Here is a 144,179-nt window from a genome sequence, read left to right as displayed (position 1 = left end):
ATGATGAGTATGTCTGGAGGCTGCGACAAAAGGCATTTGCTCAAAGGCATCTGAAGGAAACACGGTTTTCTTCACATTTGTATGAATGGTCGTATCCGTTCTTACACTGCCTACCACAGGCTGCTCTGCTTTAGGTGGCCAGTCCTGGTGTGGCCAGGCAGTGAGTTGGAAAAGCTTTTAGAACTGGTGCCTGGCTCAGCCTGAGGAGCCATGGTGGCATCTGGCTGTTGGAAAGCACACAGGGCAGGTGTAGAAGACAAAAACTCACTTTGGGAGTGCTTCTGCTCTGTTATTACCTGGCCTTAGACAAGTGTCAAACAATTGTGCTAGCAATTAGCTCTTTGTGTCTGTAGTCAAAACTGATATCTAGTGGTTTCCTGTATATTTGGGCTAACTACAATGTATCAGCATGGACTTAGTTGATGTGAAATCTTCAGATCCCTTTAACCAAGCTTCCTAAAACTCTAACTGCTGTCCTTACTTCTGTCGTCTCTGTCTTCTGTTTTCCACATAGTGTCACCTATTATCATCAGCAAAGACCATCCCCTGAAGTTCCTATTGAGAGACAGGACTAGCTGGATTTCCTGGGCTGACTAAGAATTCCTAAGCCTAGCTGGGGAAGGTGACCACACCCACCTTTAAACACGGGGCATGTAACTCAGCTCACACCCGACCCATCAGGTAGTAAAGAGGGATCACTAAAATACCAATTAGGCTAAAAGCAGGATGTAAAGAAATAGTCAAATCATCTATTGCCTGAGAGCACAGGGGGAGGGACAATGATCAGGATATAAACCCAGGCATTCGAACCGACAGTGGCAACCCCCTTTGGGTCCTCTCCCATTGTATGGGAGCTCTGTTTTCACTCTATTAAATCTTGCAACTGCACAGTCTTCTGGTCTGTGTTTCTTCCAGCTCAAGCTGAGCTTTCACTCGCCGTACACCACTGCTGATTGTGGTCGTCACAGACCTGCCGCTGACTTCCAGCCCTCTGGATGCAGCAGGGTGTCCGCTGCACTTCTGATCCAGCAAGGCGCCCATTGCTGTTCCGGTTCAGGCTAGAGTCTCACCATTCATTGTTCCTGCACGGCTAGGTTCCTGGGTTTGTCCTAATCGAGCTGAACACTAGTTGCTGGGCTCCATGGTTCTCTTCTGTGACCCACAGCTTCTAATAGAGCTATAACACTCAGCGCATGGCCCAAGGTTCCATTCCTTGGAATCCACGAGGCCAAGAACCCCAGGTCAGAGGGCAAGAAGCTTGCCGCCATCTTGCTTGGGAGTGGTCCACCACCATCTTGGGAGCTCTGGCAGCAAAGACCCACTGGTAACACTGTGGCCCAAGGTTTTGTTTCCTATATGGGATGGGAGCAAGAGACATTTGGGGTAAGGCATGAAGATCTGTTTAGCTTAAACATGATAAGGTGTGAGTTGTAACTAAATTCTCTAGAGCTTTCTTAATAAACCATAGGGGGAGGGGTTCCTATATTTATTCAATCTCATTTGAACCTGCTTGTATTTTCAGTCTTTGCAGGTACATCTGCCATTCATTCATAGGCAGTAAAGTATAGTAGTTGAGTGGTGTGGTGCCAGAATCAGGCAGATCTAAGATGAAATTCCAACCCCACTGCATATTAGATGTGCCATTATGGTTAGTTTCTTAGACTTGAGAGCCAGTTTTCTCATCTGTAAAATGGGTATAATAATAATTTTGAGGGAACTCAAATGAGACAATTTGTGTGATGTACTTAGCAATGCCTGGCACGCCTAAAGCCCTAAGTAAATGGTAACTATTTTTATTCATTCAATAAAAAAAAAAAAGAAAAGAAAAACACATGTATTGGGTATCTGCTGGGCTCGTGGCATGTTGTAGGTACAAAATATATCAAGACATTGGCCCTGTCCATAAAGAATTTACAGTCAGGGTTGGTGGAGGCAGGGAAGCTAAACACTTCTGTAATTTCAAGGTAGAAAGTAATAAAAGACAGAAAGATTATGGAAGGGAGAAGTCTTTGAGAACAGTCATCTTTGGGTTGGGTCTTGTAGGATGTGAAGAATGTGGACAGGTAGAGTTGAGTGGGGATTAAACAACTGACATTGTGGAGAAAAGAAATAAAGCCTAAGAGGGGAATTAGACAGGAATGGTGAGGATATCTCAGCACCCAGCAAAGTTTGGCTTGTACCTAGGGAGTAAAATGGACAGAGGTGGGAAGCTAGACCAAAAAAATGAGGGTGTATCAGAAAGGGAGTGCACACTGGTTGGAAATACCATGTGAAAGCATCTGGCCTTGGTTGGATGGGCTATTGAAGACTTTTGGAGAATGGGAGGAAGTAAAATCCCATAGTTTGCTGTCTACTGTATGAAGTATTACCTTTCCTTCATTTGTCCTAATTTTTTTGTTTATTTATGCTCTCTCAGGTTTTTGGAGCATTCTTAGTACTGGACAGTCTGAACATCAGCATGATTTAATCATGATGTGCTGGCTGGGAGAGGGACTAGCCTTAACTCCAGTGAGGAGAAGAGGGAATGAAGCCCTAATAGGCCACATTAAATCTTCATTCCCTCTTCAAAGGACAGCTGTTCACTTCCTTTCCACCTTGCAAATATTGATAATACTAAAATGCTTGCCCAACTTTCTTTGGAATTTGGCAAATGATCAACTCTTTCCTCTGGGGGGGGGGTGCCCCAATATTGAAACTTCAAATATCCATGTTTACATGACCTTCAGTTATTGACAAAGTTGTCCTCATATTATTACTTTTACTATTATATATGATAGTTGACCAATATAATGATATTGACCAGAATGATGGCTCTAGTTAGGAGGCCTAACAACATCCCAAATCCTTTTTCACTGACTTTATTGCAATCTCCTCTGCTTAAGAGATTTTGAAACAAAAGAGTGCCCCTGCTCTTGGGTGCATAAAACCCTGCAGGTGAAAATGATGAGAAAAATTACTGGGCAAGGTATTAGGCGGCACTGATTGTATCCTATTTAGAGCTCTGCAATAAAAATATATATATAATACTGAGACTGGGTGCAGTAGCTCATGCTTGTAATCCCAGAACTTTGGGAGTCTGAAGCAGGAGGATTGCTTGAGCCTAGGAGTTCAGTCAGCCTGGGCAACATGGCAAAACCTCACCTCTACAAAAACTAAGGCCAGGCGCAGTGGCTCATGCGTGTAATTCCAGCACTTTGGGAGGCCGAGGCGGGTGGATCACGAGGTCAAGAGATCAAGACCATCCTGGCCAACATGGTGAAACCCCGTCTCTACTAAAAATACAAAATTATCTGGGCATGGTGGCACGTGCCTGTAGTCCCAGCTACTCGGGAGGCTGAGGCAAGAGAATCGCTTGAACCCGGGAGGCAGAGGTTGCAGTGAGCTGAGATCACACCACTGCACTCCAGCCTGGCGACAGAGCAAGACTCCGCCTCAAAAGAAACAAATAAACAAACAAAAATTAGTCAGGCACGGTGGTATGCACCCGTAGTTCCAGCTACTTGAAAGGCTGAGAGGTGGGAGGATGGCTTTGGCCTGGGAGGTTGAGGCTGCAGTGAGCCATGATTGTGCCACTGCACTCCAGCCTGGGTGACAGAGTGAGATCTTGTCCTAACATATACATGTATGTACACACACACTGGTTTTAGCTAAATTGATTGTAACTCAGGGACCGTGAGCTTAGGATGGATAGAGGTGCATAACATTGATTACTTTTGTTCCAATATTGACTTTTTTTTCTATATGAGTGATTCATTTAAATTTGGAGGGCGGAATAAATTGCTATTAATTTCCAGTCTAACTGGAATATCTGCAGCCACAGATGACAAAGTACAAGGACTTATCAGAGAGGAGACAATGAAGCTCCATGCTCTGGAAACAGGAAACAAGAGGCTGGGGGAATGAGATAGCTTCTAAGGAGGGAGCTTACAAAGGCACCTCCTTCCCTGGCTCTTGCCCCGTGGGCCAGGCTAATTTGTATTTCAATGAGGACTTAATACTACTGTAGATTTTATGAAACGCCTAAGCTTCTCAAATGTTTGTTACTTTTGTTACCCTAGCTGAAATCTGCAATTACCAGTATTTTTTAAGAATCCTAAAATGAAGAGAAGAGGCCTGTGGGTGTTCAGTCAAGGAGGGAGAGGATCGAGTCCCAGTCCAGGAAATACTCTGTGCTGGGAGAAGCAGCCAGATACGGCACAGGTCGCGGTAGCCGAGAAAGAAAGCGAGAGAAAGGGTGAGCGGGGGAGTCGCTAGGCCAGACACTGAAGTGTGCCTGTGTAGAATAACTGGCAGGAGAGCTGCATTTTCTGACCCCGGGAGGTAAAAGACAACGCCGTTCTTGGCACTGAGTGCGGTGACCAGCAAGAGGAGCAAAAGTCATGAGTCTCCGACCCCCAAGCCCCCGGCTCAGCTGCCTCCACTCCACCCTACTCTTCTCAGCCCCAGCCCAGAAAGCAGGCAGCGAGGCAGGTCTTTGAACCGGACCAGGTTCCTTCCCCAAACACCTCGGATCCAAAGAGGGGCAGGAATTCCCTAGTCATTGTCCCCTGCCCCTCCCCACAGCATCCGCCCGAGGCGCGGCAGATCCAGCGGAAGCTGTCCATGGTGCTGACTCCTGCCCTTGGCTTGGCCGGACCCGCCGTCCGCTGAGCGCGCTGCAGCCAAGCAGAGGGCTCGTGTGGCGGGGCCGCGGGAGGGTGAGGGTCCTCAGGTCCGCGACCAGCTCCAGGCTCTGCTGTTAAATCCCAGCCCGAGCCCTCTAGCGTCTCTGCCCTCCGCAACCTGGCCGCTAGGCAGGACCCAGCGCTTAAGAACGGGTCAGTCGTGCCTCTCTCAAGCCCCCAGCTGCATTGCAATCTCCCACCGCTACTTCCTCCCCCGCTCCTTCCCTCCTAAGACTGCGCCGGGTCCTCCCAACAGCCTGACGCTTCGCGCCTCTCCTCCGCGCTCCTCCACTGTGCGCTTCTCCGGAGCGTGACCCTCCAGGGGCCTTGCAAGCTCCTGCAGTAGAGATTCGTCCTCTTCGCTACTCTGGCCAGGTTTCCCGGCCCCTCCTCCCGTTTCGGATTCCATCCTCCCCGCACTGTCCTCTTCACTAGTTCTCTAAGCACCGAGCATGGCAGAGCGCGCTCCACCCCCATTTTCCATACATGGGAGCTGGAGTCGGGGGCGGAGCTGAGGGGAGGCACTCCCAGTCCCTCTCAGAAGCTGCTAGCCCACTGGCAACATTTTGATCCGTTCAGCTCCCGCGGAGAAGCGAGACCGTGGGCAGAGGACTGCCGGGGGCCAGCAGAAATTCTGTCCCTTCTTCCCGCGAGCGCTTTCCCGCCCTCCAAACCCCACTCCCAGGTAGGATCGCTCTCTTGAGTCTGCCTGCGTGGACTGCGAGGACCATAAATAGAGGCGGAAGCGTTTAAATAAGGCGTGTGTCCTAACCGTGCTTAGGTTTATTTTACAGAGGTGAGAGGACAGCCCTTTTTGTTACTTTTGCTGTTGTTCTGTGGCCGGTTATTCCCAAGGGAGGACTCAGGCGATGGGGGAGGGGCGCGGCTGGTGTAGGAGGTCGGATGGAGAATGGGAAGGGAAGTGATGGACTTTGATTACCTTTGAACAGGTGGCCATGGCCTCATCGCCCACTCGGGGCCCCAGGGTTTCTGACTTATTTTCTGGGCTGCCCCCGGCGGTCACAACTCCCGCCAACCAGAGCGCAGAGGCCTCGGCGGGCAACGGGTCGGTGGCTGGCGCGGACGCTCCAGCCGTCACGCCCTTCCAGAGCCTGCAGCTGGTGCATCAGCTGAAGGGGCTGATCGTGCTGCTCTACAGCGTCGTGGTGGTCGTGGGGCTGGTGGGCAACTGCCTGTTGGTGCTGGTGATCGCACGGGTGCGCCGGCTGCACAACGTGACGAACTTCCTCATCGGCAACCTGGCCTTGTCCGACGTGCTCATGTGCACCGCCTGCGTGCCCCTCACGCTGGCCTATGCCTTCGAGCCACGCGGCTGGGTGTTCGGCGGCGGCCTGTGCCACCTGGTCTTCTTCCTGCAGCCGGTCACCGTCTATGTGTCGGTGTTCACGCTCACCACCATCGCAGTGGACCGCTACGTCGTGCTGGTGCACCCGCTGCGGCGGCGCATCTCGCTGCGCCTCAGCGCCTACGCGGTGCTGGCCATCTGGGCGCTGTCCGCGGTGCTGGCGCTGCCCGCCGCCGTGCACACCTATCACGTAGAGCTCAAGCCGCACGACGTGCGCCTCTGCGAGGAGTTCTGGGGCTCCCAGGAGCGCCAGCGCCAGCTCTACGCCTGGGGGCTGCTGCTGGTCACCTACCTGCTCCCTCTGCTGGTCATCCTCCTGTCTTATGTCCGGGTGTCAGTGAAGCTCCGCAACCGCGTGGTGCCCGGCTGCGTGACCCAGAGCCAGGCCGACTGGGACCGCGCGCGGCGCCGGCGCACCTTCTGCTTGCTGGTGGTGGTCGTGGTGGTGTTCGCCGTCTGCTGGCTGCCACTGCACGTCTTCAACCTGCTGCGGGACCTGGATCCGCACGGCATCGACCCTTACGCCTTTGGGCTGGTGCAGCTGCTCTGCCACTGGCTCGCCATGAGCTCGGCCTGCTACAACCCCTTCATCTACGCCTGGCTGCACGACAGCTTCCGCGAGGAGCTGCGCAAACTGTTGGTCGCTTGGCCCCGCAAGATCGCCCCCCATGGCCAGAATATGACCGTCAGTGTGGTCATCTGACGCCACTTAGCCAGGCCTTGGTCAAGGAGCTCCACTTCAATCGGCCTCCGAGGACACCACTCGAGGTCAACCTGCAGAGCTTATTCTCAGCACCAGAGCGAGCTAAGCCAACATAGGGCAACATTTCCAGCCCAGCCCTCTTGTCCGGCTGTCTGTCTTGTTCTTGTGTCTTTGTAAAATGTTAAGTGGGCTTTGGTGAGAGTCTTGCTCTTTGTTTGGGGGAGCCAGAGAGAGGGAAGAGGATTTATTATTTCTTCTTTATGCCCTTGAAGGACCAACAAAACTTTTTCTCCACGTTCAGAAAAGTATTTCAGAACCATCATTGCCTTCCTGGCGTCCCCTCCTCCTGCTCGTTGGTGAAATGAACAATATGAATGGGATTTAAAAGGAATGCGTTGGGCTTGGTAAAGATTTTCAGTTTGCCTTTAGAAAAACGACCCAGCTGAGAGGACCCTGATATTGCTTAGTCCATTTGAATCCTTGCATTCCTAGAATTTCAGGTAAATATGTATTAAAAATGTACATCTAGGATTTCAGCATTTCCTGAATAAGACCTTTATATGCCAAAAGGGTTTTTGTTTTAAAACCACTTGAGTTCATAGTACAAAAACACCTACAAGCTCCCTTTAGAAAGGTCTTGCTGCTGGTTCTCCCCTTTCCTCCCCAACTACTATTTAAAAATGATGAGACGAATTAGTCAATGAAGAGATAGATAAATAAAGAGGAAAATGTCCAATTCACTTAAGAGGTCATTTAATTGTACCTAAGGACAGACATCCTCTGTGTATGTGTGTTTGTGTATGTGTGTGTATGTGTGGGTACACATTCAGTGTTTGCCACAAAGTGGGCACTCAAATATTTGGTTTTCTGAATACTCAATGTAAACTGTGTAGCGTGGCATTCTCTTGCAGTCTCTAATTGCTCACTTGCAACAGATCAACAGCTGTCATCTGACTGCTCAGCACCTGCTCTGTAGTGATTCTTGGAACATGATCAACCCAGAAATCAAGGACCAGCAGAAGTTTACTTAAGGACAGAACAGAAGAATAAGCTACCACCCACATGATGTGTAGATCAAACACTGATTACCGCCAGGGTTAAGGGAACAGGTGAAGACTGTGGAGCATGATACCAGGCTGATAATCATCACCTTAACCTCCTGTGAGTTCTGTAAATGAGGACAAGTGCCTTGGGACAAAGGTCTCCACACTGTTGGAAGAGCAACTTGGGCAATGAGGGCAGGAGTCTTGGGAAATGATACATAATATCCAGCTGTCAGATCAGCCTCTGTGTTCCCAGTAACTCAGTCACCATCTGTAAGGTTCAACTACTTTCCCAGCTCACTGAACACAATAATCATTGTTTCACCTCCTCCTGCTTCTCTTATTCAGAAATAAGCTCATTCATTCATTAAAATGTGCCCTAAAAGGAAAGGAAAGAGGGATGATATGGGAATGACAAGGGTTTAATCCTATTACATTAATGTCAACAACCATGGTCAGAGTAGGAGTGATCACGGTTGGGCTGGTTAGCATAGGAAGCTTTAGTAGTTACAGGGCTAGGCTGTTTGCACACAGTAAAGGGTAGGAAAGGCTGGCTTGGGAGAAAGGAAAAGGCAGGCAAAGATGGGTATGGAGGTTACCTCTGGCAATGGTGCTAAATGAACTTGAGCTTCATCTGTGGATTGGAGAACAAAGAACCTGTGTGCTAATAGTGCAACCCACCCCTGCCCCAGATGAGCTCATCTCCCAGGCATCCTGAGGACTGGCTCCTGTGCTTCCAGCAGCTATATTACTTGGGAGGCTCAGGGCCAGACATTTCTCATTTCCTCAGAGAGTTCCTTTGATGGTCATGTGTGGAGAGTATAGATGGTAGAGGGGAAGGAGAGGGATTATTTGGGGAGGGATCTGATTCATCGTTGGCTCTTTGTTGGAAGGTTTGAATCACTGGTTCTCAACCCTGGCTGCTCCTAGAATCACCTGGGGAACTTTTTTTTTTTTTTAATTGATGTCTGGGCCCTCCTCCCAAGAGTCTAATTGATATGAGATGGTGCCTGGACACTAGCATTTTCCAAAGCACTTCAGGGGATTTTAATGTGCAACCAAGATTAAACACCTTAAGAATTATCCTTTCTAGGGCCGGGCATGATGGCTCACACCTGTAATCCCAGCACTTTTGGGGACCAAGGCAGGCAGATCACGAGGTCAGGAGTTTGAGACCAGCCTGGCCAACATGTTGAAACTCTGTCTCTACTAAAAATACAAAAATTAGCTGGGCATGGTGGTGCACGCCTGTAATCCCAGCTACTCGGGAGGCTGAGACAGGAGAATTGTTTGAACCCGGGGAGGCAGAGGTTGCAGTGAGCTGAGATTGTGCCACTGTACTCCAACATGGGTGACAGAGCAAGACTCCATCTCGGGTTGGGGGGGTAAGGGCAGGAATCCTCTTTCTAATGAATCTCAGAAACATCCAAATGAAGCTTTAGTCGCACCTGCCAAAGGTGTTAATAATTTGGAGTTGAACTTGACAGTGTTACATGTCATACTTAGAGAATACTCTTTTAGTCTTCAGGCAATACCTGCTCAATCACAAAAAGGCAAATTATTGAAATCATAATATATACGGATTCGTTCAACAGTTTACTTACATATTTCTTATGTATCAGTCCAATCAATTCAGAAGGAATATCATCATTCAACTTTAGGTCAATTGTATTATAAAGTTACATACCATGGCCAGGTACCATGGCTCATACCTATAATTCCAAAATTTTGGGAGGCCGAAGGGGGAGAATTGCTTGAGCCCAGGAGTTCAAGACCAGCCTGGGAAATATGGCAAAACTCCATCTCTACAAAAAATAGCCAGACGTGGTGGTGCACACCTGTGGTCCCAGCTACTTGGGACACCAAGGCAGGAGGATCACTTGAGCCTGGGAGGATCACTGGGCTGCCATGAGCTGTCATTACACCACTGCACTCCAGTCTCAGTGACAGAGCAAAATCTAGTCTCAAAAAAACAAAAACAACAAAAAACAACAACAAAAAAAACAAATTTACATACCATGAATTATTTTAAATCCTGGTTGTCAGGGTGTTAGAAAAAGTGCTCCCTGATTAGCTTAAGTTTATATCAACTATGAAAAACAAGCATCTCCATTAATTACTAGAAAAGTTGCCACTGGTTTCTGTCATGCCTACAACTTAAGTTTGAAACACTTACGTGGACTTTATAAAGAGCTTAAAGAGGTTGGAGAATTAGATTGTGCTTATAAACATCTTTACATATTATGAAAATCAGCAACTGAACAGCAATTAATTCTTACAACATCTGATATCTGTTGTGGACTAGTTTATAAATCAAACCGAATTTCAAAAAAATCAGAGGTGAGTCCCAGAGAGAACTGTATAGGATTGTAGGTAGAAAATTTTATTTAATAATTCATTTTGGTTAATATCAAGCATCTAAGATGTATACATAGTCCTCTTCCTGCAAGGAGTAATACAGGCAATCAAGCTGGGAACTGAGCCAACTTGGTACTTGGCAGCAGCCCTTCTCAAGGCTGATGGGAGGTTCTGTAATCCTCTTTGCAAGCTTTGTCACCAGGTCTCACTTTTGGCAGCCAGTCAATAGATTTATCTCACTAAACTGGCAGAAGAGTGTTTCAATGTATGCTCCAACAGCTACATGGAAATAGCAATTGTGAGAGATGCTAAGGTAAGGATATTCCAGTCCCTATAACCATCTGATTTTTTGTCCTTGTGAATTTTCAATCTGCTGTTTTACTGGGATAGCTAAATTCCAGGTTTATTTTCTCAGGTAGGCTCACCCACGACCTCTGTCCTGTGGTTTGCATTCCTGAACATCTATTAGTCTTTCAAATGCAAGGCACAAAACTAACCTCAAGAGTGTGGCTAGATCTGGGAGTGAACACAGGGCCTGTCCCTCACAGACGAGAGGTCAGGAGCACCTTTGTTTCCCAAGGCAGGTTCTTGATTGATTTACTTCCATGCGTTGATGTCTTTGCTATGTGTGTAAAATGCACGTGTTGCTGAATCACATGTGAAGCTCTACATGCTGGGGTTTATACTGTGTTTGGCATGTTGTGGGAGCTCAATAAATACTAAATCAGTTGCACAGTCTTCACAGGATCAATAAACCAAGCCAGTTATACACATGGGGCAACTACACAACCTCAGGATAGCCAGAGTCAAAGCAAGGATAAATCATGTCAAGGAAAACATGCTACTCAACCTAGATTTGTCAACTCCACCTTATTCCAGAAATGAACTGTTCATTTTGGGACTTCTGTGACCCCCTGCCCCCACCCTCAGTAACGCCAGCATTTAAATATATGGCACCAAGCTCTCTACTCCCCAAGACTGCATATGCCTAAATCCACGGGTCCATCAAAATGAGAGTAGAGAAGTTCATGCCTAATTTCTATACCATCATATATCGGAGAGTTATTTAAATGTTAGCATTTTATCACCCATTTCTCACACATAATTTGGGAAGGTCTAACAACATCCCACATGTGGGTCTATAAGCAAAATCACGAGGTTTCTAAAATGTTCATGATGGAGTCATAAAAAAGATTTTTCAGTACACCTAAAATACCACCGAAAAATGGACATATGTATACCTTTTCAGCGACCCATTTATCCTACAAAGTAAAATAGTATACAGATGTGGGAAATGTAAAATATTTGGATGGATGAGAGTTGCAATCTTGATTGTTAAGACTGTACATTTTCCAGTCTTTGGAAACAGAAAGCCTTATTTTGAAAACTGGGCATGTACACTTCTCACAGGTTTTTGAATTGTTTTTCTTTGCTCTTAACACAATTCCTCTCCTTTTCCACTCTTTATTTCTCATGCCTTTTTCTGCTACTTTTTCATATTATCTGTATCTCCTCTCTAAGCCCCTTCTGCCTCAGTGAAGGGGAACTGGTGGGATTCAAGCATCCATCTCCTGGTCAATCACTACAAAGTGAAAGATGATGGCGAGAACCCCTGGCTAATTCCACTGCAGAAGGCAGTCTGCACTAAGCTCCTAGAAGGCTGCAGTTTGTTGTATTTCCCACACACTGTGGGGTCTTGGAGTTCACACAATTGGTCATTTTGCAGTCAAACTCCAGGCTCAGGTGGATAACAGGAGTTTGCATAGACTCTCCACAGGGCTCTCAACCTGATAAGTCTCACAGAGAGCTCTCCAGAGGAGCCTAACAATGAAAGGTCAAATGTGTTTCGTTTTTATGTTTGGTGCTGGAGTAAAGAAACTGAGTCAAAAAAAGCAAAGGAGAAACAGTCTCTGCTTTTAAGCATTCTCTGCCTATCTCCCTCCCTCAGCTCTCACAATATCCTCTCCTTAACTTGCTGATGACTAAATCCCCTGGTCTCAGGACCCATCTCCTCCTTCTGAAATGACATCCAGTGAAAAATGGAAAGCTATACTGTAAAACCCCTCCTTGCCCCCACAGTTATTGCCAAGCAATGAAAACACCCTTTTGACCTGGAAAAAATTAAGACTCCAGGTTTGAGCTCTCGGTTAGCAGTCAGGCACTGGGCTTTCCTCCCTAGCCTAGACCACAATCACCCTGGTGGGTGGCTGGGCACGGGGCTGCTTGGCAGGTGCTGGGCTCCCCATCCAGCTCTGGCATTATTGCGTCACCTCGGTCATTGTTTTCTGCACATCACCTCCAAGTTCGAAGCAGCACAAACCACCTGTTTCGCGTGATGGGGACTCAAGGAGTCTACATCCTTCGAACTCCTTGCTAGTGGAAATGGTCGGGACTAGGGGCAAAGAGGGAAGGAAATTTGCAGGTCAAGATGTAGTCGCCCCACAGGGCTCTCCCAGTGGGGCTCCTGGAGCAGCAGTTGCCTTTGCTTTTCCAGGATGTGCAGCCCCCACAGCCCCCAGCTAGGTCCACACGCACTGAAAGCTGAGGTTCCTGCAACGTGGTGAATTCACACTTTACGTTTTCGGAAGAGGAGGGGTCAGCTGGTGAAACCAGCGCAGCCCAGAAGAAAAGCCAAACCCACCTGTTGGTCCATTGCCCCAGGCAATTTGTTGATCTAAAGCTGCCTGCTGAATAGCAAAGACAGCTGTAGATTTTTTTTTAAATTACAAAAATCAACTTTTTTTTCTTTAAGTAATAAGTGAATATTTCCCACCTGTCTTCCCTGAGTGAGTTAACAGTTTGTGCTTTTCCTTCCTAGGCCCTTCCAGGAGCATTCACAAACATATTCACAGTTTGTATTTTACCAAAATGCGATTAAACTACATCGTTGTTGTGTAACTGACTTCCACATCCCTCCTCTTAAAATTATATCAAAGAAGACTTCTATGTTGGGTCATACTCATTCTGGCTGAAGAGGAATCCATGCCTGGGTGGACCACTATTCAATCATTTTTCAGCCAGTGAGTGGTGTGGGTTAGAAGAGACAAATCTGAACTTAGAAGGTGCCTTAAGTCCTGCAGGAAATGCAGAGGAGTCAAAGTCTAATCACAGCCACTGAAAAGCTGTCCCTCTGTCCCTGGAGGGCGAGGTCCTCCTTGAAGCCCTCCCAGAGACCAAAACCATCTGGGTGAGGGGGTGGTACTCCTTCCCCTTAGCTGCTTCCAGATCCTGCACAGCACCCCACCAGGGCTGGGGCAGGCCCACCAGCTGTTCTCTGGCAGACAGCAACTGGTGTCTATGAGACTCTGCCAACCCAGGGTAGGATTTTCCCAGGAGTCAGGAGCGTGGTAGGGTCCCTCTTCTAGCCATGAATCCACATGGGTGCAGGTCCATGAAGAGTCAAATCCTTCACTTTATTTGCCCACAGGCAAGCATTTCAGCAGGACCCTTAATACTGTTGAAGTTTTGTCAACAAAGGTGAAGGTGAAGGGTAGGGAAATATGAAGTATGGTGCAGGAACCAGTAGCTACTACAAGCAGAGGAGCTGTCATCTCTCAATCCAGAGACCAGAGGGCAGGGAGGAGTTGCTGAAACTCCCAAGGGTGGAGTCATTTAAAGGAGACTCTCTCCAGAGGAGCAGTAGCCTTAGGTAGAGGGATGGGGCCAGCCTAGGATAGAAGGTTGAGCCAGCCTGGGGTGGACGGATGGGGCCAGCCTGGGGTGGAGGGATGGGTCAGCCTAGGATGGAGGGATGGGGCCAGCCTGGGATTGTGGGATGGGCCAACCTGGGGTGGAGGAATGGAGCCAGCCTAGAATGGAGGGATGGAGCCAGCCTGGGGTGGAGGGACGGGGCCAGCCTGGGGTGGAGGGATGGGGCCAGCCTGGGGTGGAGGGACGGGGCCAGCCTGGGGTGGAGGGAAGGGGCCAGCCTGGGGTGGAGGGACGGGGCCAGCCTGGGGTGGAGGGAAGGGGCCAGCCTGGGGTGGAGGGACGGGGCCAGCCTGGGGTGGAGGGAAGGGGCCAGCCTGGGGTGGAGGGATGGAGCCAGCCTGGGATGGAGGGATGGAGCCAGCCTGGAGTGGAGGGATGAGGCCAGCCTGGGGTGAAGGGATGGGCCAGAATAGGATGGAGATATGGGGCCAGCCTGGGGTGGAGGGATGAGGCCAGCCTGTGGTAGAGGGATGGGGCCAGCCTGGGGTGGAGAGATTGGGATAGCCTAGGATGGAAGGATGAGGTCAGCTTGGGGTGGAGAAATGGGGCCAGTTGACTTCTGTACTAAGTGTCAGAAAAGTGATACATAAACCATAAACAAATGCCATGTGAATTCAATGGTGGGGCTGTTCACATATGACCCTGGCAGTCAGAAAAGCCTTCATGCAGGAGGTGACATTTGAGCTGGACTTTGAAGGATGCCTGGGATTTTCTTTTTTTTCTTTTTTTTTTTTATGAGACAGAATCTCACTCTGTCTCCCAGGCTGGAGTGCAATGGCACGATCTTGGCTCACTGCAACCTCTGCCTCCTGGGTTCAAGTGATTGTCCTGCCTCAGCCTCCCAAGTAGCTGGGATTACAGTTGTCCACCACTATGCCTGGCTAATTTTTGTATTTTTAGTAGAGACAGAGTTTCACTATGTTGGCCAGGCTGGTCTCGAACTCCTGACCTCAAATGATCCATCCACCTTGGCCCCCCAAAGTGCTGGGATTACAGGCATGAGCCACCACCCCCGGCCAATGCCTGGGATTTTATGTAATGAAGAGAGTAGTGGCAGGAGAGCATGCTATGGGCAGGGAAAGGTGGTTAGCAAAGGAAGGAAAGGGTGATGCCTATTTGAAAGAGTGCAGGCTGTGCTTATGAGACAGAGTGGTGAAAAGTTGGCTGAAACTAGATTCAGGAAGATTAATAATACCAGCTAGGTTTGCTGAATTCTTACTGTGTGTAAGGCACAGTGCTGTACCTTACATTGCATCACTTATTTCTCAGCACATTAGGAAGTAGACATTCTCATTGTTATTTTTATTTTACAGATAGGAAAACAGACATTTAGAAAAGTCAAGCAATTTGCCAAGGAGTGATGTATGGGAGGTGGTGGAGCTGGGATTTGGTCCAAAGCCTGCCTTCCTAACCACTATAAAGTCCTACCTTGAGTTTCAACCTAAGGAGTCTGGCTCTTCTTGGGAGGCAGTGGGGAGCCAATGAAGGTTTAGGGTGAGTGGGAGATAAAAGAATGACTTGTTTAGGAATGTACTCTGGGACCTAATGCTGGCAAAATGGAAAGTGTGGAATGGGAAGGCAGGAAGTGGGGAAATACATTAAGGAATTATTGCATGATCCAGGAGAGAGAATCAGGACCGGAAGTGAGACAGTTTAAGTGAGGATGAAGAAGAGATAGGTGGAAAAGGGCCTTAGAGGATAATTAGCATCATATCTGAATGTCTTACCTGGTTCAACTTTTCACGTTTCTCCCAGGAAGAAAAGGTAGCATATGGGATCTAGGCCATAGATGCTCAATACCCACGTCAATCAGGAATGCTTTCTGTAGGAAGTAACAGAATACCAAACTAACCACAAGGCAGAAGTCCTAAGGTTCTTTATCATCTGATTTACAAAGAAGTCTGGAGGTGGGTGGGTTTCAGGTTGGCCCAGTAGCTCAATGGTGTCATTGAAGACTTAAAATCTTTTTCTGTCTTTTGCCTCCATTCATCCTTAACTGCTTCACGTTTATCCTCATGCTGTTACCTCAGGTCTTCAAAATGGCTGCTAAAACTCCGGATACTCATCCACATCCGAGGCAAGAAGGAAGGGGAAAGGGAAACACCAGCAACTCTCCTTCAATGCAGGAAGGCAGAGGCCTTCTCAGTTGCCCTCGTTATGTATCACTTGCCAGAAATGGGTGACATACTCCTAACTGAAAGGGAGGGAAAGAAACCCTTTTACACCTCTAAAATGGGAGGTTCATACTGGCCATTGGGTTATCTGGCCCACAGGACTACCACAATTCCAGGGCAGCATCTTCTTCAGGCCTTGTTCTGTATTCAAGAGCCCTTGTTCCATATTCTTCCCAAATGAGAGGGAACAAACACGTGTTGGGTTCTGAAAAGTGGCAAATTGTAACTCCGGGAACATGGGCCTGAGTAACCACTGCTCATTAATGGCTTCCAGCCAGGCCTGCCAGTGTTGTGATTCACATTTTATGAGTCATCAGCTGTATCTTAGCAGATAGCTGCTAGAAAGTTGAAGTTAATTTCTTTTTAAAAAATGTCGTAAGGTAATCATAAACCATGGAGACTCGATGGCCACGAAAATGGATGAAAAATAACATAAAGATACTTGATGCTAAAGCATAACTGTGCTCACTGCTGAGTTTTTTCCCCCTTTTTTATGTTATGATGCTATTCCTGCTTTTATGCTTCCAGATTGTGATAAGAGGGAGGGTTGGCTACCTGCTCTGTTGCCAAACTCCCAAATGCAGAACCCTGGTCATTTTAAGGCAATTTTGAAGTGTAGGTTTCCTGCTCTGCCCAACACATGGGTCCCTGCACAGATGTTGGCATTTGTTACAGCACCTTTGGTCAACCTTCCCTGAGGGCCAGGGGCTAGTGTGTGCCTGCTGTGTACTCTTTGTAGCTCAGAGTTCAGAACCTCGAGTTTTCTGAGAAGTTGCCAAAGTCAAGCTCCACTGTTTTGAGGCGTAGTCACATTGAATCTCACTAGGCCTGGGATTCTGTGGAAAGTCCCCCAGAGAAGAAGACCATAGGAGGGCATGGCTGTTCCCTAAGAGATAACCCGAGGTGACACATGGCCTCCACCTCTTAGGAACTGTGGATAGCTCAATCAGTCCTAAAGTTGGCCTGATGCTTCTGGAATGCTGTTTAGAATAACACCCCATTTCCTACTGCAGCGCCTTCTACCTTGCTCTCCTCCTGGAGGAAGAGATCTTTTCCTTCAGGTCTCAGCTTAAATGTCACCTCCTCAGAGATGCCCTCTCTGACTGCCTCATTTAAAGTGCTCTGGCCTCTTATTCTTTATCTCCTTGCTTTTTCTCTTCATGACGCTCATCACGATTTGTCATGACACATTGGTCTGTCCTCTATGAGATGTGAGCTTTGTATGGGTACAGGCCGTATCTGCTTTCTTCACCCATGTATCCCCAGGGTCCAGCGCACTTCCCTGCAGTGAGCCAGGCTGCACCCAAGAGGGCTATGACAACAAGGTTAGTGCCTCCATCCATGGACTGGGCATAGGCTTTTGCCAGGGGAATTTCCATTACGTTCTCAGTATTGTCTTTGAAAGTACCCATAAAGGAATGACTTGTTCAGGAATGTGCTAGATTTCCCTTCTTGTTTTTCTCATTTAGAGGCTCCCTTAATCATACAACTATGAGGTCAGAGATTATGAAACTTCAAATAGCAAAAACAAACAAGTTAAATGACTTGCTTCAGAATGCAGGTACCATTATCTAATTTTAATAAATTGAAAGGCTCCCAAACCTGGCTGTGCATTGGAATCATTTGCAGAGCTTTTTAAAAACACAGGTTCCTAGTACCTACCGGAGACCTACTAGATAGAAACTCTTGATGTGAAACTGTGTATTTTCAAAATGTCATGTTTGGGAATCAATTAAAAAAATGTTGATGTAGTGAACATGGTAAAAATAACAAGCTTGGCCAGGTGTGGTGGCTCATGTCTATAATGCCAGCACTTTGGGAGGCCAAGTCAGGTGGATCACTTGGGGTCAGGAGTTCAAGACCATCCTGGCCAACATGGTGAAATCCCATCTCTACTAAAAATACAAAAATTAGCCTGACATGCTGGTGCGTGCCTGTAATCCCAGCTACTTGGGAGGCTGAGGCAGGAGGATCACTTGAACCTGGGAGGCAGAGGTTGCAGTGAGCCATGATCATGCCACTGAACTCCAGCCTGGGGGACAGATTGAGACCCTGTCACAAAACAAAACAAAACGAAACAAAACAAAACAAAACAAAACAAAATCAATCTTGCTAGGAGACATATCCCTGTGTTATTGAACCAGAATTCTAGTAGCAAATTGGCCAAGTCACTGGGTGGGTGTTTCTCAGGTGCCTCAAATGTGTAAGGTACAATCTTCTTTGGAGCATTTTCTTGTCCAACTTCAAGCAAGAGATGAGAACTCCCTGAGGGTGAAGTGAGCCCTGCAGGTGCCTCAGGGCTCTATGCTCTCTCCAGAAACTGAGGGCAGCCTGGTGGGCTCAGGATGATGCACACAGTGGGTGCTTAGGGTCCTGCTGTCCTTGCTATGCAAAGGCAGCACAAGCGGTGGGCTCATGTTTCTTTCTGAGATTCCTACTCCAAGACATGCTCACACATCTTCAACACCAACGACAGCCCTGCAGGATTGATACTGGTATCCCAGTTTTACAGATAAACAGACTGAAACTCAGAGAAGTCATTTATCCACAGTGCAGTGGCACTGAGATTCAAATCCAGACCTGTCTGGTCCCTAAACCCCTTTCTGTTACATTGTCCTACCTCACACAATGGACATATTAATAATAATGATAAACAATAATAGTAATAATAACTACTGAAACACACCTGATAGCAGTAGCTTAAGCACACCCTTAGAATGACCACATGGCAGACGCACCTGAATGTGTGTTCTGAGTTAGGGAGCCCAGGTGTGGCCAACCCGGAGATTCATTCCTTAGCTATTAGGAGCATCTGAGCCCCTGATCAGACATCTTATTGAAAATTTACTGCATACTAGGCAGTGAAGTATTTTATAGATAGAAACTCTATAAGGTTGGAATTATGGATATCCCATGTATCTGTTAGCTTTGGCTGTGTAACAAACCACCCCAAAACATAGTGGCTCATGTTGTGTCAAACCCCTACCCACTCCAATAAGGAAGGTACCAGGTTCAAGAGACTGAAGAAGAGACCCAGAGCCAGCAAATGAGACATGGGGTTTTATTAGGGGCTTACATACAGGGGAGAGAGTCCAGTGGTGGTGGGCTGGGTGGGATAACTGCCTTACATACAGAAACGGCCTAGTGGTGGTGGGCTGGACAACATAACTGCAGAGCCCTGCGGTAGTGGGCTGGGTAAGATAACCACTGCCACTTACTAACAGCCTGCAGTTTCTCTAGCATTTTGACTTAACAGCCTCCCATTAACAACCTCCACCTGGTAATCTTCGTTTAACCCAAAACTCAGGGCCTCAAATCCTCTGTATAGCCTGTACTTAATGGGACTGACCAGGGGCTCAGATGCTTCTCATAGATAAGGAATGAATCTCTGGGTTGGCCATGCCTGGATTCCCTAACTCAAAACACACACTCAGGTGCGTCTGCCATAGGGTCATTCTAAGGGCATACTTACACTACTGCTATCAGGTGTGTTTACTGTTCAGCTTAAATCAATAAAAAAAGTTATTACTCACAGTTCTGTAGGTCAGCTGGGCAGTCCTTCTGATCCTCTGGCTTTCTGTCTCCCGGTGAGTTGGCTGGGACTGGTTGACCTCACAAGTCAACCTACAGTGCCTTCACAAGTCTAGTGGTTGGCAGGCTACTGTATTAGAGACCCTCAGCTGGAACCACTCATCTCTTCCTCGCATAGCCTCTCTTCCTTGTAGGCCAGCCTGGGCTGTTCACATGGTGGCAGAATTCCAACAGAAGGAGTGGAAGCTTCTAAATTTATTAGAGCCTAGACTTGGGACTCATACAACAATACCCCTGCTTTATTCTATTGGGCAAAATCAGCCACAAGGCAGCCCAGATTCAAGGGGTGGGGAAATAGGCTCCACCTCTCAAAGGAAAGAGCTACAAAATATTTGTGGCCGTTGCCAATCTAAGTATACTGTACTTTGTAGGTCAGGAAACTATGTAACAGAGAGATTGAGTAGCTTGGCCAAGACCATACAGCTTGTAAGTCAGCAGCAAAGTTGGGAATCAAGCTCAGGCGGGCTTCTCCAAAGCCCATATTCCTTCCCCACTACCCCGTGCTGCCTCGCGAGAAGCGTACTGTTTCCTAACATGTGTTGGGTTTTCCTGAACTGCGCTCTCTCTGTCCCCATTGCTTTGTGTTTGCCAGTATCCTTTGATGTCCAGACAGCTGGTCTCCTGGCACATGTTGTGCAAAGGCTGGCCTTGACACAAAGCTAAACCCACAGTGGGTCTCCCAAGCCAACCCATGCTCTCTGTGGATGCTGACCAAGTGAGGTCTGATATTCTATCATTAGATGGACTTCCCTTGCCTCCTTTCCTCTCCTCCTTTCCCTCCCTTCTCTCCTTACCCTCCCTCCCTCCTAAAATTTATTACCCATATCTTTCTTCTGCCTTTGCTACTGGTTATTTTCCATTCCAATGGAAGGATGAAGAATGCTCTGGCTGCTTGAATGAATGCCCTACTAAAAACACCAGTGCATGAGCAATTTATCAAGCCATTCTTGCTCAGGTGCCTATTATGATAATCAGCAGGTAATAATACTTGGGGGCTGCAGCTAAAGCCTGAATAGAAATCAGCCTGCCTGGACTAAGAAAAGAAAAATCATGGTAAGACTGTATTTATGCACCAATTTCTCATGCTTATTGTCAAGGTAGTTAGGATGTGTGTCTTAATGAATCTGTTCATTAAGGGTGATTTGGTTTTGGGTTTATTTAACACTCAGCATCCCTTCCCTGTGGTCAGCGTACCTGCTCAGAGAGCATAGTTCATCGTGTTGTTTTTTGACTGCAAACCAGACTCACGGTGAACAGGGCAACTCCTGGATGCTCATAGCTGATGGAACAGAACCTAAGAGGAGCAGACACAGCCTTGCACTTCACAGCAATAAGGCTGATTTCTGCATTTGATTGTTGACTGTTATTCTGGGACACGCCAGGCACTGCCCACTTTACAGAATTCTGCTTGCTGCTGTGCCTGCTGGGACTTGGAGAAGATTGAGAGTTTCCTGCTGGCTAGTCATGCTGTAAAATATCCTATTCCGGGTGGGGAGAGACTCTGACATACACGTAGAGGCCAAGATCCTCAGAAGGACCATGAGGGAACATCTGGTTCAATCCCCTCATTCAACAGATGAGATGACTGAGGCCCAGAGAGGGTATGGGGCTTATCCCAGGGCACACAGCCTGTGTTAGTGACACAGCAGGAACATACATCAGTGATTTTGTTTCAATTCTTAGTATCATTATTTTTCTGACTTTATAAATCATTCATCTTATTTTTAAACTAAACAATATATAAAAATATAAGGAAGACATGGAAAAATGCAAGTGGTTTGTTAAGCTCTACAAGAATATCACTATGAGTTTATGCATGATCAGGCTTATTTCAGACACTGTTAGGAATAAAGTAGCCAGGCTGGGTGCGGTGGCTAACGTCTGTAATCCCAGCACTTTGGGAGGTTGAGGTGGGAGGAATGCTTGAGTCCAGGAGTTCGAGACCAGCCTAGGCAACATAGCGAGGCCTCATCTCTATTAAAAAATATATATATAATAAAGTAGCCGAGGAGAATAGAACTGGCAGATAATTGAATAGCAGATAGCCATCTATTGATGGATTTTCTTTTAAAACAATTTATTGAACACACTCAGCCTTTACAATGACAGCAGGTTAGTGGATTCAGTTCCCAGTAAAGCTTATTTAAAGCAGAGATGTTGATTTATACCTCACTTTTCCATCACGAAGCATGGGGCTGCTCTGTTGGATTCTGGGACAAATAGAGAAAGGAGAGGGTATTGCGGGGACTCACTTAGGTCGAGTTCCCACGATGCAAGAATTCTTGTTGGGTGTTTACCATTTTTTAAACATATATATCTTTACAGTAACTTTTAAGAGATACGTATTAGTGTATGCATTTGATATCAAAGAAATTTAGGTGCCAAGAGATGAGCTTATCTTGCCCGAGAATGACAGCAAGAAGCTTCATAAGCTTATTCAATAAGAAGCCCGAATGCTCTAGTGGGGAGCACAGTGGGGATGAATGAATGCCACCTTCTTCCACTCTCTGTCTCCCTCAGATCAAGCTTAAAATTACAGGGAGGGAATACATGATGGACTTGACTTTGTTCCCCTGGCCCACTTTATTTAAATCTCCAAGGATATTGACTTCTGTTGGTAACTGGGTAATAGCTTCTCCTGTACTCCATCCTCTGTGGTTTAATCATGGTTTTCATGCCTGTTTTCTGACCCCAGGACAATGGTAAGTGCCCAGAGACAGAGACCATGTTTCATCTCTTGTACCTCCCAGATAAGATAGCTTAGTATGAAAAAATATGAATGAGTAGGTGAGTATGTGAATGGATGTGTGAGTGAAGCATCTGAAAGAGGCAAGGCACTCTTCTCCCTGTAGTCAGATGATTCTAGGGACATTTGTGCTTGGGGCTGCTCAGCCTCCATTGCCTCTTCTTGATGGAACTTCCACTTTCTTTGGTGGAATTAGCCCTTTCTCCATAGTTCCAGATAGATGGGATTGCAGTCAAGTTCCCTGCTCTGTGTGGCCACGGGAACAAAACCAGGCTAATCTCTTTGGACTATTATGCTAGAGAGTAGGAGAGTTAACATAGACCAGGAGCAAAGCTACAAATGTATCTTAAATGCAAACTGGTTTTGATACTTTTATTCTGATAGGGATGAAAAAGAATGCATTTGCCTGATAAAAGGCTATATATCACATATCAGAGGCCAGGTTAATATTTTATAGCAAAGATACCATATTCAGCACAGCAGCTGCAATTGCTTGGTTGAGTTTACAGCACTCCAATGCCATCTTCTAGCATCTATCTAGTTTTTACAAGGTCTAGCCTTGTGAATAAAATGGAGTTAATGAATAATCACAACCTCTGCATCTTTAGGTCTATAAGGGTAGCACTAATTTGTGCCATTCCCTCTGGGACACAGTATTGCTGTTGATTTACTGTTTTGACTGGGAGAGGCTGTTTTAGAGTTTTTCTGAAGGCCTTCCCCATTCTGATAGCTCTTATCCCAGAGACCATGAAACTAATGTAGACGTTGTACTATCAAGTGAGTTTTTGGGAACCACAAAAATGAAGACCAGGTGAATCCATAGACCCAGTAGGCCTACTGTGAGTCAAATCTGGCTGAGAGTTCATATATTACCTGGCCCCCATATACCCCCAACTATAATGGGGGGGCATGATGGAGCTTTGGGTCTCTAGGTGTCAATGCCAATGGATATCCCGTGCTGAAAGTCCTTGAACTGTTTGGGTATTCCTTTTCCCTCAGTGTACAGTTGCCTAAGTAGATGGCTGTAGGACCTCTTAGGCAAAGACTGCGAGAATCACTACCATGTACACTTGCTCTGATGTTGCTGAATCATTCCTCCTAAGACCTATCTCTGCTTTAGTCAATGGATTCTGGGTCTAAAAATTGGTGTGGGTACAAAAACTGGACACAGGACCATGACTTTTTATTGACATGACTATTCTCAATCTCTGGATCAAAATGTTGGTGTGTTAGCCCAGATATCCCTGTCCTATGTGTCAGAATCCAATTCTTTCCCAGTGGGGCCTTGACTGTAACAAGGTTAGGTTAAGAGCTTGGTTACCTTTGCAATTAAGTCTAGCTTTGGTCCTCAGCTTTCTCTGCCCTTTGGCAGCAGATCAGTGCCTTCTTATATGCTCCCTGGAAAGCTCTGTGGCTTTTACATGTAGCTTTAAGTGGCCAGTTAATCACCCTCAGCTGTTTGTTATTATTATTTTTTTTGAGGCAGAGTGTCGCTCTTGTCGCTCAGGCTGGAGTGCAATGGTGCGATCTCGGCTCATTGCAACCTTTGCCTCCTGTGTTCAAGCAATTCTCCTGCCTCAGCCTCCCAAGTAGCTGGGAGTACAGGCGCCCGCCACCATGACAGGCTAATTTTTGTATTTCTAGTAGAGATGGTGTTTCAAAGTGACAATCAAGTTTAGCGACAGCCAACACCCTTTCGGCATCACCAGGAGCTATCTGAGCTTCACCATAAGTGATGGGGGCCACATGCCAGTTGCATGATTCCATACCAATGTGTGCTTTCTTGGACCATTCTTGGCACCAGTGGTTGCAGGTTGGGTTACTCAGGAAGCAGATTGGAGATTAGCACATGGGGCATTTATTAGGAAATGCTCTAGGAATCAGTATCTGTGGAAGGGAAGGGAAGGATCAGGAAGGTACAAGGAGAAGTTGATTTCTTTTAAGTGTCAATGGGGGCCTTGGCTGATCCTACTGGTTGCTCTGAAGCTGGGATGATTCTTCAGAGTTGTTCTGATTTGGAGCAAGGAGCTGGGCCTTTATTTCCAGCACCAATTTATTTACTGGATGCAGGCTGTCCCTGAAAGAGACATGACCTTGGGGGAGGCAATTTTCTTTCCAGTTGAAGCAATCCTTGAAGGGGGCTGACAGCTGAGAGTTGTCTTCTGCCAGCACTCCCAGCAGCTGGGGAGTACATCCCTTTTCCCTAAAGGCAGATCTGGGTGACACATCACAGTGCTCAGCACGCTTTGTGTACTCTACTAAGTAAAGGGACTCTACTCATCTTTAGGTCCCTCCTCTAGTGTCACAGGAAAACTGGGAGAAGCATTGAAATTTCAGGAGTTCCTTTCCCTCGGCACCATTCTCCATTTCACTGTAAACGAAAGGAGCAAGCAGAATGGAAAATTTGTCTTGCCTCTATCTCCCTACCTCCCTAGAAGACAAAGCAAATATATTCAATTTGTTCTAAGTAACGTATTTTACCCATTTTTCTACACAGTTAATACGCATAGAGGAAGCGGACGATTGACATCTTCATGATGCTGAGTCTTTCACACCATGGACATGGTATGTCTCTCTATTTTGATCTTTTTTGATTTCTTTCATCAGTAATTTTTAGCCCACAAGTCCTGTAAATGTTTTGCTAGATTTATACCTGAGTATTCCATTTTTTGAGCAATGGTACATAGTTTTTAATTTTAAATTTCATATTCAAGTTTTCATTGCATATATATATGTATATATATGTACAATTGACTTTGATCTTTTACCTGTTACCTTGCTGAAGTCACTTAATTCTAGGAGGGAGTGTGTGTGTGTGTGTGTGTGTGTGTGTGTGTGTATGTATTCCTGGGATATTCTACATAGACAATCATGTCATCTGCAAACAGGGACAGTTTTAATTCTTCCTTCCTTTGTGATCTATTTGCTTTGTATTACCTTTATTTCCTTATTGCACTGGCTAGTGCTTCCACTGCTATGTTAAATAAAAGTGGCAGGAGTAAATATCCTTGCCTTTTTCCTAATGTCAGCTGTAGCTTTTCTGTAGATGCTTTTTATCAAGTTGGGGAAGTATCCCTCTATTCCTATTTTTCTGAGGGTTATTGTCATAAAAATGGGTGTTGAATTTTGTCAAATGCCTTTTATGCATCAGATGACATGATTATAAAATTTTTATTCTCTAGCTTGTTAACAAGGTAGAGTGCATTGATTAATTTTCAAATACTGACCCAGCCTCGCATCTCTGGAATAAACCCCACTTGGTCATGGCGTATTATTTTTTATATATTGCTGAGTTACATCTGCTAATATTGCACTAAGAATTTTTGCATCTATGTTAGTGAAGGATGCTGGTCTGTTCTTAAAAAGATTTGTACTATCCTTGTCTGATTTTTGTCTCAGAGTAATACTAGCCTCATGAAATTTATTGGAAAGTGTTCTTCCTCTTGTTTTCTGAATAAGATTGTGTAGAATTTGTATTAATTCTTCTTTAAGTGTTTGGTAGAAGTCTCCAGTGAAAATATTATTTATTTATTTATTTATTATTATTATACTTTAGGTATATCTCCCAATGCTATCCCTCCCCCCTCCCCCCACCCCACAACAGTCCCCAGAGTGTGATGTTCCCCTTCCTGTGTCCATGTGTTCTCATTGCTCACTTCCCACCTATGAGTGAGAATATGAGGTGTTTGGTTTTTTGTTCTTGCGATAGTTTACTGAGAATGATGATTTCCAGTTTTATCCATGTCCCTACAAAGGACATGAACTCATCATTTTTTATGACTGCATAGTATTCCATGGTGTATATGTGCCACATTTTCTTAATCCAGTCTATCATTGTTGGACATTTGGGTTGGTTCCAAGTCTTTGCTATTGTGAATAATGCCGCAATAAACATACGTGTGCATGTGTCTTTATAGCAGCATGATTTACAGTTCTTTGGGTATATACCCAGTAATGGGATGGCTGGGTCAAATGGTATTTCTAGTTCTAGATCCCTGAGGAATGGCCACACTGACTTCCACAATGGTTGAACTAGTTTACAGTCCCACTAACAGTGTAAAAGTGTTCCTATTTCTCCCCATCCTCTCCAGCACCTGTTGTTTCCTGATTTTTTAATGATTGCCATTCTAACTGGTGTGAGATGGCATCTCACTGTGGTTTTGATTTGCATTTCTCTGATGGCCAGTGATGGTGAGCATTTTTTCATGTGTTTTTTGGCTGCATAAATGTCTTCTTTTGATAAGTGTCTGTTCATGTCCTTCGCCCACTTTTTGATGGGGTTGTTTGTTTTTTTCTTGTAAATTTGTTTGAGTTCATTGTAGATTCTGGATATTAGCCCTGTGTCAGATGAGTAGGTTGCGAAAATTTTCTCCCATTTTGTAGGTTGCCTGTTCACTCTGATGGTAGTTTCTTTTGCTGTGCAGAAGCTCTTTAGTTTAATTAAATCCCATTTGTCAATTTTGGCTTTGTTGCCATTGCTTTTGGTGTTTTAGACATGAAGTACTTGCCCATGCCTATGTCCTGAATGGTTATGCCTAGGTTTTCTTCTAGGGTTTTCATGGTTTTAGGTCTGACGTTTAAGTCTTTAATCCATCTTGAATTCATTTTTGTATAAGGTGTAAGGAAGGGATCCAGTTTCAGCTTTCTACATATGGCTAGCCAGTTTTCCCAGCACCATTTATTAAATAGGGAATCCTTTCCCCATTGCTTGTTTTTCTCAGGTTTGTCAAAGATCAGATAGTTGTAGATATGCGGCGTTATTTCTGAGGGCTCTGTTCTGTTCCATTGATCTATATCTCTGTTTTGGTACCAGTACCATGCTGTTTTTGTTACTGTAGCCTTGTAGTATAGTTTGAAGTCAGGTAGTGTGATGCCTCCAGCTTTGTTCTTTTGGCTTAGTATTGACTTGGCGATGCGTGCTCTTTTTTGGTTCCATATGAACTTTAAAGTAGTTTTTTCCAATTCTGTGAAGAAAGTCATTGGTAGCTTGATGGGGATGGCATTGAATCTGTAAATTACCTTGGGCAGTATGGCCATTTTCAAGATATTGATTCTTCCTACCCATGAGCATGGTATGTTCTTCCATTTGTTTGCATCCTCTTTTATTTCCTTGTGCAGTGGTTTGTAGTTCTCCTTGAAGAGGTCCTTCACGTCCCTTGTAAGTTGGATTCCTAGGTATTTTATTCTCTTTGAAGCAATTGTGAATGGGAGTTCACTCATGATTTGGCTCTCTGTTTGTCTGTTGTTGGTGTATAAGAATGCTTGTGATTTTTGTACATTGATTTTGTATCCTGAGACTTTGCTGAAGTTGCTTATCAGCTTAAGGAGATTTTGGGCTGAGACAATGGGGTTTTCTAGATATACAATCATGTCGTCTGCAAACAGGGACAATTTGTCTTCCTCTTTTTCTAATTGAATACCCATTATTTCCTTCTCCTGCCTAATTGCCCTGGCCAGAACTTCCAACACTATGTTGAATAGGAGTGGTGAGAGAGGGCATCCCTGTCTTGTGCCAGTTTTCAAAGGGAATGCTTCCAGTTTTTGCCCATTCAGTATGATATTGGCTGTGGGTTTGTCATAGATAGCTCTTATTATTTTGAGATACGTCCCATGAATACCTAATTTATTGAAAGTTTTTAGCATGAAGGTTGTTGAATTTTGTCAAAAGCCTTTTCTGCATCTATTGAGATAATCATGTGGTTTTTGTCTTTGGTTCTGTTTATATGCTGGATTACATTTATTGATTTGCGTATATTGAACCAGCCTTGCATCCCAGGGATGAAGCCCACTTGATCATGGTGGATAAGCTTTTTGATGTGCTGCTGGATTTGGTTTGCCAGTATTTTATTGAGGATTTTTGCATCAATGTTCATCAAGGATATTGGTCTAAAATTCTCTTTTTTGGTTGTGTCTCTACCCGGCTTTGGTATCAGGATGATGCTGGCCTCATAAAATGAGTTAGGGAGGATTCCCTCTTTTTCTATTGATTGGAATAGTTTCAGAAGGAATGGTACCAGTTCCTCCTTGTACCTCTGGTAGAATTCGGCTGTGAATCCATCTGGTCCTGCACTCATTTTGGTTGTGTAAGCTATTGATTATTGCCACAATTTCAGCTCCTGTTATTGGTCTATTCAGAGATTCAACTTCTTCCTGGTTTAGTCTTGGGAGAGTGTATGTGTCGAGGAATTTATCCATTTCTTCTAGATTTTCTAGTTTATTTGCATAGAGGTGTTTGTAATATTCTCTGATGGTAGTTTGTATTTCTGTGGGATCGGTGGTGATATCCCCTTTATCATTTTTTATTGCATCTGTTTGATTCTTCTCTCTTTTTTCTTTATTAGTCTTGCTAGCGGTCTATCAATTTTGTTGATCCTTTCAAAAAACCAGCTCCTGGATTCATTAATTTTTTGAAGGTTTTTTTGCGTCTCTATTTCCTTCAGTTCTGCTCTGATTTTAGTTATTTCTTGCCTTCTGCTAGCTTTTGAATGTGTTTGCTCTTGCTTTTGTAGTTCTTTTAATTGTGATGTTAGGGTGTCAGTTTTGGATCTTTCCTGCTTTCTCTTGTGGGCATTTAGTGCTATAAATTTCCCTCTACACACTGCTTTGAATGCATCGCAGAGATTCTGGTATGTTGTGTCTTGGTTCTCGTTGGTTTCAAAGAACATCTTTATTTCTGCCTTCATTTCGTTATGTACCCAGCAGTCATTCAGGAGCAGGTTGTTCAGTTTCCATGTAGTTGAGCGGTTTTGAGTGAGATTCTTAATTCTGAGTTCTAGCTTGATTGCACTGTGATCTGAGAGATAGTTTGTTATAATTTCTGTTCTTTTACATTTGCTGAGGAGAGCTTTACTTCCAAGTATGTGGTCAATTTTGGAGTAGGTGTGGTGTGGTGCTGAAAAAAATGTATATTCTGTTGATTTGGGGTGGAGAGTTCTGTAGATGTCTATTAGGTCTGCTTGGTGCAGAGGTGAGTTCAATTCCTGGGTATCCTTGTTGACTTTCTGTCTCGTTGATCTGTCTAATGTTGACAGTGGGGTGTTAAAGTCTCCCATTATTAATGTGTGGGAGTCTAAGTCTCTGTGTAGGTCACTCAGGACTTGCTTTATGAATCTGGGTGCTCCTGTATTGGGTGCATATATATTTAGGATAGTTAGCTCTTCTTGTTGAATTGATCCCTTTACCATTATGTAATGGCCTTCTTTGTCTCTTTTGATCTTTGTTGGTTTAAAGTCTATTTTATCAGAGACTAGGATTGCAACCCCTGCCTTTTTTTACTTTCCATTTGCTTGGTAGATCTTCCTCCATCCTTTTATTTTGAGCCTATGTGTGTCTCTGCATGTGAGATGGGTTTCCTGAATACAGCACACTGATGGGTCTTGACTCTTTACCCAATTTGCCAGTCTGTGTCTTTTAATTGGAGCATTTAGTCCATTTACATTTAAAGTTAATATTGTTATGTGTGAATTTGATCCTGTCATTATGATGTTAGCTGGTTATTTTGCTCATTAGTTGATGCAGTCTCTTCCTAGTCTCGATGGTCTTTACATTTTGGCATGATTTTGCAGCGGCTGGTACCAGTTGTGCCTTTCCATGTTTAGTGCTTCCTTCAGGAGCTCTTTTAGGGCAGGCCTGGTGGTGACAAAATCTCTCAGGATTTGCTTGTCTGTAAAGTATTTTATTTCTCCTTCACTTATGCAGCTTAATTTGGCTGGATATGAAATTCTGGGTTGAAAATTCTTTTCTTTAAGAATGTTGAATATTGGCCCCCACTCTCTTCTGGCTTGTAGAGTTTCTGCTGAGAGATCTGCTGTTAGTCTGATGGGCTTCCCTTTGAGGGTAACCCGACCTTTCTCTCTGGCTGCCCTTAACATTTTTTCCTTCATTTCAACTTTGGTGAATCTGACAATTATGTGTCTTGGAGTTGCTCTTCTCGAGGAGTATCTTTGTGGCGTTCTCTGTATTTCCTGAATCTGAATGTTGGCCTGCCTTGCTAGATTGGGGAAGTTCTCCTGGATAATATCCTGCAGAGTGTTTTCCAACTTGGTTCCATTCTCCCCGTCACTTTCAGGTACACCAATCAGACGTAGATTTGGTCTTTTCACATAGTCCCATATTTCTTGGAGGCTTTGCTCATTTCTTTTTATTCTTTTTTCTCTAAACTTCCCTTCTCGCTTCATTTCATTCATTTCATCTTCCATCGCTGATACCCTTTCTTCCATTTGATCGCATAGGCTTCTGCATTCTTCACGTAGTTCTCCAGCCTCGGTTTTCAGCTCCATCAGCTCCTTTAAGTACCTCTCTGTATTGGTTATTCTAGTTATACATTCTTCTAAATTTTTTTCCAAGTTTTCAACTTCTTTGCCTTTGGTTTGAATATCCTCCCGTAGCTCAGAGTAATTTGATCGTCTGAAGCCGCCTTCTCTCAGCTCGTCAAAGTCATTCTCCGTCCAGCTTTGTTCCGTTGCTGGTGAGGAACTGCATTCCTTTGGAGGAGGAGAGGCTCTCTGCTTTTTAGAGTTTCCAGTTTTTCTGCTCTGTTTTTTCCCCATCTTTGTGGTTTTATCTACTTTTGGTCTTTGATGATGGTGATGTACAGATGGGTTTTTGGTGTGGATGTCCTTTCTGTTTGTTAGTTTTCCTTCTAACAGACAGGACCCTCAGCTGCAGGTCTGTTGGAGTACCCGGCCGTGTGAGGTGTCAGTCTGCCCCTGCTGGGGGTTGCCTCCCAGTTAGGCTGCTCGGGGGTCAGGGGTCAGGGACCCACTTGAGGAGGCAGTCTGCCCGTTCTCAGATCTCCAGCTGCGTGCTGGGAGAACCACTGCTCTCTTCAAAGCTGTCAGACAGGGACATTTAAGTCTGCAGAGGTTACAGCTGTCTTTTTGTTTGTCTGTGCCCTGCCCCCAGAGGTGGAGCCTACAGAGGCAGGCAGGCCTCCTTGAGCTGTGGTGGACTCCACCCAGTTCGAGCTTCCAGGCTGCTTTGTTTACCTAAACAAGCCTGGGCAATGGTGGGCGCCCCTCCCCCAGCCTCGCTGCCGCCTTGCAGTTTGATCTCAGACGGCTGTGCTAGCAGTCAGCGAGACTCCGTGGGCATAGGACCCTCTGAGCCAGGTGCAGGATATAATCTCCTGGTGCGCCGTTTTTAAAGCCTGTCAGAAAAGCGCAGTATTCGGGTGGGAGTGACCCGATTTTCCAGGTGCCGTCTGTCACCCCTTTCTTCGACCAGGAAAGGGAACTCCCTGACCCCTTGCGCTTCCCGAGTGAGGCAATGCCTCGCCCTTCTTCAGCTGGCGCATGGTGCGCGCACCCACTGACCTGCGCCCACTGTCTGGCACTCCCTAGTGAGATGAACCCGGTACCTCAGATGGAAATGCAGAAATCACCCGTCTTCTGCGTTGCTCACGCTGGGAGCTGTAGACCGGAGCTGTTCCTATTCGGCCATCTGGCTCCTCCCCCAGTGAAAATATTTGGGCCAGGAGATTTTCTTTTTGGAGAAGTTTTTAAAAATTACAAATTCAATTTCCTTAATAGTTATAGGGCTATTCAAATTATTTATTTCATAAGGGGCTAGTTGTGGTAGTTTGTATTTTTCAAGGAAGTGGTTCATTTCATCCAATTTGTTAAATTTATATGTGTAGAGTTGTTCATAGTATTTCCTTAGTATTCTTTTGATGTCTACAGAGTTTGTTGTGATACACCCTGTTTCAATCCTGATATGTGTAATTTGTATCTTCTTTTTGTTTTCAGTCTTGCTAGATGTTCATACAGTTTATTGATCTTTTCAAAGAACCAGTTCTGTGTTTTAGGGATTTTAAAGTTGTTTTTCTGTTTTCACTTTTATTGATTTCTGCTCTTATCTTTATTGTTGTCTTTCTTCTGTTTGTATTGGGTTTATTTTGCTCTTCTTTTTCTTGATCTTTGAGGTGGGAGCGTAAATGGTTGATTGGATAATTTTTCTCTTTTCTAATGTATGTATTTACTGCTATAAATTTGCCTCCCAGCATTGCTCTAGCTGTGTCCCACAAATTTTGATGCATTTCATTTTCGTTAAGCTCCATGTACATTTTCTTTAACCATTCACCTTTATTTCAAATAGTGTTCCTTGAACATTGCTAGGGAGGGGTCTGTGAGGGCCTGTGCTCTAGGAGGAGGGATTGAGAAGGGTGGCTGCTCTGACTTTGCCCAGGCTGCTCAGTCAGAGCTGGCCTCATTCATCAGCCTTCCAGGGTTTAAAAGGGTGTGCTTGGCTTCAAACTAGGTGCTGACTAGGGGCTTTCATGGTTCTCTTGAACTTCTGATCCTCCTTTTCCCCAAAGTCAGCGCGAGGATTCATCGTAAGTTGTCTAATTCAAGATTAACGAAATTAAATCCTCAAACGGACTCAACTGTGCTGAGTTTGAGTGTGAAATAGAAATATTAAAATACAGAAACAGCCCTTCTATCTTGACTATCTGTTAAGGTCCTGCAATTAATACAACAAAAGCAAATACTATTTTTGTTGTTGAATAGTAGGTGGTTGGGGGTTTCTGAAAGCCCCTGGTAGCTGTACCCACAAAGGAAATAAATGCAAGTATGAAGGGAAAATAAGGCTATGCTCAACATACTTATTAGAATAGGGTTGTTACTTCTGAGTAGAGGTAGCACTACAAGTTGGAGAAGAAGACATGCGACAGGTGGCCTATCCTGTTCTTGCCCCACCCAAGCTGAGTAAAATGGGCTGGAGAGAGAGGGCCATGAGTACAAGGACTCAAGCTCCAGCTCTGTCTACTCAAAACACCTTAAGATATGCTCTCCAATACCAATGAAATAGATGCCCTGAGTAGTCCCAGAGAGGTGCTGTGATGGGGCCTGGCAGCCTGCTCCCTTCATGAAGACATGAAGTCTTCATGGCGGTCATGGCATATTATTTTTTATATATTGCTGAGTTATATCTGCTAATATTGCACTAAGAATTTTTGCATCTATGTTAGTGAAGGATGCTGGTCTCTTCTTAAAAAGATTTGTACTATCCTTGTCTGATTTTGGTCTCAGAGTAATAGTAGCTTCATGAAATTAATTGGAAAGTGTTCTTCCTCTTATTGTCTGAATGAGATTGTGTAGAATTTGTATTAATTCTTCTTTAAGTGTTTGGTAGAAGTCTCCAGTGAAAATATTTGGGCCAGGACTCCAGAGTTTCCTGGCACAGTCGGTGATCCTGCCATAAATGTCCTCATCCCAGGCCTTCTTTGAGGGTTTGGACTCAAGTTTTCAGAATGTCCAGAGGTGTCACTGTGACTGCAAACTATGGAACCTGCTGCACATCCTGACCTGAAAGAATGAGCAGAGGATGCCTTTCCAGTAAGCTCATTGAACCCTGGGTGGTTAAAGTTGGCAAATGGTGGGAAGTAGATGCTAGAGAAGGGAATATCTCTAAGGAGAGTAGCACCAGGCCTTTGTCGAGGCCAGCCAGGCCCTGAGCGCAAAGCACCTTCCCGGCAATGAGGGTGGTAGAGGTGCACTTGTGGGTGGAAGCTGTGACCTCACCCTGATGGGGAAGGGGGAGGCACTGCCTCATTACTGCTAGGGGAGGTAGACGTTCAGGTTTTCCATTTGGCCTCTGTTGACACTCTAGAGGGAACTTATTTCTCATTACTGCTGTACAATAGTGAAAGTCTTGACCCTACTAAAGGCCCCCTCCGATACCACCCCAATAGGGACGGGGAGGGATCCCTTGTTACTGCTGGGTGGGGTGGATGTCCCAGCTCCATGGATACTGGCAGGTTGGGGATGTGGAGAAGGAGATGGGGGTTATTAAGGTCTGGCTGGAATGGAAGTCCTGGCTCCCTGCTTGGCCTCTTCGGATCCCACCCCAGTGGGAGTGTTGGGGTGCCTTGTAAAGGTGGAAGTCTGGGCCTCCCACCTGGCTTTGCTCATGTGGGTGTCGGCCACAGTGTTTCTGTGGTCTGTGGCTGGAGTGGAGCAGTTATTGTCTGAAAGTTATCTATCTTGCTAAGCTTTTTTCCTAGGCTTGGCTAGGGACAGCAGGCCTTTTTGGGGGGGCTTTTGGGCTCATGCCTGATGGTATTTTTGTGCTGCCACGCTTTTCAGCTCCAAGTCTGAGATATACGAGGCAAAAAGACAATGCAAGGAACTCTCCACTGTGTTGTACCCCAGATTCTGCGGTCCTTGTCTGGTCTGCTCATTTCCACCCTTCAGAGTCTTCTTATGTTTTCTTTTGTGTAATATCCAGGATTTTTATGTGTACTTGGCAGAAGCAATAGGGAAAAGTAAATCTATTTTCTTCCTGGAAGCAGGAGTTCCATGATAATGTCTTTAAATGCATAAAATACTACGCACAGGTTTACAAAGGAAATCAGTTATACTAAAACAGTTAATATATCCCAAGTGTGGACTTTTTAATATTTTAATATATGTGTTTCTTTATTACTATAGTAAATACACTATCTAGTGGCAGGTTGAATGGTCACTGTAACATTGAAATAACGATTTGCATAAATGGTATTCTGAGAATTTGCCACAGTTGCAGGGTAATGTCAAATGATCTGTGATTCCCACTGGTGACAGAGTCACTGGTTTCTCTCATGCAACTCTGCTTTTTTTGCCCACATTTATAATGGAAGGAAACGACAGATTTTAGTTATAGATGAGTGAAAAATAAAAGTCAATTGTTTTCTGATCCCAGTTCACAGACCCAGTGAATTCTTAACCCTGGCTCACAGCCCCTGCTTTTAAGGATAAAATTGGATATATTCTTAACTTCAAGCCCAGAGCAACAACAGCAAACCTTATAGGCACAGATTTCTGGCAGACTTTAAAAAAAATCATTTGAGACCAAAAGCCCACAATGATCAATAAATAAGATGATCAGGCAAGGATAGCCAAGAGCACAGCTGGATCTGGTTAGGGGATGACAGGAAGCCAAGTTTCTGAGCCAAACACGGGATTCCTGCTAACCAGGACCATGGACACTGAGTCAGTCAAGTGGGCAAACCCTGTGAGACCCTGGCCTCTGCTGATCGCCCAGGAAAGATGCATCTGAGAAGAGGGTGGGTCTTTGGCAATTCAACTGGGCAGAGTTTAGAAACAAGAATCCTCCCCCACCCTTTCTAAAACCAGCCAATTACTCACTCTGCGCCTATTTCTGCTGCACAAAAGTGATTTTCCTCTGAGGACACTGTGTTCTGAATTCCAACGTTCAGGGCCTGACTCCCAAACAATGGCTATCTGGGCAGCCTCAGATTGGTTTGGCAAATGCACCATGTCTTCATAAAAGGCAGGATTGCGTGGTGAAGCCCTTGGAGGACCAGAAAAGCTACATCTGCAGGAAAATGAAATAAGCACCCCAATTTACAAGTTACCAATTTGATCCTATTTGTCTAGGGCAGGCCTGATGCAATTTGGGGGGTGGTTAGAAGTTTCTTTTGCCTCATTCCTTGCTTTTCTATCCTTTTCATTAAAGTAAGAAATAACTGCGCCTCACATTTTAATGAAAAGGAGTGGCGGGAACAACCAGAGGTTGCTAAAGGAAACTGAAATAATAGTGCAGTTGCTAAGGAACAGGCTGGACAAGTTAATTTTGTTGGCATAACATCTCCTCATTATTTAATCTTGTAGTGTATTCATTTCATCAATCTGCCACCATGCCACTGAAGCCAGGAAGAGCTGCTACTTGCAATGCCAAGGCTGAGGACAGACCTGTCCAAACCCCTTATAAATTTCAGCTGTCAGAGTGAGGTCCCGAACTTTGATTTCACTGCTGGAGAGACCACCCCCTTCTATTTCGGGAAGAAAGCTGCTGAGGGGCCCACCACTCTGTTCTGCCAGACAAACCTCTTGTTTACCCCAAAAGTGGCTCTGTATCCCTGCTGAACATTAGTCAGCTGGTGTGCTTTTCAAAAAGACCAATGTCTGGGCCCCAGCCCCAAGGATTCTGATTTAATTGCTCTGGAAATGGGGTCCAGGCATGATTTTTATAAAGCTTTCCTAAGTGATTCTAATGGGCTGCTCAGGCTGAGAACCACTGATTTATAGAATTGCTACCTTTCCACTCCTGAATCTCATTTTGAAATTAGCCAGAGCCTCTCAGAATTATTATTCTTTTGGTCATTTTCTTATCACTTTCTCCCTATTGCATAGAAAATTGTAAGTATGATAATTAGTTTGTAATGAGAGCCTAAAGCCAGGGTATGATCTTTTGGAATCCAATAGTCTTGTAAAGCAGGCATTTTAAAATTATCCCAATCTTACAGACAAGGAAACCAAAGCATGGAGAGGTTGAGTGCCCAGCTGGCTGGTAAGTGGTACATCCAGGATTTGGACACACGTTCCAACTCCAAAGTTCAGCTACTCATGCCAGTGACTTCTGTCCCCATGGAGAACCAGCTGGAGAACTTGTGGGTAGAAGCTGTGACCTCACCCTGATGGGGAAGGGGGAGGCCCTGCTTCATTACTGCTAGATGGGGTAGACGGTTAGGTTTTCCATTAGGCCTCTCTTGACAAAGGGCTGCAGATGCAAGCTCAGCTTCCACCCATGGTTAGGACCAGCTGGGGTAGAAGGCCTGGACTGGTGGATCAGATGACTCAGCCTGGGCAGTTATGTTTCATCAGCTTGGACCCTGGGTGCCGGCTCTGAGAAGCCTTATGTGGTCTCTTCCTCTCAGCCTCCTGGATTCAAATCCAGCCTCCTTCTTACCAGCAAGTGACCTTGGCCGAGTGTCTTAGCTTCTTTCAAATCCGGTTTCCTCACCTGTTGAGGAGGAGGACAAATGCATCTGCTGCGTGGGAATGTCATGAGGGTTACATGAGGTAACACATATAAAGCACTTAAAATAGGGGCTAGTACACATTACTCATGGAAGGCTAGTTACCCTGGTCAGCCTTATTACCACAGAGCTATAATTTGGAGGCTGCCTTACTCCTCTAGCCTCCTAAGGCCCAGAGACTCCCAGTGCCTGGCACGATGTCTGGATTCCAGATGCTGGACAGCTCTGAGGCGGTCTCTGGGCTTCCTCAAGCTGGTGCCTGGACTCCCTCCTTCAAAAGCAAGCAGCTATCTCCAAAGGCCAAGCCACCACCTCTACCTTTGGTTTATAAAAACCACTTCACAAGGACCTCTCTTCACATGTATTAGCAGGATATTTATTAGTGCAGGGAGAAACCCAACTCAAACTGGCTTTAAGCTGAAAGAGAATTGTTGGCTGATGCTGGCTGATGCAACTGAGAATCTGGGCTGGCTTCAGGGTCCAGGGGCTCAAATGAGGTCCCCAGGCTTTCGTCTCCCCGTCTTCAGTGCTGTTTTCCTTTCCTCTGTGCTATCCTCACCCATGGGCAGCTCAGGCATACAGCTTTATAATCAGCAAGCCCTGCTGTGAAAGAATTTCTTATTCTTTTTCTTTTCTTTTTTTTTCTTCTTTTGAGATGGAGTCTTGCTCTGTCACCCAGGCTGGAGTGCAGTCACTCAATCTCGGCTCACTGCAACCTCTGCTTCCTGGGTTCAAGTGATTCTCTTGCCTCAGCCTCTTACAATTTCTTGACCTCAATAATTCCAACAAAGTCAGGCAATGGCCTTGAATCAGACCCTTGTGTTCAAGGCCAGTGAGGCAGCAGTATCTAGTCTGGCCCATGTGTTGACTTGAGAACAGAGAAGCAGCAACTCAAATTACTCCACATTTCACAGCCATCTGAAAAGTTAATAGCCAGGTGCCAAGACAACTCCAGAAGTCCATCTTATGGCCTGTTTACACAGACCAGAGTCTGGTTGAAGAACAATTAGATTGCAGTGGGTAGCGGGGAGCTGCCTAGGAACACTTGCTCCCCCTCCAGATATTAAAAAGGAAAACCAAAATAAACCCCCAAATCCTCGTGGAGTGAGATGATCACTTTCAGCTGGCAAAGTGTAGGCCCCAAACTACGTGAGCCTTGATCACCACCTTGTGGCAAAGACTGGAATTTTTCTAGGATGGAGTTTTTACTTTTACTTTTTTTTTTTTTTTTTTTCTGAGACGGAGTTTTGCTCTTTCACCCAGGCTGGAGTGAAGTGGCACCATCTCGGCTCACTGCAACCTCCACCCACAAAGGTTCAAGCAATTCTTCTGCCTCAGCCTCCCTAGTAGCTGGGATTATAGGCATCCGCCACCATGCCAGGCTAATTTTTGTATTTTTAGTAGAGATGGGCTTTTGCCATGTTGGCCAGGCTGGTCTTGAACTCCTGACCTCAGGTGATCCACCTGCCTCGGCCTCCCAAAATGCTAGGATTACAGGTGTGAACCACTGTACCCAGCCTGGGCTTTTTCCCAGGAAAAAGCTTCAGCTGTGGGAAGGAAGGAAAGAAAGAGAGAGAGAGGACTCATTAGATACCGTTGCATGGCCTGTCCTGTGGAGAACCATTTAGTCTCCTCAACTGTGGCAAGAATGTAACCAGAATAACTCATGAATTAGATAGTAGAATAGCACTGGGCCTTGCGGGACTCCATGCCAGGGACACAGAAGTCACACGTTACCCACCATGCAGAGAACCCGCTAGGACGCAGATGCAAGCTCAGCTTCCACCTGTGGGGAGAACCAGCTCCAGTCCTCGTAGGGGTGGAGAGCCCAGATAATACAATGTGACCTGGCAAGCACTGTTTCAGAATATGAGAAGTGTCCCGTGGGGGCCCTGGAGAGGGAGGCGCTGTCTCTTCCCATAGACCCTGCAGGCCAGCTCAGAGTAGGCACGCCGTAAATGCTTCATGAAGGAATGTCAGTGGTTTCTCCCAGATTCCCCATTTTCCATTCTGTTTCTTCCAATGGACATATTCCCAGGGCTGAAATTAATCTCTTGACACATTTCCAACTTTCTTGACATAGGCATTTCTTCTGTCACTGCTGGCCTACAATTTGTCTTCCTATCCAGGATTTTAGGACCAATACTTCCCCTAGCCAATGACAAAGATTCTTTGCTTGGCCAAAGTTCAGTCAGCCTGCTGCACCTTCTCCTAGGCCCACCTCTGTGCACTTCTTGTAAAATCCAGCTTTAGCAAGAGTCCTGCTAAGTCAGGTTAGCTAGACCCCTCCACTCCCGGCTGTCATTCTCCATTTCTGATCACTCTCGATATCTGGTCGGGTTCCTCATCTTTTACCACTGCCCTGGGGAGGTCTGATCTTCCTGGACTGTCTTCAGCCAGAATCCCCTTGGCCCCTAATGTTTCCTCTTAGCCATTTCCACCCACTGACCCCTACGCTGCTCCTTCACTCCAACACTCTACCTGCCCTTGCAAGTGGGAGTTGAGCCCGGTTCTCTATTCTCCCTATTGCAATAGTCCTGAGTAAAATCGGTTTTTACCCCTTAACTGATGTCCAGCTCAGGTTTTTGACTCCAGTGCTTGTCCCATCAATGAAGAGCTCATTGTCTATACAGTGCATGATGGCACACTCTAGACTCAGAAGGCACAGCTTAAAATAGGACCCCTCCACCCTGAGCCTGTGTTCATGGAACTGAAGTCATTTTCACCACATCATCTTACACACATGAGCCGGGAGAGCAGACTGGCCAGCAGAGTCAGGTTCCCTGGAGCCCTGCAAAGCCCACAAACACCCGAGCTGTGGGGTGGCCTTGCAGCTTCTCTACCAGCCACCCCACCACAGGGCAGGACTCAGGCATGCTGAGGGCCCAGGCTTGGTTGTGACCTCATCATCTCTGCCAGCATCTTGGTCTCCTTCAGCTGGGGAAGACCTGACCAGATTAAGGGGACCCCAGGCCCTAGCCGTCTCCCCGGAGTGTGTGGAAACATGCCTGCTCTCACCCACGATCGCCTTGTGCCACTCCCATTTTGGCGTTAGAGTCTCTCAGTGTCTCACTTTGTCAGCTGTTTCATTTGTACAAAATACAACAGGGAACAGCCTGGGTCATAGTAGAGGAATCATTAATTATGTAAACAACTCCATATTTGGGAGCCAGTGCCAGACGCTAGGCCCTGGGGATAGAGCAGTGATCTGAACTTGGGAGGCGGAGGTTGCAGTGAGCTGAGATCACACTATTGCACTCCAGCCTGGGTGACAGAGTGAGACTCTGTTTCAAAAAAAAAAAAAAAAAAAAAGGATCTCCTGGGGCCAGGCATAGTGGCTTACACCAATAATCCCAGCACTTTGGGAGACCAAGGCAGGAGGATTGTTTGAGCCCAAGAGTGTGAGACCTGCCTGGACAACATGGTGAGATCCAATCTCTACCAAAAAAAAAAAAAAATTGCCAGGTATGGTGGTGTACCTGTGGTCCCAGCTACTTCGGTGGCTGAGGGGGGAGGATTGCTTTAGCCTGGGAGGTTGAGGCTGCAGTGGGCAGTGGTCACACCACTGCACTCCAGCCTGAGCAACAGAGCAAGACCCTGTCTCGAAAATAAAATAAAAAAAAATAAAAAGGATTACTTGGACAATTGACATGGGGGCAAGAGAGAAACTAGGAGGGGAGAGGAAGAGTTAGGGGGCTTCTGCCAGGTCCCACTGGACAAAGGTGAAGGCTGGGACTGGGGTAGGAGCCACATTGAGGGGCAAACTTGGGATGTGTTTTGTGGGAGCGCCACCAGGACTGGACAATGGATTAGATGTGGGGCACGCGGAGGGAAAGGGAACGCAAGCATGATGTCCTCTGTGGTTTTGGTCTGGGTAGTTGGTTGATGGTGGTGTAGTGACTTAGATGGAAAAGCTGGAGGAATAGCAGGTCCAGCGTGAAAATCAAGGGTTCTGGTTTGGCCATGTTAGATCAGAGAAGCCACCCACAGTAGGTTTAAGGCACCACATGGCACCTCCAGAGAATGACCAGGATGGGAGGATGCCTCCAGCCCTGTCTCAGGCCCTGGCTCTGGAGGGGGCACCCCTGCCCCCTTCTTGGAGTGTGCTCTTTGGTGTAAGGAGAGTGGCCCCTGGTGAGTAGGGATCGGTAACCTCACCCGCCTCCCACCCCATTCATGAGGCTAGGCCACCGCATCTGGGCAGGAAACAGCAGAGCCACACCTCCTACGTTCACCTGAAGGCAGTGACCACCTGGGGTGGGTTAAAATGCAGAGGCTGCAATTGGGGCCCTGAACCTGCATGTTGAACTTGGGCCCCTGGTATCTGTCATCAGGCAGGTTGGGTCCCACGCTCTGCAGATATCTGTGAGCTGAGGGTGTTGAATGGCCACGGCCCTGAGTGTCCCCATGAAGACTCCTTCCCCCACACACCTCAGCTGACTCACTGAGGGCCAAGGGGACAGAGTCCTTAAGACCACGATTTTAAAGTCAGATAACCCAGGGTTGCCTCAGCCGCCTCTACTCCCAGCTGCCTGACTGGGAAGAGTTGAAGAACCCTTCTTGCGGATCCCTTTCCCACTTTGAGGAAAGTCTTAGCTGCCAAATGGCCACATTCTGAGGCTTTGGTGGGCTCCTGTACGGGAAGGACATGGTGGCCCTTACTGGTTGAAGGTAAAGCCCCTGACTCCTGGAAGCTTCCAGGCGACTCTGGACACCTCACTTTCTGTAGGAGGAAGACTCTGCTTGCCCAGGGCTGCAGCCACTCTCCTTGTCATTTGACTAAATGCACCGCTTCCCGTCCCTCCACCAGATGTCAGGCCAGAGCTGTGGAATGGAAACGATGCCTGGGCTCTGCCAGGCAGCAGCAGCTGCAGCCTGGAATGCTAACCTCCCACAGATGCCCCGTTAGGAGAGTTGGGGAGGGGGCACTGAGGGTAGGGAGGGGATGTACAGGGGTCCTGGATCCACACTGGGGCTGGATTCTTAGAGCTCTAGGTCAAGGCTACTCTTCCGAAGTCAGAGAGGGAAGTGCATGGTGGGGTGCTAGGGCCCCTCTCCTGGCCGTAAGAGCTCAGAACACATGACCAGCAGAGATAAACAAATTCTCAGGCCCTACCAGTTCTTTTTAAAAAATGTTTTTGGTAGTGGGAAGCATTAGGATTTATTTGAAACCTGTCTTTTTCTATTGATTGAATTATAAGTGACCATAGCCACGTTTCATACACTCCCTTTTCCCTTTTTGGGGGACTCTTGGAGAAACAGCCTCATGAGTTCATCTGGCCCATACCCACTGGGGCAGAGCCCAGCCACGCCCGAGGGGTCTGTGGCATGTCTGGACCCTTAACTGGGAGAGTAAGAAGAGAGGCTGCCAGAACCCAGGAATTCTGCTCTAAAAGGGACTGCAGCGGCCTTAGGTCCAATGTCTGGTTGATGCTGGTGCTGTTTGTTTGGTTTCTGTCAGTCCCACCAGACTGTAAGTACCATGAAGACAGAAACCACATCTGCATTGCTCACCATGGTGTCTCCAGCCCTAATAAGGTTTATTTGAGCTGAAAATGAATGCTTTTGGGGAGACGAAATATAGCAGGATGCCCTGGTGTCAGTATTTGCTTCGATGAAAAAAAATCTTAGGTTTGTAACTTGCCTAGCTCTGTGGCCCTGGGCAAGTTGTTGCAACAGTTTGGCCCTCAGTTTCTTCATCTGTAAGATGGGGAGAATAATGGTATTTCCACAGGGCTGTGGAAAAGAGTGCCAGAGACTCTGCACAGTGCCCAGTGCCTAGTCAGATGGGGTACTTGTTCCAGTTACCTATTACTGTGTAACAAACCATCCTAAAGCAAGTGGCACACAGCAGCAACAATTTTATTATGCTCACAGATTTTGTGGACCAAGACTTCGGAAGGGAACAGAGGGGTCATTCTTTTCTGTTCTGCAGTGTCAGCCAGGACCTCAGCGGGAATGATTCAAACAGCTGGGGCGGGGGGTGGGGGGACGGGTGATGTGAGAAGCTAGAGGTGGGAACAGCTGGGACTGAGGATCCACTACCAAGGTGGTTTTTCTCAACTTTCCCTTGCTGGGGCTGGGGCTGCTGGGGCCATCAGGATCAGGTGGGACTGTTGACTGCAGGAAGCCTCCATGTGGTCTCTCCAGTATGGTGGTCTCAAGGTGGCTCAGGGATCCAACAGCAAGCTCTCTAGAGAACAAGGTGGCAGCCTTATGGTCTTTGACGACCTTGCCTTGAAGTTCTATGGAGTCTCTTTCACCACAATCGAAGGTGGAAGAAGACACAAGCCCATCTGCATTCAAGGGGTGGGGATGTAGACCACCTCTCCAATGGGAGGAGTACTATGGAATTCATAGCCATGCTTAGAAACTCCAACACTCTTAATTTTAATTTTTAAATTTCAACATAATTTCAGACTTTCAGAAAAGTTGCAGGAATAGTTCAAAGAATTGCTGTATTCTCTTCACCAAGCTCCAAATTTTGGTCTTTAAAATTTATCCCTTTCTCTCTATATATACTTCTACATTATTTGTTTTTGCTGAACTGTTCAGAATAAGTTGCAGCTGTGATACTTCCTTATTTCTACATACTTCTGTGTGTATTTCTAAAAACAAGGACATTCTCTTACATAGCCATAGTACAATGTCCAAAATTAGGAAATCAGCAAACATGACTGTTTCTGTTATAAGGTCATATTCAGATCTAATTGTCAATTATAAATTATAAATACATTATAAATGTCTTCATAGCCAAAGAAAACCCAGGATTGTGTGGTGTACTCAGCTGCCATGACTCCTTAGTATCCTTTAAACTGGAATAGACCCTAAGACTTGCTTTGTATTTCGTGTATTTACATTTGAAGAATATAGAGCAGTTCATTTTTTAGAATGACCCTCCTTTGGGTGTGTCTGATGTTTCCTCATTGTCAGTTTCAGGTTATGCCCTTTTGGCAGGAGTACATTATAAGTGATGTTGTATTCTTCTCCGTACATTGTATCAGGAGGCACAGGATCTTAATTTGACTCATAACTGATGATGTTAACATCGATCACTTGATTAAGGTGGTGTCTGCTAAGTTTCTCTACTGTCAAGTTACTAGTTTGCTATTTATCGTTAATAAATATCTTATGGAGAGATAATTTGTGACTATGTACATCTTCATGTGTAAAAATAAAAATTTCACCCACTAGTTTAAGGATCCATATGTTATTCTGACTTTAATCAATTGTTATCGTGATGGTAATTTTCTAATTTTATCGTTTCTTCTATTAATACAATATTTATTGGTTCTCCCCTGTAAGGAAGAACTTTCCTTCTTTTTCTTCTTTCTTTTTTTTTTTAGACGGGTCTTGCTCCAATGTTTTAGTGCTAGGGGTTTATTACTAGGTGGATGTCATTGCTTCTAGGCCCTCACAGTGGGCAGAGCTTAGAAATAAATGAATGTACACACACATGCATCTATCTTTATTTTTGTATTGAGCAATGTGTATATTTTAAAACTCATTAATTCCCACTGATACCCCAAATTTCAGTCATGTCCTACACAGCATATTCTCGCCTTCCTTCTCGGGTATTTGTAACTCCTTTCTCTACCAGTGGGAAAACTGGCTCCCATGTTCCTCGGTATATTATTTATTTATTCAGTCCTAGTTTCAGAATTGCTAACCCATGGCTTTGTGGGGGAAAAAATACTTTATTAACTAGAGTTCAGTATTTGTTCAGTATTTTGTTTTTTTTTAAGTTTTAGTGTGAGGACATGTTGTCTAAATACTGTCATCAAAAGTTACTTGGATCACACTATTTTTATTCTATAAAAGGGAACCCAGGTCAGAGAGGAAAGGTGACTTAGAACAAGTCATGAATTCTCTTCCAGTGTCAAATTCTCTAACTGGAGTTTGCATCCCCAGTGAAGCTCTCCATATCTCATCATGGAGCTATGCATGACTGTTGGCAGCACTCTTGGGACACTTTGCCACTTTGCTTCTCACTCTGTGCATTTTGTGCCAGGCTTGGTGTGAGAGGAAATGATTTAATAACTTAAATTATTTTAATCCTAACCTAGGATCAAGAAAATGAAGAAGGAAATCTGATTACAAATAAAATAAAATTGCACAGTTAGAGAGCCATTTCTTTCTCCCTGTGGTCAGGTTGTCTTGGGAACTTATCTGGTGGAGGCCAAAGCGGTGATAGTGGCCATTGGGATCCTACTCCTGGCTTTAGTGGGTATCCCTTTATTGTCTCAGAGGAGTAATGTTAGTTGTTAGTTCAGGATAGACAATTTTCATGGTGTTGAACTATTCCTAGTTTACCAAGAGTTTCTAACAGAGAAGGATGGTAAAGTTTATCACTGGCATTTATAGAGATGATGACTTAGGTTTTATTATATCTAGCAAGTATTTGTTTTATGGATTTACTATACACCAGGCATTGATGTAAACATCTTTTACATGTGTTAGTTTATTTAATTCTCACAATAACCCCACAACGTATGTAATGTTAGTATTCTCATATTTTGTAGTATTATTTTATGTGGCTTCACATGTGGCCACAAAAGGAGACAGAGGAAAGGCTCTGGAAAAAATGAAGTTTATTATACTCATGGGTCCCAGAGACAGGAAGTACAGGGCACACCATGCAGGACCACATGGGAATGACACCAGATGGTCAGGAGAGAGAAGACAGAGGTGAGGGAAGGCTTAAGTCACTGCCTTTTCTTGGGGTTTCCAAGGGAAAGGCAAGGCAAGGCAGGGCAGCGTAAACAGTTTAGGACTGGCCAGTCTGGATAATTTCAGTGAGCTTTGGGCTAAAGGGGTGGTCGTCCCTAGTTGCCTGGTACCCAGCCCTGGGATGACTAAGGCAGAGGAATACTGTCTCCTGGAATGTAGGGCCAGAGAGAGGAGGTGTGGCTCTGGACTGGTGAGTTTGCATGTCAAAGGCACGCTGCAATCTGGACCCTTATAACCTCTGAGAATTCACTAGCTCTAGGAAGAACAGTCTCTCCCCAGCCAGAAAAGTTTATTTAAAGGCACCAAAACATTATAATATATAGAAAATTAAGAAAAAACATTTACAGTATGTCCCATGTTATAGCAAGAGAATTGGGCACAGACCTTAGATTGCTTGATAAAAGTCACAGTGGAAGTGGAAAAGCCAGGTTTCCAACCCAGAGGCCCTGGCTTTAAAATCTGACTGTTGGCCTCTAACTATTCTCTTCTTACTGTTATGCCTTCTTTGATCTACTGATGTGATAAATCACATTAATAGCTTTCCTGGTATTGAGCCATGCTTGCATTCCAAATCATGGTTGGTTATGGTGGTATTATTATTTCAAAACACTACTTGACTTGATTTGTAACTTTACTTTGTATCTATATTCATGCAAATTTTTTTATTTTCTTGCTACTGTATCAAGAGTATTCTAGGCTTAATGAATTGAATTGGGAAACTTACTATTTTTTACAGGCTTATTGAACTATATAAAATAGAAGTGATAGTTTCTTAAAAATTCAAAGAAAAGATAGAGCCTGTAAAACCAAGTAGGCCAAGGATCTTTCTAAATTATGTTTTCAATTATTAGCCTACTTTTTGAATTTCTTGCAGGGCTAGTAGTCTGCTCAGATTTACCATTTATTTTTTGATAATTTTGAAAATTTATGTTTTCTTAGAAAACCATCTATTTTATCAAACTTTTCAAATTTATTAATACAGAATTATACATGTTATTTTCCCATGACTTAAAATGTCTTCCATATCTTTGTTTATATCTCTTTACTTATTTCTAATTCTCAATATCTGTTTTCCTTTTTTAAAAAACAATACTTCCTGGAAATTTGTTTATTTTACTGTGTTGTTTCTTGCCTTCTGATTAATTAACATCTCTTTTTAATATTTACTCTCTTGCTTTTCTTAAATTTGCTGCATTGCAAGGAACATTTTTCCCTTTTGTTGAAATCAGAAAACTCATCTTTTTTTCCTAGAAAAATTTCATGGTGTTTTATTAACAAGATTATCATCACACAGTGGCAAAGCCTTTCATGATTGTCTTTCAATTAATCCATTTACACAGTCAGTAAAGGAAATTTATTTTTTAAAAAGAGCATGCTATGAATGGTTACATAAAATGTATTTAGAGATATTTAGGCTATTATAGAAGATCAGTTTATAATTCATATCAAGCATTGTAGGTAACAGTTTCAATTTTATATCACTATCTGAACTGTCAATTTTCATGTGCGTGCACATATGGGAGCCCATCTTCATTTATCTTCCATTTGCAATTAAAAGCCTGTTTAGCCTAATTCTTGTCTATATGATCTTGTGTCCCACTGTGCTATTTCAGAATAATAACAGCTCAGGATTTAGGGCTGTGGAGGCCTAGTTTTACATGAAAATCTTTTTAATGGAGAAAAGGCAAGTAAAACAACAAGTATTTATTCAGCAACCAAGTGTTCAATGCTGGGATGGTAGGTAAGTGTGTTAAAAAAATGGAGAAAACATTCTTGCCTTTGGGAAGCACATAATTCTGTCCATTATACACCTAGGAATGTGCAAGCTGCTTTTCATGTACTTTGTGATAATTCTTATAATAATTTCTCACAAAAAAGCAAGGTAGGCATGACTGTCTCCATTTTACAGACGAGGAGCCTAGCTTGCAAGAAGTTAAATCATTGACCCATGGACACAGCTAGTAAACAGTAGGTGTGGTATTCATACTGAGGTCTCTTTGAATCTAAAACCCACACTTCTTCCTGTTCTTGGTGATTTTCAAACTTCAGGAGTCTCAAAGACTATAACCAGCACTATATCCCATCTTCTGGGTGATAACCTGGACACTTTCTACTGAACTGATCAACACTAGACTAGATTTTTCTTTCACCTGTATTATATATTAGGCTTTACCTAAGATTTCATTTGAAGACAGTCTTGTGGATGTGTTTCCTTTCACAATAAAAAATTTTTCTAACTAGTGTCCCAGTTCCCGTCAAAATAGCATGTACTGAGTTAGCTTTTCCCCTGACAGTAATGATAAAATCTGGAGGAAAAATTATCCACATTATGGATATAGATATATGTACAGTTATAGCTCAGGGAGTTGGTTTCAGGACCTCCTCCTGGATACCAAAATCTGTAGATGCTTAAGTCCCTGATGGAAAGTGGTGTAGTTTTTGCATATAACCTACGCACATCCTCCCATATACTTTAAATCATCTCAGATTACTTATAATACATAATACAATGCAAATCTATGTAGATAGTTATCCTGTGTTTTAAATTTACATTGTTTTTAATGTTGTATTGTTATTTTTTATTTTTCTGAATATTTTCAATTTGTGCTTGGTTGAATCTGTGAATGTGAAACTCATGGATGTGGAGGCTGAAATACAGACGTGAAGGCCCTGGAGAGCAGCCAAAACAGGCAGGAACTGAAGGAAGCACAATCCCTGAATGAAAGGAAATACTTGGAGTGAGTTCCATGCTTAGATACTCACCTCAGCTTTCCCCCTAAGGGCGGGCACATTCCAGTTCAATAAGCACGGGGCCTTCGCTAAGCAGAAAGCTGTAATCTGACTGGGCCAAGGAGACAATGGATGGAGTCTGAGTCTGCCAGAGCAGGAAAGGATTGAGGAACAAAATTCTGGAAAAGACTTAGCTGCAATGAGAGAAGCTCTAAAATGCCTCTTAGGTTATTGGCTGTCTCCTGAGATTTCCACGTACAGAGTGATTCCAAAGAGCCAAGCAGAAAGCAGCAGTTGGGAGGCTGAACTTCTGAGTAGAGATCCCAAAGCTTACCATTGCTGAGGAGCTAGAAATTGGAAATTAAGTTCTTTCAAATTGGGAGAGGTTTGGTTAATGCCTCAGATTCTCTGTTAAGATCTCAGAGGGACCATGCTCTGTAAGAGAAGGAAAAACTGAAACAGATGAACTCTAAGAAAGTCTTAAAACTAACTTTCAATAGAATAAGGTGATCTGTTAACTTACCAAAAAGAAAAAGAAGAAAAATCTTAACCATCTGGGAGACAGATAACACCATCCAGAGCTCCACATTTTTTTTGATTCGCAATGTCTATTACTCAAAAAAAAATTATAAGAAATGATTTTAAAATGTTATTATTTTTGAGACAGAGTCTCTGTCTTTTGCTGAGGCTGGAGTGCAGTGGCACTAGCTCAGATCACTGCAACCTCTGCTTCCTGGGTTTAAACAATTCTCATGCCTCAGCCAACTGAGTAGCTTGGACTACAGGTGCACATCACCACGCCTGGCTAAGTTTTTTGTATTTTTAGTAATAAATACCATGTTGGCCAGGCTGGTCTTGAACTCCTGGCCTCAAGTGATCTGCCTGCCTTTGGTCTCCCAAAGTGTTGGGTTTACAGGCATAAGCCACCATCCCCGGACTAAAAAAGGTTATTTAACTAGAAATTAAGAGAAATAATATCAATAAAACAGACCAGGCCGGGTGCAGTGCCTCAGGCCTGTAATCCTAGCACTTTGGGAGGCTGAGGAGGGCGGATCACCTGAGGTCAGGAGTTCGAGACCAGCCTGGCCAACATGGTGAAACCCTGTCTCTACTAAAAATACCAAAACTAGCCGGGTGTGGTGGCAGGCACCCGTTATCCCACCTACTTGGGGGGCTGAGGCAGGACAATCACTTGAACCTAGGAGGCGGGGGTGGCAGTGAGCAGAGATTGTACCACTGGGCTCCCGCCTGGGCGACAGAGTGAGACTCCGTCTCAAAAACAACAAACAAACAAACAAACAAACAACCAGACCAACAGGTGATTCAGATAATAAATTTCTCAGGAAGCAGATTTAAAATAATGATTAGTAAGTTCAAGAAAATGAAGGTAAAAATGGAGAATTTAAACAGAAACCTGGATTCCATAAAAAAGAGTCCAGTGAAAATTCTAGAATTAAAAAATACAATGCCTAAAATATGGAATTCAATAGTAGATTGGACATGGCAGGACACAATGAAATAGAACATAGGTCAGTAGAAAGTATCCAGATTGACACACATACACAGAAAATGGTGTATAAAATCGAGGAAAAAAGGATAAGATAGTAAGTGGTAGGTCTAACATTTGTTTACTAAGAGTTCCAGAAGGAGAGGAGGCAGAGAATAGGACAGAAGTAATATTTGAAGAAATAATGCTTGAGAATTTCCAAAAACTGATGAAAGACATTAAATAATAAATTCAAGAATATGAGTCTCAAATAGAAGACATAAATATAAAAATTACATTTAGGCAGAGTTAATGTCTGAAAACCAAGGACAAAGAGAGAATCTTAAAAGGAGTTAGAGAAAAAAGGCACATTACCTTCAGAGGAACAAAGATCAGAATGATGGCTTACTTTTGGAAGTCTGAAGAAAATGTAACGACATCTGAAGTCTGAAGAAAATGTAATGATATCTTTACAGAGCTGAAAGAAAATAAATGTCAACCTAGAATTATATAGCCAGCAAAAGTATCCTTAAAAATGTAGGAAAAATAAAGATGTTTTCAGATAAGCAAAAGCTGAGAGAATTTAAAGCTAGCTGACTTGTACTACAGGTAATATTAAAAACAATCTATAGAACAATGAATTCAGAGGGAAGTACAGACATGCAGGAAAGAATAAAGAATACCAGGATGGGGAAATATGTGAGTAAATATAAACAGATATTGACTATTTAAGACAAGACTGATAATAATACATGGCACTGCTTAAAATATATGCAGAAGTTAAATGTCTGACATCAAAGCAAGAAAGACAGGAGAGGGCTAAATGGAGATTAATTGTAAAGTTCTCATTTTTTTTGAAGTGGCAAGAGTACTAAGTTAAAGTATATTCTAATAAGTCAAATGTGTGTGTTGTTCATTGAATGTCTAAACTGAAAAGCTGAGAGTGGAGAAAAATATAAAATGCTTACCAAAAGAAGGTAAGAAAAAAGAAATGAAGGAAGAAAGAACAAATGGGGTACGTAAAAAACAAAGAGCAAGATAGTAGCTCTAAGCCCAACAATATAATCAACTTCATTAAATGTAAACGGATTCAATTAGATTAAACCATCAAGTGTGGTAGCAAGTAGGTACAGATGGCTAGTTAAATTTAAATAAATTAATATTAAATACAATTAAAAGTTTAGTTCCTCATTTGTACTAGCTGTGTTTCAAGTGCTCAAAAGTCGTATGTAGCTTGTGGCCACTGAATTAGACAGCATAGATATAGACCATTTCCATAATCACAGAAAATGCTATTTGATGATGCTGCAATGAAAACTCTAATTACAAGCAAAAGTTATCAGACCAGATTAAAAATCCAATTATATGCTATTTATAAGAGAAATGCCAATAGTATAAGGACACAGGTATATATACATATAAGTGAGTATCTTAATTAAAATTTTTTTCAGCTTCATTGAGGTGTAATAGACAAAAATGATGTATACTCAAGGTGTGCAATATGATGTTTTGATATACGTACACAGTATAAAATAATTATTGCAATCATGCTATTAAAATATCTAATACTTTATATAGTTACCTTTTTGTGGTGAGAATATTGAAGATCTACTCTCTTAGCAAATGTCAAGTATATAGTACATTATTATTAACTCTAGTCACTATGCTGTAAAATGGGTCTCCAGAACTTATTCATTATATAACTGCAAATTTGTACACTTTGACCAAGATTTCCCCGTTTTCCCCACCACTCAACCCCTGGTAACCACCTTTCTATTTTCTGTTTGAGTTAGACTATTTTAGGTTCCACATATAAGTGAGATCATGCAGTATTTGCCTGGACAAATACATTGGTATATTTAAAGTAATGGGATGGAAAAATATATGCCACACAAACAATATCCAAAAGGAAGTTGATCTGGCCATATTAATACCAGGTAAAGGAGACTCTAAGGCAAAAATTTTCACTAGAAATAGAGAAGAAACTTCATGATGATGAAAGGATCAATTTAACAAGAGCATTCAACAACCCTGCATATATATGTGCTAATAATATAGCTTCAAAATAAAAGTTGATAGAACTAAAAGAAGAAATACATGAATTTACAAGTATAGTTACAGATTTTAGCATCTCAGCAACTGATAGAATAAATAGACAAAAGAATTCCGTAAAGGTAGAGATTAGATTAACACAATTAACTAGCTTGATCTAATTGACATTTGTGGAACCCACACACAACTGAAGAATATACATAGCTTTCAGTATTCACCAAGATAGATCACACACCGAACGATAAAGCAAGCCTCAACATATTTAAAATGATTAAAACCAGAGTATATTTCTGAACGGAGTAGGATTAAATGAGAAATCAACAAAAGAAAGAAAATTTGAAAATCCCCAAGTACTTGGAAGTTAAGCAACATATTCTTAAGTAACTTATGGGTTAAAGAAGAAATAATAAGAGAAATTAGAAAATATTTGGATGGAAGGAAAATGAAAACATGTTGCATCAAAACCTTTTAGATACAGCTTAAACAGTGCTTAGAGGAACATTTATAGCTTTAAATGCATATATTAAAAAAGAAGATAGATGGAAAATCAATGACCTAAGCTTTCATTTCAAGAAGCTAGAAAAAAAAGAAAACTTCAGCAAATTAAACCCAAAGAAAGTAGAAGAAAGGAAACAATAGAAGAAAGAGCATAAATCAGTGACATAAAAAGCAAACATATGGTAAAGAAAATTTGAAAAGATTAATGTTGAGTATTTGAGTACATCAATAATCTTGAGAAAACCCTAGCAAGACTTATCAAGAGGAAAAAGAGAAAACACATATTATCAATAAGAATAAGAGGGGAAGGAGCATGACTATATATCCCATAGACATTAATAAAGTAAGATATTATGAACAGCTTTACAACAATGAATTTGACAATTTGCATGAAATGAATAAAATTATCTGAATAGCACAACTTCCCAAAACTCACACAAGAAAAACTTTGAAAATCTGAAAACTACAACATTTGAGAAGGAAATTGAACCCATAACTAAAAGTCTTTCCTTAAGGAAAGCTCATTACTCAGATGACTTTACTGAGAAATTTTCAAATATATAAGGAAGAAATAATACTAATTTTACAAATGTTTCCAGATCATAGAAAAAGAAGGGATACTTTCTAATTTGTTTTATGAGGCTAGTATAACTCTCACAACAAACCCGATGGAAACATTCCCAGCCAACATCTCTTATAAACATAGACACAAAAATCCTCAGAAAAATTTTAGCTATGTGAATCCAGTTATGTATAAAACTGATACTTTATGTGATCAAGTGGGATTTATCCAGGAACATATTAGGTTGATGCAAAGGTAATTGCTGGTTTTGTCATTAGTTTGGCAAAAACTGTAATAATTACTTTTGCACCAACCTAATAAAACTGACCTAATGTTTCACAATTAATCGATGTAATTCACACAATAACAGAATAAAAGAAAGAAATCATCTAACCATCTCGATAGATACAGGAACATTATTTAAAATACAAGAACTGTTCATGAAAAGATTTCTTAAGGAGAACATACAAAGCATTACACATAGGCAAAAAGTTTGATAAAATTAAGAATTTTCTGTTCAAAAAATGCATCATTAAGAGGGTGAAAAGGCAAATCACAGATTGGGAAAAGATATTTGCATTACATATATCTGACAAAGAACTGGTATCCAGAGTGTATAAGGAACTTCTACAAATTGTTAAGAAGAGATAATTTTTTAAAAATGGGCAAAAGGTTTGAATAGGCATTTGACAAAAGAGAATATTTAAATGTCCAATGAACATGTGAAAAAGTGCTTAACATCATTAATTACCAAAGAAATGCAATGAAAATTATAAAATTACAATGGGATGCCACAACACACCCACCAGAATATCTAAAATTAAAAAGTCTGACAATACCAAGTCTGAATATCTAAAAATAAAAAGGTTGCCAAAGACATGGAGTAACTAGACCTCCTCTACATTGCTGGTGAGAGTGTAAATTGGCACAACTGCTTTGGAAAATTGCTATTTGGCAGTATCTGCTAAAGCTAACCATATGCCTACACTGTGATCCAGTAATTCTACACTTATGTATATACTCAAGAGAAATGATTTCATATGTCCACAAAAGGACATATTCAAGAATGTTCATAGAAGAACATGCATATATTCTTTGTTCATAATAGTAAAAAACTGGAAATAACCCAAATATCCATCGATAGTAGAATGGATAAATTGCAACATATTCATACGCCACCATATCATATAGCCATAAAAAAGAGAACTGTTGCATGCAATAACATGGCTAAATCTTATAGACATTACATTGAGTGAAAGAAGCCAACATACAAAAGTATGTACTGGTTGATTCCATTCACTTAAAGTTCAAGAACAGGCAAAATTTATTGTGGTGTTAGAAACTAGAATATTAGTTTCCTATTCAATAGGGGTATTGACTGGGAAGGTGGCAGCAGGCCTTCTAGGGGCTGAGAGTGTCCTATGTCTTGGTCTGGGTGTGGCCACTCATGTATATACAAATGTAACAATTTGTCAGACTACACCTTTGAGATGCATTTAAGACTTGGGCACATTATCCCATGCATTTTGTATCTTCTAAAATTGCTCCAACTAGGAATCTGTCACAGCAATCCAGGCAAGGTAGATTCTCTTGGATGAGTTGTGAGCCGTGGACTAAAGCAGGTAAACAGTCATGCAGACATTTGAAATCGTTGCCGTCATAAACCTGGCCAGTGGCCCCCCACTCCTGCTCCCAATCCTGACCACAGCACTCTCCCTCCTTCTCAATTTAAACCACAATGCAGAGAAAAGAAGGGGAAGGAAAAAGAGGAAGAAACACAAAGAGGAAATAGTGGGCAGGTGACAACAGAGTGAATTACATTTGTCCATAAATTGGGGAGCAAAATTAGAGCTGCCAAGGGGAGGACTAGTGCTGACCCTGAATCACATGGCCACGCGGTTACCTTGGAGTAGTCAGCCACAATGGGGTTTGGCTCTGGGCACGTATCCATAGGGCTGGGAAGTCTTATGGGAACAGTCTGGAGAGTGAAGAATTCTTCCCTTTTCCTCCTACCAGGGGTCAGAGGCAGAGGGAAAGGGGCTGTATATGACAGCATGTGCTACCCATTCATAAGTCCAATCTTATGGACATCAGAGGCTTAAAGAGACTGTTTCTGGCAGTCCTGTAACAATGCCAAGTGTTTAAAATCTGGCTCCATCGGTCCTGAGATACCCTCTCAGGGACACTCAAAGCTATACAGAGTTTTTAAACTTTTATACACTTACTCACTGTCATAAAAAATGAAGATGTTCATTAGATAAACTACACACACACACACACACTACACACATACTCTTAAAGTCCTGAGAAGTCTGTTAGAAAAGATCCAGTTGTGAGTTTGTGGGAATTGAATCTTATACCCTTGGAGCTGCACTTGACGGGAAAACTTCACTTAACACAAAGATCTTTCCAAAGGATATTGGGCTTGAGTTTCCTGGATGATGCAGTATAGGACACAGTAGTCTTTTTTGTGGCCAACTCTCGGTGTTTCAAAAATTTCTAAAACCTATCAATGTGTTCCCTCCCCCATCATTTTCTAACTTATTAGGTAAAATAGCCCTATCATAATTAAATTTCTCCTTCAAGACCCAGGATATTGGGGTCTCAGTCACCATGCTTATCATTCCACAGTGATAATTTGTCTTTGCCCAGGACCAGAGAAGAAAGTGCATGGAAGAGTGTTCACGGTTCCCGGCCCATACCTTAGAGTGCAGTTCTTGAAATATATCCTTTAAAAGAACATCTACCCCGTTTCTGACCCCCCAGATTTGCGCCTTTTTTCTAAGAAGTTTTTAAAAATCCAGTTTAGTGAAGATCTGCGTTAATTTCAGCTTCAGTTTACTGTAACACTTTGAGTTTCTGAGAGGAGTAAGGATAGAGAAAGAGGGAGAGACAAGGAGTACTCTGAGAGTCACGATTCCTTCCTGTCTGCCTCTGCCCAGTTGCCTAGCCCACTGTCCAATGGTGATTTAACATATGTTCAAGTCCATCTTCCAACCTGCTCACCAGAAATGGGGTACAATGTCCACAGGGAGCTCTGCCTTCCACTAATATGGATGGAAACACCAGAAGCGCTGCAGAGGAGCCCAGCAGAGAAACAGAGGCAGCTGGTCTACCCGGGGGTTGAGCAAAGAAGGGGTGGGAGAAGCAAATTCTTGGTCTGAAGACTCCTTCTCCTTCCTGATTCCTGGCTCATTCCTCCCACTCCTCTTATTATAGCAGCAGCACCAAGCCCAGCTCCTATGTGTATGGCTTCCATGTAGAAACCAAACCGGTGGCTTTTCCAGTTTGTGGAGTGATAGTCACACCAAGGTCAAAGGTCTAGCAGTGACCTTGAAGGTCATTTTAGGGGAGCCGTCCATATCCGATGATGAATTGGTTGGCAATGCCTCCTTGAGGAACTTCCCTGCTTTTTTTCCTAGTCAAAAAATAATCTAAAAACTTGCATAACTGCATTTCCGTTTCCCATTTGAAAGCATAAAGTGAAGTGCCACATTTCTACTAAAGGCCGTCCGGTCAACAAGCTGCCGGAGGGCTTCTCTGGGCTGAATCTACAACAGGAGGGGACTGCTGCTGTATTACAGCTGTGTCATAGGCAGTCCAGGGCCACTGGCTGCCTGTGTAGGCCCCGTCAGTGGGTGGAGGAGAGAGACCTTCAATATATGGCTCAATGGAAATTCCAAATAGACAGGAAACAGTCTTAAATCTGACAGATGAAATTTCTATCATTTCTTGCTAAAATAATATAAGATTTTGGATAGATCTTTTAAAGGCAATTTGACAATAAATATCGAACATGTTCCAGATAATTTTTTTGAGACGGAGTTTCACTCTTGTTGCCCAGGCTGGAGTGCAATGGCGCGATCTTGGCTCGCCACAAGCTTTCCCTCCTAGGTTCAAGCAATTATCCTGTCTCAGCCTCCTGAGTAGCTGGGATTACAGGCATGCACCACCATGCCCGGCTAATGTTTTGTATTTTTAGTAGAGACAGGGTTTCTCCATGTTGGTCAGGCTGGTCTTGAACTCCTGGCCTCAGGTGATCCGCCCCCTTTGGCCTCCCAAAGTGCTGGGATTACAGGCGTGAGCCACCTCACCCAGCCCAGACAATTTTTTAAAACTTCTTTTTAACTAGAAGCGACATGAGTAGAAAAAGAAAGTAGAATAGCTAGTGTATCCCACTATCAGCTAGTAATAATAATAATAATTGCTATCATTTATTAATATTTCCCACATACCAGATGCTTGACACACATACATTATCAAACAAACCCAATAAAGAAATTGAGACCCAGGATGTAAAGGGGGCTTGCTCAAGGTCTTTCAGGTTGGAAATAGTAGGAGGGGGATTTACACCCAGGTTTCTCTGCTCCAGGGTTCAAGTACTTCACATAATGTCACAGTGCTCTCACCATAGGTATGTGGTTATCTCCAAGACTAAATGTCAGAGATCTCTTGTTTTTTATCCACTGAGTATCTCCTTTGAAGACATCAGCTGGTTCTGATAGCAGGTGTCTTAGTTTGGGCAACTATAATAAAATACCATAGACCAGGTGGCTTATATGAAACAGAAATTTATTTGTCACAGTTCTAGAGGCTGGGAAGTCCAAGATCAAGGCACTGGCAGATTTATTAATAGCATCTGGTGAGAGCCTGCTTCTGGGTTCATAGATGACTTTTTCATTGTGTTCTCACATGGTAAAAGGAGGAAATAAGCTCTCTGTGGTCTCTTTTATTAGGGCAATAATCCTGTTTATGAGTGCCCTATCCTCATGATCTAATCACCTCCCAAAGGCCCTACCTCCAAATACCATCACATTGGAGATTGTGCTTTAATTTATGAATTTTGAAGGTATATGAACATTCAGTCTGTAGTGGCTGGTACCTATGAAGATAGATGTCTTCAGGATCCAGCCTTATGCAAATGATTATTTTGAAATTGGGAAACTCTGCCTACTTCTCTTTACACTTTTATTGCTCTGAGCATCTGTCCATTTCAAAGAACTGCATGTCGTGGGCATTTTTGGCAGGAGTTCAAATGCAACTAATAAGGGCTGCATCCTTCTCCCACCTTTGGGATCTGCTGGTATCCATGGATTTGTCTAGGAGTGTTTTTTTTTTTTTTTTTAGTGGAGTAAGAAGGAGGACTTTTGGTAGGGGGAGCAGACCATGGGATAAATGGGGGAGGAAGAGGGTTGATAGGATTTGCCACTTAGCCAATCCCTTGGATAGAGTAGGAGTTACTGTGGCTGAAGGAATGAGAGTTGGAATGGACAGATTTGGTTCTGTAAGGGACCTTGTTAGACTCTGGGCAAAGTCATAGCTGATTTGGGGCTCAGATGACAAAGGAAGGAGACAATAATACCCAGAAGGGATCTGCCACCTTTAGACCAGAAGACTTGGAGAGCACTGAGGTCATGCAGGTGGCCCCTGGGGCTCTGATGATGGGAGTGGCCACAACAGGCACCTCATGAGGCTCTAAGGACCCAGATGTGAGTAAGTGGAGCTGCTGCAGGAGGGGAAGTGGGGACAAATGCCACATGGCGAATGCCACTGCATGACTGTGAGGATCCTCTTAGGGACTCCCAGAAAAATGTGTGGGACAGTCAGCGGGGAGTGAATGTCCAGTTGAAGCTGAATAGGGAGTATGCTACTATCATTTTGGTGTAAAAAGGAGTGCCATTTATTCTGTAGTAATACACAGATTTTAGAGTGGAAAGGAGCTCAATTACATATAATATTCCCACTGATCAGATAAGACTCAAAACCCAGCTAAGCTAAATGATCCATTTTCCCATCCACCCACATTGCCATCTTCAAGACTGTGAAAATCGCCACACTGTTTTTTTGTGCCTTGCTTGATTCTGGCTTGTCTGGGCCCCCCTGGACTCTGGATGCCACACCAGTGACTTCCTAACATCCTTCCAGACCCCTTTCCTGCTGAACCCAGGTGGAGTTGGGCCTCAGCCTCTTGCAGCCCAAGAAGCCTTAGATGATGCACAGAGATCCCAAAAAGCAGTGAAAGCAGGACTAGGAGGAACAGCCAAGCAGTGTATCCTGGCACCATGATGCCAGGACAACCTTTCAGCTTTGTTTCACTCAAGTTGATGGGAAACAGCAGGAAAATGTGCTCAGACTTCCAGAGGCCTCTACTGGATACACCCCCAATCTACTTCTCCATTTATAATTACATGTATTAACAAGTTCATGGCGGTGATGCATGAAGCAGCATATTATGTAATCGGACTGTCTTTGATGGTATAGTTAATGCTAATGTGATGATTATGTGAGAACATTTAAATATATGACACTCATTATCAAAAACTGATTTAAGGACGAGACATCAGTTTCTTCCCCCCAAGATTCTTTCATGTTCTTTGTCTCTAAATTCTTACGAATTCAGTAGGCACACGTCTAACTCATTCTTTAATGAAAGGACATGGCTGGCACTCTGTTTGCTGTGACTGCCAGTCTTCCTTAATTCTTCTCTGGAATCCCTGGGACAAAGAGTTTTTCTCCAGGATAGGCCCTGCTCCTGCCCATGGGAACTAGAATAAGAAATTGAAATGCAATCCCAGCACTTTGGGAGGCTGAGGCGGGCGGATCACAAGGACAGGAGATCAAGACCATCTTGGCTAACACGGTGAAACCCCGTCTCTACTAAAAATACAAAAAATTAGCCAGGCGTGGTGGCGGGTGCCTGTAGTCCCAGCTACTTGGGAAGCTGAGGCAGGAGAATGGCGTGAACCCAGGAGGCGGAGCTTGTAGTGAGCCAAGATCGCGCCACTGCACTACAGCCTGGGCGACAGAGCAACACTCCGTCTCAAAAAAAAAAAAAAAGAAATTGAAATGCAAGGGACAGCATGGAGAAGAGAAAGACTAGCTGGGTGGGAGGAGGTTTGCACAAAGCAGTTAACCTCTCTGGGATTTAATTTCCTCACTTATAGAGTTGGGTAAAGCTGGGCATGGTGGCTCATACCTGCAATCCCTGCACTTTGGGAGGCGGAGGTGGGAGGATCCCTTGAGCCTAGGAGTTTGAGACTGGCCTGGGCAACATAGTAAGACCTTATCTCTAGAAAAAATGAACAAAATTGGCGGGGTGTCATGATGCATGCCTGTAGTCCCAGCTACTCAGGAGGCTGAGGTGGGAGGATTGCTTGAGTCCAGGAGGTGGGATCTTCAGTTAGCCAAGATCACACTCTTGCACTCTGGTCTGGGCAGCGGAGCGAGACCCTGTCTCGGGAAAAAAAAAAAGGTAAGATAAATGAGACAATACATCAAATGTCAGCTGACAGAGGACAGAATGAATAAATTATGGGGGATACAATGAAATACTGTACAACTCTTAGATCAAGACAGGTAGATCTCTTTGTTTTGACAGGTGCAAAATATGTTGTTTGATAAAAAGATTTCACATATAGTATGATTCTATTTTTAAAAAATAATTAAAATATGCACATGAACAAAAACTGCCTGGAGGAGTATGCACTGAACCACTATTGATATTTAACTCTGAGAGATGAGGCTATAGAGGACTTTTGCTTATTAGAGCAAATATTTCTGTAATATTTTGAACATCTTACAATATGCAAATTTTCTTTTGGGCGCATATAACTAAAATATAAGTAAAAATCATAAGTATATTATAATTTAAGAATATAAGTAAATATAAGTAAATCTTATATTTACTTGTAAGTATATAAGAGAATATAAGTAAAATATAAATAAAAATTAATAAAAAAATAGAGCCGAACCTGGCTGCTCTCCATGTTCCCTTAATGCTTGAAATATTAGGTTGGTGAAAAAGTAACTGTGGCTTTTGCAATTTTATAGCAAATACTTCTGCACCAACCTGTAACACTTTTCTAAGGCCACTGTCCTTTCTGCAGCTCTGTGCCATCATGGGAATTTGGGACAAAACAGGTCTTTGAGGGTGCTGAGAAATATTATTTAGAGCACAAAATCAGGGTTGGAGCAATGGGAATGAACTGCCCATGTACCGTTTGTATGAAATGTATATGGAAAACACAACAGCTCTGCAGGTGCTTGTGGGGCAGGGGGATCTGTTGAGTAGCTCACTGATACATTGTCACTGATGATCTAAAGGAGGAGTAGCATCTTCCTTCCTCTGGCCTGAGCAGGTACCCAACCTTTCCCAGGTTCCCAGGCTTCATTTGCTGTGATGTTTCACAGTGAAAAAATGCCACCCGCCAGGCACATGGGAGGTAACTCCCTGACCCATCTTGGCTTTGTTTGTGGGTCTAGGCCTTTGGAGAAGCCATGTGAGGTTGCAGAGGTGGCTCATGCTAGAAGGTGAGCTTGAGCTCCCCCAGGACTGGGAAGGGATGGATTGGACATGGTGGCTGCAGTCCACAAGGGCTGTACACATTTGGGCTGCTGTGGAGAGACTACTAAACCCAAGGTCTGGGGTGCAGAGGTGTGAGGGAGTCTTTGAGCCATCAGTGTGGGGAGAGGGTGCTGGGGAGCACTCCTGGGTCCATTCAGGCATCTGGGGATGAAGACCAGCCCTATGGGCACATCACTTGGCAGAGGGGGCAATGATTTTCTGGAAAAACGTGTCCTGTTGGGCCTGGACTTGGAGGACTGGGGACACAAGGTGGGAGGTCAAGAGAAAGAAGTCAGGGAGGAGGCTGAGAGTGAGGTTGGGGTGAAGGGGTGCTGGGAGGTGTGGTGGAGAGTAGAGATGCAGGGAAGACCCAGAAGCCAAAGGCTGAATTGGAATCAGAAGCAAATCAGGAACCAGACAGGCCAAAGAGCTGAACTGAACAGGACCAGAGTACTGACAGATGACACTGACTGTCACTATGTTCCAGGCATTGTGGTAAGCATGAAGCTTTTTGCAGACGATCTCATTTCAGTCTCTGCAAGCCTGTGAGGTAGTTGTCACTAATGCCCCCAGCTATAGACAGTGTGCAGTGCCTGGGTACCCCAAAAAGGGCTGCTGCAAGTGGAAAATGTCTTTGAAGTCTACTGTTTGGTCTTTAAAAATTGTAGGGAGTTTTGCACCCTACTGGATAATACATATGTGTTTGTTTTAATTTAAATGTCTTTAAACTTGCTGCCATTTTCCTCCTAAATCTTTGAATAAGTGTGCCATGTTTCTCCTTCTGTTCATACCTCTGGGTCACCGCTGAGCAACCTCTGGGGTACACTGGGAGGCTGATGCCCCACATTGCTGACTCATCATTTAAGGCCCTTCTCAAGTGGTTTCAATCCACATTTCCAAGTCTTTCACCCCTACTTCCCTACCATGCCCTATGATGCTGCTGTGGAGGTCTGTTTGTTGCTCTAGGACCAAGGAAGGCACAGTCCAGCTTTCCACCTTGGCTGTTGCTGTTTCCTAGCCCTTGGAATGCCATATCCCTCTAACCCATGTCTCCCAGGCTGGTTTTCCAGGCTCCTCTGGAACACACTACCTGCTTCCATCCTCATGAACCAGAAAGCACATGCCTGTGGCAGTCACCAGTCATGTGTCTTCTTTTGGTATGTGCCTGATGTTCCAGATGGTCTGTGAGGCAGGGTCCTTGTCTTGTCCTCTGCTGATCCTGAGTCCACACAGCACCTTGCATGGAGCAGTTGACCCCCTGGAGCATGTGTGGATCCAGCCACCTCCTCTTCTAGGGCAGCTCAGCCTCCCAGAGCGCCATCCTTAACATGGCCAGAAGATGGCACCAAGGCTTCTGTCAGCGCCACCTGGCCGGTTTGTGTGTTTGGCTCTCGGTTGAAGGAGAGAAGCCTTATAGGTTTTGCCCGCCGTCTATGATAGTCTCTTTCCTTGAGTCAGGCAGAGGTGTCCCTCTGTGATTTTCACCTGTTTGGGCAGGGGGTGAATCCTGGCTAATTCAAGTTTCTAGAAGAATCCCAGGATTCCCTGTCCATCTCAGAGAGACGCCAGGGAAGAGGAGAAGGCAGTGGAATGCTGGGCACTGGGAGAAATCACACCTGTGTGAGCCCTGGCCTCCTCCCGCCCCCCGGTTGAGCCTCAGCTCTGTTCACCTCCCAAGAAGGAGATGCATAAGCTATGTTTTAGCAACCGAGGTGACCCCGTCCCCCACTTCAATCCAGACATGACCCAGTTCGGGCAGGAAAATGCCTGGTGGGCAGAGTTTGGCTTTTACCTCAAAGGAGGCTGCCTGGTGAGGTTGGAAGAGAGAGGGCTTCGGAGTCGAACTGGAGGCTGAATCCTGACTCGAAAAGCAAGTGGTGGACTGAGGGGTTAGCCACTTTCTGGTGTTGAGCTTTGGGCAATCTTAATGTTCCTGTCTATAAAATGGGGTTGAGGGCATGAAATAAGAGATCATGGGAACACATCTAGCATGTGTCTTGCATGATGCTGAATACCAGCCAGTCCCCTTCCCCATTCTGCACACAGAACAGGGCAGCTGCTGTTGGTGAAGATGTATGTTTTTGGTATAGCTGAGAGACATCTACATGCAGCCCTATATTTCCACTACAGATAATGCATCAACAATGGCATCTGTGGTTAACAAATACCCGTAGAATACATGAATAAATTACAAGCAGAGATATGCAACATTTGTAATTTAATTACACACTTAAATTTAAAAATGTTTTTAATGTTAGACCTGGAAGAGCTCATAGAGATTATGTATTATAAAGAATAAAACAAACATTTTCTCATAACTAAGACTTTGTATTTGTCCAAAACTTTATATAATATGAAGTGCATTCATTTATCTTTGCTCCAGTGGGCCTTTATGTTGGTCTTGTGAACAAAGCAGGGCATGTGTTATTATCCTCATCTTACAGATGAGGAAACCGAGGCACCGAGCAGTCAAATCAGATCCCTGCCAATACATAATTATTGAGTCCAACAAGCATTTGCTAGTCCCCTCTTCTGTGCAGGGCACTGTACAAAGGAGGGGAAGGGGCTTGGAGAAAGTGAGACATGGCCCAGCTCTTGGGAGATCAAGGCAGAGCAGGCCCAAGAGGTCTCAAGCTCCTCCTGCCACATCAGGCTCCTGATCACAGTGGCTGGTCAGGAAGCTTTCACTTCCACATGGTAGAAGTACAGTTCCAATGAGCTAAGCAAAATAGGAACTTCATGGGCTTTTATGTCCTTTGAAATTGAGAAATGGAATTGGCGTCAGGCATAGCTGGATATAGGAGCTCAAGGGTGATCACTGGGATTCTTTTTTCTCATTTCCATCTCTTAACTCTACCTTTCTGTTTATGTTGTTTTCCTTTTCTATGACAGCAAGAGGCTTCACCGGGGGCCAGAGAAGATGGCCATCAGGAAGCCCGACACAGGTACAGCAGTACTTGACCTTGAAGGCAATAGACAATCTTTTCCATCCGGGTAAAACTCTTTCTCTAGTGCTTATGCCTCAGTCATATGCTCACTCCTGGACTAAAGCCTATGGCCAGGGGAATGGGGCACTCTCATTAGCCAAGCCAGGACGTGCGTTAACCTCTGTGGCAGGGCACCATGACTGATTGGGACTGCATGGAATGGGGGAAGGAGGTTGCCTACAGGAGGGGATAATGGGATGACAACCAATAACTGCCTACCACACATATTACCCTGTTCTGCTTATCAGGGTGGCCAGTGGCTCTTAAGAGACACCAAGGGGTCCTATCTCAGAAGAAAGGCAGTAATTGACCAGAGATGAAACATTTTCCCTGGGATGATGGGGTGCTGGCCCTGTGCCTGTGTAGGACATCCCAAGTAGGCACCTTGGCAGCATTAGGGCCTGATCCAGGGAGGGATGCCCTAGGAAATGACAAGTGGGAGGGAAGATGCTCCATGCACTGATCTGACCTCACCGCTGCAAAGTGCAGCTGTATTACCTTAGAAAAATGGAAGTCAGCTGTTTAGGAACATCAACTGATAAGGCCATTAGAGATTGTCTAAGCCAATGGTGTGAAATATATTATTTAGCGGCTGTATTAGTTAGCCATTACTGCAAAACCAAAGGAAAAAACAAAAATGAAAAGACAAAAACTCCAAATCTTGGTGACTTAAACAGAAAGCATTTACTTAGTTCATGAATGTGCAGGTTGGTTCAGCTGTTCTTTTCGGGGGCTGGATTTACTAATGTGTCTGGGATCAGTTGCCTATCTGCTTCTGTAGGAGGATTGGCTAGCTGTCAGCTGAGTTTTTCACATGTATAGGAGCTCAGCTGGGATGACTGGAGTGGATCATGATTGTTGTGATCTTTCATCTTCTTCCAGCAGGTTAGCCCAGGCTTCTTCATGTAGCAACTGGCTTTCATGAGCACCTAGAGAACAAGTCCCAATGTGCAAGCACTTTTAAAGTCTCTGTGTCATGTTTCCTAATGTCCTATTGTCCAAGTGAGTCACATGGCCAATTCAGACGAGACTGGGTATGTGTAGGGTGGTATGGATGTAGACACATGGCCAATTCAGAGTCAGTGTGAAAGGGACAAAATCTGTAGCCATTTCAGAATGTACTGTGGTAGTGAAACCATTTTTCAAATGAAAGCTGTCTTGGAACTATATTTCCTAAAACAGATATTCCCTGGATAGTGCAGGGGTGGGGTGCCCTTGGCAGCTCCTAGGCATCTGTATTAGTCAGGGTTCTCTAGAAGGACAGAACTAATAGGATAGAGGTATATAGAAAGGGGAATTTATTAAGGAGTATTGACTCACATGATCACAAGGTGAGGTCCCACAATAGGGCATCTGCAAGCTGAGAAGCAAGGAAGCCAGCCCGAGTCCCAAAGCTGAAGAACTCAGATGTTCGAGAGCAGAAAGCATTCAGCAAGGGAGAAAGATGTAGCCAGAAGACTTAACCAGTATAGTCTTTTCACATTCTTCTGCCTGCTTTTATTCTGGCCTTGCTGGCAGCTGATTAGATGGTGCCTATCCAGATTAAGGGTGGGTCTGCCTTTCCCAGTCCACTGACTCAAATGTTAATCTCCTTTGGCAACACCCTCACAGACACACCCAGGAACAATACTTTGTATCCTTCAATCCAATCAAGTTAACACTTAGTTTATTAACCATGGCAGCATCTCTAGGGTTCTGAAGAATGGGGTTTGAAATCTACAAGTCATGTGTAACCTCCTCATTGTACAGATGAGGAGTCTGAGGCTTAACAGTTGTCCAAGGTTGCACAGCTAATTAGAGGTAGAGCTGTCTCTCTTGATCACATTTCTACTCCCACAATATATGATGTGAATAGTTAGTGTATTGCAGTTGGAGAAGACTATAATGCTGAGTAATTTTGGAGATAGTGTTTCCTATAAGTTCTGTAAGTCTTGATTTGAGGAAGTGAGATTTAAACAGAGAGCCCAAGGAAGATGAGAAGCCAGCCTTATATAAAGTGCAGTGAAGATCACCTCGTGTTATTCCGATAAACATCCCATCAGGTTTTTGTTTTAGTGGAGCTACAAAGTTGGTTATAAAATTTATTTGAAAGAATAAATAAGCAAGAATAGAAAAAAACCAAAAATGAAAGCAAAAACCAACACTTAAAACTTGTGAAAAAAGAACAGCAGGGGAGAGGAATAACTACCAGATACTGAAGTATAGTATGACTTCAATAATCAAAACAGTGTAGCCTAGTGCGTGAACAGAGATACAGATATATCTGTCCTATACAGATATAGGACAGAATAGAAAATCTAGTAATAAACCAAATCATATATAGAAATTAAGAATGAAAAAAATGGCTGCATCTCAGCTCAGTGGGGGAGATGATGGATTTTTTTAAATAAGTTGGGATAATAAGTTATCCGTATGAAAAAGAGAACATTGGGTCCATTCCTTATACTCAACGCAAGTATAAACTCCAAATAAATCAGAGATTTAAATATAAGAAAGTGAAACCATGCAAGGGTTGGAAGAAAACCTGGGTGAATTATTCTATAATCTAGGATTAGGAAAAACTTTCCTAACTATAATATAAAACCCTAATGTAATAAGCAAAAGATGGATAAATGTCAATGTGGAACATTTTCTTTTGCAGTTTATATCACAAAGAATTAGTATTCCTTACTATGCAGCCATAAAAAGGAACAAGACCATGCCCTTTACAGGGATATGGATGGAGCTGGAAGCTGTTCTCCTTAGCAAATTAACACAGGAACAGAAAACCAAACACTGCATGTTCTCACTTATAAGTGGGAGCTGAATGATGAAAACCCATGAACACATAGGTGGTGGGCTAGGGGAGGGGAGAAACATACACACTGGGGCCCATCAAAGGGTGGGGGAGGGTGCGAAGAGAGAGCATCAGGAAGAATAGCTAATGGATACTAGGCTTTATACCTAAGTGATGGGATGATCTGTACAGGAAACCACCATGGCACACGTTTACCTATGTAACAAACCTGCACAACCTGCACATGTACCCCTGAACTTAAAAGTTGAAGATTAAAAAGAAAATAAAAACAATCCTACTAGCAAAAAGAATAAAATAATAAAAAATATAATACATTTAAAGCAAAAAAAGAAAAGAAAAAATATCCAATGCTCAACCAAACCCTAAGAAGAAGCTTCTACACTAGCACACCCAGAGATGCTCAGAAAAAAGGAATTAGTATTCCTAATATAGAAACACCACCTAAAAGCGGAGAAGAAAAAGACCAACATAAATGGAATAGAAAAATGGGCAAGAGATGTAAACAGAGAATTAACAGGGAAAAAATTCAAACAAGCATATAAAAAGAAGCTTAACTCTGCTCATAAGAGAGCTACAAATTAAAACTCACTGAAATAGCCCTCTCCCAGTAATGGCTGATTTGTAAGCTACTACTAGATTGAAACCTCTGTAGATAACAACAACCCAAAGCAGCTATGAATGGTTCTGCAGTGTAAAGAGAAGCAGGCAGATTCTATTGTGGAGTTCATGCTTAGAGTAGGGGAGTTATATTGATGTAAGTTTTCTGTTTTTTTGCTTGTAGCCTGGAGGCATGTGCAGTGTTGTGTACACATGGAGTAGTGGGGGTGTTGGTGGAAAAACTGTAGTCTTTCTGGTCTGGAGAATAAGAGCACTGAGCAGGGTGTCTTGCCATTGGAGAGAGAGGAGGGGAATCTTGCAGGAAAGAGCTAAAAAGGGTGTCCTTAAGCTCTGTCTTTCTGCAGCTCTGACTGACCCCTGAAACATGCAAGCACAGAGGCCACTCAAAGCTTCCCAGCTGAAGACAAAAAAAATCTGAGCTGAGGCTGGGCGCAGTGGCTCACGCCTGTAATCCCAGCACTTTGGGAGGCTGAGGCAGGTGGATCATGAGGTCAGGAGATTGAGACCATCCTGGCTAACATGGTGAAACCCCATCTCTACTAAAAATACAAAAAATTAGCCGGGCGTCGTGGTGGGTGCCTGTAGTCCCAGCTACTCGGGAGGCTGAGGCAGGAGAATGGTGTGAACCCGGGAGGTGGAGCTTGCAGTGAGCCGAGATGGCGCCACTGTACTCCAGCCTGGGCGACAGAGCTAGACTCCATCTCAAAAAAAAAAAAAAAAAAAAAAAAAAAAAAAAAAAATCAGCTGAGATTGGAGCTGCGGCCCATGAAACAAAGTTAAAGTTTGTATCCAACCAAGTCAATTAACTGCTGAAACAAAAGAAATCTTACTCATTGGTCAAATGTAAAGGAATCCATACTCTCCACTGTCACAGTAATGGCTAAGATACAAAGACTTAAAAGGTCTACAGTATGATCCAAAATTACCTGATATACAATGAACCAGGAAAATGGGGGAAAATGGGGCTCATCCCCAAGAGAAAAGGTAATGAAGTGAGACCAACCTAAGATGATCCATGTGTTGCAATTAGTAGGCAAAAATGTTAATGCAGCTATTATAAATATATCAATGACATAAAAGTATATATGCTCTCAATGAATAAAATATAGGAAATCTCAGCAAGGAAATGGAAATGATTAAAAATTCTAGAACTGAAGATAATACAATATGTCCAATAAAAACTTACCTACAGATTTAACAGCAAAAACAGAAGAGTCAGTAAACTTGAAAACAGATCAATAAAAATTGTACAGGCCAAAAAAAGAAAGAAAAAGACTTTTTAAAAAAGAACAGTACTTCAGAGACTTGTTAGATAATATCTAACAGAATGACATATGTGTATTAGGAGTTCAAGAAGAAAAGAGAATAGGGCAAAATATATATTTGAAAAAATGATCCAAAATTTCCTAAACTTGATGAAAGACATAGATTTGCAGATTCAACTTGCTTAATGAATCTGAAGCTGGATAAGTACAAATGAGGCCATGTCTATGCACACATTATAGTCAAACTGTTGAAAACCAAAGAGCTAACCTAGAAAGCAGAAAGTGAGAAAAATGACACACTATGTATAGAGTAAAGGTGATTCAGTTACAGCAAGCTTCTCATCATACATGATGGAGGCAAGAATAAAATGGAGCATCTTCAAAGGAATGATTTTTTTAAAAAGCCAAACCAGAATTCTATATCCAATAAAAATGTATTTCTGGAGTAGAGGTGAAATAATGACATTTTCATATATAGGAAAACTAACTTACTTCATCACTAGCAAACTTCAACTACAATAAATGCTATCTCAGATCTTCAGAAAGGTGTAAAAAGCATTGGAAGTGATAAATAGTAAATATTAAAACCTACTATTTTCCTTCCCCCTAGGCTTTAATTTATTTATAATACATATGATTGTTGAAAGCAAAAATTATAACTGTCTATAACATGTAGATTATATATATGTGGGTATGTTTATATTTACACACACGTGTTTATATTATATATTAGCTATAGCATAAAAGACAGGGGAAGTTAACTGGACAACAAGTTTTCTATAATTTAATGTGAAGTGGAATAACGTTAACTGTAAGTAGGCTATAAAAAGTTAAGAATCTATGTTGTAATCTCTAATCATCAATAAAACAATATGAAATAATATGCCTAAAAAAGCCAATAAAAATGTAAATGGAATTCTATAAAATCTTCAAATAATCTTCCTTAACAAACACAGAAAGAAGAAACAGAGGAGCTAAAAAAGCATTTACAAAATAAATAATACAATGATAGCACAAACTTAATCATATTAATAATCACATTACATATTAATGGAACAAATGCTCCAATTAAAAGTCAAAATTTGTCAGAATGAATAAAAAAGCAAGATTCAACTATATAATGTCTACAAAGATGCACTTTAAATATGACACAGATAATTTGAGAGTAAATACATGGAAAAGATATAGCAGGCAGACAGTAAACATAAGGCCAAAGTGAATCTATTGATTGATATCAGATGAAATAGATTTCTACACAAAAGGAGAATTACCAGTGAAAAATGGCATTTCATAGTAAAAGTGAGTCAACTCATTGGAAGACATAACAATAGCAAACATGTAAATATCTAATAACAGACTTTTAAAATGCATGAAGCAAAAAGGATAGAATTAGAGAGACAAATAGACAACTCCACAATCATAGCTGAAGATTTTAACACCCCTTTAACAGCAATTGATAGAACAATAGTAAAAAATAAATCAGTAAAAGCAAAGAAAATATGAACAACACTACCATTCTTTCTGACATAATTGATATTTAGAGAACACTATATCCAACCAAATAACTTACCATATGATTCAGCAACTCCACTTCTAGGTATTTACTTAAGAGAGATGAAAACATAGGTTCTAACAAAGACTCGAATGTTTATAGTGGCATTATTTGGTGGTAAAAATATGAAAGTTGCATGTATAAAGTTATTAATTGCAGCTATATTTATAATATTAAAAAACCAGGAAGTATCCATCAGTAGGACTGGTCAAATGAACTGTGAAACATTCAAATAGTGGAGTACTATGCATCCATAAAAAGAAAATGAAAATATTTCTACATACACATATATTACACATATATTTAAAGAACAATGGAGAATAAATTGAAAGCTTAGAATAAATCAACAATACCACAGGGTTCTTTGGAGAAATAGTTGATTCCAAGTCTGTGCCAGGAAACAAAGAGAAAAACCTGAAGCTTTTTGTTATGCTAGATAGCAAGGACATGTCAAAGCTTACTGAAGTTGTGCCAAAAGAATTCAGGAGCCTTTTGTGTGATCAAAGATGAGGCAATTTAAGTTTTAATTTAAGAATAATAACTACATTGGTTCAAAATGTAACATATATGTTTAAACCTACAAGTAGCTCATAAGTTAAGAAACCACCATTCGTCACCTATGGAGGATGCTAAGGTAATTTAATTATGTTATTTTATTTAATGATGCAGCACTAAATCACCTAGCACCATCTTGGGAGGGTGCTAGGTGATTTAGTGCTGCATCATTAAATAAAAGAAGATAACCAAACTTTTTTTTTGCCTTTCTTATCCTATAGTATTCTATACTTAGGGTAACCAAGTAGTTGACAAAAATAAATCTTTTCTTTGTAGTTCCTCTTTATTCATTATTTTATTATAAATTGAAAAGAATAATAAAATTAGAATACTATCATTTTGTAACTTCTGATGACAAAATGGTTGTAGGCAAGCTCATTAGTTGCTATTAGCATAACAGAAAGAGAGAGCTAGACATTCTATATCTCCTGATAGAACACACTCCCACCTACATTTGATTAAACTATCTAATGATTAATTTACAGAATACACAGAAGACAGAAGGACATGTTAAATGACACAAAGGAGATGTAATCAGGTACAGACTGGAAAACTCTACAGGATCAATGACTTGGTTTCTTCAACAAATAATTTAAAAGAATATAAAAATGGAAAGAGTGGGAACCTGTAGATTAAAAAGAAACATAGAAGAAATATCAATCAATTGCAATCTTATTTTGATTTAGATTCAAGCAAATAAACTATTAAAAGATAGTATTTATGAGACAATTGAGGGAAATGGGAATACTGATTGGAAACTTAATAAAATTAAGAAATTATCAATACTTTAGGTATATGATACTATCATTTAGTATTTTTTATAATTTTAGAATTAGGGTATGATGATATAATTTTTAAAAAGATCTGTATCTTTTAGAATTACATACAGAAACATTTACAGGTTCATTGTTATGCTAAGATTTACTTCAAAATAAGTCTGGGTGGAGGGGGAAGAAGAGGATAGAGATGGCCCCGGTTTATTGCTCATAAATTGAATCCAGGTTATGGGTACATAGGGTGTATGCTACTCCTTTCTCCCTTTTTTGTATGTTTGAACTTTTCCATAATAAAAAGGAGTGTGTGTGTGTTTAAATAGAGTGAGTGGGCCAGGCATGGTCGCTCACGCCTGTAATCCTAGCACTTTGGGGGGCCGAGGTGGGTGGATCACCTGAGCTCAGGAGTTCGAGACTAGCCCGGGAAACATGGTGAAACTCCATCTCTACTAAAAATACAAAAGATTAGCTGGGAGTGGTGCATGCCTGTAATCCCAGCTATTTGGGAGGCTGAGGCACGAGAATCGCTTGAGCCCAAGAGGCGGAGGTTGCAGTGAGCACCATTGCACCATTACACTCCAGCCTGGGCAACAGACCGAGACTCTCTCAAAACAAATGAACAAATGAAAAAATTGAGTGAAGTCAAGTTCCAGTAAGGAAAGACTAGGTACCAAGACTACGAAGCACAGAAAAGTTTATGCACTTGAAGCTGTGAAGGAAGTCGAGAGGAACCACAACTTGGTGAGGAGATGTCACGAGATACCAAATGGGGCTGAAGTAGGAGACAGAGGCCAGGTCATGTGGGCCTTGTGCCTGGAGAATGGAGTCTGGATTTTATTTTAAGAGCCATATGAATCCACTGGAGGGTTTTAAGGATGGTATCTACATGATCTGGTTTATATATACATATATATATTTAATCTTAATTTTTTTTTTAAACTTAAGTTCTGGGATACATGTGCAGGAACGTGTAGGTTTGTTACATAGATATGCATGTGCCCTGGTGGTTTACTGCACCCATCAACCCATCATCTAGGTTTTAAGCCCCACTTGCATTAGGTATTTGTCCTAATGCTATCCCTCCCCTTGCCCCTCACCCCACAACAGGCCCTGGTGTGTGTTGTTCCCCTCCCTGTGTCCATGTGTTTTCATTGTTCAACTCCTGCTTATGAGTGAGAACATGCAGTGTTTGGTTTTCTGTTCCTGTGTTAGTTTGCTGGGAATGATGGCTTCCAGCTTCATCCATGTCCCTGCAAAGGACGTGAACTCATTCTTTTTTATGGCTGCTTATATTTTATGTAATAATAACATTGTCTATATTCCTTGAGCACCTACTAGGCACCAGCTGCCATGCCAGGTGCTGTGAATTCATTATGCCTAGTCTTCTTATCATCCTCAACCCCAAAGGGGGTATCAGTCCCCTCATTTTACAGAGGGGGGTGCTGAGACCTAGAGAAATTAGGCCACTTGCCTGATGTTACCCAGCCACTGAGTCGGGGGTAGATAGGAATTGTACTCAGGACTGTCAGGCCCAGAGCCCAGGATTTTCCCAACAAGAATGGGATCGTTGAACAAAAAGAGTGTCTTGACTTTTCCCTATATAGGCAGCTCACTTACCTAAAATTTTGAGTCAATTAAAAAAAATTAGTCCAGGAGGAGAGGCAATGATACTAAACACCAGGCCAATTCTGTTCTTTTAGAGCTATTGTGTTGCCTGACACTCCTCCTTGAGGGAAGTCATTGCCAATTTCTGAGCCAAGTGCCTGTGCCATTCAGCTTGCTTTCATTCATATTTACCTGAGAGAAGGATTAGCCAAAATTTCTATTAAGCAATAGGGTACTTTATCAGAGGGATATGAGACTGAAGTTAAGAAATAGTATATATAAAAATACTATCACTGCAGCCACCACTCTAACCACCATCCCACCACCATCATCACCATAATCACCACCACCACACAATCACCCCTACTATGTGATAAGAGCTCTGCAGATTGAAGAATGCCTTGCATTTATTAGCTTACATGTGTTGTGTACTTTCCATCACTTGATCTTTACCAGAGACCTTCATACAGTTTGACAACACCCAGGCAGCTTGGAGAGATGGCCCGGTAGGAGAGCTGGGTGACTATGGTTTCTGTCTGCGCTGCATGTTTGTCCCATTTCCCATCTTCTGGTTTCTTTGGGAGACACTCAGTAGATCAGAAGAGGAATGATTGTGTGGGTACCCCCAATGTGAGAAGAGGAGGCCCCCTGTGTACCAGCAGGGCAGGAAAGAACAGCTAACCAGGGCAGAGAGACCACAGCTGCCTTCACACCATATGCATCTCAGTAGGGCCAGGAGCTTAAAGAATGGACACTTTTGCTCCTCCTAGGCACTGTGTATCTGGCTGACCATTAGCAAGACCTTTGATGTTTCCTCTTTGGTCCGCCATTTGATGTAGGACATGGCAATGTGGCTCCATAGAGATGCCAACACACAAATCCACTGAAAGGCTCATGATGATGGCACAGGACATTGAAGGGGCCTCTATAGCTTCTCAACATAGTTCAGGACTGGACATAACAGGCCTGGTGCAGCCAGGCTTCCAGAAGGATCCCATGCAAGGAAGGTTTTATCTGAACATTAATAGAAAATGAATGCCAGGTGCCTCATTGCTGAAAGACCCAAGATGTACCAACCACCGGCCATCCCTGCCCTCATGCCTCTGAACATTACAATGGGGAATGTCTCAGACTCCACAGAGAGCCTCTGCACTCCTTGTTTGGAAGGCCATCTTTCTTTGGGGAAAACTTGTAGAAAGATTTTTTTTTTCTCACACCATCTGCTGGTGTACGTGGATAGAGAACTGTCTTTATTTGGTGCCATATATGTATGGATGTGTAAACACAGCTGACATATGAATCAAGTCTGTGTAAGACTCTGCTGTGAATGCCCAGGGGACAGGTACATTTCCAGAAGGAAAAAAGAAAAATACATGTCTATTACTACAGTTTTATGCATCTAATATCACGGGCAAATATAGACACCTGGAGACTATCAAACCAAAATTAAAAACTCATCGAAAGGAAAGGACAGTATTTGCACAGATTGCCCATAAATCTGCAACAACAGACTCTCTTTGGGCATAACATCAAATGTTTGCTTTCTTTGTGGTGTCTCATTAGGAAGGAAATTTATTGCCCAACTCCTGAACTATGTCAATTTGTAAAAAAACATTGTGTGAATATTTCCAGGAACCACACGCTTGGTTTTATATTAGCTTTATGCCACTGAACAGGAAAAAGCTTGGTCTTCCCAATGATGAAATGACACTAATCATGAAATTAAAGGAGATAGCATGTACTCAGTTGGAAGAGACAGCAGTTTCCCATAAATGGATCATAGCCCTGGCTCCCTTTGATAAGTTAGGGTGACGTCACCCGCTCCATCCCAGGCCAGTGCACAAGCCACTTCCCCTGCCTCCCTGCCCTGGCATCTTCTTTCCCTGTCTAAAAGGGGAGGCTTCAGAGGAACCAGATTCTCATAGTGGGGTATGCTCCCCAGCTGTACTTGATTGCCTGCTGCAGTGAGAATAGTTTGCGAAGGACTAGGAAGGAAGAGAAAAACGTTAAACAAAAAATCAATGAATTGCACATGTTGCCCGTTAAAAATAATAACTAGGCAGGAGATGAAGGGCTGAGCTTACACATGTGAATTTGTCTCTGCGAGGGCCCTGGCATCCAGACGGGGTGGGAATGGCTTCTTCCTGTTCCTGTTGCCCCGCTCAGACCACGGCCTGTGGCAAGCGCTTCACACAGCCACTGAAAGGGGAAGAGGAAGGGAGCGAGGAGACTTGAGGGTTGACCTAGCCCTGATCCCCACCTTCTCCGTGGGACTCTTCAAACAGGAGGCTGCCTAGGGCATGGAGTGGAAACTCCTGTCAAAGCAAGAAGGAATATTTAAGTTGCTGCAAACATGTTTGAAAACTAGGGGAACATGGAAGGTGGGCTTCTGTAACACTGAAACCGAGTCTCTACCCACAGTTGGAAATGAGATTGGTTGAGTTTATTTTATGGCTCAATGTATGACTCGCCTTCCCAGTTTTATTGTGTTAAAGACACTGCTATGCAAGCTTCACTGCTAGATCTTGGTAAGAACAGTTGTGAATTTTTTCTCTGGAGATTTTAAAGAACAGAATGGAGATAGAAAAAGGAAATAATTAGTTCTAAAATAAAAAAATAAAGTGAGATGTAAAGCTGCAAATTCATTTACTTTTTGGTAAAAAAAATTAGAGGTGGAGAGAGAGAGAGTGAGCGAGTGAGCAAGAGAGCCCAATACTCATTGAGACTAGAATGGAGACCACTCTCCTCAAATGACCTAGAGAATGGGAGAGGAATAACTGAACACAGAACCTCATTTTCCTTCCTGGCTCTCTGATTTAGGATTTGAGTCTTTAATTAAGGTATCCTTGGATGGATGCCCTTTTCCCCCACAAAAATCATTTGCCTCTGTTAATATACCATTAATACTATTTTCATTTGTTCAACTAATATTTGAATATCTACTTGGCTAAAGACCCAGAGAGGCATGAAAAAAGGAGTCACTCACAAATAACTAGTATTTGAATAAAGAGCTCTATGATACCATTTTGCAACTATAGTATGAAACTATACATATGTTGCTTTTTGTATGTTTATATATGTGTTTGTGAATGTTCTTTCTAATTTTTTAACAACATGTACTAGTTTTTTTTTAATGCAGCAGAGCACCAAAATGCTCAAAATATGACTGCCCAGATAACCCTGAAGACTTTTCCAAGAAATAAAAGTTACATATGAAATGATTGGAAAGTACTGAAAGATGTGCTTTTAAACACCTTAAATATACATCCTGAAACCCAAATTTAGAGTTGTGGCAAAAACTCAAAAGTTGTTTCAATTTTTTTTTTTGAGACAGTCTCATTCTGTCACCCAGGCTGGAGTACAGTGGCGCGATCTCGGCTCACTGCAATCTCTGCCTCCTGGGTTCAAGCGATTCTCCTACCTCAGCCTCCCGAGTAGGTGGGATTACAGGTGTGCACCACCACACAGCTAATTTTTGTATTTTTAGTAGAGATGGGGTTTCACCATGTTGGCCAGGCTGTCTCAAACTCCTGACCTCAGGTGATCCACTCGCCTTGGCCTCCCAAAGTGCTGGGATTACAGGCGTGAACCACCTCACCCAGCCAGTTGTTTCAATTTTTAAAACTCTAGTGTATACTCATTTCCCAGGGCTGCCATAACAAAGCACAAGCCAGGTGGCTCAAGACAGTAGAAATTTACTCTGTCACCATTCTGGAGGCCGGAAGTCAGAAATCAAGATGTTGGTAGGGCCATGCGTCCCTCGGCCTCTGTGGTTGCTGGAAATCCTTGGTGCTTCTTGGCTTGCACTTGCATCACTCCAGTCTCTGCCTCCATCATTACATGGTGGTGTTATCCCCGTGTCTCTTATTGTCAGGACACTATACAAGTCATATTGGAAGAACGGTCCCCTCTTCTCCAGTATGACCTCACCTTAACTTACATGTTAATTACATCTGCAAAGACTCCATTTCCAAATAAGGTCACATCCACAGCTACCAGGGGTTAGGACTCCAATATAGTTTTTGATAAGAGACACAATTCAACTCATGACACCTGGTTAAGACTCATTTTTCTCCCAAGGTTCATTAGAATTGCTTAACATTTTATTGTTTCAGAATAGCTGGCTGAAGCAAGACAAATAACCCTGTGGTTATTTCCCCTACTTGTCCAGGTATGTGCAATAATCAAATTTTGGGGGATCTTTAAAAGCACTCTCCCCAGCCATGGCCTTCCCATCTTCTGAATGAAACCCAAGAAGAAAGAGCTTGGGAATGAAGACTGCAAACAGTGTTCTTCGCTATGTGGGGGCAGATGGCAGTGCCTCAATTGTGATCTTTCTTGCAAAGTCCTATTTGGTTCAATGCACTTGCACTTGCTGCTACTTCCTGGAGGAGGAAGCTCCTGTAGTTTTCATCAGGGAAAAAGTGTGCCATGGTACTCGTAGAACATTTTCCCATATGAATCTGGCTTGGAGAGAGCAGAGAGACTATTGGTTTGAACTATGAAATATATCTTGAAACCATCCACTTCTTTCCATTTCACTAGCCCAAACCACCATCACCTAGCTTCTTCATGCAGCAGCCAGATAGATCTCTTCACAGCCTCGATCAAATCATGTCACTTTCTGGTTTAAATGCTCTATGATTGTCCCTTCCTCCCTTGGCCTTTAGAATGAAATCCATAAGGCATGGGCTACATGCCTCTTTTCTATGGGGGCACAAACATCTTGGAATTGAGTCAGTACTCTTGGCCTGGCTTGGATGCTTGAATTATATGTCCGTTTCTAAGTCCGTCTCCATAGCCAGGGCGAACAGCGCTCTCATCAGCCAGATTCCTAGAGTAGAGAAAGGGGTACCCCACCTAGACCATGTGCACTGACATGAGGGAGTGTTGGAACTTCGAGGATAATCAGTGAGTCATTACTAGAAGACAGGATGCCTAGCAGGCTATTAAGATAGGTGTCTGGCCGGGGTGGTGGCCAGCACTTTGGAAGGCCAAGGTGCGAGAATAGCTTGAGGCCAGGAGTTTGAGATCAGCCCAGGCAACATAGTGAGATCCTGGCTCTACAAAATAAAAATTACACGTGCGTATTACATATTAACAAATTTAAAAAACTTAGCTGGGCATGTTGGCATATGCCTGTAGTTCCAGCTTCCGAGGCAGGAGGGTTGCTTGAGCCCAGGAATTCGAGGGTCTAGTGAGTTATGATCATATCACTGTACCGCAGCCTGGAAAACAGAGCAAGACCCTGACTCTAAAAACCCACTAACCAAACAAAAATAGGTGTTCACTCCCACTACAAAGGGCCACGATGCATTACATCGGCGACTCGACTGTAACATTCTCTGGCAGCATTCTGGTAGGACTGGAATGAATGTAGGAGCCACATATTTATGGGGTGGTGGCCGGACATAAAAGTTGGAAATTTGAGGAAAATTTTTATTTAGGAGTAAACCACAAGGAAGACTGGGAATAAGGAGGAGAAGAAAATGCCATTCAAGACCCAGGGAAGTGATGTAATCCCAATTTCCTGGAGATTTTGCAGTCAGAGTTCCAGAAAGGTCAGTCATCTCTTGCTGTCCATCACTTGTAGGCCCACTCAGAGGGGATGCCAGGGCTGTAGTGCAGAATCCGGGTGGGTAGGAACTTCCTGGCTTTCTGTACATTTGGCTCATTATATTCAGTTTTTTCGTGGGGGTGAGAGAGGGTCAGACTATTTTTTGGGTGGGAGAAAGGACTTGGGCACTCAGGAGGGTGACTGCCAACCTGATAGGACCTGAGGTGCATCGGTCTGACTGTGCCTCAGAGGGTGCTGCAGTGGCCAGCAGGGCCTCACCGCATGAACGGACAGAGCTGCCATCCTGGTTGACTAGGATGCTTCATTGATGCAGCAGCTCATTCAAGGCCCTGTGTTTTCCTTCTGTGGCTGTGATTTTCAGCTCCAGAGTTTTTCATCATTATCAAAGTTTACACTCACAGGGTCAAAGGCTGAGTAAATATTTTGCTAGACAAATTTGTATCGTATTGAAACTGAATACGCCTTTGATAATGCTTTTGAGTAAGCAATAAGACCATGTACACAGAGAATCTTGTAAAAATTTAGCTGGGAAAGGGGGCTCCTTGCTCCACTCCAAAGGGGGCCACAGTCCCACACACTCAGAAGTCAGACTTCAGGCCCTGACACTGACGCCAGCCTGCTTCACAGGTCATCTGCCATGTCTCCTCCTGAAATGAGATAATACATGTAGCCCGTGGAAAGAACTGCCTGGTGGCCATGCTCAGCACAGGATCACGTCCAGAAAACACATTAGCTTGGCACCCACAAAGCATTAAAAAGTCATCCCAATCTTTACCAGGTAATTCCAAGCAAAATAGAGATATCTTGTCCAGTTTATAGCAAAATTCCCCAAATATCTCTCCATTCCTATGAGCCTCTCTAAGCCTCAGTTTTCTAATCTGAAAAATCTGAACAGTACTTTTGTCCACTTGGCAGGGTTTTAGGAAACATTGACTACAATAATACATGTAAAGTGTTCAGCACAGTGCCCAGCTCATATTAAGCCTCCATCTATCCAGTCCTGTGGAAAACCCCATATCCCACAAAGCTCCCTTGGGCCTGAGAATGAATCTTGCTAATATGGCAACATCCTACACTCTCATGGACACCAAACACCAGCCATTTCTCCATTGGCTTCCTTACTTAATGACATAGCCTCTTTCATCAACAAGTATGACTTACATCAGAGCCCAAAGGAAAACTGTTTTTAGAAAACAAGTTAGGCAGGGGCAGGCTCAGGGGAACCCTCTGACTGGAATACTTAGGACAATGCCTAAGATCCAAAGCCTTCAATGGAAGGAGCAGCATGGTTGAGAATGCTTCCGGGATGTCCATCCCCGGAAGTTTTCAGAACTATTACAAAAATCATATTAATAATTATGGCTCACTCAACACCCATTTCAGCCCCTTTCTCCTTGCTCTCTTCTACTAGAAATGCAGAGGAATGAAAAATTCACTTCCCTAGCTCTCAGCTAGGAATAGCCATTTGACATGGTGTCTTACTCTGTTTTCTGTTGCTATTACAATAGAATACCACAGACTGGGTAATTTATAAAGAACAGAAGTTTATTTGCTAATGGTTCTATAGTCTGAAAGTCCAAGAGCATGGCACCAGTATCAGGCAAGGGTCATCCCATGGTGGAATGGTGGAAGGTAGAAGCAAGCATGAGAGAGAGAGAGAGAGAGGAAGGAGGAGGAGGAGGAAGAGGAGGAGGAGAGAGTGAGCACATACAAGGTGGCAGAGTTTGCTTTTATAACAACTCCCTCTCACTTTAACTTGCCTACTCCCTTACTAAAGACATTAGTCCACTGATGAGGGCAGACCCCTCTTATTAAGCCCTACCTCCCAACATGGTTGCATTAGGGATTAAGTTCCCAATACATGAACTTCTGGGGGATATATTCAAACCATAGCACATGGTCTGGCCAATCAAATTGAAGTGGACTGCACTGAGGATTTCTGGGAAGTCTTTTATTTCCACCTTCCTTTCCCTCTCCTTCTTCTTCCCTTCAGAAATAGAGGCATTGTATTAGTCAGTTCTCACACTGACATAAAGAAATGCCTTAGATTGGGTAATTTATAAAGAAAAAAAGGTTTAATTGGTTCACGATTCTGCAGGCATGATAGGAAGCCTGATGCCGGCATCAGCTTGGCTTCTAGGGAGGCCTCAGGAAACTTACAATCATGGTGGAGGACAAAGTCAGAGGCAGCACTTCATATAGCCGGAGCAGGAGGAAGAGAGAGAGGAAGGAGGTGCTACACACTTTTAAAAAGCCAGATCTCATAAGAACCCACTCACTATCATGAGAACAGCACCAAGAGGAAAATCTACACACATGATCCTATCACCTCCCACCAGGGCCCACCTTCAACTTTGGGGATTACAATTTCACATCAAATTTGGGTGGCGACACAAATCCACATCATATCAGGCATGATAACCGAAGGTACAGTAGCCATTTTGGGGTCATGATGCAAAGTTCAGGAGAATCACAGAGACTTCAGTCCTCAAATTCTGGAACCTGTTGAACCAACACCAGGTTCAACAGTAGATGTCTACTAGACTTCTTGCTAAATAAGAAAAAAAAGAAAGAAATACAGTAGACCCTTGAACAACATGAGTTTGAATTGCATGGGTCCACTTATACATGGATTTCTTTTTCAACCAAATGTGGATAAAAAATACACAGTATTCTCAGGATGTAAAATCTGCTTATAAGAAAGACTGACTTTTTGTATATGTTGATTCTGCAGGGCCAACTCTAGGAGCTACCTAGAGTTAGAGCTACCTCTTAAGAGGTTAATGCATGTATTAGGATATAGGCTAAGCTTCTGTAACAAAGGCACCCTAAAATTCAGTAGCTCAAACCAGATAGTTCATTCTCTCTTTCATGTAACAGCTCAGAGGTGAGAAGTACAGAGCATACAGGCTGCTCTGCTCCATGATGTCACCCAGAGCCCCAGGGTTCTTTTGGTTGTGGGTCTACCATTTCCAGGAGTGTTGCTCTCCATGACATGTTTGAGGGTGGGTGGTTCAAAAAGAACCATGTTTGCACTCCAGCCCCTAGGAAGGGGGAAAGAAGACTGGAGGCTGAGTAGTCTCCTTTGTAAGGGGCATGACCCAGGGGTTTCTGAAGTCACTACTGCTCACAAGCCATTGGCCAGACCTTGCCTAGCTGCAAGGGAAGCTGGAAAATGTAGTCTCTAGCTGTGTGACTCTGTGTGTGTGTGTGCATTGACAGCAGTTTTATTATTAAAAGGACGAGGAGATTGTGGGGCCATTAGCTATCTTGATTGCATTTTCTGTTTCCACTAAATGCATTCTCTAATCAAAACATTATTTATAGCAATAACATTATTAAATTTACTGGATACATTCAATGTCCCTTTATTCATTATTTCTTTTTTTGAGACAGAATCTCACTCTGTCACCCAGGCTGGAATGCAATGGTGCAATCTTGGCTCACTGCAACCTCTGCCTCCTGGGTTCAAGCAATTCTCCTGTCTCAGCCTCCTGAGTAGCTGGGATTATAGGCACACACCACCACACCTGGCTAATTTTTTTGTATTTTAGTAGAGATGGGGTTTCATCGTGTTGCCCAGGCTGGTATCAAACTCCTGAGCTCAGGCAATCCACCTCCTCAGCCTCCTGAGGTGCTGGGATTACAAGTGTGAGCCACTGTGCCTGGCCTTATTCATTATTTCTAACAGTGGATAGTTGTAGAGAATCATCATCTCAGGATGTTTCTTGAGAGCCACATTTTTCTTGAAAAGTACAGAAAGGACTTATAGATGTTTCATGATGACCCAAGCTCACTAGGAATTTTCTGAGGTATCATGAACATGGAAATGGAGGGTAAAGTTATTTCAGAACTTGTTTACTTCCAAGGCCACATGAGTCACAGCAAGCCTGCTCTGGGTGATTCTTTCTCAAAGAAATCCTCTACTAGGATCTAATAGGATCAGCACCAGGACAGGAAGGTTGGGGTTTCTCTGAAGGTGCTCAAATTAAATTGGATAAGTTGGAGGAGCACGGATTGACCCCATGGTTATGCTGAGAAGGGTTCTAGGCATTCATGTGTCTCAGGTCCATGAGCAGTAGGCGCTTGCATTAAAAATACCTACTGTCTTCCCAGGACTCTGTTAACAACTGTGGCCACATCTCACATGCCAGTTGGAGAGTCAGGAGCTACACATGAAAACTACACATGGTATCTAATGCAGTGTTCAGCTGAGCACTGGAATGTGAGGAACAAAAGATAAGTAACAATATGGTTCATTCTCCATTTGCCTCTACTCAGATTCATTCTCCAGCCCTCACTGCTTGCTCTATGCCCTGAGGGGATGAGCTTTCCATTTGGCATCAACAAGTTACCCCTCTTGGCTGGCTTCCATTAGGGTTTGGCCAGTGGGATATTCTGGCTGGTAATCAGAGGGTGGGAAGACAGAGGGGTTGGAGTGCTTCTCCTCTACCCCTTCTGCTTTGGTGTCATGTCTCTCAAAGTGGCAGCTCTGCACACGACTACAGCTCCTCTGAGGGGCCCCTTCTCTGGGTACCAGCTCACACTGGGCTTTGCTAACACGACTTCCTCTTCTTGCCACTGGAGCTGAGGAGTGGTAACAGTGTCCCACTTTTGCTGGTCTCTGGGTTTTTCAACATCCTTGCTGGTTTCCTTAACCTGCCTATACCTCTGTATAATAGTTTCTTCATTAACGTTTCTTTAGTTGAACCACTTGAGTGTGATTCTGTTTCCTGCCTGATTTATGACTCATAAAATATGGAATTTGGATAAAGAAATGACTGTGTTGAGCTGGAGTCATCATGAAGGGCTTTCAAGCAGCAGTTGGTATAGAACAGGGTTTGGCAAACTATAGCCCATGGCCAGATCTGGTCCACCATCTATTTTGTAAATGAAGCTTCATTGGAATGCAGCCTAACCACTTTTTCATGTATTGTCTACTGCCGCTTTCATGCTATGGTGGCAAAGTTGAGTTGTTGCCAACAGAGACTGTAAAGCCCACAAAGCTTAAAAATATTTACTATCTGGCCCTTTACAAAATGTTTGCCAGTCTCTGGCATAGAAGTTGGATTGACAGAAGGGATGAAAGAGGAAGTGTAATATAATGGAAAAAGAGGGAGAAATCTGTCCAAGGCCAGATGTGGTGGCTCATGCCTGTATTCTCAGCACTTTGGGAAGCCAAGGCAGGGAGATCACTTGAGGTCAGGAGTTTGATACCACCCTGGCCAATATGGTGAAATCCCATCTTTACTAAAAAAATACAAAAATTAGCCAGGTGTGTTGGCTCGCACCTGTAGTCCCAGTTACTCGGGAGGCTGAGGTAGGAGAATCTCTTGAACCCGGGAGGGCGAGGTTACAGTGAGCAAAATCATGCCACTGCACTCCAGCCTTGGGGACAAAGCGAGACTCTGTCTCAACAAACAAACTAACAACCCCCAGAAATCTGGGTCCAAATGTCAGTTCAGCCCTCATCAGCTGTGGGCAAGTTAACTTCTCAGAGTCTCAGTATCCTTATCTGTAAAACAGGTTTTTTTGATGATCCAGTGCAAAGAGCATGACACCCACAGGTGAATAGTAGGTGATAGTCACTTACTCTCTACTTTTTTCCCAGTAGGGTATCAATAATGATGTAAGGGAAGACACAGATGTGGGTCTCAGAGAGGCAGCTAATGTGCCGGAGGTATGGTGCATCGGGAAAGTGTGGGAGGTGAGTCTAGATCACACCTGCAAGGGAAACCAGTTTTGCTGGTCCAGTGCAAAATGAAAATGCAGGGGCCCTTAATAAAAACAAATTATTAGGAATTTCAAGACAGTGACAGTAGCATTAGACAATTCCAGGGCCCTTCTAAGTGTGGAGTCCTATGTGACTGTTCAGGTCACAGGGCCATGAAGTGCCTGGTGTCACCAGATGGGGTCTCACCATCCTCAGGGCAGATATTGGTAAAACAAAGGGAGTGTGAGCCCTGGAGTGGTGCGGTTTCGGTTCTAGTCTTGACATAGCTGCTTGCCAGGTATCTGGGAGAATGAATTATGTGTTCTAGGGTTTGGTGTCCTCTCTAAATTAAGAAGGACCAAGTGAAATCATGTTAAGTCCAGTGTGTGGCACATTGTAGCCCTTACAGCTCTCTTTCCTTTGATGGATTTATTCTTTCTTGGTTAACGTGTGTACTTTACATCCTGTGTCTATCTGGAACCCCACAGAGAATATAAGAGCCTGTAGGATGTGGTCAGAATTACTGAGAATTTGAGTCTCAATGTGTGGTTACTTCCACGGGGCCACGTTGATGTTCATATCCTTTCTCCAGTGGAGAAAGATGCTAACAGAAGGGAGAAAACAGCACCTTTCCCTTTGCCAAACTCCCTGCTTCCCTATGCCTTTTGCGTTTCTGAAAACGTCAAGTTGAAAATAAAAATCCATCCTCCCTTCCCCTCAAATGGCCCTTGTCTAGTTTCCATTTGGTGTTAGCATCATGGAATGACTGCAATCTGATCCAGGTCAGAGTGGGGCCCCTTGGTCCTGCCACAGGTTGAAGCAAACACCTCCATGCTCCCCTGAAGATGGCAGGTGCTCCCAGAGCTTCTAAGAGCACCTGGTGTGGGATTTGTATAATGTGCACCTGGCAGGTTGTAATTTGGAATTTGCAGGTGAGCAAGTGACACCTGCTTGCCTAGGAAGCCACCCCTACTCTCTGGAAGGAAGTTGTGGGGGTGAGTCCTGGTCTGGGGGATCCACTGCATGGGAGGACATGGGTAATGGAGGCATTTGGCCTGTCCCTCAGTGAGCTCCGTCCTGGAGCCAGGAATGGGGAGAGATGGCACTTAGAGGGTTTTGCTTCGTGCTTTTTTAATGGCAATGGTGGCTTTCTGTCTTAGTTAAGGGACATGTTCTTCCCATTGTTTTTAAATGGGTTTTTAAATAGGAGGCTGCCAGCTTCCATGCTCCAGGTAGAGAGGCAGCACACAGCATATTCCATAGTCAGTGGTATTGGCCGCTGGATACCGGTGTGCAAACAATTTAATCATGTGCTGAATTTTGAACCTGGCAACATGAGCACAACCTCTGTCTATTGGAACAGAGAATGCTTAAAACAAAATAAAACAAAAAACACAAGAAAAGCGTTGATTAGTTAGCATGGTTAAAAACAATTAGAGGGTGCTGGGTTTTTTGTATTGTTGTTTTTTAATGGCATAGTGTGAAGAAGCCTTACAAATGAATTAGAAACTCCTTCTGAATCAATCTGGGCAGACAATACCTTCTGTGTCTCTGATTCCCATGTCCGGCACTTTGGTTTATGCTGGTGTATTTGGCCTTGGTGCTTGCTGGTGACGTTTGGAGATGGGGGCTCTGAGTACACAAAGGGAGTGAGTTAGATGACCTCGAAGTGCTCCTTTTTCTACAAAAGGAGGTATGCAAGAAGGTCATTTCTTTTGGCTCAAATGCACAAACAAATCCAAAAGGATGGATAATCATTTCTCCCTCCTCTTTCCCCAGGCACCTTCACAGGGAATATACAGTAGTCAGCATTACACTTTGAACTTCTTAGTCAACAGAAAGTCAATTGTTCTTTCCAGCCAGTCCTGGAGCCCTTCAGTGGTCTGATTAAAGTCTCCCTCTGCTATTTAAATGCCAAGGCAGAGACCCGGCATTTACCAAAAATAAATGATAGGTAAAGACTTGACATTTATTTTCAAAGAGGGAGGCCATCTTTCCATCACAGCAGCTAGTTTGTTAGAAGTTATTTGTATTAGACCAAATGATTCATGTTAGCAAATAAATATAAATCAGCTTATTAGGTCAGCAGGCTAACATGACCTCTGTTTACCATGCTGTTATTGAAAAGGTGGATTCTGATTTTTCAGAGCAGATGTGAGCTGTCTCAGGGATGGCTGATGAGAACACAGTAAGGCCATTGCTTCATAGATCTGATAGGCGAAGTTTGCCACCTCTCTCCTTCAGCTTTAGTTTGTAGAGCTTGGGGTAGGATGATAACCAAGGAAGGTAATAGAAAATGGAATAGAGCACTTTAAAGGGATAGGACTCAAATCTAGGTCAAGACTGTAACAAGCCTCCCCCAGACAGCTTGTTGACAGTTCAGCGGTAGAGTTTTGGAGACTGTTTGGTTAGGTGAGTGTAAGAACAGACCAGTGTTTTGTCTGGAGAGTTCAGATACCAAGTGGCATTCTGGTTCTGCTGTTAGTGGCTGTGCTTCTGCCAGGCCGTCTCTTTGTGGTTTTTATACAGCCAAAGCATCCAGCTTCTCGCCCTTCTTGACAGCATTTGTTTTACTGATCCTTTTTCTTCTCTACTGTCCATTTAATGGAGTTGGTAGGGCATGACCAGGATTAGAGGGCCTGAGGCTAGGTGTGGCACTGTTTGGTCACTGTTTTGCCTCAAACCTCAGGGAATAACATCTGACTAGGACCAGTTACGTAATTTGTGGGATCCAGTGAAAAATGAAAATGCAGGGCCCTAATTCATAAATCAAGATGGCAGCAGCAGGACCAAGTCAGGGCCCTTCTCAGTAATGGCATAGGGGATACACCCATGTAACTGGCCTTGCCTCAGAGGTACTAAACATGGGATTAGGATGAGGGAAGTCACCTTCCTCTAAATGGGAAGAGATCTGCTCCTGACTTAGTGGCCAGATGTTCCAGGAAGTGCATTTCTCCAGAAACACTGCATTTCTGCAGTGGGCAGATGTTCCAGGAAGTGCATTTCTCTAGAGAAAATTGATACAGAAGGCTGGCTCCCATGAACAGTTACAAGGGACCGCTCAGAGACAAAGAGAACAGCTGCTCAAGCACAAAGTTCCCCCCAACTGGGATGGCTCCAGTCCTTAGCCCCGTGCCTGCCTCTTTAGCCCCTCACCATCCCCACAGGCTCATGAATGCTGACATGGTACTAGCAACCGACATCATCCAGCTTTCTACCTTAAATACGAAGACAATTCTAACAGTGCTCAGGGAACCAGGGAAGGTATCCAAGGAATATATTTTGTTCCCATCCCTACTTATTTGAGATGAACTCCAGGGGAGATCTGCTCTCAAAACAGGAAATGAACACAAGGGAATCATGAAAAGCTTCCATGCCATAAATGATGATCTATTTGGAAGCCAAATAATGGAGAACATATGTTTGGGAAATAATGTATTCCAAATCCTAATAAAAATATGAAAAGAAAAGTATTTACATGAAATAAGAGATGATAATGATATTATTAGACCTAAATAAAAGAGATGTTGGCGTAGGTAAGAAAAAAATTTATGGAAACAGATAATGCCAATATAGAAATTAAAATAATATTATAATCATTTAGTAGCAGAGTAGACACTGTTGAAAGTTTTTATAAGATGTGGGAAACAGGTTTGAGAAAAATCTTCCAGATGCAGAGGAAAAGGTCAAAGTGGGGAAATTGGTTAGAGAGATAGTAATTGATGCAGTGGTGAAATTCCATAGATATAGGTATCTAAGTGGATTTACTGAAGAAGAGAAAAATATTCAAAGATATGATAGAAGAAAACTTTCCTGAACCAAAGAAAGATCTGAATTCATGGACTGAAAGGTGCACCATGTATAGGTAAAATTAGTGAAAAATTGCCAAGACCTGGAGAAATATCTATATCTTGAATCTTAAAAGCATCCTGGTTACCAAGAATAGAAAGGGATACAAGGCTGGCTCTAGACTTTTCTGCAATCTTAGATTCCATAAGATGTGGAACAACATTCATGAAGGTGGTTTGAGAGTAAAAAGGGGTACAGTGCAAGAATGTTATGGTCAGCTGTAGCAGATGCTTTTTGTGTCCTACACCACATCTGTTAGACCACTTGTCATTTTAAATGCCCACGGTAGCAGTTTCCAGATATGCTGTCAGCTTCTCACTTCAAGCCTCCAAAGCTGTAGAAGCAAGAAGTCAAAGGGAGCTAATAATGTTCCTAGGTCAATTCTTGACCAATTGGAGGGGAGAGTTGGTAGATGAATGCCCTGGGCTCCCACCTTTTGTGGAACAATTTTGAGGCACTTTCTACAGGGTCCTCAGAGGTCCCCAGTAGCAGAGAGCTCCAGTTGCCCACAGTGTTAATCAGCTCAATTATATACTCATTATTGATTTTTCCATCTTCCATCTCTCTCTCTTTTCCCTCACTGCTGTTTCCCAGGAGCAGCTCCAACATAAACTGCCTGCACTCAAGTCCTTGTCTCAGGCTCCATTTTGGGCAGAACCTAAACTGAGATGCCTACCAAAGTGTTATTTTTGTATGAAAGCAACAGAAAGAAATTTTCATGTATTTGAGGACCCAGAAAATAGGCATATATGTACTCTTTGTGATAAAATTACCTGAATATATACAGCAGACAAATGAGAGGTAAATAAAGCAAAGACTTCATAAATTAGGAAATGAGGGGTGAAAATTTAAAAAGGACCAATAGTAAGCACAGGAACCAGTTAAAACACAGAATTAGTCAAATGACCATGGTAAATGTGATTTTAGAGCAATGTAAATATTGTAACTCTTGGAAATGAAAGACAATGAAAAACAATATCATAAACATCAAGATATATTATTTCTACATATCATAAACATATCATAAAATATCTACATATCAAAAACAATATCATAAACCTCAAGAAATATTATTTCTATTGTTCTGCTCAAGGACAAAGTTCCCCCCAACTGGGATCTTCCAAAAGTCTCCCCATCACACTCAGAATACAATATTATTTCTTGATATTGATTAGTCAAGGTACACATCATAAAATATAAATTTTAAAGTCGTAAAGATTGCACCACTAAGATAAAAAGCACTCTTATGCCTTCTACCTCTGTTCCTGAGCCATTCAGTTGCCTTCCCTACAGGTAAACATCTTAGTTTGTATCTTTGGAAACATTCAATACTTATACCAGCAATTCTATATATACTTCTCTTTTTTTACACAAATAACATACTAAAGAACTTCTTTTTTTTCATGTAAGAGTGAATTTTGTAACAGTACTATTTTGAAAATTATTCCACCCTTTCCTTTTCTATAACTTCAGAGTATTCTTTTGTATGGGTGGGCCTTAAGTCAGAGGTTCCTAACCCCCAGGCCACAGATGGGTACTGGGGCTTGGCGACCCTTGACTTAAGGACCATCCATATGAAGGTACCTGTTTGTGGCCCATAAGGAGCCAGGCCACACAGCAGGAGGTGAGCAACAGGTGATTGAGTGAAGCTTCATGTGTATTTATAGCTGCTTCCCATTGCTTATATTATCACATGAGTTCTACCTCCTGTCAGATCAGTGGCAGCATTAGATTCTCATAGGAGCATGAACCCTATTGTGAATGGTACGTGCAAAAGATTGGGATCTAGGTTGCACATTCCTTATGACAATCTAACGCCTGATGATCTGTCACTGTCTCCCATCACCCCCAGATGGGACCATCTAGTTGCAGGAAAATAAGCCCAGGGCTCCCACTGATTCTACATCATGGTGAGTATGTAATAATAATATAAATAAAGCACACAATAAATGTAACGTGCTTGAGTCATCCCAAAACCATCCCCCCAACCCAGTCCATGGAAAAATTGTCTCCCATGAAACCAGACCCTGGTGGCAAAAAGGTTTGGACCACTGCCTTAGGTTATTTTTTTCAGTCTCTCATTATGGGCCTTTACGGTGTTCCGATCTGTTACTATTAAAACAATGTCTCAATGAATAACCTTAGCACAGGTATGGGATTACCTGTCCCCCTTTCCCTTGTAACCCTCTCCTCTTTTGGTTTCCATGATGCTATGCTTTCTTGGTTGTCTTGGGACCTTCTTTGGTTGCCCTTTCTTAGTCTCCTCTGCCAACTTCTCTTCTTTCACTTTGTCCCCTGAATGTTGAAGTGATTGGGATTTCTCTTCTCTCCCTGCACTTTTTCCCTAAGTATGCTCATCCATTCCAGGGCCTGAGAACCATCTATATGCTGATGATTGCCCAAATTCTATCTCAACGAAACCTCACCTCTGAATTCCAGTGCCTTCACAGACCTACACACACACATGTCCTTTGGATGTTGCAATCTTAACAAGCCCCAAATAGGACTCGTGAGGTTTCCCTGCAAACCACTTCTTCCTCAAGCCTTCCCCAAATCAGGCAACAATACACTCTTGATTTCCTCAAGCCAAATCCTGGCAACAATTTTATCTCCAAACATATTTACAGTCCTACACTTTTCCTCTCTCCAGCATTACCACCACCATGTAGACCAGCATCGTTGTTCACAGGGACCATGGCATACCCAAGCTGGTCTCCCCATACCCACTCTTGCCTCCTACAATCTACCCTGTGTTCATCAGTGGAAAGGACTTTGTAGGATGTAAGTCACCCTTTTTTTCTATACCATAGCAGTTATCATGCTGTAATATAATGAGTTGGTTTTGTGTTTGACCCCCTACAAGACTGGGTCTTCTTGAGTTGCAACTTGTTACTGATTCTCTAGCACCTAGAACAGTAAGGGTACCTATTACAGTAGGAAATTCACATGGAACTGAGTTTCCAAATTACAAAGAATACATTTAGGTAAAGTTAAGACAACATTTTCCAAATCAATCACCACTAAAATGTTAAGGTTTCATTAGAGCAAATGTAGGATATCCAAACCCATCTTTCCTCTCAATGTGCTTTATTCTTTTCATCTTATTATTTGATCTTTAGATGACTTGAAAGAATTTTTTAAGAGAAGCAAAGATCTTTATAACTATCATATTCCTGAGTCTTTGGGAAGGTTCCCTGTCAGTGTGCAAGGAACTCTAACAATGAAATCATAGTCCTGATAGAATTTCAAGATTTCATGTTATTATCCTACTTGTAAACAATAGTGATTATTATGATCTATTCTTCTGTATAGACACAGACATCTGTGTAGACTGGTTAAGCAACTGAGAATTAATTTATTGGTAATGAACATTTTCAACTTCATTAGATACTCAGAAGCCTACTACATTATCATTATCTGGATGCTAAATTTTAATTGCATGCAGCCTGGTCCCTCAATAATTAACACATTGTATATACCACCTAATTCACAAACTAATTGTCATTTCTTAGATCTTAATATTACTTGCTAATTTTGCCAAGGATAAAAAAAATCCGACTGTCAAAACTCCAGAGTAAATGACATTATACAGGCACAATACTGACAAAACAAGTTAATTTATTGCAAAGTCACAGAGAGAAGGAGTTTTTAATTGCATATTTGTTACCTTCATAAAAGACATAAATGGCTTTTTAGTTACATATTTGCTTATTTCTTACATATTAAAAAAGTGTTAACAAGCCTGATTAAAATTAATTGCAAAGGTCCAAGATCTGAGCAGAGATCCTAGCATTAGCAAACTTCTAATTGAAGCTGAAAGAAGAAGAACGAAAGGAGACGTTGGTGGAATGGAAATCAGAACAGATGTTCGACGGTGGAGATAGGAAATGATTAAATGACCCACAAAGAAAAACAGAATCCAAAGAGAAAAAGCAAACTTGATAATAATAGGAAAATTTTTATTCTAATAATATTAACAATTGGTAACAGTGATTTGTGTTTAAGGCTCAAGATGGAAGAATAACCAATATTATTAAACAACTTCCAAGGATGCACACTCTGTTGTTATGGTATGAAAAACTGTAATAATGAAAATCATAGAATCACTTGGTAATATTCCAAATCATTGTTGGTTCCATCTATATGTGGCAAGTTCCATGTAAGCTTCTACTGGCAAAACATGGCTTTTTTTTTTTTTGAGATGGAGTCTCACTCTGTCACCCAGGCCTGAGTGCAGTGACGCTATCTCGGCTCACGGCAAGCTCCGCCTCCTGGGTTTATGCCATTCTCCTGCCTCAGCCTCCCGAGTAGCTGGGACTACAGGCGTCCGCCACCACGTCTGGCTAATTTTTTTGTATTTTTAGTAGAGATGGGTTTCACCGTGTTAGCCAGGATGGTCTCGATCTCCTGACCTCGTGATCTGCCCGCCTCGGCCTCCCAAAGAAAACATGGCATCTTTAATGAGCTGGGGCTGCCATATCATTTAGAGAGAATGGCAGATGGGAAGTACTCTTACCTTTTATTTTCATGATGGTTTGATTCTAACATGAGAAAGTATACCATCCTCCCTTGTGGGACTGACATTTCCTTAGTACTGCTTACGTTAAATGTCTTTCAGTCCAGCTGTTATCTGCACAGAGGGATGATGTCCTGGGGTACTGACACAGAAGACATGTCTCCAAAAATGAGACATAGCTCTCCTAACTATAGATAATGCAACATGCCTGTAAAGCAGAGCTTTCTGAGGAAAAGGATTTTGAATAAGGAGGAACATGACCATTTATACCATATATAGAAAGGTCAGTAGAAAATGACTATATATCCCGTGAATGAGTTAAACTATTAACTTTCAATTTGTTTTCATGATGCGTTTGAGCCAACATGGCTTTCCATTGTTTCAGCAACAAATTAATGACATCATCCATTCTGTTCATAAAGATTTTTTTCCACAAGATTATGCATTGTTGGTAAATCCTCTTATCCAATACAGTGAAAAATAGTTATCAGTCAATTAATTGAAAAAATTGGTTAAAGCAGGGAATTCTAAAATATGACACATGAGAACTACACCCAAAAGATCTTATTTTAACTTAAAACATATATTTGTGCTTAATTTACCAATATTTTGATATGAGGCCAAGGCCTTTTCTGTGAGTGTGGGCTTGTTGATTAGATTCTATATTTTTCTTGCATTCAACAAACACTTAAGGCATTACCTATCATTTCCAGAGTTAATTTCTTTAAACTGGAGCATGAATTTGAAAGTGTTTGTGAAGTAATTTAAGTGAAAAATTATTCTAGTTTTAATTTTTGCACGCATTTTAGAGTTTTCTCTTCCGCAATTGATTGAACATTTTTTTGTCTCGCTCTTTTTTTTTTTCTTTTTTTTTTGAGACGGAGTCACACTCTGTCGCTCAGGCTGGAGTGCAGTGGCGCAACCTCGGCTCACTGCAAGCTCCGCCTCCCGGGGTTCACGCCATTCTCCTGCCTCAGCCTCCTGAGTAGCTGGGACTACAGGCGTCCGCCACCATGCCCGGCTAATTTTTTTTTTGTATTTTTAGTAGAGACGGGGTTTCACTGTGTTAGCCAGGATGGTCTTGATCTCCTGACCTTGTGATCCACCCGCATCGGCCTCCCAAAGTGCTGGGATTACATGAGTCTTACTCTTATCTCGTCTTTTCAAAGGACTCTGGGTTTAGCTCATGAGCCATTGCACATGCCTGGGGCATTTGCTATATGTTATACTGATGGCTATGAGAGTTTCTACCTTCACAAACAAATTTAAAAATAAATATTAGGAGTTGATTTTTTTTAAAAAAGCTACATCTGTATAGTGACAAAACAAGTTAATTTATTGCAAAACCACAGAGGAACTTTATAGTATGTGACAGAATATTATAAAGGAATCAAAGACATTTTTGTCACATATTTAATAACCTGGAAAATAGTTCATGATATATTAAGTGAAAAAGGAGGTTACAACACAGAAAGCATAATAGTATCTCATGTTTACAAAATAAGAATCTGCATATGCACAAAAGATGGGATATTGATTACCAACAACATACTGAAATATTAACAGATATTATCTCTGTGTGGTGGAATTAAAGGCGATATCTATTTTCTTTGTGCTTGTCTATAATTTCTAAATTCTGTATAAGTTCCTGTGTTGTCATAAAGGCATATGTTTTAGTTCTAAGCTAAAAGCAGGTTAGGATTATTTCTGGTAAGTGTCTGAAGGGGACTACATCCAATTCCAATGTCCTATGCTGGTTTGTTGCACCTCCCAAAATGGGAGGTTGGAGCTGGTGACACCAGTTCAGGGAGGTGAGACCTCATATTGAACAGGATGACCCTGGGGAAGCTGAATCACTGGAGGTTGCGTACAACCCTCAATCATAAACTCTCTTATAAAATCATAAACTCATCCCCCAAATCTGTGTCAAAGAGATTTGGGTGATGGATTGACAAGACTTCCTGCTTTGCAACACTTTGTGGTTTACAAAATATTGTCAGCTTTCAAGGCACAGAACCAATTCTTGGCATTTGAGAAGTCTTGGCCTTCTGTTAGGGAAGTTTAGAAACCATTCCACTTCACTGGAAGCCCCAAAGGGAGAAATGTATTTTGTAGAATTAACTATGGCAGCATCTCTACAACACCCAAAATTTGGAATAAAATATTTGCAGAAATCCCTGTTTTTATTTGAAAATTTCATTAGACCCAATTTGCACACATGCATTCCCCTAATGTCTCTCCCTGGTGTGGGAAGGGTACCCTGAAAAGGGCATTCCCATATATTGCTAGAAGAGTGGAAACTGATAATCTCTTCCTAGAGGGCATTTTGACAATACGTATCAAAAGCTCGAGAGTGTTTGTCTGTTGGACTTGGTAATTCAACTTCTATGAAATGTTTCTTATGAAAATGCAGTTGATCCTTGAACAACATGGGTTTGAACCGTGCAGGTCTATTTATATGTGGATTTTCTTTTGCCCCTGCCACTCCTGAGACAGTAAGACCAACCCCTCCCTTTCCTCCTCCTCAGCCAACTCAACATGAGGAAAACGAGGGTGATGACCTTGATAATGATCCGTTTCCACTTAATACATAGTAAAAATATATTTTCTCTTCCTTATAATTTTCTTAATAACATTTTCTTTTTCTCTAGCTTACTTCATTGTAAGAATACGGTATATGTATGCATGTATTTATATATGTAACATATAAAATATGTATTTATTGACTGTTTACGTTATTGGTAAATCTTCTGGTCAACAGTAGACTATTGATAGTTAAGTTTTGGGGGAGTCAAAAGTTATACATAGATTTTCAACTGTGCAGGGGTCAGCACCCCTAACTCCTGCATTGTTCAAGGGTCGACTATACCCAGGAGAGCATAGAAAGGGTGAAGAACAAGGGTGTTCACTGCAGAGCTATTTACATCATTGGAAAATGAAAGATAATCTAAATGCCCAACAACAGAGGATTTAATTAAATAATTGATTCATCCACAAATGAACACTATTAGCCTATTAATAGTCAAGCTTAAGAAGAATATTTAATAACACAGGAAAAGCTCAGCATGTAATAGGCTATAAAATATATAGTGAGCCTAATTTTATAAGAGAGAAATAGAACGTTAGTTCATAGAAAAGTGTTGGAAGTATACCTCAATGTTAACAGTCTAATCCTTGATTGGTGAGATTATGGGTAATTTCCTAAAGACTTCATTTAATTTAATTAAAAAAAAGTCTAACATAATAAAAAGTATTTAGTCAAAGCTAAGACTCCTTCCAATGCCTACCCTCCACACAACCAGATCCCTCCCCTCATGCAACCATTACAAGTTTCTTGTGTTTCCTTCTAGAGACATTCTGCACACATTAGGATGGTTTTATTTTCTTCATCATAATTTTCTATGTTTTCTAAAATAAAAAAACAACTTTTTAGAAATATATTTTACTTTACTTGTTCCAAATCTCCATAAATAATTTCCACCAGATCTTGAATCACCATTGTGTCATATAAATGAAAAGATGGAACAAAAGTTAGTCATCATTCCATTTAGTTTCCATTTATACTTCGAAATGAAAAACAGCTTCTTGCAATTTTACTTAAATAACTAATTTTGATACTGTTCTATTAGCCTTCTAATAGCATGAAGGCCCAGAAATTAAATTGTTCCACTTCCTTATCCATAATTATGTGCAATTAAAATGGTTACAGACCCTAAAGTTTTTCTCTAAGTTCCAGACCCTTCAACTGTCATTCTTTATTATCTTGAAGACCAATACATTTTAGCAACACATTGTATACAGCAAGTTAAGTGAAAGAGGAGGTATTATATTTAACTGATGTGAGTGTTCTTTAATTAATCTGAATTAGCTTTTTTGATATGGGTACTAATTGTTTTCTTTGAAAAAAATCACCATAAATGTGTGATTCTTCTATGCCTGTTGCTCTTCAATAAAATAGTTAATTGCAGAAAACAAGAATGTTACCTTTTTCAAATAAATAATCAGCTTTGCCTCAGAAGAGTCACTCAATCCAACTTTCTGACTTGTGTTAACAGGAAATTGGTAATGTTTGTGAGCAGTAGAGTCTCCTCTGACTTTTGATATTCTCTTTGCACTTATTCGTAAGGCAGGAGGAATAATTACAACATGAAGTGGGGACAACAAGGATTTCATTTGTTTATCTTTAACAATGTCTTAATAGCTATACATCAAAATATCTAAAACTCTATATAAGGGAGCAATGGTAAGAATCAAGTCCATATCTGGAATTATAGAGACAACTAAGCAAAATTGTTATTCTTTCAAGATCACTTAATTCCATTGATTATCAAAATGTAAATCGCTCATACTAAATAGATGGATTTGACTACAATTACCACACTCCATCCTCATTAAGGCACCCTTTTCAAGATCTGAGTGTTTTGAGCATTTATAAAGAAGTGTTACCCTAACAAGAGTGATAATGAGTTAAGTGCACTTGGAAGTCAAGTTACAGCTGAATAACTAAACTTGAAAGAGATCATTAAACCAATATTCTCTTTTTAAAAAATTTGATCACAGTATTTTCAGATCACTTTTTAATGAATATAAAATCTTATGTAGAATCCTGCCCACCCCCAAAAAAGAAACTTTAAAAAACAATGGTTAAAACTTGGTAATCTATTACACTGTCTATGTTTACTTGATTTTTTTTCCCCATTATGGAACAGGATAACATCTTTGAATCTAGTCAATTGTGGCATGTGTCAGGGTATTATCTGTATTTTTCATCTAAGTAAGAAGGGCTCTGAGTGGGAAAAAACAGCCATGTGGAACCCTGGTGAATTATGCGTTCTTTCTCCCCCAAAACTCGTTAGAGCTCAAAATATCTTCTTGTGCTTGACTTCATCATTTTGGACTTTAGCTTGGAGCTAGCTCTCCCATAAACCACAGAGTTACAGTTATTCCTTCACACATGGCGAACAGAGGTAAAATACTCTGTGAAAAAAAATAAACCCAACAAAATTTAAGTGATAAAAGCATGCCATAAGCTATTTCCACTAGAAATACGAAAAACGATTTTCTGAACGCTCAGCATCACATGAACTTGATTTTAGCCCCAAATCTTTGAGCATCACTGGGTTATTTAATCACCCACTGAATCTTATCTTTTAGTCTACACATATTTTTTTAAGGGCCTGCCACATTTGCAGCCCGGTGTTGGAAAAATAAGTGATAGGCATTGGGCCGGAACAACTCGTGCTCTACAAGGGGGATGCAGGTCACAGGTGTGAAGAGTTCCAGAATTGTGCTGGCCAGGTGCTTGCTGGGCATTTCAGAGAAGCCAGAGAGTGGGAGAAACACCAGTGACTGGACCTGAGATGTAGGGAATGGAAAAGGCCTTTAAAGGTGGAATGGAGAAGAAAGGGCCTCTGAGGCAGGGGCTGGGCCCAGAGGAGGGATCCACAGTGAGTGCCTGGGAGCAGGCCACTGGCTTGACCTAGAGAGAAGGAGTCACTGTTTCTTAGGTATGAGAATGACATTGCTGAAGACTCTTGAAGACATGTCTGTGGAGTGTGGTGGGTTTGGCCTATCTGCTGTGACTAATGATGTCTTTATGGAATGGCTAATGATGTCTGGGGGCTCCCTGAGGCCCCTGCCCAGAGCACAGCAATGTGGCCCAAGTGGTTCAGCCCAGGCTCTTTCCTTATCACCCACTGGACTCTCTGGCCTCAGGCAAGAAGGATGATTCAGAGGTGAAAAGGACAGGGTCACAGGAGCAGGCCCCACTCAGGCTTGTACCCTTTCTGTAGCCCCGTGGCTTATCACTCCTTGGTCACCCCAAGAACCATGCTGGGCAGCCCACCTAAGAAGCAGTGGTGGGCTCTTCTATTTCTTTTCCTCAGCACCGTCAAGGGCAGGTGTACATTTTTTTCAAGTTCGATTTTCACAATGCTTTAATTGAATTATTTAATTTTTCTTCCAGGATCCTAATTTTGATAATTTTTTTTCCCCCAAGCAAGGCAATTACGTGGACTTCGAGGTTGGCTTTGCTTGGTAAAGCTCTGAAGATGAGGATAATGACAAGGTGTAGTAAGAATCGTTACTCTTTATTGATGTCTTGTTACATGCCAGACACTTTTTAAAAGTTTATATATGTTAACTTGTTTAATGCTCTTTACAACCTAATGGGGCAGTTTCCATTGTCTCCACTTTGTATATGATGAAAAATGAGGCCCAGAGGGGTTAGGCTACTAGTCTAGAGACACACAGTTGGCACAGAGAGCCAGATAGGCACGAGGCAGTCTGCTTGCAAGTTTGTGATTTACCACCACACGTATGACCTCTATGTGACCTCTATGTGCATTTGTTCACTTCTTTATTAATTCATGGATGCCCTGTTAGCTTCTGCATGTACACTGGAGCTTCAATTCCAGTGGGAAAGCCAGGAAATCGTATCTGTGATTCTAACACAGGGTGACAGGAGCATTGACCAGCCTCTGCGCTGTAAGCCCAGAAACAGGCATCCAAACAGACTGTGGCTTGGGGAGAGAAAAGGGATGTCATGGAACCCCCCCACCCCCAGTAGCTATCTTTAAGCACTTAGGTCAGAGGGAGGAGACGGGCACGAGATGCAAAATAGGGAGGTTATTTCAACTCCCCGAGGCTCAGCTTCCCTTTGTAAAGTGGAGAGCATGATTTCAAGGTTGCCATGAGAATTAAATGACATAATATGTGTTAATTGCCTGAAATGGCATCTGGCACGCAGTAGGCCTTCCACAAGTGGAAGCCCTGATTACTGGGGCAGAGAAGGATTACGCAAATAGGTGTGAGGCCTGTTTGACCCTCTTGGGGCTCAAATATTGCAGAGAGTAGCAGAAAGATTGAGGAGTGGTACCCGGACTGTGGCCAGAGAGGCCAGGGCCGTGGGGATGAGTGTGATGCTGGGGAAAGTTGCAGTCAGTGCTACTTGGACTCTGAGGCACCTGGTCCAGCAAACCCTGAGTGGTCTCATGAACATTTCTGTCTCTTTCCTCCAAGAGTGGCCTAGCAGGCAGAGTTCAGCTAGAGGGAAATAAAGCATGCCCTAGAGGTGAGCTTGTAGGCTTGGGAAAAGAGAATTTACTGACAAACGCTGGTGATCTGGGTGAAATCTGTGTAATACAGAAAAGATCTTACTATAATCAGGGCCCTGCTTAACCACAATAACTTTACACTGTGTTTCAGCTGTGGAGACTTTGACTAGGAAATAATGTGTTCTTCTTTCCCCTTAGTAATTGAGAATACATAACAACATCAATAATTGTAATCACTATAAAGTTGAGGAGTGAGATTGCCTGGGTTGGATCCCAGTTCTGGCACTTGAAGCCTGGCGGGTTGCTTATTTCTGTTTGCTTCAGTTTCTTCATGTGTAAAACAGAGAGAAATGGTAATGAATACATTATACGATCCATTTAAGTATACATAATTATATCCATATTAATATATTAGTCAGATTAACATATATTAATATATTTATTTATATATTATATATTTATAAATTATGTATTAAATAATATATTTAATTTATTTATGTATTAGATTATTTTTTGATATATAATCTATCTATATCTACTATCTAATCTATAAATGTATAATCTGTATATTATCCAAATAATATATAGATATAGATATCTATAATAGTATATATTTATATATTATAATAATATAATATATTATATATTTATTTACATATTAAATGATCCATCTATAATATATTATATATTTATACGTTATATATTTATTTACATATTAAATAATCCATCTATATATAGATATCTATATCTACAGATATAGATATCTATAATATATATTTATATTATATATCTATTATATATTTAATATTATATATAATATATTTAAATATTATATATTTATTTACATATTAAGTAATCCATCTCAATAAGTGCCCACTAAATGTTAGCTCGTGGTCTATTTATTGAGCACTATGCAATGCCAAGCATTGTGCAGGTATGAGCCTGGGGCTGGCTGAAAGTTCTCCTTGCGACCTTGAGAGATAAGGAGATGGAACCTCAGAGGGGTGAAGTAACTTCGCCAAGGTCACACAGTGAGAAAGTGCCTGAACTGAAGTCTTTTTTTATCTCTATTTCACCACCTACAACATCAGGCTAGGTTTCCATATTGGGATTTGAAACAGACTCACGGGAAGAGTGTGTAAATGATTTGAACAGAGAACTCAATGGGAGCTTAAAACACAAATTTTCTTTGTATTATTCACTTCTCATTTTAAGTGGCACGAACATAGTTTATAGCCTAAAAGTTACTTGCACAGCGTCGGTAAAAACGTGTTCATTTGTCATGTATAGATTGTTTTATTTTTAGATTAATGAAGATCCAAATTAAACCATTGGAGTGCAATCATCCTGATGGTCCTTAACACATTTTGCTCATTATCACTTCATTTATATTTATGATGAAGAACAGATGGTACCAATGTCATATTTCAATGTGTATCATATTCAGCTACGAGGAAATATCTCATATTAGCTGCACTTATCAAAATATTTGTACTTAACAACAACAGAAATCTGAGCTTATGTACTATCTTGTCACCATGTCATAGCTACCATTTAGAAAAAACCATTTAAATTAGATATGCTAGGGAAAGAATGCATCCTTCATTATTATTGAACGAATTTCACTGAACTCTGAACAGTAATTATGGGTTTGTTGTAAGGAGAGAATCATTAAGCTTCAGTGGAAAACAGCAATTACAGTCTGTTGTTTTTGTAGCATGATCAGATTTTTTGATGTAAGCTGCTTTTGGAGAGCACTGAGAAGGAAACAGAACAATGGGTGATGGTGAAACAAGAGGCTGTAAGGCAGACAATGGGTGTGGCATGGACACCGAACTGATGAGTCGGCCTCCCTTGCTAAATGGTAGCTCTAAGGAGAAGCAGCCTAGGAAAAGCCTACTCTTAGAGGTGAGTTAAAGCCCTGAGGATCATTGTTCAAAGGCTTTTTTTGCACGTGTCAATGTTGCAGGCAGTCTCAAAGGGGTGAGGAAATACAGGAGCCCCGTGTTCCGCCAAATAACAGTCTACGTTTCTTTTCTTTCTTCCCCTCCCCTCCCCTCCCCTCCCCTCCCCTCTCCTCCCCTCCCTTCCCCTCCCTTCCCTTCCCTTTCCTTCCTTCCTTCCCCCTTTCCCTGCTTCCTCTTTCTTTCTCTTTCTCTTTCTTTCTTTCCTTTCTTTCTTCTTTCTTTCTCTTTCTTTCTTCTTTCTTTTCTTTTCTTTCTGTCTCTCTCTTTCACTTGATCTTAGCCAAAAGGCCAAGAAGCCATCTTTTTCTCTGTCTCTTTTTCTCTTTCTCTCTCTTCCCTTCCCTTCTCCTTCCTTCCTTCCCTCCCTCCTTCCTTCCTTCCTTCCTTCCTTTCTTTCCTTCCTTCCTTCCTTCCTTCCTTCTTTCTTTCTTTCTTTTTTTCTCTTTCTCTCTCTCTCACTTGATCTTAGCCAAAAGGCCATGAAGCTATCTTTTCTCTCTCTCTCTTCTTCCTTCTTTCCTCCCTTCCTCTCTTTCCCTTTCTTTCTTTCTTTCCTTCCTTCCTTCTTTTTTTTGATGGGGACTCACTGTGTCACCCAGGTTGGAGTTCAGTGGTGCAGTCACAGCTCGTTGCAGCCTCAACCTCCTGGGCTCAAGCAATCCTCCCATCTCAGCCTCCCAAGTAGCTGGGACTACAGGCACATGCCACCACACCCAACTAATTTTTTTTATTTTCTGTAGAGATGGGGTCTTGCCATGTTGCCCAGGCTGGTCTCAAATTCCTGGGCTCAAGTGATCCTCTGGCCTTGGTCCCTCAAAGTGCTGGGATTACAGGTGAAGCCACCATGCCTGGCCTAAGTTTGTTTTCAAATAGGTGGTCAATCAGCATGTACTGAACATCCTATTATGTGCCAGACATCTGAAGGATACAAAGAGGCATGGGACATGCTTCCTATCCTCGAGGAATTGATAGACCCATGTGACATGATAACAAATAATTCTGATGACAAAGCAAAACAAGACAGTGTGTACAAGGTGCCAAAGTGGCCCAGAGGGAGGGGTTAGCTCTGTTATGGGAGTCAAGAAGGGCTTCATAAAGGAGCAGATATTGGATCAGCATCCTGAAGGCTGAAAAGACATTCAATGTTTACATAAGGAGGTGGGCTTGAAAAACATTCTGTTGGGCAGCAGTTTGTCAGAATGGTTAAGAGCTCAGTTTTGGTGCCAGGCAGATGGACTTTGAGTTTTAATTCTAACTGCTTACCACTTATATGAACTTGGGCCAGTCATTTATTACTTTGTGCCTCAATTTCCCCAAACTACAAAATCAGACCAATAACCATGTCTATTTCATAAGGATGTTGGGACACATTTGTTATAATGCTTGGCACGTAGTGTGTACTCAGCAAATGCCAGCTCTTAATAGCATTCCAGGCAGAGGGCAAGACCTGAGCAAAGGCCAAAAGGCATGAAACAGCGTGGCATTTTTGTATTTTTTTCAAGGCATAAACCTCTAGCAATTGCATATCATTATGTAACTAGAAAGGCCCAGAAAAGATGAAAAGCCAATGACATTACAAAATCTTTAAAGTTTTAAGATGACATTAAAGCCAATTGCATTTGATGATGTAATTTACCAGCAATCTGTTTAGGAAACACAACCAATAGAAATCGTATTTAATCTGAGTGAGGATGCTGGATCCTTTCATAAAGGGAAAGGCCTCTTGGAAACGAGCAACTGTTGCAGCCACTTGAAGGACAGGGTTTGGAGGAGCACTGGGCTAGGCATTGGCCTCAAGGAGCCACAGGCCAAGTGACCCTTCAAACACCAGGCATCACCTAATTCCTTGTTGAATGACAAGTTCTCCTCACATGAGGCTGACTGCTCTCTAAAAGGGACCAATGATGGACAAGATCCACATGAAAAGCAGCAAGAATTTTACAAAAATCTGACTTGAGAAAACTATAACGTATTTAACACAAAGATGTATGAGAAACGGTGGTGGAGGTTTGATTTGCTTTTCAGTTAGGACACATTTGCAGATACAGGCATATTCTGCTGGCACATTCTGCTTGGGACTGGATCAGAGACTGATGGTTCTGTGCTCACCAAGCGGGCTGTCCTGTTCCATGACAGTGAAGTAGCAATGCCACCCAGGGTGAGGGGAGTGGAACAGCAGGGCGCCATCGTGGGCCCTCAACCGTTCAAGGACATTTTAGTGAACGGGCTCGTCTTGCTTTCATTTGCTCTCTGACTGAAGCACCCTCTCCTTTGAACTCGGCAGGAGTGCCTAGTGGCTGAGAGTGGGGAGAAAGCAAAAGACACTTGTCACGCAGGGCTCTACTGAGGTTTTCTTCTTCCCTGCAACCTGAGCTCATGTGCCTGGACTCTCTCTGCCTTAGGGTGAGGCTTTTCCCAACAGGCTCCTGGTCCCTTGTGCAAATCGATTCTTGGCACATTTTTTCCCTAATGCCTGGGCAAGTCTGAATTCTTCAGAGTCCAGCTTAGGCTGCAAAATGGAACTCCTGCTACACAGTGGCCCTAAACACTCCCAAAATGATAGCTTGTCAAGACAAGGGAATCCGCAGAGCACAAAGGTGGTGAAATCTCAGTGACTCATGTTCTTAACACATTGCTTCATGCTCCCAGCCAACAGACTCATTTCTGTGGGCTTTGAATTTAGGTTTGGGCCTTCCTCCCCTAAGGCAATGGTATCACAGCCATTCCCAGAAGGACCAGATATAGGGTCATCAGCACAGAGCAAATACCCTATGAAGTTGCATATGAATCTTAATTCCCAAACTCAGGTACACTAAGACCCCATGAAACGAGAGTCTTTTAAGGTGATCGACCCAAGCAAAGCTGCACCATGAAAGAGATTATGATCACAGGCTTTGGTGTCAGACCAAGTGGGGTTGACACTTGTTTGGCTACTTACTAACCAAGTGACCTTGGGCGGTTTACTTATCTAATCTCTGCCTTAGTTTTCTCATCTGTAAAGGAGCAAAATCATATGTGTTTGTGGGGTTTTATGAATAATCATAGGAGATGATGAGTCAAAAGTGCCTCGCCTGAGCCCAGCAGCCAGGAGCTGGGATGGTTGCTGGCACAGACGCTGTGGCTGTGACTACACTTCCAGGAGGGCTGTGACCCAAGGTCTGGATGTGCAGAGCAGATGAGGCAAAGCCAGGTGAGGGTGAGAGGAAAAGAGGAATATGGCATTTCTGAGAGGGGGAATAGCAAAGCAAAAGCTTGGATAAATATGAGGTGTTGAGTGCGAGGGACTGGAAGAACTCCTTGTAGAAGATCCTTTTCAAGGAATTTTCAAGATCTCAGGGTTTAGATTTAGAAGCCTCCCTGTATTTTCCATCCTCTGCAGAACTCCTGGTTAAATCCAGGCCCAGGTGGAATGTTGAGATAGCCTGGTCTAGACTAGTTGATGGGCCATTCAGGCCTTATGCATTTTGTGCAGGGCAGCCATCTGTTTTTATGTCATGATAAGAGATGTCAACAGATATTGTGTTTTTTATGGCAAACTGCCAATGATGCTAAAAGGTAATCACAGGCTATAAATCCACTCAAGTCACGCCAGCAAGGGTTTTTTAAGCATCTACTATGTGCTTAGCACTGTGCCTTAGACTACAATGAATAGACTTAATTTATCTATGCTTCTTTTATTGTTATTTATTTATTTATTTTGAGACAGGGTCTCACTCCGACGCCCAGGCTGGAGTGCTGTGGCGCAATCTCGGCTCACTGCAATCTCCTCCTTCTGGGTTTAAGCAATTCTCGTGCCTCAGCCTCCCAAGTAGCTGGGATTACAGGCACCCACCACCATGCCCAGCTACTTTTTATATTTTTAGTAGAGACGGGGTTTCACCATGTTGGACAGGCTGGTCTCAAACTCCTGACCTCAAGTGATCCTCCCGCCTTGGCCTCCCAAAGTGTTGGGATTATGGGCATGAGCCACCATGCCTGGCCTGTCTGTGCTTCTTTTAGATCAAGCTTGGACTAAACAGCTTCTATATTTTTTGGTATTTTTTTTCTAGTTCTAAACTAAGAGAATGTCCTTAAGGAGCTTAGAAGTGTGCTCAGAGGATACTTTTACTATGAGAAATATTATAAACAAAATATAACCAAGTACATGTGTTTTACTAGCAATCAGTTTAATTCTGAGTTCATAATAATAGCCACTAAGCAGAGGTCTTAAAGTAAGCCTTGTAGTACGCCTCTTAGTATCTAGTATGGGGAAATCACTTCATATTTGGCACTGCAGAGAATGCAGCCTCAAATCAAACCTTAAATCACACACAACTTTGAAGTGTAAGAGTTAACTGTGGGGGAGAGAACATTCGATGTGATGCCACATTCCCTCTGAGAGTCTGAGCCTAGCGTTTGTGCGACACAAAGTTATTAAAGGCGAGGTTTTCTATTTCAGGTCTGATGGGAAGATTCTATGTTTGGTGACTGTAATCACAGATAGATTGAGATAGTTTTTTCCTATTCAGCTGCTTATGAACAAGCACAATTAGAAGTTGACAGCAAACACGCTTCACAAAAATTATCACATTTAGTGTGATTCCCATAATAAAAACAGGAGTGAGCTCAGGCGTCTTTTCAATTTACACAAAGAGCCCTGGGGTCTCTTGACAGTCACTGCCGATCCAATGTTTCTGAGTAAACTTTATTAGGAAAACAGATTGAAAACTCCTGAGGTTTAGTTAAATCTTGGTTTAAAACACACACACACACATAACAGACACATACACACAACACACACACACACATGGATGAACTCACAACTTATTATTCTCTCTTTCTTTAGCCAAAGCATCCAAGTAAGAAGTACACAGACATGAAAAGAAATAAGAGGCACGGAGTGGTCCTACAGCCACCACATTCCACGTGATGTGCTAAGTATTGAAGGCACTTCCTAGACATAGAGGATATTGTGACTCTAAGCCACAGCTGCCTGCCAGCCTTATTATTATTTGCAACACCCACTTGTGTACTATTTTAAAAGGTCTTTTATATATGCTATCTGATTTAATCCTCATAAAAATCCTGAGAGAGGTTGATAGAGAAAGTATTTTCTATCTTGGTTTTTAGGGAAGAACAGGTGTTCAGAGGGGAGAACGTTAACTCACCCCAAATCACCCTGCTCTTAGGGGCTGGAGCAAGCCTTGAATCCTGGGATGGATCCCGCCTGAATTTTCATGCCCTCGTTTCTTTAGGCATCAGGGAGGCAAGAAATAAACACATAAATTACTTACTCATTTAAAAAACATTCATTAAGCACTTATGCTGTGATTGCTCCGTGCTAGGCATCGCGTATACAGTGGGGTGGTGTTTATTATTATTATTTTGTCTGCTCAGTATTTGGGAAACTATCCCTCACTCATTATTCCATAATATTCCTGTTCCTTCTACTTGATTTGGTCAAGGCTGACTCCACCCTCCTGTGGTAAGGGAGGACTTGTCCCTGACTAGCCAATTAGAATTCTCCATACATGCATAGGCCCTTGTGATTGGTTCAAGCATGAGCATGTGACTTCAAATGGTTCAATCAGAGTCAGCCCTTGAACTTTTCACCAGAGATTTGAGCGACATCATTTACTTCTTTCTCTGGAACTGTAGGGGATCACATTGTCTCCATAGGGGGAAAAAGTATGTTACATTGGAGCAAAGAAAAAGCAAGCAGAGCTGAGAGACAAAGAGTACAAGAGTCCTGACAGCTTCATCTGAACTCTGAATCCAGCACTTTGGATTTCCCAGTCACCTGAGGCAATACAGGCTCTTTTAAAAAAAATTTAATATAATTTGAATTACTCAAGAAAGGAACAAGATAGATAGGACTCTTCTATTGAATAGAGACAAAACAGACAATAAACCAGTAAATGAATATATATGTATCAAATTTCAAAGTGTGATATGTGTTATAAAGGTTAAACCCAGGGACAAAAGGTTTGACTGAGACAAAAATGCTATGGTCAAAAGAGGGCACTTTAAATGTGGTCCAGCAGGGACGGGACGTATTTATTAGAGCATGTATTAGTTTGTTTTCACGCTGCTGATAAAAACATACCCGAAACTGGGAAGGAAAAGAGGTTTAATTGGACTTACAGTTCCACACAGCTGGGGAGGCCTCAGAATCATGGTGGGAGGCGAAAGGCACTTCTTACACGGCAGCAGCAAGAGACAAATGAGAAAGAAGCAAAAGCTGAAACCCCTGATAAACCCATCAGATCTCGTGAGACTTATTCACTATCATGAGAATAGCATGGAAAACACCGGCCCCCATGATTCAATTACCTCCTCCTGGGTCCCTCCCACAACACGTGGGAATTCTGGGAGATACAATTCAAGTTGAGATTTGGGTGGGGACACAGCCAAACCGTATCAGAGCTGATGCCACTTATGTTGGATTTTGAGTAATAGGAACAGTAACAGTGACAATGATCTTGACAATAACAAGGACTGTGACAGCTAATATTTATTGACTCAGTGTATGTTACGTGCTATCTTAAATTATTTAATTTCCATAAAACTGATGAGGTAGGAATTATTATATCTGTGTTTTACTGATGAGAAAATGAGTTCAAGAACCATGAAGTCACTTTCCCAAGGGCCATAGCTGGTAAACTGCATAGTCAGGCTTGAACCAAAGACTGGCTCCAAAACCCATGCTCTTTAATTTTTAGGATGTGTTGCCAGCAAAGAGGGGAATCGTGTTTCGGATGGGAGTTATGATTCAGAAATTTTCCTTAGCAGAAACAAAAGGGAAAATCTGGGAGTTTCCTGGGGCTTACCTCAACGCTATTCTTTAATATCTTAGTTGACACAAAGCATTTATCGACTCCCGGCACAAGCTCGGCACTGGGAGACAGAGGTGCACAAGACTCAGCTCCTGCCCACAGGTTCTCAGCCTTCACCATCTGGAGATAACACAAACAATTGAACACACGTGCAGCCCAGGGCTGAACAGAAGTTTAATTTCCCATTGCTCCATATGCAGTCTTCCCCTCCACTTTCTTCTCCTCTTCACCACCCCTTATTTGTCATTTCTTACATCTTATTTCTTTCCTGACTGGAGCTAAGTTGGAAATGGAACCTGTCGTGGTGTACAATTAGACAGTAAATCCCCTTGGCTTATGTGCTACTCGATCCTTCACCTGCGATTTTGCTTTCTGTGAGTTACTATGTGTGAAATACATACGCGCTGGATGTGAAAATCCAGCCCGATCAAATGCAGACCTTTCCCTGCTCACTGCCCCACCCCCTTCGCTCCCTTGCTTTTATTCATTGCTGTCCTCCCCTCTCCCCCCAAGTTTGACAAAAGCAGATTCTTCAAAATTATCCTTCTGGGACTGTCTATTTCATTTTGAACTTGTTGCAAAATTACTATTTTTGACAGTTGAACTTTTCAGCATGCTTGATAAAAATATTTTAATATCCTGTTACCTGAGCTGAGGGAGAGATAAAGTTTTACACCAGACACCTACAATGGCAAGGGAATACGTTTTCTGGTGACTGATTTAAAGGTACAGTAATAGCAAAATTGTTAATGAGCTAACCATGCTTGGTAGGGTGACGGTCAACAGGGAAAGCAAACCCTGTAACTCAGCCAGCGCTCTGGGACTCACATGAACAAGGAAATGCTGCCTGTAGGACAGTGCAATAGTTTCACCCCAAGTACATTCCCAAGAGGCTAGAACAACAACAAAAAAAAATCAGTTGCCATTGAGGATGTCTCCTGACTTACCCCAAGGGATGGAAGGCAGGTGGGAAGATGTGAGAGCAGCCAGGGTGACAAGAAAAGAAGGCTCATGAGCGCTGGTGTGTGGGACGAGATGGAATGAGAATTTTTGTCATTGAGGAAGTGTGGTGGGGGTCATCTGGGTGGAAGAATAGATATCAAAATATTGGAATAACCTCAAGTCCATATGCTCAGCAAACCAGAAAGAGATGGGGTGGCAGGCCTGGGAAGGGAGTAATGGTGGCAGAGCTGAGTCCCTCAGGAACCAGAACTGACCCAAGTGGCCTCAGAAGCATTTAGAGCAGCTGTGGCTGATAGAATTTTCTGGAATGATGGACATTTTCTCTTTTACACCAATTTGGTAGCCGCTAGCTATAGTGGTTACTGAGCACTTGGAATGTAGATAGTATGTCTGAAGAACTGAGTTTTTAGCTTTATTTAATTTTAATTAATTTACCTTTAAATGTAGTAACTTTACATGGCCAGTGGTTACTGTACTGGCAGCACAGCTCTGAATCCTGGGAACCTGAGAAGCAGTGCTTGATGCTGGCTGAAGCCTCCACCACAGATGGAGCCTGGCTTCTTACAGGTGTCTTTCTTTCTGTCTGTCAACTGCTGTCTTCACCCTCTACTCTGTTATTCTCTTTTTCCACCTTAAGTTCCTGCTCCCTCCTACATTCTGTACCTTCCTGATTCTGACTTATGTGGACTAACAGTATTATTGCTGCATGACAATATTGCCAGAAACTTAGTAGCTAAAAATAACACACATTTGTTATCTCACAATTTCCGTGAGTCAGGAGTCTTGTGGGCCAGGCTTAACCATGCCATGTGCTGTAGGGTCTCACAAAGCTGCAGTCAAAGCATCATCTGTGACTGGTCTCATTTGATGTTTGGCTGGGGAAGAGTCTCCTTCCCAGCTTGTTTGCTTGTTAGAAGGAACTGGTTCCTTGCAGGCTGCTGGACAGAGAACCTCAGTTCTTGCTGGCTGTCGGCCGCCCTCAGCTACTTGTCCCATGGGCCTTCCCAACAGGGCTGCTTGCTTCTTTAAAGTCAGCAAGAACGTCTCCTCCCAAGATGGGCAGTGCAGTCTTACACAACCTAATCACAACTCTGTAATCACATACCTGTAACCCCACAGATTCCAACACCTTTGATCAGAAGCAAGTCACCAATCCTCCCTATGCTTAAGGGGAAGGGACTACACAGAGGCATGGACACCAGGAGGCAGGGTGTGTGTGTGGGGGTTCTTGAAGTTGGTCCTCCAAACCAACATTTCCAGCCTATAGGAAATGTCACACCACCATTGACACTGAGGGTACCAACCTTCAGTTATTTTTGTGTTCAAATTCCAGAAAGAAAAATAACTGACCCTGGCCGGGCACGGTGGCTCACACCTGTAATCCCAGCACTTTGGGAGGCCGAGGTGGGCAGATCACAAGGTCAGGAGATTGAGACCATCCTGGCTAACACCGTGAAACCCCGTCCCTACTAAAAAATACAAAAAAATTAGCCGGGCGTGGTGGCAGGCACCTGTAGTCCCAGCTACTTGGGAGGCTGAGGCAGGAGGATGGCATGAACCCGGGAGGTGGAGCTTGCAGTTAGCCGAGATCATGCCACTGCACTCCAGCCTGGGCGACAGAGAGAGACTCTGTCTCAAAAAATAAAATAAAATAAAATAGAAAAAGAAAAATAACTGACCCAGCTACTCCTTTGCACCTGACTACTTCATACATCCCGACCTTGGGTCATGTGGGCCACCTTTCTGGGTTGATCAGCCTCAGCCAGGGATGGGGCCACATGGTGCAGCATGGCTGGGTCAGGCAGTGACTGGCTCCCTTGCACACAGAGGCAAATGGGGACAGGCCCAGCAATGTTGGTCTGTGGTAAGGTCCTGCCCTGCACACATAGAAGGCATAAGAAATTCTACTCCCAACTCTTGGAAGAGGCAAAGAAATTTTCTTTATTCTCCTTCCTTTGCTCATAGTCTTTATCAGAGGCTCCCAGAGAAGAGGAGAGCTAGAAGGAAGGAGCCCTTTGAAACAGGATCCAGTTACATTTTAGACAAATTGAAGGAAATGTTACTTCACAGAGTACACAGTAACCTTACTGAATGCTTCATTCCAAAAGCAAAGAAAGCTAGGAATATAAATGGATTAAAAAATATAAATGACATAGTCATAATTTGTGTCTATGAAAATGATTCAAATGATCAGCAGTATGGGAACAGTTAAACAAATTATGGTAAATTAACATCATTGAATGTTATACAGCTTTTAAGAATGATTATTTGAAAACCAAAACAATGGAAAGGTAATTTTGATCCAAAGCTGTAAGAAAAAAATTCCTCAAAATACGAACACTTAAATATGAAAAGATTACAACTTTGTAAAATTATATAGGCATGGAATGGAACATGGAAAATGTTTGATTAGGAGAATATGAGTAATTTTTTCTTTGAAAGTTCTTTATTATTATTATAAAGCTTATTATGCAAAGAACATAAAAAGTAAAAACAAATGACTGAAAATAACAGCTAAGATTATTTGAGTGGCTTGCTGCATAGCTGACCCTATGATAAATGCTTTCTATGCTTTCACCAGGGTGATCCTGGCTATTATCTTTAATTTGCAGATGAGGAAACCAAGGCTCTAAGAGTTCAAATAACTTGCTCAACCAGATAGAGGGCTGTGAACCCAGGATGTCTGGCTCTTACTCTAGGGTTCTTTCAGTCAATTTTAGGCACTATAGGCAAAGTAGATGGGGCCTGCAAGCTCCACAATGACATGAGGAAAATCGGAAACCTAAAAAACAAACAGAAAACCCCACAATGCATTCAGTTTAAAGTCAACCTTGATAAATGTAGGATGAGATGCCCATAGAATGTGACATTACATTAACTGTATTATCAAGTTTAGGATTAGCAACAATTAAAGTTTCTCATTTAGCAAGAATTCCTGATTGCCTATGGTGATTTTTGCAAAGTCATGGCCAAGTATAAGCCAAATGGGTTCATTTTAGACAAATAATCTCACCAGCAACCCTAGAAAAATCATCCCAAATATTTTTGTAGCACAAATAGTCTACAAAGTAGGTGCAATTAAAATATTTGACGTGATGTGGGGTCTAAAGACTATAGAAGTCTTCAGATAGCCCTACCCAGAACTCATCAATTTCTGCTGATATCTATTCTACCTCTTTCCTGCAAAGAGAAGATGTTGTACCTCAGTAGGGCAGAGGCCTTTGGGGCAGTGGCAAGAAAGCAAGAAAGAGAGCAGGGGTGAGAGGAGAGGCAGACAGGGGAAGAGGGGGCTGTGGGGAAGTGGGGGGGCTCAGTTGTAGGACAATGGACTCCATGGATCATGAATTTGACCATGTATGGCCTAATATCTGAGTTCCTAATCTTATATTCTTGTGAGGATGTATGCTCTGTGTGTGTGTATATGTGTGTACACACACAGGTACACCCACCCATGCATGTACGACATATAGGTGTGTTGTGCAGTGGCTGCGTTTGTGGTAGAAACACTCAGGTTGGTACGATGCCCTTACCTTTCTGTAACATTACAACTTTATGGGTCCATGTTTTTCAACAGGTTGCAAACCCAAACTGTAGCCATCTCTAGAACCAATCCTATGCTTTGGGCCAACTGAATTGTGGAATGTTTTAAAATAATGAGGTAGCAGTTGTTAAATAGTGAACGCAGGCAGCTTTCCTAAGGTGAATATTTACTAAATTACTGGAGTTGGTTTATTCTTTTCAGGTTTTCATACCCATTTAAAATCAAGTTTTAACCTAGGCTGCGCTCTGTACGGAAGTCACTCTCCAGGAATTTTAGGGGTCCATCCCACCAGCACCCTCAGTTTTGGGGGCATTGATCAGGTCAATTATGATGTTTCCTGAAGCAACTGAACCAGAATGTTTTGAATGTTTAGTTGCTTGAAATTTCATTATCGGTTTTTCTGTCCTCCCTCCATCCTGCCCCCAGATCTCTTCTCTATCAAAAGATCCTTCTCAATTTACAGGTAGATTTTAAATATAATCTTTCATTAAGTTACTCAAGACAAATTTATGAGAGGAGGCCTTTGTACACCAACTATGAGACAATTATGAGATAGGAGGCTAAGATAACATCTTGGGACTAGAACCTCTTACATTTCTAGCCTTGCAAACTCATTTTTGATGACACCCTTTAAATAACATTTATGGCCTTTTTTCCTCCATCCTGACCAAGCACTGGGATCTCATTGTGATCACCATGGGCCGTATGTTACTTGATCGGTGTAATGTAGAATAATTACCGGCCCAATGCACTTCATTACACCACTGTAATCGGTGGTGGGTCAGTGTTTCAGCTACAGCTGCTGTGAAAATTGAGCTGACATGGATACTGTGATAGGAATGATAGTATGGGGGCCCCCATGCAAATGACAGAAATTAGCATCCGGTCAATGGGTTCTGAAATGCAATATTCAACTCAACCCAGGACACCTGCTTTGGGTCTCTCATTTTCTCTCAGACGCAATGTGATGATCATGACATAAATGAATCTTTCCACTTGTGTTGTACCTCATAAAAGGTCACTGAAATGCCAAAGAATGTTAAATACCACGGAAATGTTTGGAGAATAACATTCCTTAGCATATCATCTAATTGTTTCTAATGGTCAGTTTCAGCCATGCAGCTGACACCCTGCATCAGTCTAGATCCAGTCTGTAGATAGCTTTTATAACATTTACACATTATAAAGCAATGATAAATGGTCCAGAGTTGTAAAAAGGCAATGAGACAATCTTATAATTTATCATTCAAAATAAGACACTTTTGATAGTAAAAGGGAACAATGTTAATAATTATACTGGGTCAAGGGACATAGACCCAGACTGTTCCTGGCTAAATGGAAGAGATGGGACCTAAGGTGTAAGGCACAGCTATGATCTTTGTTCTCTATCCTTTTTCTTGCAGCCAATGCTAGCATCATCTGAAGATGACAAAGGTCATGAGCTGCGCCCTTCCCCCACACATCAGGTGAAATGCATTCCACTGGCCCTCTTAGTCCAGAAGAAGATGTTAACACAGGCCTGGAGCTTCTGAGAGGAATCTAGGACAAATATAGAGGTTAGGAGTTGTCCCTGCATATCCTATATATGTATGTATTTATGGGAAAGCCTCACCTTGAAAAATACCATTATGGAAACCATGGGCAGAAGAGGGGGAGTACAGAAGCAGGACAAGGAAGAGTCTACAGGGAGCAGGAGGAGAACTAGGAGAATGCAGTGTTCTCTGGAGTGAGAGAAGGACTGATAGACATCTGCCAATGGAAGGTGTGGCAGCCAGTCTCCCAGACAGCTCCCACTGGTCCTGCCCATTAGTATCCATACCCTGTGTGGTCACATCAACAGGGCTGAGCTGGTGTATTAGTCTGTTTTCATGCTGCTCATAAAGACATATCTGAGACCAGGCAATTTACAAAAGAAAGAGGTTTAACAGACTTACAGTTCCACGTGGCTGGGGAGGCCTCACAATCATGAAAGGCACATCTCACATGGTGGCAAACAAGAGAAGAGAGCTTGTGCAGGGAAACTCCCCCTAATAAAACTGTCAAATCTCATGAGATTTATTCACTATCATGAGAAGAGCATGGGAAAGACCTGTCCCCATGATTCAGTTACCTCCCACTGGGTCCCTACCACAACACATGGGAATTCAAGATGAGATTTGGGTGGGGACAGAGCCAAATCATATCATTCCAATCCTGGCCCCTCCAAAATCTCATGTCTCACATTTCAAAACCAATCATGTCTTCCCAGCAGTCCTCCAAAGTCTTAACTCATTTCAGCATTAACTTAAAAGTCCACAGTCCAAAGTCTCATCTTAGGTAAGGCAAGTCCCTTCCACCCATAAGCCTGTAAAATCAAAAGTAAGTTACTTCCTTGATATAATGGGGGTACAGGTATTGGGTAAATACAGCCATTCCAAATGGATAAATTGGCAAAAACAAAGGGGCTACGGGCCCCATGCAAGTCCAAAATCCAGTGGAGCAGTCAAATCTTACAGCTCCAAAATGATCTTTGACTCCATGTCTCACATCCAGGTCACACTGATGCAAGAGGTGGGTTCCTATGGTCTTGGGTAACTCTGCCCCTGTCACTTTGCAGGGCATAGCCTTCCTCCTGGCTGCTTTCACAGGCTGGCACTGGGTGTCTGCAGCTTTTCCAGGTGCACAGTGCAAGCTGTCAGTGGATCTACCATTCTGGGGTGGAGGATGGTGGTCCTCTTCTCACAGCTCCACTAGGCAGTGTCCCAGTAGGGACTCTGTGTGGGGTCTCCGACCCCACATTTTCCTTCTGAGCTGCCCTAGCAGAGGTTTTTCATGAGGGCCCTGCCCCTGCAGCAAACTTCTGCCTGGGCATCCAGGTGTTTCCATATACCCTCTGAAATCTAAGTGGAGGTTCCCAAACTTCAATTCTTGACTTTTGTGCACTCACAGGCTCAACATCACATGGAAGTGCCAAGGCTTGGGAGTTGCACCCTCTGAAGCCATGGCCTGAGCTCTATTTTAGCCCCTTTCAGCCATGGCTGGAGCAGCTGGGTTGCAGGGCACCAAGTCCCTAGGTTGCACACAGCATGGGGACCCTGGGCCCAGTCTACGTGTGAAACCATGTTTTCCTCCTAGGCCTCCAAGCCTGTGATGGGAGGGGCTGCTGTGAAGACCTCTGACATGCCCTGGGGACATTTTCCCCACTGTCTTGGAGATTAACGTTACTCCTTGTTACATATGCAAATTTCTGCAACCAGCTTGAATTTCTCCTCAGAAAACGGGATTTTCATTTCTATTGCATTGTCAGGCTGCAAAATTTCCAAACTTTTATGATCTACTTCCCTTATAAAACTGGATTCCTTTAATAGCACCCAAGTCACCTCTTGATGCTGCTTAGAAATTTCTTTCACCAGATACCCTAAATCATTGCTCTCAAGTTCAAAGTTTCACAAATCTCTAGGGCAGGGGCAAAATGCTGCCAGTCTCTTTGCTAAAACATAACAAGAGTCACCTTTGCTCCAGTTCCCAACAAGTTCCTTATTTCCATCTGAGACCACCTCAGCCTGGACTTTATTGTCCATATTGCTATCAGCATTTTGGGCAAAGCCATTCAACAAATGTCTAGGGAGTTCCAAACTTTCCCACATTTTCCTATCTTCTTCTGAGCCCTCCAAACTGTTCCAAACCTCTCCCTGTTCCCAGTTCCAAAGTCACTTCCACATTTTCGGGTATCTTTTCTGCAGCACCCCACTTCTGGTACAAATTTACTGTACTCATCATTTTCACAGTGCTGCTAAAGACATACCTGAGACTGGAAAATTTACAAACGAAAGAGGTTTAATGGACTTACAGTTCCACATGGCTGGGGAGGCCTCAAAATCATGGCAGAAGGTGAAAGGCATGTCTCAGATGGCAGCAAACAAGAGAAGAGAGTTTGTAGAGGGAATCTCCCCCTTATAAAACTGTGAGGTATTGTGAGTCTTATTCACTATCACGAGAATAGCATGGGAAAGACCTGCCCCCATGATTCAGTTACCTCCCACTAGGCCCCTCCCAAGACACATGGGAATTCAAGATGAGATTTGGGTTGGGACACAGCCAAACTGTATCAGCCAAGTAATCAATAGGACATTGAGGAAATGATAGAGTGTGCCTTTTGAAGCTAGGTTATGAATGACATTGTGGCTTCCACTGTGCTCTCCCTTTGCTGACTCATGCTGGGGGAAGATGGCAGCCATGACAGGAAGACACTCAAGCAGCCCAATGGAGAGGGCCCTGCAGTGAGGACCTGAGGCCTCCTGCCAAAAACTATGGGAGTGAGCCATCTTGGAAATAACACGGTTAACAAAGAATATGTTCCTTTTAGGCTTCCCACAAGAAATGTCCACTAGCTTTTCAAGGGAAGAGATACTATCAGATGTGACAAAAAATATGATTTAAGGCACTATATGAAAAACCCTGCCTTATTACTTTATGGCTACACTTTTTGTTTTCCAGGGAAATAATCTGAGTCTCTTATGATTTTTATTATAGGTAAAATTTATTATAGGTAAAATTTTATGACATAGGGTAACCCACATAAAATGGATCCATAATGCTTTTTCTAAGTGGGCCAACTTACAGTACAGGCCACTTGGAATTGCTGGATTATGTCCAAATGGCAGAATCATTTTTCTGAAAGATAACTACATTGTCATCTGAATGCCTCTGATTGAAAAAAAAAAAAAAAAAAAAAGAAAGGAGATGTGGCCACATAGCCCTGCTGGAGTTTACTGACATTTACTTCCTTGTGAAACTCAAACTGCATGTGGCATTTGCAGGGTGAGCTGAGTTTTCTCTATTAGTTTCATGCAGACCCAGACCCTCCTTTGCCCTGTACTTCCCCAACTAAATCACATCCCTTGATACACTCTAAGTCATGAATTAGTAAAGAACCAACCAACTGCCCTATCTGGAGAAGCATGTTTAATCTTTCATGGCCAGCTCCAGGAAGGATGCCCTTTGAATGACTGTCTTTCTTTTTTTCCCCCATGCCCCTCAAGAGCTGACCAAGACAAATGCTGTCTTGATTTTGTCAGGTAATTTTTTAAAAAAATACTTGAGCTCACAAAGTGAGGAAAGAAGAAAGTCAACATCTAAGGTTGCCATGAACAGCTGTAGAGACTGTGCACTTCACAAGGCATGCAGCAAAGAAGGGGAGAGCAGCTGAAATTCAGACCACTTGCCCAAATGTGGGCTGTGGCCTGGTGGAGGACAGGTGATATGGGAGGGGGTCAGGAAAGTGCTGGGTGGAGAAGAGCAAGATCCCTGGCAAGGCCCCACCCTCAAGCCTGAAGACCTGCTGCCCTAAATGAGGACAGGCATTTCTGTTTTTGCGCCCAAAAAGTTGCCTTTTGGCCTGCCACACCCCCATGTTGCCTCCATATAAACCCAAGATCTTAGTGGGCACACAAGCAGCTGAATGTTGAGACTAACAGACCAGCGGACCAGCAGGCCAGTGACAGCGGAACAACGTGGCAGAGAAAGAAAGAAGAGGAGAGATGTCTGGATACTGAGGGGAGTTCGGCTGGTGGTGGTCGGAGAAGAGCCCAGCCACTGGGTGGCCCGACTCCAAGGAAAGACCACCTTCCAACTCCATCCCCACTTCAGGCTTCCCGTTCATCTTGCTGAGAGTCACTTCCACCACTCAATAAAACCTTGCACTCATCCTTTGAGCCTGCATTTGGTCTGATTCTTTTGGGGCACTGGGCAAGAGCTCAGGATACAGAAGGCTGTCACACTGGTCCCCTCTGCCCTTGCGATAAGGCAGAGGGTCCCTTGAGCTGATTAACACACAAGCCATCTGCACACGGCAAATCTGAAAGAGCTTGGTAACATATGCCCACTTGAGCTTTGAGAGTTGCAGACATCCACCCCTAGATGCTGCCGTCGGGTGGGAGTCCAAAAGTGCTTGCACTGGCCTCTGCATGTGCCTGTCTGCATGCTCCCCTTAGGGGTTTGAGCTGCAGGCTGACCAAGCAGGCGAGCCACACCCGTATTGCACGTCCTGCATGGGGAATCAAGGAAGTCTCCCATTTCACAGGGACCATTTTCTGATTCACACAAAGGGCCCTGTCTCGGCCAACACTGTTCCTGCCAACATTGTTTCTTTCCTTTGTCTTGTCTTTTTCTTCCCTTCTCTTTTCACTTTAACAAAAAAACTACGTAAAATCTCCTGTAATTTGTTTTCCTCCTCGAGGAAAGGTTAATTCTTGTATCCGTAACTCATTTGCAGGAAATTAGACACAGGAGCAGTTGGACACTCAAGATAATTTGAAAAGCCCCTTTGAAGCTCTTTTCCTTCAGGTTCAGTTAAATAGGCTCTTTCCCCATCCTGAATTCCCAATGGGGCTCAGTGTCCTGAGGAGGGGTTGAATGGGGGTGTCTAGGGGAAACGAGACTGGGCTGGGGTATGGAACTGACTGGACTGTTCCCCAAAATTCCCTGGTCTTCCCCTCCTCAAATACTTCCTTCCCAGGTTTTCATCAAGCTTTTCAATGTTTGTATCAGCCCAAGATGATGGGCCTTTCTTTGTATCCATACATAATCCCTACCTTTGGTTTATCTGTCACAACAGAGTCAGAGGACTGAAATCCACAGATAATTCAGAAACACCTGATGAAGGCAAGTTTCAATCTTCTCTTCCTTCTAAATCTTTTAGCCAAGTTTCAATCTTTTCTTCCTTCTAAATCTTATAGCCAGCGAGAGCATGAATGATTGAAATGACAGATTCAAGTTTTGTCCTGGACCGTTCTCATCTCCTGGAATGGTGAGCTCCAAGGACTTATTCATAAAGGTTGTTGGATTTGTTGTGTAGAATGATCTGGAGTCAATTCCTGGCTCTGCCACTCTAGGCTGGGTGACCTTGGGCCAATTATTTCATCTCAAAAAGACACAGCTTCCTCTTTTGCAGGATGGGTTTATGGCAAAGAGAGATCATGGAGTCAAATAATAGGTAAATTGTGTGTGTGTGTGTGTGTGTGAATGAGTGTGAATGTGAGTGTGTGTGGTGTGTGTGACAGTGCATGCGTGTATGTGACTGTTAGTGTGTGACTGTGTGTGAGTGTGTGTGTGAACGAGTGTGTGTGAATGTGTGCGTGTGTGTGTGGTGTGTGCGTGTGTGTGGTGTGTGTGAGTGCATGTGTGTATGGGAGTGTGTTAGTGTGCGTGTATGAGAACGAGTGTGTGTGAGAGTGCGTGAGTGTGGTGTGTGAATATGTGTGTATGGTGTGAGTGTGTGTGCTTGTGGTGTGTGTGTGTTGTGTATGTGTGCATGTGAGAGTACAAGTGTGTGTGTGTGTGTGTGTGGTGTGTATGAGTTGTGTGTGTGAGAGTGTGTGTGTGACTGTGTGTGTGTGTCCCTTATTTGTTCTGTTTACCTAAGGAACCCTGATTCCTGCAGTGATTAAATACCCACTAAATCCAGATCCTTCACCCTCAGAATAGGATTTCCCACCTCAAAGAAAGAGGATTTTTAACATAGGACTTAAAGCCAACCAAGGGGCTTGCTGAGAAGAACCAATACACTATGCCATGGGCTTTGCAGAATACCCTCCTCTCGACCCTGTGATTACACACTGTGTGCCTTGGTCCTCTCACCTGTGAAGTATGCAAGGTGACAAGATGATCTCTAGGTACCCCTTAGCTCATACATGCAATGAGCCTAAGTCAACTTTTTATTTGTTTTAATTATCATCATTATTCAAAATCACAAAATTATCACTGATTACATTGCTAATAAAAATAGGTACTGTTTAATTGCTTATTATGTGCTAAGCACTGTGGTATGTTCTTAGCAACCGTTGTCTGATTTGATCCTCACAACATCCAAATGAGGTAGGACTATTACCCTCATTTTGCTAAGGGGATTGGAAACATTAAGTGGCTACACTGTGATCAGCTGCTGGAGATGGATAGTGCTGGGATGGTCACATGGTTCTGCCTCACTCATAAGTCTGATCCTAACCCTCTGCAGTACTTCACAGGACAGAATAGTAAACCCCAAGCCCCATGCCACATTTCCTCATTGCATTTATTTAGTCAGCTTCTCCACCGTTTTCCTGTTATGAGCGGTGCTACACTGGGCGTGGGAATCGCCTTCATGAAGTTCTTATTGTCTTGTACAACACGATGTAGTAGCAATGGTGGATTACTTTAGTCTCTAAGCTAGTATCTAAAGTTGTGCTACCCTCAAAACATACTTTGCAGATTAACCTTACTAGTTTTTCATCTCTTTTCTAAACTGACTAGTGGGGAAATTACTCTTAAAAGTGTCCAAGGAACTAAAGCTAGATGACGTATGTCCTATGACTCAGCAATCCACACCTGTGTGTATGACACCAGAAATAAGCGCTTATGTCCACTGAAAGACATACACAAGGATGTTCACAGAGGCTTTCTTAAGAGCCCAAATCTTGAAATGACCCAAATGTCATTGACAATAAGAACTTGTGTAGAGTTATACAATAGAATACTAGATAGCAGTGAAAATGAACAAATTATAGCAACATGCAGCAACAAGGAAGTGTCTCATAGGTTTAGTATCAAGCAAAAGAAGACAGATGCTAAGAGTACATACCACGTGACTCTACTTATGTGTAGGTCAAAAACAGGTCAAGCTAATGTATGATAATAAAAGCCAAAATGGCGGTTATTGACTGGGAAGAGCTATCAGAGATTTCCAGGTGCTGTGAATGTTCTGTATCTCTACCTGGGTGGTGGTTACACAAGTATATGTATATTGTAAAAATCTATCACTTAAGATTTGTGTACTTTATGTAGGACAGAGTTCAATAAAACAGAAAAAACCAGCATTGGAGGACATGTAGTTGTTGGGAACTGATGTTGGCCCTTGCTAGTTGACTCAAGATCTCTGCTGTTGCCCCCTTCCAGAAACTCCTCCAAGATTGTTCTCAAGTCACTCCTGACCCAGTGGGTGACCTTGATCCACCAGAAATGCATGGAATTCGTCGCACTGCTAGAGATTCCGTGTCTGGGATGAGCCTCATGTCATATTTTGTTGTAAGCAGATTTACAGCGGGTTTGTAGCTTTGCCTCAGTCCTGGCCCACTGCTGGGGATGCTGATGCCATGCCTTTCTCCTGCCAGCATCTTCATCCCCAGGTGCTTGAATTCCATTTTCACAACTCCAGTCATGGGGTATAGGATGGACTGATCTTCCAGAACTGTGTTAGTGTGACCTGCCTATGAGAATCCCCATTATTGGAGCCACTCTCTTGGGTGGACCACACCCCTTCCCCCATTGATTACTGACAGGACCCTCTGGGGCCATGTATTGGACTTCTGGATCCCAGAGTAGCGCCCCTACAGGTGGGTCAGTTCACCTACTGACGGGGTCCACCTACCCCACTGAGTCACGTTGGCCAGCCCCAATCATGAAGCACATTACCCCTCCTACCAACCCAGATGGGGACAATGAACCCCCTATCAGCTGCTGCATTTCTGATATGCCCCTATCAGACAGAATATTAAAGAAAACACAGATCTGTCTGGAAACACCACCAAACCTCAGTGTACAATGAAACATATATTAACACTTTCTTTTGTGCTCTTTCTTGTGGCATTTTCTTGGAGAGGAAATGCTGTTTTGCAACTACCCATTAACCATTAATGTCTTGAGGCACAGTGGGAAAAGGAGAAAGGAGAAAAGATAAAGGGATAATGCCTGTGATACTTGCCACCCAAAAGGTTCACCAAGATGTGAATTATTTCAAACATGTTCGATCTGTTTCTATAATTTTGTTATTCATGAGACAGGGAATGAGAGAGCAAAGTAAACACGGCCACTTACGCGATGGATGGAGCACACAAAGAGAAACTCAGCCACAAAATGCAGCAAAAGAGCAGAGCATCATAAGCAGAGAAATTACATCTGGATTATTCTACTTAAATAGAAGAAACATAAATCACACTGAGGGGCTCGGAGCAATGTGTATTGGAGTGATAATGAACAGACAGCCCGGACTGCCCTCTCCCTTCCTCATGAACCAAATCCTTTGCTTCCTGTGTGATTCGGCAGAAGTCCCAGGAGCCAGTCATGGTCCCAATTCTCCCTCCCAGTCCTGCTCAGTCCTGTCCAGTTCAGCCCAGTCCACTGTGGTCTTGTCCCTCTCTGCGCTAAGTCATCACTGACAATATTCTCTCCTTGCTGTTATGCCTTCCTATTTATTTCATTGGTTATGTTTGAATATGCCTTTGTTTTATCTTCTCTCTCAGACGAAAGCTTCTCCAAGGCCCTTCTGTCCTGCTGGTCTTTGTACCTTTTTCCATGTCTTCGGCAAAATCCTTTAAATACAGCAGGTCCATGACACGTCTATACACTCAGATATACCCATGTGTTTGCTGGTTGATTAATTTCAAATGCACATTAAATTATCTCTGCAATTTGGACTGTGATCAGAAATTTTGCATGCACAGCACTTTTGGGGGGCAGATGGTAAATTACCATGGAACCACCAAATAGAGGATCCTATTTGGACAAACAAATCCATTTATAGCAGCTGTTTCTCTTAAAATACCTCCAACTGATTGATAAAAAATGTGACAAGTTCAAGCATTTTAAATAGCAAATTGTTTAGTCTAGATTTCTCCAATTAAGTATTTTCAGAGAATCACTGAGATTTGAGAACTGATGCCTATGTTATTATACCCAGTAAGAACACCACAAAATCAGTGACCTGTATATTCTCTCATTGATTCTTTTCTAATGTCTCAATTTCCTTCGAATAAGAAATAGCAGAAAGGTTGAACTATATGTACATCGTATTCTACCTAAGTTCTAAAATCGTTGTAAATCAGAAATATCTCATTTTTTCCCAGCCTTACAAATGTTGAAGTTGCATTCATCCACTTTTCAACTTGGATAGTCAGTGTGACCTGGGAGGAAATGGTCCCTCATGTTTGCTAAGTTCCAAATATGAGTCACACACTGTGTACCTCTCCCATGTATGAGGCAGTGACTATAGAACCTTTCTGTGTCTGCGTTTCCACATCCATGAGGATATTGAACCAATATCAAAATGTGGTCGTGATAATTAATTTGGTTAGTGTATGTAATATATAGCCTTAGTTGAATGACTGACACATCATAAGCACTACGTAAGTATTTGTTGAAAAAATAAAGATAAAATAAATCTAATTCTCACAACAGTACTTTGTGGTAGGGACTTGCAAAAAGTCCATCTACCAAAAATAGCTAAAAACCAACTGATTCATTTGTTTTTATCCTTAGGTTTACAAACAAAGGCTATTACCAGGCAATCTTCTCTTACCCTTGGTGGCAGTTATTTTATACAGCCTAGCAGTCTCAACATTATTTGTTTTGAATAAATAAATATAATTATACCCATGCTTGAGGCCACAAGATGCATTTCCTCGATACCAAGAGTGAAAAGATACATGGCCATATTTTCTTGTAACATGACTAAGTCATTTTCACACTTGGCAAAGGAGAAGCCTAGCAGAATGGGAAAATGTCTTAATATATTAATTGTGTATGACTGAGTTTCATACAGTTTAAAATTTTCTGAAAGGCGTTAATAACAAGAACCTGTAATGACTCAAGGGAAACAATGACACACTTGCATTTTATTCTACATTTTATTTATTTATTTATTTTTTTATTTTTTTACTTTAAGTTCTGGGATACGTTTGCAGAATGTGCAGGTTTGTTACATGGTTATATATGTGCCATGGTGGTTTGCTGCACCTATCAACCCATCATCTAGGTTTTAAGCCCTGCATGCATTAGGTATTTGTCCTAATGTTCTCCCTCCCCTTGCCCCCACCCCCAAAAGGCCCCAGTGTGTGTTGTTTCCCTCCCTGTGTCCATGTGTTCTCATTGTTCAACTCCCACTTATGAGTGAGAACATATGGTGTTTGGTTTTCTGTTCCTGTGTTAGCTTAATGAGAATGATGGCTTCCAGCTTCATCTATGCCCCTGCAAAGGACATGATCTCATTCTTTTTTATGGCTGCATAGTATTCCATGGTTTATATATGCCACATTTTCTTTATCCAGTCCATCACTGATGGGCATTTGGGTTGGTTCCCAGCCTTTGCTATTGTAAATAGTGCTGCAATAAACATATGTGTGCATGTGTTTTTATAGTAGAATGATTTATAATCCTTTGGGGATATACCCAGTAGTGGGACAGCTGGGTCAGATGGTGTTTCTGGTTCTAGATCCTTGAAGAATCGCCACACCATCTTCCACAATGGCTGAACTAATTTACACTCCCACCAACAGTGTACAGTAACACTTCAGTATCTGATTGTCACTAGAAATGACCATTTGCTGTGTGTAGTCTTTCAAACAACTAAATCTTGGTCCTTTAATCACAAAAGTTTTAAACATTTTAAGCTTTTCTAAAAAACGATGGGGATATAAAACCGTTCACTATCTTATTAAGCATAGTCTGATTAACACCATACTCGAGAATATAAAAAATGCTGAACATGTTAACTTTTTTTGTATGTAAAGCAAAGGCCAACATTTGCTTCACTAAAGAGTATTACAGTAACGTGTTCAGAGATTTTTAAGACATTAAAGGATTCTGTGCCTCCCATCCTGAATGGCCCCACTGTTGATGGCATTAAATACTATGTCAGGGTTTTGTATTTTTATTAGTTCATGGAGCACTGTAGGACTATTGGGCTTCACTTTAGCAACTATTGAAAACAATTAGAACTAGTTTCTGAGGCTAAGGATAAAAAGGTAGATCAAGCAGGCGCTATATGAGTATATACCTATAACCGTCTACTCAGCAACATGAGTAATTGTTATTGGTGCTTAAAGGAAGGGGAAGCAGGAAGAGAGAAGAAAGGAAAAGGAGGAGAGGCACAGGGCATCCAGGAACTTTTTTCTTTTGCACTTGAGATTGGTATAAAATGGAGGTTGAGAGTGTGCAAGAGCTGAGAGGGCGCATCAGTCCATTTTCACACTGCTGATAAAGACATACCCAAGACTGGGTAATTTATAAAGAAAAAGAGGTTCCATGTGGGTGGGGAGCCCTCAAAATCATGGTGGAAGGGAAAAGGCACATCTTACGTGGTGGCCGGCAAGAGAGACTGAGAATCAAGTGAAAGGGGTTTCCCCTTACAAAACCATCAGATCTTGTGAGACTTATTCGCTACCACGAGAACAGTATGGGCGTAACTGCCCCCATGATTCAATTATATCCCCCCCAGGTCCCTCCCACAACACAGGGGAATTATGGGAGCTACAATTCAAAATGAGATTTGGGTGGGGACACAGCCAAACCATATCAGAGGGCCTGATGGATCCAATGTAGGGTTTCTGGAGAGATTGGAGCCGGAGGGGACACCACAGCATAGTCTCAGTTCTTGGGACTATTCTGGCTGCTGGGGGTGCTCACATGGAGAACCCTCTCAGATGACACCACACATATTAGGAACATGAAGTTACCTTGCACCTTCATCATGAGGGGAGCCCAAGCTATTTGAAACATTTCAGATGTTTTCACAAAAAGAATATTCTTTTCCAGAAAAGTCAAATTCTGCCAATATTTATAATACAATTGCTCTTAAAAACTATGTATTGGTCAGGCTGAATTTTGAAAGATAAGAACAGCAATGCCTTTGGATTAGAAAAGACACAAAAATAATGGATAAAGGACAAAGGGCCCTAAATATTATAAGACAAATTCTGAGCAACTAACGTTGCTGTGCCCAGTTCACGTTTAGTGAGCAGCACCAACCTGATCAGTAAGGCCTGATCGTTGCTCTGAGATGCTTGGCCATGTGTCTTTTTTGTCTCATATAATTGTCCCTGGCTTTTCCCAGGCCTTGGAACTGAGTTTGTCAATTTAGGAGCCCACAGGCATTGCTGGTGCCTGGGAAGGTGTCTTGCATTGAGTAACATCTTCAGACAGCTCTTGGAAAGAAGTGTATGTATACGGAGTTGATTCTAACCTATACTTTTGTTGGCATTGTGATTGTTATTATTGTGGTTTGTCGTTGTGTCTGATCTAATAACCTCCCAGCACCCTCCCTGAGAGCTTATCTCAGCAGGAGGCAACTGTGGGTGAGAATCAGCCTGAAGTCTTCTCCTCATCCCTTCAAGAAGGAGGCAGGATATTTTCATAAGACAAGATGTCGCCACATCTACTCCAGGCATATTAGAGCTCCAGTGGCCATATTAGGGCTTCGTGGTAAAGAAACTGCCAGGTATTGACATTCAATGAACTCTTCTAATAATGCCAACAGCTGACATGTGCTGAGGATTTGTTGGTAGCAGGCACTACTCTGAGCAGCATGTGCATTCTTTCATTGAGTTTTCCAGCAACTCTGTGGTACTTGTGTTGCCTGAAACAAGGATCTAGACCAAGCAAGCAGCTGGCTTGGGGTCCTAGAGTGAGTTAGTGGTAAGGCCCTGGGCTGCTCTCTTACCAGAGTTATAGTGCATCATTACCATGTTAATCAGGAAGTGAATTGTGTCTCAAAATTCAACTAGTCCAAGGTAGCACTGAGAACCGAGCTGAAGGCTAAAATTACCTGAGATGAGGGGAGGGATGGTACACAGAGCAAATTGAACCTCTTAAGGACAGGCATGTTGTATGAAAACTATGTGCTAAGTTAAAGGAGCCAGTCGCAAAAGACCACATATTGTCTGATTCCATTTATATGAAATGTTCAGACCCCGCAAATCCAGAGAAACAGGAAGTTGATTAATGGTTGCCACAGCTGGGGGAGGGCGTTGGGGGAAAATGGGAGTGACTGCTGGGGGGTAAGGTTTCTTTCTGGGGTTATAAAAATGTTCTAGAATTGATTCTTGTGATAGTTGTTCAACTCTGTGAATATTCTAAAAGCCATTGAAGTATACACTTAAATTGGGCAAGTCGTATGGTATGTGAGTTACATCTTAATACTGTTAAGATATATTAATAATAACAAACCCTGAAGTTTTGAGTCTGGGCCCAGATAATTCAGGGCAAGAAAGAGGCAGCTTGAGAGATCTCAGGCACATGTGGAATTCATAAAATTCCCTTATTAGAGGAAGAAATGGCTGATTAATTAAATTTATATAAATAATTCATGTTGAGCATAAAAAATTTAAAGCACCCATGATCTTGATGCTTTGAAATAACCATTGTTAATATTTTAGGGCTTATCCTTGAGAATTTTTGTCTATGCATATGTAAGTTACATATATAGAGAAACTGGATTCTACTGTGTCTGCCGTAATTTGCTCTTCTCACTAAGCAGTGCTCTATCACAGGGGCTCTCAAAGTGATGCATGGACCATCAACATCACCATCACCTGGGTATCTCTTAGAAATGCACATTCTAGAGCCCCATCTCAGGCTTACTAAATCAGAAATTTAGTTGGGGTGGGGCCAGCGATCTTGTTTTAAGACGCTCTCCATGTTATCACTGATGTACACTAAAGTTTGAGAACCAAGACTCTCCTATATCTGTGTTTGCATTTGAATACATGTAGGCCTTTGCCATAATTTTTGACTAATATTCCAGTTTTTTACTACTATAAATAATCCTGCAAAGATCATCCTTATACTATCCATGTGCATTTGCTTAATTATTTCCTCAGATATATCCCTTAAGTGTATTTACTGGGTTCAAGTCTCAGGCTTTAGACACTTCCAAATTTCCCTCCAAAAGACCATCTTAACTTACATTCCTACCTGCAATATATGAGAATGCCTATGTGTTGCTTCACATTTTTGGCAATTCTGGCCATAATTTTTAAAAATATGTAATATAAAAGAAGTAAGTAGGAGGAACCATCATGTTTAGCTTTTATTTCTTCGATTACTCGTGATCTTGAACATTTGTATGTGGTTATTTACTATGTTTCTTCATTTATGAGTATTTTGTCCATGTCTTTTATCACAATTTTTATTGGATTTTCCATATGTATATTTCTTGTAGAATTTAATATATCTTTAAGTTGTAAGGACACCAACCCTTTGAATATCATATATATTGAAAATATGTTTTCCAGACTATTTGCCTTTTAACTTTGTGGTTTCTTTTTTCATTTAGGAGTTTAAATTTTAAATTTTATAAATTTTGCTTCGGTGCCATTCTTAAAAAGCAATTCCCATAAAATATTACATAAATACTTATATATTTTTTGTTAGCACTTTTATATTAATTTTTTTAATGCACATGAAATTTATGTTGGCATAATTTGTCTGAGTTTTTCTTTCCTAGATTCTTCATTGAATAGTTTTAGCTTTCCTGCTTGATTTGAAATCTCAGGTGGGGATGGTAGCTACATCAAAATTTCTTATATGTTTGGGTCTACTTCTGAATTTCCTGGTCTATTTAATTAATGTCTTTTTTGGATTCAGTTTTAATTATCAGAGTTTTAATATATTTTAAGAGTTGGGAAGGCAAATGCCCTCTTGTTAGTCTTCCTTTTTCTTCTATTTTCTCTGATTATTCTCACACATACAGTCTTCAAATAAACTCTAGTCAAGTTTGAAAAAAATATATTGGTATCTTAACTGAGATTACATTCAATTCACAGCATGATTTGTCAGTATTAACATCTTTAAATACCAGATCTTCTCATCATAGAACATGATATATATATATTTTTACAATTATTCAAATATCCCTTTGTATTCCTGAGTCGTTTTGTGGTTCTTATGTAGGTTTTGGTCATTTATTGAGAAGTTCGTGTCTAGGCATTAACTTTTTGTGGCTCTTACGAAGCATGTATTTTCCAAATGGTTATAGACGTGTTATTAATTTTTGTGTGTCGATTTTATAACAATCTACCTCATTGAAGCTTCTTATTAATTTCTAATATTTCCTCATAATTTTTGCAAGCAGACAGCTAGATCATCTAAAAATGCTGATGAGGCCGGGTGCAGTGGCTCACGTCTGTATTCCCAGCACCATGGGGGGCCAGGCTGGATCAGGAGGATCGCCTGAGACTAGGAGTTCGAGGCTGAAATGAGCCATGATTATACCATCGCACTCCAGCTTGGGTGACAGAGAAAGACCCTGTCTCAAAAAAAAACAAATGATGATGATTTTTCTCTGAATTTTCCAACATTTATTCCTGTTACTATTGTATAAGCTGGTACTTCTAGAACAATGTTAAACAGTCATAATAAGTAGACATCCTCATTTCATCCCTGGATTTTAATGGAAGTGTTTTCCATGTTTTATGCACGATGCAGCTATTGGTTTAAAAAAGTATGTGTGTATGTATATGTGTGTATGTATACATACACATATACACACATCCACACATCCATCATGCCTGTTAGTAGCTTACATTCTTCATTTACCAAGAGCTTTTTTTGAACATGAATGTTTATCAAATGTCCTTTCAGAACCTATCAAGATGACAATGTGTTTTTTCATTGCCCTACTTAGTAATTATTTTCAATTCAACATTGTTGATCATGTATTATATTACTAGTAATTTTACTAAAAAAAATGGAGACACAAAGATAAGCTAGGAAAGCTAAGTTATTTCATTTCCCAGCTCTTAGCAGATTAGAAAACACCAAAGAGAAAGAAGGATGCTGGACAGAGGCAGGTGCTGTCATTCAGTTGTGGCCAGCAAGCACCAAAGAAACCACACAGAACATGGGTCTCCAAAGTTCACACTTTCGCCGCTCACTGAGGTCATTTGGAGGAGCTCCTAAAAACCAAAAAATCAGGACCTATGCCCAAGTGAATTAGAACAGTGCGAGTGTGTGTTGGGGAAATGGGGATAAATCAGGCATCCAGGTCGACAAACATGGTAGCTAAAAGGATGCTGCAATTTAACTGAATGACGTCCTCAACTTTGCTTTAGTAGAGTCCGCCAGCTAGTTATTTGGCAAAACTGGGGTGGCTAAAGTCTGCTCAGTAATATTGCCATTATTGTTATTATCATTATTAGGTCAGTCTGTATAAAACTGCCATTTTTGATAGATAAAATATGGTCAAATATCAATAATTTCATATAATACAAAGTAATATTATTATTAATGATTACAATTTTTTATCTATCACATACCAGCAACTGTATTGGTATTTCCTACAAGTGATCTAATTTAATTTCCAATAACAACTCCATGAAGTACAGAAAAACTTCAGATGAGAAAAGAAACCCAGAGAAGTTAAGGAAGTTGTTTAAAATCACAGAGCTAGTAAGTGGTAGAGCCAGGAGGCAGATTCAGGTGAGTCTGACTCTAAATCTTACGATATTTCTTTGACAGCCGGACGGGCTTCAGTCTGCTTCATTCACTGTTTTTTCTTTTGGCCGTTGACCCAAGCAGGGAAGTAAAGTCTGTTTACTTCTCAGTTCCATAGAGCAGGGACTCTCAAAGTATGGCCGCAGACCATTAGCATCACCTGGGAACTTGTTATAAATGTAAAATCTCAGGCCCCACCCAAGACCTACAGGATTAGAAAATCCAGGGCTGGGGATGGCAGCTGGGATGATCCTGGTGCACGTTAACATTTGAGAAGCGCTGCCGGAGGTGTCAGTAATAATAGCTAAATTGTACTGAGCACTCACTGCGCACCGGATCAGAACCATCCAACTGCCATATGAGTTGGGGGTTTGTAATTATCTTAATTCCTATTTCCACAGAAGCAATATTGGAGCTTGGCAGAGAGTAAATGGATTGCCTGAGGCTCTGCCGAGAGCAGGTGGCCAAGTCTGGGTTTGAGCCCGGCTCTGATGACTGAGTCAATGGCTTTAACCACCACACTCTGGCACTCATCTCATCGTTGTTGAGAAGTACCAATGTCTCCTTCTCTGCAAATAGAGGATGGATGGAGAAGAGATGGTACTGACGTAGAACAGGGCATCCTTAGGATGGGGAAGAAAGAGAGCCATTGTTTTGGCATAAAAGTTCCCTTTTAGAGGACTGGGGCATTCCAGATAAGATGTCCTTGTTTTCTTTCCCACAGGCCAGATGCCTTTATTCAGGCACTTTGCAACGACTGCACTTCATCTGCAAATGCCCTGTGTGAGTCGGGGGCTTTGTATGTTGAGGGTCTTACTGGGGATTATCGTAAGGCAAGAATAATGGTGATATTGTTTGCAGAGGCAAGGTGGAAAATCAGACCCGGGTGGAGGATTTATTTTTCTACCATAGAGCTGATCGGGGCTTGGGGGGCTCTTCAAAAGTTCACTGACTGTGGTGCTAAGTCTTTCTGTGTGGAAACACTCCTGGATGACATGGGCAGATTCCTGGCTAATACTGTGCACACCTCTCTATCACCAGGCATCCAATTCCCAGCGAATTTTGCAATATAGTGACAGTAATGGAAAGCAAAATGATCTCTAAATAATGGTTTAAGATGGCTACTTGATAAAGGGCCCTGCAATAATTATGATCAATGGAGCATGGATTCAATATATATTGCCCATTTAGATGCACCAGATTAGCTTAACAGCTTTCTTTAATGTTCTGAGTATTTTGCGTGTGTGTGTGTGTGTTTGTGTGTGTGGGTGTGTGTGTGTGTAAAAGAGGGAGGAAGGAGAGGGAGCAGAGGCGAGGAGGGAGAGAGAGAGAGGGCAGTTTGCAAGTTGCTATGAGCATTACTCCCCTTCATATTGATCAATGTGGTTGAGGTGACACCGTGTTGAGGAGGAAAGGAAATTGAGCTTCAGAAGTTGTATGATCCATTACCAAGAGAAAGCACTCAAGTGTCATGTGTCACAGACAGGGCCTTTGTGGAGGGAGGTGGAGGCAGGGGAAGGGGCTGGGGAGAGACACCTGATATGAGTTTAGTCATTTTGCAGAGGGCACTTTCTGGATGATGATTTGGTGTAGGCACGGAAATTAGGCATGCAGGCAGCCAGCCAAAAGAATCCCTCCACATCCTGGGACACGAGTGCCATAAACTTAGTGAGCTCGACAGCTGGGCCGACCGTGGAAATGTGTTTTACCAGGAGGGGTAATGGTTTACTTGACACTGATCCTAATCCTCCCCTCTCCAGCCCCCCAAGGAGGGAAATTTTCCGTGACAGCCTGTCTAGAAATCTGGGTCCATTCCCTACATTTTATGTTTCTGGGCTGGTCCCAGGTAATGTACAGGGTCTGTGATCAGTGTGTAATGATGAGGGCAGCATGCCATATGGGCAGAAATTCCTTGGGATAATGAGGATCAAATGATTGCAGTCTTAGTCCTGACTTGCTTTGATTTGTCAGTTAAAATAACAACCCCTTCTCCGCCCTTTCATGAAAGGGCATCAGTAGGAAGTGTCACTGTTTCACATGATGAGAAGCCAGACCCTAAACCTGCTAATCTCCCCCGATGCCCCTGCTGATTGTGAGTTGCTAATTGACTCAATGATTTTCAGGTCTGGAAAGGCAGCTGGAGTTTAGATGATAATAACATGACTAATGCTCACTGAGCATGTACCGTGTGCTGGAGGCTTCTTTGTGGTGTTCTCAAACTGTGACGTGCACATCAATCTCCGGGGAGCTGATTAAAATGCTGATTCTGATTCAGTAGGTCTGGGGTGGGGCCTGAGGGTCCATGGTTCTTGTAGGGTTCCAGGTGGTGCCAATGCTATGGGTCAGCAGCCCACACTTGGAGTAGCAGGGGTCCAACGACAAATCTCATTTGATTTTCACATGTACTCCATGAGGGGGTACCATTATGAATCTCATTTTATAGGGGAAGAAATGAATGGAAGCTTAAAGAGGTCAAGTGTCTGCAGAATGCTTCACAGCTCCTTAATAACAGAATTGAGATGCAAAACTGGGCATTTCATCCTTCCGTCCCTGTTTTCCCCCTCAGCAGTAACCATGGAGATATGCATAGTACAACGCATTGCAGAATCATGAGCTGGAAGCAGCCTGGATTCCTGAGTGACTGTGTGGAGGAGAGATGTACCACAGAGTCATTCAACCCAGATGGCATGAGTAAGAAATGGATTTAGCTGTGTAAAGCCGCTGAGACGTCAGGACTCGTGTGTGGCCACAGCTGGCTGCATTATCCTGACAAGCACAGACTCTTGGCCGCTGTGCTCAGGCTGATGTGTGCACTTCATAATGCCCACTGACCCCTGGTCATCAGGCATCCAGCTTCATCTGGAGCATCACATTGTGAATGAGCTGTCCCAATGGGGCCCTCCAGGAATCCTGAGAGAAGGGAAGGTGATTTGTGTGACTTTTGAGCTTTCAAAGTAGAAAAGCTCTGTCTGAGGACCTTACCCGGAGCTCATCAACACCTCAGACCCATTTTCAAGTGCTCCCGACCTGATTAAACCCAAAGGGCCATTTGCCAAGTGCTTCCTCTCCCCCCTTAATTATTTAGATTGTGTAGCATTTGAGTAAAATCTAATCCAGATGTTTCTGATTCATTTAAGTTTAAATCACCAGAAAATGCTCTTAAGTTGCTATTTGATGTTGAAGAGGTTCTTCAAGCATTTTCCTCCCTTCTTAATAGGAGAGGTCACATTTGAGTAGGGGCAAACGAATCCCATGTACTTAGAGGTTTTATCTGATTTGATCTGAAAACCCATTTTGGTGAAATCTGAGTCAGAACTCAATTTTACTTTGACCTCCTTTTCAAATCCCTATCATGGCTGTCTCAAAGGGAGAGCTGGAGTAATTTGCATGCAGTTGATATCAGGGATTCTTGTTTGAAAAAATAATACCCCCAGACCTGGCGTTTCTGGCTCTGTGGTCTGACTGGAGCTGGCAAGTGGCCACTCCCATCTTGAACTACAGGAGAAACAATTCAGGCCAGGTGAGCATGCTGATTTCACTTTATTTTGTGACCTCAGTATTTGCTCAGCTGAAGCAAATCAATCTGGCACCAAGTGTCTGAGAACTGATAAATGAGGCTGGGCCTGGTGGCTCACGCCTGTAATCCCAGCACTTTGGGAGGCTAAGGTGGGAGGATCACTGGAAGTCAGGAGTTGGAGACTAGCCTGGGCAACAAAGCGAGCCCTCTCCCCGACCCCTGCTCTCCCTACCACCCTATCTCTATCAAAAAAAAAAAAAAAAAAAAAAAAGAACTGATAAAAGAGTTCTTAATGCAAGGTTATCAATAGTCTAAAGGCAGTGATTTTCAAAGTGCAGTCCCCAGACCAGCAGCGTCAACATCACATAGGAACTTATGTAGTCACAAAAAAAAAAAAAAAAATCACAGAAGAAACGCATCTTCAAGAGCCCTATCCTAGACCTACTGTATTAGAAACTCCGGAGGCGGGGCCCAGCAGCTAGTGTTGTAATAAACCCTCCAGGTGATTCAGATGTGCCCTGAAATTTGAGAATCATTGGCCTAGGCCCTTGGGTAATGCTTGTTATCTTACTCAGCCATACTTGTTAGTTGCTTTGAAGGAATTAATGAGATAACATTGTCACATGATTCAAGACACTCAGACCCAGGCTATATTTACACAGGGCTGTAAGAGTGACCTTTTTGATTGAGTTGCAAGACCAAAGAAATCAAACAACCCCTTGAGTTAACTTTTCCCCTCTTGGAATTGACTTTTTTTTTTTTCTCTTTCAGTGTCCGCATTGAATGATTGTTTAGAGGCAGTGTGATACAGCCAAGAGGCCTGTTTTAAGCAGGAGTAGCCTCGAAGTAAACATTCTTCTGATAGCCGCTGTCACTTTCTGGAGCTTGGAAAATATAATTTCCTTAGTAGTGTTTTCTGCACCACTGGGTTGGGCAGGTTCTATAAGACAGCCTCTTCTCCTTGAGTTCATTTATCCAGCCTTACATTCCTCCAATGGTGATGGAGCTGCTGCTACATTCTGGTGCTATCTTAGAAGGGCTTGCAAAATCAAACCAGAGGCCAAGCTCGTAACCCCTGTGCTTAGCCAAAAAGTTCCTAGACCAGAGGATGTCAAGGACAGGTGAACGAGTGGTCAATAACACAAAGTTCTATAGGAGCGATTCCCAGGGTGGCCTGGGGTAGGTGGAGGGATAGCTGTGCAGGGCTTCCCAGAGAAGGTGCCTCCTGGGTCTCGGTCTCAGAGGACGAGGAAGGGTTTCCTGGGTAGGAAGGGGTGGCGCATAAAGAGGCATGGGGCCAGGAGGGAGGACTGCAAGTGTTTCAGGATGTCTTGCTTTCGGGGAGCATGAGGGAGAGAAAACCTGGAGACGTTGTTAGGACCAAGTCACAAAGGGTCTTGCATGACACTAAGTTCCCTTTGGTCCTTGGCATCCTGTTCAAGCATATTCTCCTCAAGGAGCATCCACGTTGTCTGTGTCACCTGTCACTCATCCCTCTCTCTCTATCTCCTGGCAGTCTTGGAAAGGCAGTAAGGTACAGTAGAAAGGAACAGAGTCCAGAATCAGAAGACCTAGGATTGAGTCCCAGCTCAAAGCAGTGAAGATAAGTGCCCTACACACACCATACCCTGTGGTGTTGGTGGTGGCAATGATGTCATCACCCTACTTAGTCATCCACCAGGTGGAGATCAAAACCCGATGCTTTACATCCGACGTGCTTGCACCCTCCTTTCGACTTTCTCCTCTTGTTGTTATCGCTCTCTGGGATGAGACAGCTCGGCTGCTTCTCTGTGCTGTCATGATCATTCCCATCTCACCCTCTGCTCAGGTCATTTCTCCTGCCCATCTCAGAACATGCCACCTCCATGAACCTTCTCCGCACACCCGAGTCCACAGAAAACCATCCCTCTAATGTTCAGAACATCTTGTCTGTCCTTTCATCGTGTGGGACCTCAGGGATCTAGTTTTTATGTGGGTGCTATTGGGGTTTATGTTTTCTCTCCCCAGCTTGAGGGAAGATCCTTTGCATAGACTCCAGTGAAGTCTAGGCACCAAATGAACACATGGTAACCCAGGAGGTTGGTGCCCCACTGCGTCTTTGGAAAGATTGATACTAATAGCTCAGTGTTATTTTTCACAGGGAAAATAAACCATATGTCACATACTAACCATAAACCATTAGGACTTTTTGGGAGGTGGGGTATAGGAAAGATGAGTTCTTTGAAAGTGTAGGTGTATATTTCTAGAATGCAAATCTGATCACGTGACTCCTCTGCTGCAAACCTTCAGTAGCCCCATGAAGTAGCCTCTTGGCATGAAGTTCAAATTCCTCATTATGACCCCAACCCTGAGCAGCATGGGCTTGTCCACCCTATGATTCTCTCTTCTACCCCTCTGCCTTGTGGTCCAGGCTCCTGCCATGATAAAGGGTTCCTGGGGTCCTGAATGGGCATTTTCTGTCACCACTGCACCTTTGAGCAACCACCAGACTCTGTCCCCTCCTCAGTTACTTGGCTAACTTCACTCCTGAATGCCAGGAGCTTATGCATCACCTCCTGAGGAAAAGGGCTTCCCTGATCCTCTTGATCTAAGTGCTCTCCTGTGTGTCTTATAGGGCCATGGATTGCCCCTCTCATCGCACCCATTGCATCTATATTGTGCCTGTGCTTATTCTCCCTAGATGATGTCCTCCGTGAAGGCAGGGACCCCTTCTAGTTCATGATGGGTGGGTGGGAGGCTCTTGATTTTTGGTTCCATGAACAAGTGAATGAATGCTTTGCTGAAAAGATAAAACCAACAGCTTACAGGTTAGAATAACATTCACTATGCAACACTAGTAAGTAAAGTCCCTGCTTGAGATCCTCAGTCGCTTTTGGGGACTAGAGCAGGGAGTGCATTTGTACTTGTAATAAAACACCTTTGACCGAGACTTCCAGCAAATCCTCTTAAATGACTCCATTTCTATGCTTTTATTGACATATATTCTTGCTACTGAAAACCTGTCATGACAATTTCATATTTCAAAGTGCTGAAAGAATGTGCCTAGGTTGAAACTTTCTTTCGTTTGCCAGGATGTCAAGTTTTATTCCTGGGTGCATTTTTTTTTTCCTAGCTGGCTTTTCTGTCCTCGATAATGGAGGGTTGTAATGGAAATGCTGCAGATTCATCGGCTGCAATGTGGTGAGCATCACTGTTATAATACAGCCAGCGATAGGTACCTGCAGTCCACAGAATGACTCTTCACTGAACAGAAGAGGCAATTTTGAGAGGTGATAAGGCATGCCATGCTTAGGGACTGCATAGTCCCCCCTGCAGAATAGTTAAGGAATTATAATAAAGAGACAGGTTCACAATCATTCTTTCAAAGTGGTTCTAAACAGTCATGATAATGTGGTATCTGAACTTTTAATGACACCAAAAGAGAAGGCTCTCTGTTTTCATTGCAAATGTTTGCAAAAGCACCTCGGAACAAAAATCCCAAAGAATTTGCTTCGAAGTAACCTGCCAGCCACCCATTTGCCGAATATCCTAATTAGACACATTTACAACAACACTGTCAGGGTAAGAAATGGGATGAGGACTTTTGAGATGATAGAATGGGTGATATACAAATATTTTGGGTGAGACATAATCAGTTAATTGGTTTATTAAATTATAAAACCATTGTTTGCCCGAAAGAGCAATAAAACTAACGAAATGAATAGTCACCCCTTTGAAGACTTCTTACATTAATTATGTTTTTGCATCACTTGCAGCAGTGGTGTTAGACAAAGGGCTTTTTATCTTTACATGCCATAGCTACAATGTATTGTGGCACAAATGATGGCACCGACTTTATGTCTACATAATTACAGAAATCTTATCCCTTTTGTGTTTGCACATCATTTTCGGTTTTTTGGAATAGTTAAACTCCATTTTACTTTTTAATAACATTTTAGAAATCATTGTGATTCAGGTAAACAGAATTTGATTGCTTTGATGGATTGAAAATGGTTAGCTCAGCCCGAGTTTATTTGATTTGTTTCTTCAGGGATTACAAAGAATAGGATTTTATCTCCAGACTGACAAAAGAGACAAACTCTGCATTTTTGCCTATGCAGTGCCAGAGCTGCTAAGCCACAACTCCCCCACAGGGAAATATATTAGGCAGGGGCTGGATTTTTATTCACAACCTGCATTTTCATTCCATCATACATTAGGTGGGAGGGGAGGAGGCATACTTCACCCTTATTTTGCTTACGAGATTTCTTTTTTGTAGTAAGAGAAAATCTGGGTGATTGCATGGCACTAAGTACAACAGATCCCAGGAAAACAATTTGATAAAACAATGCCTGTACTTCTTACTAATAGTTACTTTAGGCAAAGGCCCATCTGCTAATTGAACGAGTTTCAAGAGGCAACGTGCTGATTACTTACCGGGGCTCACCTAGAGACAGGTCACTGTGGGTTTCCTGAAAGCTCTGATCCAAGACCCAAGCAGATTGTGTGGTGTTCCTGATACTGCTCTTTATTTTATCTGGTGTGACCTGTGACCTGACATGTGTGTGGCAGGAGGAGACCAGCAACATGTGATGTATAATGCGGAGAAAAGCTACAGTGCATGGCAGATACCCTTGCTCAACACAGCCTTCTTGGATCAGGCAGGATGGCATCCCCTTAATTTTTGGCTCTTTGGGAAAACATCTTTACATCCTGACTTCCTGGGGGATGGGAGCTGTGGTTAGCCAACTTTGAGTTGTTGGGTTTCAGAGACTTGTACTGATCCTGTCGTGGGCTGGTAACAAAGTACTTGGAGAAAAAGCAGTAGAATTTGGAAAGAAAATCTGGATCCAAATTTCTAACCAATCTCATCACCTGTTTGACCTTGGACAAAGTTTTGAAATCCACTTATCTCAGTTTTCTCCTGGAATCACTGGAGGGATTAAATTAGTCCACATAAGCCCCTGATCCAGTGACTGGTATGGAGTGGAGGTCCGATGTGCGTTTGTTGATGCTGCTGTTTATTGAGGGTGTGGTCATTACCTTGAGTATCTACCATGTGGTTGAGAAGGCTGTACTCAGATGAGGAACAAGTGTTTGAAGCACAGTGGCACCTTTTTGTACTAGAGGTCCCTAATGAGGGATAGCATCTTAATACAACGAGAGGTCCCTAATGAGGGATAGCATCTTAATACAACCTATATAGGGTTACAGGAAATCTTGTTATATCACGATGGGGTCTTTTGATTGTGACTGACACAGACCAATTTCATATAGATCCCCTGCTAGAAACAATTGCAAATGTTTAGCAAATACCCTCATGCAAATAACCACCAGGCCAAATCTCATTACAACAAATCCAGTTTATAAAAAGCAAAAAGCAACAACCTAAACTATCCCTAATGGCACTAAAACGTCCTCCAGTCTTATTTGCTGCTTAATTGATTTAAAAAAGGAACTGATGAAATAAAAATAATAGTTTGTGCAATCCTTTGAAATCTTATACAATGCCATTAGACCTATTCCTGGAAACAAGCAGAGTCAACTCATAATCAGGGTTAGGAGATGCTAATCAAAGAAGGTTCTCAGGGGGAGGTGGTATTTTTCTTCCTTCCTTCTTTCCTTCCTTCCTTCTTTCCTTCCTCCCTCCCTCCCTCGTTTCCTCTTTCTTTCTCTTTCTCTCTCTCTCTCTTTCTTTCCTTTCCTTTTTTTCTTCTTTCTTTCTTTTGAGGCAGGAAGGAAAATTGAGGCTGGGAAAATTGTCTGTGTACAAAGGCAGAAATAATGCAAGTCATGGTGGAACCAGAGGACAGCAATCTGAGAGGGGAAAGAGAAAAGTTGACAGGGTTAAAGGATCTCTGCCTGAGGGTTAGTTCCTAGCTGAGAAATACGAATGATATTTGAGGAAGAGCAGTTCTTACTCCAGTAAGGATTTACCAAACACTCAAGAAACTAGCCCTCAATGATTTTCCATGGCCTCTAGAGCTTAAAATAGATCCCAGGCCCCCTGAATGTCCTAGCTAAAATGGTTTCTTTTGGCATCATTCACAAGGAGTTAAAACCATCTTGCAGATATTGGCACATAGAACCCAATTCTCTTTCTCTCGCTGTTTACTCCTAATATGGTTTGACTCTGTGTCCCCACCCAAATCTCACCTTAATTTGTAATTCTCACGCATTGAGGGAGGGACCTGTAATCCCCAGTATGGAGGGAGGGAGGTGATTGGATCATGGGGTGGTTTCCCCCATGCTGTTCTCGTGATAGTGAGTGAGTGCTCACGAGATCTGATGGTTTTGTTTGTTTGCTTGTGTGTGTGTGGTTTTTTTTTTTTTTTTTTTTTTTTTGTGAGACAGAGTCTTACTCTGTTGCCCAGGCTGGAGTGCAGTGCACCATCTCAGCTCACTGCAACTTCCGCCTCCCAGGTTCAAGCGATTCTCCTGCCTCAGCCTCCCTAGTAGCTGGAATTACAGGCACCCGCCATCACGCCCGGCTAATTTTTTATTTTTAGTAGAGATAGTATTTTGCCATGTTGATCAGACTGGTCTCGAACTCCTGAACTCAGGCAATCCACCTGTCTTGGCCTCCTAAAGTGCTAGGATTACAGGTGTGAGCCACCGCGCCCAGCTAATCTGATAGTTTTATGGGGGCTCTTCCCCTTTGCTTTCTCTTCTCTCTCCTGCCACCTTGTAAAGAAGGTGCCTGCTTCCCCTTCTGCCATGACTGTAAGTTTCCTGAGGCTTCCCCAGCCATGCAGAACTGTGAGTCAATTAGATCTCTTTCCTTTATAAGTTACCCAGTCTCTGGGAAGTTCTTTATAGCAGTGTGAGAATGGACTAATACAACCCCACAACAGGTCTGCCGTGTGGTTGTAACCATGCATTTAGATGAGTCCAACTTGGCTTCCTGCCTGGGAAGCGATCTCTCTCTTCCCATCTCCTTTTTCTTTTTTTTCAGTGAGAAACAGACCCATAGTGCAGGCAGGACTGTTCAGAGGATGGGATAGTTGGGGGGTTAGGGGCATGTGTGAGGGGGGGCGTGTAACTGGACCCCATCTGGGCAGTGGGGTTGACAGCAGAGCTTCCCAGTATCTGTGTCTCCCAGGCATTAACGTGACAATCATAAGTTCTAGGAAGCTGAGTTGTCTTCTATGCTTCAAGAGAGTCTACGAACAATGACAGAAGCAGATTGGAACCCTAGGCAGGCAGATTTGTGAGGTCAAAGCCAGCAGGGGTCTGTACTGAAGACAATAGGTGTGAGACTTGAAGACACACCCCCCAAGAGCCCCAAATGGGGAGTGGGAACAGCAGGCAACCTCCTCAGCTGTGGACAGCCACCTTGCCCAAGGTCACATCCTCCCTTAGAGGAACCCACATCCCGTAATTGAGCGAGGCTGGAGGATGAAGCCCTGGCCGTTTTGCCTCAACAGGGGACAATTCTGACAGGCCACATTCATCTAGAGCTCTGTGCCGTATTGGCAGACTTCTCCCTCTGCCCAATGCAAAATTCCTCCTTCCTTCCACATGTGTGGATCCCCTATAAACATCTTGCAGCCCAAACTCCATCACAACAGCAGCTTCCAGAAAACTCCACCTATACTGGCAGGAAAGGACTCTGAACATGATGCCCAGAGTGGGATCAAGAAAGGTTTGCAGAAAACAGGTGCCAGTTTGGCAGCAGCAGAATTAAGAAATCTACAGGCATCTGCTGGGCAGTAAAGCTGGCAGGATTCTAGATGGAACCTGGAAGTCAGGGAAAGGTGTGGGCCATCAGGAGAGGGGTGACAAACCTTTGTGGAAGTCCCCGGGTTATCCCAGTGTGCTCCCTGGTAGGGCACTATGTTCGGGCTGCTATAGCAAAGTACCATAGGCTGGGTGGTTTATAAACAGTCATTTATTTCTCACAGCTCTGGACTTGGGGAGTTCAAGGTCAAGGTGCCAGCAGACTTTGTATCTGGTGTCTGGTGAGGGTCTGGCTCACAGCCTGCACCTTTTTGCTGCGTGCTCACGTGGTAGAAGGAGTGAGGGATCTCTCAGGCCTCTTTGATAAGGACACTAATCCCATTCATGAGAGCCCCACCCTGATGACCTAATCCCCTCCCAAAGGCCTCACCTCCTAATGCCATCACATTGAGAGTGAGGATTTCAGCATGTGAATTGTGGGGGACATGAACACTAAGGCTGTGATATGCAGGATGTCATGTTAGGGACTGGGCAACTTGGTACTAACAGATGGGAGAGCAGACAGATAAATTCACCTGGCTAGAAAGAGGGACCATCAAAGAACTCAAAGTAGACCCTGAAGTTGTCCTGAAAATTCCCTTCCTTCTTAAGCCAAAGCATCTTATGGCAGGTAGAAGATGTTTGCATGTAGAAGATGCTTTCTTAGTAACTGCAGCATAAATGCATGAACAAATAAGTGTTGAAGAGTCCCTGCAGCCCGACCCAGACAGCAGTGGAGGTTGGCACAGCCCAGGCCCTGGGGGAATGTGGATACTGGCTGCTGTGAGCATTGTCCAGGGCTGTTGAAGAATTAAATTTGTTCTGGTTCACCCAATCTTGTCTATGGTTCTGAATACCTTTCAGCATTCAGGCCACAAAGTGATGGCTGACAGGCACAATTCCAGCCCATTTGCATATATGTAAAGTTATTTGACTTGGTACTGATTTCTTTGCTTGTCAGGCATTTCCCTCTTACATTTGGCATGCCATGTCAAATTCTACATTCTTTTCATAAATCTGCTCTTACAACCTACTCCACCAACTGTCCCGCAAATGAATTTCAGGAACAATGGCCAA

The 144,179-nt window shown here is 42.8% G+C and overlaps 1 protein-coding gene across 1 annotated transcript; it reads left to right on the top strand.

The window, feature by feature from the left end:
• The first annotated feature begins 5,226 nt into the window (after positions 1–5,226).
• PRLHR (prolactin releasing hormone receptor) lies at positions 5,227–8,603 on the top strand. Its single transcript, XM_054522950.2, has one exon. The coding sequence runs from the start codon at positions 5,621–5,623 to the stop codon at positions 6,731–6,733; it is 1,113 nt and encodes a 370-aa protein (XP_054378925.1). The 5' UTR covers positions 5,227–5,620; the 3' UTR covers positions 6,734–8,603.
• Positions 8,604–144,179: the final 135,576 nt, after the last annotated feature.

This window comes from Pongo abelii, chromosome 8 (assembly GCF_028885655.2).
Source record: "Pongo abelii isolate AG06213 chromosome 8, NHGRI_mPonAbe1-v2.0_pri, whole genome shotgun sequence".
Taxonomy (NCBI): Eukaryota; Metazoa; Chordata; class Mammalia; order Primates; family Hominidae; genus Pongo; species Pongo abelii.
Note: the sequence above shows the minus strand (reverse complement) of the source record. Positions and strands in the feature narration are given on the sequence as shown.

Excerpts from the sequence above, each read along its gene's own strand:
- PRLHR (XM_054522950.2), top strand. The coding sequence starts at position 5,621 with ATGGCCTCATCGCCCACTCGGGGCCCCAGGGTTTCTGACTTATTTTCT.